Source organism: Semicossyphus pulcher, unplaced genomic scaffold (genome assembly GCF_022749685.1).
Source record: "Semicossyphus pulcher isolate SPU_LCO1_2020_fin unplaced genomic scaffold, fSemPul1.0.p SCAF_1, whole genome shotgun sequence".
Taxonomy (NCBI): domain Eukaryota; kingdom Metazoa; phylum Chordata; class Actinopteri; order Labriformes; family Labridae; genus Semicossyphus; species Semicossyphus pulcher.
In genome coordinates, this window is record NW_027211603.1 from 2,486,928 (window position 1) to 2,631,106 (window position 144,179).

Genomic DNA, 144,179 nt, shown 5'->3' on the forward strand with positions numbered 1-144,179 from the left:
AAAGACAATTAAAAGCAGAAAACAGATCAAACTGAAGCTCAGGGGCAGGAACAGGCCCACGGTCGACTCGAGACTACAACACATATTGAACAAACATTCAAGGCTTTCAGGTTTACAAGATGGTGGTTTTCCAGTACAAAGTTTTCGTTATACATTTTAGCTGCAGGTGTTGTTCAGGATGAACTTTGAAGATCAGGTATGGTGATAGTTAGGATATTTTAAAGTATTTACTTATCTCAGTCAATGTTAACGGAAAAAGGACACAACGCATTGAAACAGTTGTTTTGGAAAAGCTGCTGATCTTGTTTCATTTGGAAACGTAGCTTTAAAAGTGGCTCTCAAAGAACGTGTCATGGTCGTGGGTGTGTTGTCTAATTCGTGTCAGTTTCAGTCGTTGAAGTGAAACGTTTCATTTCTGCCTTGGAGGGGATGCTTGAAATGTTTGGGATGAACTTGATAAACTTGGGACAGACACGTTTAAAACCTGTCTGTCTGCTCGTGAGCGACTGTTTGTCTAAAGCAGAACTCTCTGCAAACAGGCCTCACAGCACCACATGTCTACACACATCCAGAGTCTGCATTCTGCTGCTCTCACCAAATGAATGAGTGAACTTGAAAAGGGTCCGTATGCTCCTAAACATTTATGTTCTAGTAATGATTTGTTGAGTCTGCTGAGGTGAGCGCTCCTGCTCTTGTTCAGGTGATAATTACCAAATTACAATCTGTTAGCATGACGAGTAGGGACTACAGCATGAGACCAGAATCATGCAGATCAACTACAGGAAGAGCTGAGGGACAAAACAGAGACCCTTTTCACACAGCCAATCCGGACAATTTCCACAAAATTTCAAGACAGTCTGCCGCTGACATTTTCCAGAGGGGCGTCTCATGCTGCAATACATAGTGTAAAAAGTATGATGCTGTCCGCCCAACTGGTGAACAACTTCAGTGTTGTCTCTCACAGCCAGAAGTCTTAGATACATCTTATAAATGATCCTTCTTCTTTAACCTCTGATATTTTTAATCATCCTGTTATGTGCCGCTCTTCTGGTCTCACAGGCGGTTTATGATACAAACGTCATCACCCCACTCGCTCGGGGTCAATGTGACCTGTTGGGTTACACATCGGCTCACCCTGACTTCTTGCAGACATTTCACTGGGAGGCTGGCAGGAAAAAGTCTGCATAAAGCCGGGTGAAATATTCTACCATTTGCGTTCACACATGCAGCCGAACCCGGACCATGTCAGGACATTTTTAGGAGTGCAGTGCATGTGTGAAAGAGCCTACTGACTCTACAGGAGTCCTTCACATGCTGATCATCCACAGCAGGACTGAAACAACATGCCTCCATCTGTGTGTCTAAGTCCAAGGAAATAACAAACATCCTGTAAATGTTCTTTAAAGTTTAAAAGACAAACATGTTTTTCTGTATCTGTTTTTGCAACATGTTGTTGCAGCTCTTCATTTAAGCTTCATTAAACATATTTCAGGAGACTCCTTCATGTCTGTTGCATCGTTTAAAACACTCAAAATAAACCCAGTCGGATGTGGGATCTTTGTAACCTTTGGGATCTCCAATAAAACCGAAATTAAAGTTATTTAAAGTTCTGGGGGATATAAGAGACAGCAACACTTTTAAAAACAGGTTGTTCTGGATTTGTCAGATCTTACTAACAGTATGTATTATTATTAATGTTATTATATTCCTTATTTTACATCAGTGACTGACTGGGCTGAGCCTGCTGTGTTCTGTCTGTTTCCCATTCTGACAATAAGACTGAAGGATTAATTACTGTACCTTCTTTTATTTCACTGAGCAATCTCCTAATCCAAACTACACACACACACCTGCAAGCGCGCACACACACACACACCTACAAGCGCGCACACACACACACACACACACACACACACACACACACACACAGACTGAATTGACTGTTTAACTAACTGACAACACACACACATCTCGGGACAAATGTTTAAGGAATACACCTTGGAGGAAACCCTACACCCCTGCAGCCCCCTCCCCCACCAAAAAACCCGGCTTCAGCACACACACTCTCCACATGGACACACTCTACATGTGCTACTTACTGACTCTGTATGTGTGTGTGTTTGTGTGTGTGTGTGTCAGTGATCTTACCATGTTGTTTGCAGTGTGTTGTCAGTAGTAGTATATTCCAGTGTAAGGTCATTTTCCTGTCTCTCTCTCTCTCTCCCTCTGTCTGTCTGTCTCTCTGTGGTGTGTCTCTTGTCTCGTCAGGTCTGATCTGCTGTAACTCACAGTCAAACCTCTCACACGTTAAGCTCCGCCCACCAGCTGTCAGTCCTTCTTCTCTTGATCCTCCCCCTCCTCCTCCTCCTCCTCCCCCCTCTCTGTCTCTCTCTGCTGGCAGGTTTTTGCCTTACAGAAGCTTCATCTACAATCACCCCTGTTCAGAGTAGTGAAGCAGGATGGATCTACTTTTTAGACCGTGAATCGTTTAAAGGGTAATTCCTGTATTTTTTAAACCTGGGACCTATTTTCACATATTTGTGTGACTTTGGTGTTTTAAATGGTTAGTTTGGATCCAACTGAAGATTTGTGTAAGAGACAAAAACACAAACATACTAACAGATCTATACACAATCACCACCTGTGTCCTGTGGGGTTAAATTACTCTTTATGTTAAACTGAAGAGAACAAATGTTTCTGGTCCGTGAAGATTCTTTCGGTAACGTTGTCAAAGACCTAAAATAACACTCTGTGAGTCAGTGGCAAAAACAAGAACTTTAAGTGGACATAGATTAATTGGGCGCATTTGCCCCAAAGGATTACGCTGCAGCCATTGCAGCCTGTTTCACAGCTGCAGGCGCAAACAAACTACTGGAACAACCCAAAAAATGTTGTACCTGTGAGTCATTGAGAGCCCTAAATAAATAGAAAATAGGGCCTAGGGTATTAAATGCAGAGAGAGGTATTTTATTGTTGGTGTTTTAACCAGATGATGGCGCTGTTATCTGGCTAAAGCTTCATCACGGACATGCGCCGTCATGATCGCCGGTGCAGCCGCCACCCTCACAACAATCAACGTTACCGCAGGCTGAGCTCACCTACCGCACCAGTGGCTAGCAGGATGCAAACTCGACATGGCGAAAACAGATGGCTGTAATTTGTGTTTTGAATGTGTTTCAAATGAAAATAAACTTGTATACACTTCTTTATTAATACATAGCTTTGGGAAACCTTTTTCCTTCTGGGTGACCCCGAAAACTTACAGATTTTAAGGTTCATTTTTAAAAGTTAATGTAACTTCAGGAGGTAACCATGATGAAGAAACATCTGGTGAACATGAACGTCCAAAACAAACATGGCGGCTGAAAGACTGATGGGAAGAATTAATCTTATTATGGATGACACACCGGCTCCTGTTCTTATTGTCAGTTATTGTTTGAACAGAGCGATTTGCCTTCTGTTGAATGCATTACAGCTCTAACAGATCCCACATGTGAATGTGGAGCAGCAACACTTTACTGACTGTGAACAAAGACCTGCTCTGAGCTGGTTTCACTCCCACAGCTTCCAGTCTGAGTCCAGTCTGAACTCCAGTCACAGCTGGAGGTAAACAGCTGTTTCCTTCATCACAGTGAGGTGACCTCTGAGTCTGGGGTCGGGGAAACAGATAATGTGCTGGCAGAGAGCCAGTAAGACAGTGAACTGGGCCACTTTATTGTCCAGTTGGCTCGGTGCCTGGAAAAGAGTTAGAGTGTTATTGTGGCCTGATGACAGCTCTGTTATCTGTGCTCAGACTGGAAACCAGTTGGTGATGCTGGAGACTCCACACAAAACAAAATAAGTCTAAATCCTGCATCAGTTCTTCAAAATCGTTACACTGAAGTTACACCACAAAAAGACTCAACAACATGTAAACTGTTAACATCAAGAAACAGGCCTCGCAGCAAATGGCCTATCAGCTGCTGAGTGTTTTCTTTGCTCCATTTTCTCTCATTTTGCTTCGGTCTGTCAGGAGATCTTATTTTTCACACATCTTGGAAAGTTTAAGGCTGAGAACAAAAGCGAAGCCTCATCTCACTCCGGCAGGTTTAAATGGGCGACTGTGAGTTGGTTAAACGATCCAGATACATGAAAAACAAACGCTGCCGTTTGTTTTTTCTTCAAATGATGCACACACAGTTTGGTTAATTCCAACGCCCTCTCTGGGAACTGTGTCTGGATTAACTTTGCTGCTGCTTCAGCTCAGCTAACCACTGCCCAGTTCGAAAACCTGTTAGCTAGGATTGGAACCAAGGTGTCTCGGATGGAGACCAACTATAAAGGATTTTGTTTCAGCTGTGGAGCAGCAGAAATAACTACTATTGCTGTAAAAAGTATGTGCAGACAGTTGTTTGCAGACTTTTAGTTTTTTTAATGGAGCTTGTTTCGACCATTTCAGATACATCAGAGTGTCAAGAGAATCAGAACTGTGACAGGCGTTAGCAACAAAGCTTCATGCTGATTTCCTTAAAAACTTCGACTTGACAAAGATTCAAACATCTGAAACCTGATTACCTCCTGAATCGTGTGAGAGGGGGATCAGCTTTCCATTTTCCATTCTAAAACTGGTTCCATTCTAAAACTTGTTACTTGCATATAAAATTGGACTAAACCCAAACAGACACACAGTCCAGCAGCACCATTGAAGCAGTACTGAGTTTGGGTTTGTGTTGGTTTCCAGGGCGCTACAACAAGCTCTCACTGAGGAGAAAATACCAGAGCAGAGCTTTGAGACGAGCTGGCAGAGTCACAATGACCGTGGCTTTAAGGAGGTGACATGTTGGATTAAATGGTCCTCCTCACTGCCCCCCCTCTCCTGTCAAAGTTTTAATGGGAGCACTGGGGTCTCAGCTGGGTCTCTTTGCTTCCTGTGAGGCTTTAAACAACACAAATAAACCGTTACCCTGATCCCGGACCACCTGCATGGCTCTGATGCGGCTCGTCATCAAGACACAGGACGTTCATCAACACGGTGGACAACTTCCTGTCGTTAATGTCACTTCAAACACGAATCTGTTGGCTGCAGACTGAGAGAGGTGGGACTGAAAGCTGCACAAACTGATGCTTTGCTCTGCTGCTCATCATTGCTTGAGTTGATATGCTGTAAATCTCATACTGGCTGGTTTTAAATTTCATTCAGACATTAACAGACCTCAAATGTTTCCTTAAACGTCAATGATCATTGGACGTTCCTGCAGGGCCACCAACAGTCAATTAACCAATGGGAAAATAGCAAATTTAAGTTCATCCGATTGTCCACTTTGTCACACGGTTGAATGCTTGAGGTGAGAGGATGGTAGCAATGGAAGCGGGCTAACATATGTTTTTTTTGTAGGAGCGGGCCTGTCCAATTAGTGGAACCTGGGCCCTGCACGATACCTGCACGCATCTGAAGTGGACAAAGTAGGTACACTTCAAATACATGTCAACAAGCTGATCAGCAGTGGAAAAGTTTAACTTCAAAAGACTGAAAGTGTTTCTTTGATTGTGTTATTTTCATTGTCACAGTGTCGCCTGATCACACCTGTGTACACACATCCTACACACCTGAGACAACAGTTATCTGACCTACATAGAAACACACGCAGACATCAGTCATTTCAGTCACAGTGTACACAGTGAGATCATAATGTATGAATGAATGGGTGTTTCTGTAACTAACCTGCAGGAAGTTCAAACACGTCCTGATCAAACATTATTGATTGATATGACCTGATCAAACAGCCCGCTCGCTCAGGTATCACACATGCCACAGCACAGATGTTTGCACGTTATTACATTCAATTAATTACTGTAATGACATTTTCCCTCTAGCAAAACAAAAGTAGAATAATTTTGTTTCCTCGGCTGACTGCAGCTCCTCCGAATGACAGTTTGTTTTATCCAATCAGCACAGTCCTCTGGTCTTCTAAGAAACACGGCTCCGCAGGTAACAATGGTTACATTTAAGACCTAAAAACCTTTAGGACATTTGTCACAGACATATCGGTAAGCGCTAAGTATGAAGCATATGTAGGAATTACTTGCAGGACAAATGTTTCTGAATTACTTGCAAAATAAATATAAATACTCATATTAAATATCAACTTTATATCATACCCCAAAGTTCCTATTTGAAGAAAATAGGTGCAGCTGGCTTAAAATGTTTTATTTTCAATTCACAAGATGCGCTTTTCTCGAGCCAAATCTCAATGAACTCGCACTTATTTAGATGACATGGAAGTAACGTTAACAGAACAAATAAAAACTTCCAGAAAACATACTTTTTTTGTGGATGGAAATGCGAAATAAGCAACATATAAGCTGAGGTGACCTCCAGTAAATTTTGGCAATAGTGATTACTAGTACCAAATTGGTTTTGTTTTTAAAGTTAAATTACAACATGATAAAAACTAATTTGTCCACAAAACACATTCAAAAGTAAGATTAGTTAAAGCAACATTAACATTGTAATCCAATCGTTTTTATGATCTGTTAACATTGTATGAAAGACATTTTAAAGTCTAAACTTCAGATGATTAGACTTCTTTCTTTAGACCTACAGAAATCTAGAGGATCAGTGGTCAGTAACTCTCAGTAATCATTTAGTGCAAAAAACGTCCAGAAAGAGTGAAGAATGCACATCATGAGTCCCCCGGCCTCAAGGTTATGTCTCAGTTTGTCCTACAGACAGCTAAAATCACAAACATATTCAATTACCAAAAAACAAAGAACGAACAAAATCCTTCCACTGAAACCAATTTATCAGAAGAGTTGCAGTTTGTGTTCAGTGATCTGGAGCTGTCCGGACCAGTGTTAGAGCAGTCATCCAGAGCTGCGGCTCCACCAGATTTAAGGTGGACTTTTCCTTTAATCAGACCCATTAACTGTGACCCTGACCCTCTGTGTGCTGAGAAATGAGTCTGTACACAATAACAGGCAGCTGCAGCAGCACATAATGACATTTCTCTAATGGAGTGTGTCCACTGTGACAAATGAGCAACACACCCAGATAAAAAACATCCGTCTGATCCTGTTCAAACACTTGTTTCCAGTCCTGTTTACCTTCCACATTACACTCAGTCCAACAGCTCCTTCTGTGAGACACTCAGTGTCAGTGTTTATGCACTTTTATAAAATAATAAATGCTTTGTTTTCCCTTCAGGCTGTTTCCATTAAAGAGATAAAGTTCAGTCTATCAGTCAATGTCACTCATATAATGTAGGTCATTTACACAGCACAGCTGTGGAAACAGAAGCTGACATCTGATTTCACTTGTTATTATTCATGTATCTGATGGACAATGAATAAGTGACTGTATAAAGTCAGTGATGTCACATGTTGACACGTTCAGAGGGGAAATAAATAAAGTTAAGGATGAATTGATTTCAAACTCAAACTACAGCAGTTTATCGATCAATCCATCAGCTTAAATGTGGCACATGCTAATCAGCTTGTTATGCTAGCAGTGTGTAAAACTACGACACAAAACAAAGTCCAACTGATGCTGGACTTTTGAGGCGACAGACCCACAACGGCCAAAAAGAAAACCTGCTGACAATATACAAGCTAAGATTCCTGTTTAGACGCAGATGCTGTTTCCAGGGCTTTGGTTGAAATATTCTCCGATACTGGTACTGGCTACCTGAACCTCGGCTTTGATATCAGTTCCTGAACAATACTCCCTGCCTATTTTACACACTTGAAGCTGTTTCACAAAAATACAAACCTACTTCTACACAACTCATTTCTCACTGTTTCAAGTCACTTTCAGATCTGGGTCATTTGTATTTTAACCTGATGAGTTGTTGTAGTCATTGTACTTCTAGATCTAAAGTTATCAGAGAAACAAGCTAAGCTAACATTAGCAGAAGTAAAGGGGCATTGGAACAATCTGATTTCTAACATGGAACTGCTTTAATCACCTAGTTAAATTATGAAAATCATAAAATGTATGATAAGAAACTTGAGCGCACGTTGTTGAGCAGCTGCTGACGACACACACGAGCCTCGTCTTTGAGGCATAGCGTTCTGTCTCCTGCAGACAACCAATCACCAGCAGCATTAGATCTTCATACAAGCATGCTGCCTGCTTACTGGCTACAAACATGGACGAGATTCACCCCTGAAATTTGGTACCAAGCAGGATGAGGATGCATTCATAGACACTTGATGGTAACACAGCGGTTTGACGGGTGCCATGAATGAGAGCCTTGGGTAAAGCGACTCCTATTTATTTAATGAAAGAAATACAATGTTGAAGGTTTTATTAACATGATTATTGTTTTATTGATTTTATCATGCTGGTTTGTGAAGTTAAATATACAACAGCTAATGGAGGGGGTCTCCACTGCCCTGAGAGGCACCATAAACCCAGTATGACCTGTCTGAAAGCATCCTGTGAGAGTTTAAGTTTCACTTCCAACACAACATCTGTAAGAAACCAGCACACAGAGGAGGTACTATCACTGGTCTCAGCACCGATCACCTCCACAGACCTAAGGTCAGTTTGAGCCTTCACACCTGGACGACAAATTCAACACATCGGACGCAGACGTCTCCAAAACCGAGGTGACCTTTGACCTTTGTTGTTGGCAGAGCGTTGTCTGTTCCACCTGACTGAAGCAGAGCCTCCGGTTCAGTACCAAGAGGTCAGAGGTCAATAATATCCACACTGAGGGGTGAACCAGATTTGGTCTCCAGACACAGACTGCAATATAAAGCACTGAAACTTTAAGACCAGTGTGTTCTATATGATTTCAAGTTACTGATCTATCTGCTCGTCATTGTCTCATAAAATAGAGAATAATTCTACTTCAGGTGCAGTCAGTAATTTGCTGTTTTAGCCCAACAAGTCTTGAAACCATGAAACTTTTTCAGATGGAAATAAAATAAGAGAACGAACCACATCCTCACAACTGAAAGGAAACAACTTGGAACTGTTGAACGATTCTTAAAATAGATGATTTTTCTTTTAACTGACAAACCATTTTTTTGCTCTATCATATACTTAACGTGGCTCTGCAGCCCGAACTGTTTACCAGGTGCTGCTGTGACTGGATGAGTGACAGAAACACTGGGCTGCATCAAACTGTGAACCTTACATCGTTTGTTTAACTGTCTCGTAAACTATAAGACTAAATACTTGAGTTAGTATGGTTAAATACTGACAATAAATAACCTCAGGTGGAGTAGAAAGTAAGAAGGAAGCAGTTAACGCTGGTAAAAACACTAAATCCAGCAGTTTGTGTCTCCAGCAGACTTCCAGTGAGGGGGCTGCGAGGCGAGCTGCCGCTTACATCCAAATAAATGAAGTCATGTCTCTATTTCTACTCAACAGTTTCTTCATCTTTGATAATAATGAAGTTAACTTTCATTGTTACTTTAGTGCCCCTCAGATTCACTCATTTTTCTCTCTCTCTCCTACATGAGACACCAACTTCCCTCACCAGTAGCTCAAACAGTGCGTGTTCCCTGGCGTGTGCTTCACAGGCAAGCAAAAACCGGCAGCCTCTTTGATCTATCCATAAATCAGCATCATAATTATTGTACATCTAATCTCAATCCCAGCCCTACTTTAAGACGAATGTGAGGACAACAACCTCATTCATAAACAAGACGAACAAGCTGTGAGGCAGCTTTAGCTCTTCTCTGAGAAGTTCTGGTTAACAGCCACACATATTTAGAGAACAGAGTGCATTATGGGTACAAGTGCAGGACAGGAGATGCTGTGAGGCTTCTCAGGAGGAAATTAAAGAGACAAAGGGGAATGAACACAGGCTGCAGACTGGAGTTAATATCCTGTTAGTGTGAGGCGTTCAGGTACCAGCTCATGATGTGCCTTTTACAGAGTCAGAGGAGGAACAGGAAGTGAGTTTACGGTCTCAGAGGGATCGCAGCACTGTGGCAGGTTAATCTTTACAGAGAGGGTGGAGGGGGGTCATCAGGGCTTTTTGAAGTCTGGACATGCTCTATCAGTCCAACCCCCCCGCCGCACACACACAAACACACACACACCGACAGCTTCAGCATATTTCAATAAAAGTCATGACAGAGAGAAAGATTCAGATTTTCCCTCATTAGTGGGAACAGGGGGTGAAGTGAAGGTCGCGGGTGTGATTCCCGCCTGGTCCCCGACTCATTACTCGGCTCAGTGCACACACAGCGGGGCGGAGAGGGGCCCGAATACACCGAGGCTAATCAAGGGTTAAAAACACACAAAGATACAGCCTGCAGGGAGAGTGTACAGCACCTGGATCATCACACAGGGCTTAAACCAACTAATAAATCAGTCACATTACAGAAGATTAATCAACAACTTTGATTATCGATAGGAAGGAAAAATGCAAAAAAATGTCTTGTTTTCCAAAATGTTTCTCACAGTGAACTAAATCTCTTGTTGGTTTTGGACTTCAGAAGATATCTCCTTCAGCTGTGACTGTCTGTTTTTGAAAAGCGCTTCATTGAGAGACATTTTAATTCCCTCCGGGCGGCTGTGATCGACGTGAAACCGCTTTGAGTCAGCTGATGTTCTCTACAGAGCTCCTGACCCGGGAGTCAACTGTGAAATATGTGACTTCAAAAAATAAACAAGAAAGAAACAGTGAAGAATTACACCTGGTTGGCTGAAGACGCTAGGGCCACCAGGTCCAGAGGTTGCACACACACACACACACGGGCAGGCACCCACCTGCAGCAGCTATGCAGCCTCTGGCTTCTTACTCTGCTCACATATTTTAAACGCCTCAGTAAAACCTCACATAACTTAGCGGAGCGGTAAAGCCGACTCGTGTTCCAGCTCAGTGACACTCGGTCACAGCAGCAGCCTCATTACGACAAACACGCACAGAAACTTAAACACGACAGTTAAATTATCTTTATGTAATCAGAATCTGATTCTGATTCTGATAGCAGCAGAACAACAACCAAGTCCTATTCTACCTTCTTTATCTAGAGATCAGTTAGGACTCATGTGCACAAGCTTTCACAGAAAAATGCTTTCACAGTGCAGACTTCCAGACTTATCTAGACGCAAATTAAAAAACACTTCTCTTTATAATTTTTAAAAGTTTACTGTGAACATTATTTATATGTTATCAAACCAGGCACCAGGCTTTATATGTAAGATTGTCAAGCCAGCTCTTGCAAATGTGCTTTAAAAAGTTGCAGCCATTCAGTTCACATCGCTACGTTCACCAGCAAACATCTCTGCCCAGTTAGAAAGTAAACCAACCGCCGTAAACTATACTAGTATCACTTTGCATTAATATTGAATAAATAGTGTTCCATTGTCCATCCACACCATCACCACTTATAATCTCTTCAAATAAGACAATGAGATGAAAAAAGTAAAAACAAAAGTGATGATTTTTACAGCGTCAGAGCAGCTTTGCTAATTCACCATGGCAACGATGCTGAATGAAGCCGTAAAGACAGTTTGTTTTTCAGATAACTACAAACCTGCATATCTCATGAATGTGTAGGTGCTAAGTTTATATGCTGTTAGGGTATTACATTTGTATTTATATGACATTTTATATTTTAGAAAACCAACATTGAGCCGCTTTCTCACCGGTCAACAAAAAACGCTAACACCCGCCTTTTTTGCTTAATGGGAAAGGTAACAATCGGCATTCAGACCTGGGTCAAATGAGTCTGCAGTAGACCCGGGCACGCATCGCCTCGGCTCTGATGGGAACACAAAACCTGTGGACAAATTCCGCCCGTCTCCGTCCAAGCAGCGCTCGATTATCGTTAGAGTTTGATAAAGAGACTGAATGAGTAATAGATACGATAAAGACCTACCGAAACATCTTCACTGGTTACTAACCCTCTCAAGCGCGTTTGTGACATCAGACGATGATGCAGCAGAAAAGAGACCACAAGGAGGATACTTCACTGACAATGGGAAAAGAGACAATGGTCTTCTATAAGTGGGTCTTCCCGGGTCTGAAAAACCTGACCACAGTTAAAAATGTACCAAAAACTAAAATGACTTAAACTACTAAAGCAGGTGTTTAACCTCACCTCCATAATTTACACAATTAAAAACAAATTAGAGCTGCCTTGTCATGAAGAAGGGGGAGGATGGGGGAGGCAGAGGGGAGTAACCTGCCTCCATGTTGGCTCCAACATCAGATGGAGCCAGTTCCTCCCCCTGCAGGCCTCAGACGGTGCGCACACACACACACACACACACACACACACACACACACCAACTGTCTGCCTCAGTAGCCTGAACTTTTAACACCTTCAGCACAGAAACACACTTCTATAAACACACACTCACAACAGCAGCCTGATAAAGTTCTGATCACTCAACGAACGTGTCAACTTTTGGAGAACCTTTTGAAAGATTTTGGTGAAATATGAGACTAAAAGACTAAAAGGAAGACTGCTGCATGTGAAAGCTCTTATCAGTCCTCCTTCCAGCATCTCAGTGTGAGATTATTTCCTGCTCCAGTTAAACTCTTCCTCATGTCTCTCGGAGTCTCTCGTGGTTAAAATTCGTCCAATTTCTGTCCTGGTTCGTTTTGTTTCTGCTGCAGCTCGACAGAAAACCAGCAGACTGCAGCACGAGTGTTAAATTGACTGTAAAAACACACTGCAATGCATTCCTGTGAGCTGATCCGAAAATGAAACATTAAACAATTTTCTCTGTTCAATTTAGCACATTTACCTGTCTGGAAAACACCACCTAAAAGTCCTCTGACATTCCAGGAATTCCAGGACCAGTGAATTATGTTCAAAGGAGCCTTTCAGGTGTTCTTTCTATTCAAAGCAACCACAGTGCATGAAACACCAATAACGCACATTTCGGACTGTTTAAGACCCTTAAAATGACAACAAGAGCAGAAAATAAGTCCAGAATCAGTTTGTCTCAACTCAAGGCTTCAACAACAGCCTGCAAACAACACGTTGCTATTAGCTGGTAACGGACAGAAATATGAGGTGCAGCTGCAGAAATAACTGAACCTGCAGCTGAAGACAAAAGTCAGATAGTTTATGTTTGCAGGAGGAAGCTGCACACTGAACGAGCAAGGCACTCACCCTCTGTGACTGCACGACTCCCACTCAGCTCCTCTCAGGACAGACGTAAAGTAATCCAAACTGAAACAACGACAACGACAGAAGAGATCGGGACGAAGTCAGACCGACGGAGAATCTCTGCTGAAACTAACTCAAGCACAGCGAGACGGAGCAGAGCGGTGACATTAAAGTCCTCAGAGCTCACACAGACGCAGCAGAGCTCCAGCAGGGTGAGCTCAGTTCAGTCAGAGAAATCCAGCATGTGTTCCCAGAGAAGCTCCTTGACAAAATATCAGCCTGCAGGCTCAGACAGCTCCACCCCCAGCTCTCTCTCTCTCTCTCTCTCTTTGTGTCTCTCTACCTCTCTCTCTCTCACTGTTGTTGGAGCATGTGAGCCTCTATCACAAAACAGCTGGTAACACACTCACACGCACTCACACACACTCGCCGACACAGTGCTGGCAGGAGTTTAGAGGACATTCTTTGGAGAGCAAATTGAATCTTTAAATAGTCCAGAAGAACACATGATCATCACAGTGAAGCTGCTGGGAGGAATAACGTTCACTACCGATCAATAGTTTGAGATGCTACTTTACTGACCTCTTCTAAACAATCCAGCCATGCAATTGTCCACTCATATAGCAGGACGCGCAACAGAAGTCATCACTTTCTGCTGAAGTTGTTGAACTACAGAACACCTCTGCTTGTACTGTGGTGTTCCAGCTCAGACACACAAACAGACGATAAGAGGCCCAGTTTATAGGAAGTCTGTCCTTTTCACCAGCCTCAGCATTCACTGTTGAGTCTAAATCCTGTTCTATATTCACCGACTAATCCAGGGAACACTTTTTGACACATGTCAGTATGGAACAAGGTGGATGATCAACAGATAAATGGAGGGCAATATCTCTAGCATGGCTAAAAACTTCTCCAGCTGGATGCTGTTACTTTAGCCCTTTTCACACGTGCACTTCTGACCATTTCCAGGAACTTTTGCCCCTGAACATTTCTAGAGTTGTGCTTTCATACACGTCCCTCAAAACAGGAGATTTTCCCGATCATAAGAAAAGAGGGGTGGTTCATGAGGCAGGACATGACGGCCCTCGCAGCCAGATGGTCCAAAATCTCTTCATGTCCACTCTGCGGACATCTTTGCTGTTGTCGTCTTGTAAATGACCCTCCTTCTTCAACCTCGGATGTTTTTAATCATCCTGTTACGTGTCACTCTTCTGGTTTTGAACCGGCCGCATGATACAAACGCCATCCATCCGCCCACTCGCTCGCGGTGAATGTTCCTGACTCAGGCTGGGCAATATGACAATATATATCATTAAAACAATATGAAAATGTCTATCGTGTGCGTTCCTTTGTATAGTCTCTATCGTGATGTTACAAAACCAGTGGCTGAACAGCTTTACGGCAATTTTAAAACCATTTTGACAAGGCTTTACGTTCTAATCTTTGAACGTGAGAGTGAACCTGGATTGAACCGTAGAGGGAGGCGCTGTTTATGAACATGGACTTTAACATGTAGAAAAGGGCTCACGCTCGGCCCACGTGAAAACGGGAACTCAGTACTTTTTATTTGTCAAGTATTTAATTCACATAGGATTATCCACCTGCTGCGTTCACACATCGGCTCACCCTGACTTCCTGCCGACAGTTTACAAGGAGGCTGGCAGGAAAAAGTCTGCATGAAGTCGGGCTGAAAAACTCGGCCATTTGAGTTCACACATGCGGCCCACCTGGACAATGTCAGGACATTTTCAGGAGTCCAGTGCATATGTGAGAAGCTTTTTGAGTGACAAACAGCTGAAAGAACGCCAGCCATAAAGATCTAAAATTGAGTTTTATACAGTGAAATCTGCAGGATTATAGATTTTAGGGAACTAAAAGTGACCAGGAGGAAATATGGAAGAGGAAAGCAGACTTGTATTTTAAGGAATGAAGGCGCTCAGCTGTTTTAGAAACTAGCCGTGTGGGTTCAGAAGCTTTTAAAGGACCCCAGAGTCCAAAATGCACTCCCCACGTCGGAGGAGAGAAACTTTAGATTCCAGGAAAAGAAAGAAAAACATCTGAAGTGCAGTGAGATGTTTGTGTTTCATCAGACAGCAGCTGTGAGGGATCGAGGCATAAATCCAGAACTCTGTGTGTGTGCTGCTGTTATCAGCTCTGTGAGGATCAACCTGCCTCCGTGTTCATCAGACACTCACACTCACAGGACAAATAAATAGTCCTTCAACACTTATATGTATTAAAAAGAGTGACTCCAGATCTCAGAGGAGAACCAGATTCTGCACCGGGCCCTGTGGTCAGGTGTGGTCCGGTGTGCTGTGTTGTACCTGTGTCCACACCCAGCTGTGATTTAATGCGTGTGGCAGGACAGACAGGATTATTGGACTGGGTGCAGGTTATTTTTAAAGGCTGCTCAAGTGTATTTTAGGATAATACCAGAGCATTTCCATAACAATAGTGAAGTTGCTTCTGCATCATAGACCAAGTCAAAGAAGTTAAGCCAATGTCGGTGTGTCTGAGGGTTGAAATAAGAAGTCTGTTTAAACGTCTCAGTGAAATTGAGCCTGTTTCCACTAGAGGAAAACCTCTGCAAACATTTTCTTAGTATATGGTCTCAATCGCTAGAATCAAGTCTTCTTCAGTACAGCATGATGTCCATTTTGTAAATTATGTTCCCATGTAGAGTAACGGCGCTTTTTGCACTGGCGGCGCTCGCAACCTCAGTTTCAGAGCACTTCTCGTCTGTGCTTACTGTTGCTAGGTTGCGAAAGTTGTCTGGTGGCACGTCTGCTCCCCTCGGTAGTGATCGTTCAGTCTGTTTTAAAATCGCTCTGGATGTTTAATATTTGCTTTTATCTGCCGATCATTTGTTGCATGTCATCCCCCACTCTCTATTCCCATTTCCTGTCTATCTTCAGCTGTCCTATAAATAAAGGCAGAAGCCAAAGAAATAAATAAATAAAGTACATCCATGATACAAACGTGTTAAGTAAGAGCGTCATCGAGCTCGTCCATTTCACACGCACAGTGATGAATGTTTACTGACAATTATTCACTTCATGGAGAAACACAAGCTAACCTGTAAACACAAACAGATATCGCTACTGTCTGTGGGTTATTGTTGTATCAGCTAATGCTAAGTGGCAGGTCGCCCCCCCCAAACATTAGTGACCTTTGACCTCAGAGGGTCTTTAGTGTTCGCAGAGGGACTCAGGGGCGTCTCTGGGGAGGAGATGTGACGAGGAATCAGAATGAATGAATAATAAGCAGCGTCACAGGGGGAGATGGACTAATGAGTGTGTGTGTTACTGTGTGTGTGTGTGTGTGTGTGTGTGTGTGAGAGATGCAGGACACAGCTGTGCTCCATAACATGCAGTCAGTTTATTAGTTTACTGACCTATAAATGCCAAATAAAAGCAGATTAATTCACTTAAAATAATCAAATACAAACATGAGGTCAAAAGGTGCTGTGGAAAACATATATTTCGGCTTTTATAATATTTAGGAAGATAAAGCACCTTACTTTAAATGTAGCCGCTGTATTTATCAAAGCATCCTTTTTATTAATTTCCTAACTGTCTGCACCGTCTGCTGTTTCTGCTGGTGTGACACATGTCGATGGTGCAACTGATCAAAGCACACTTTTTTGGGTGCCCCTCGTGGCAGCTCCATTACGGAGGGATATCAGGCCGTCTATTGTCCAGGTTGGTGTACTTTAGCACCATTACACCACTAATGTTCAGCAATGAGAGCTGCATGTAAGTGGCTGCCAGAGCCGGTTACAAGGTTAAGAGTCATTCGTTTCTGGGTGAAAGCTGTGTGTCAGTATTGACCTACCTAAATTTATATCCCAGTTTTTAATGCATATGAGCAACTGATTCTGATATTCATCAGTCTTAGATTCGGATGATAATTGATAACTGATGTATACTCACCTTTAAATGTAGATCTGTCTCCAGGCTGGAGTTGCTGTCTGCTTCAAATGAACTGGCATCAAACCGACCTGCAAACAACCACAGAAGAAATTGCTGAAATTCAACCTGAAAACCAGCTTAAAACATTCATGTCAAACTTCCTATCTCTGCTACAAGCTACAACATCCTGTGAATGAAAGAAGATGACTGAATGAATGACTTGGCTGAGGGTAACGGGAGCCGTTTCCAGCTCTTCACACAGAGTGGACATAAAGGCGTGATGTTGGCAGGACGATGTAACCGCTCCTCTCTGACTCTGTGCTTCATGTCGCCGTGTTGTACTGCAGCAGGAATGTGTGAACTCTGCCAAATGTATGCACAGAGCCTCTGCTGAGCACTGAGGATGAGGAGGAGGAGGTTGTAACTCTTCCATCACAGCCTGCAGCTCTTAAGATTCGGGCCAACCCTGGCAGGACTGATGATTAATGACTTTTGGCTGCAGAGTAAGTGTGAAACTAAACAACATGACACACCGTTAACAAGCCTGGAAAATCTGCTCTACATGAGTCTCACAGGCTCAAGCATTATATTATCTGATGTGAGTCACTCCTCTACTCGTGCATCCACCCTGGTACTCAGTCAGACGCAGTAATAAGATAAGAGGAGAACTTACAGTACAAGCACACATTTGTTTCTGTAGGTTAATTAGTTCAGGATAAGCTGCACGTTTTGTTTAATGCTCTTATGTGCTGCAGTACGACCGCCTTGGCCCACTTAGTACAAAACATTAATACTTCACATAACTGCTGACCATGTTCCTCCTATTATAAGAAAGCCACCGGTTTATGTTCCCCGCATTAAATTAAAGTGAACTTCAGATGTAAAAAAAATCTGCTGAACACGGTTAGAAAAGCCCGTTTTTCTTTTGGAACTGAGAGTGAACAGAAGTGCAGGAAGCACGCTGTGCGATGCAGCTGCAAGAGCTTCTGCTACCTCTGAGGACGGGTCTGCTCCGGTCCAACACATTCTGGATCAGAGTGGGATAATGCACCTCAGCAGGGCTGCAGGATGTTGGAAAATACTGACATTGCTATATCTTATTTATGCAAATACTGTAATATCAAAATGCAGGACATTTCAAAAGACACATGCAGTGGGTTATTTATAATCTAATATACTGATAAACAATTAGCTATAAGGATTTTTATTATTTAGGTTCTAGCTATGTTTATTAGCAAAACAATGACCCTTCTAACACAGGCGCTACTTTTAACACACTTGGTTCAGCCCTCTGCGACCCCTCTACTTGGTCTCTTCCACTTCAGTTTAACATATATACGACTCCGATATCGGCATGGACAAGCGGAGACAGAATTCGTGGAGAAGTGTTTTGGAAAAATGACATGCATCTTCACAAACTAGAAGTAGACCTGTGTGATGCAATTGTGTTATTAACATGTGATGTAGCATTTATAACCAGTCAAACATTTGCTTCATGGTGAAAGATAAACTGTCCTGCAGAGCAGCTGAGGAGGTGAAACAGTCATTAGTGTAACTTTTAACTTTTACACAACAAACTCAAAAACCACGATTTGCTTAACTGAACACCTGCTTCTAGAATTAAGGGAACATCAAGTGAGTGAGCAGCAGAGTGAGGAAGCACTCTGCCGTAAGCTGGAAATTTTATTTCCACTGACATTCTGTATCACAGCAACAACATGCAACAAAAGCAACTAAAAACAGTCCAATCTGGAGGTTTTTCAGAAGAGTGTCTGAAGTTTTCAGCTGTTAAAAAACACTTTTATGGACACAGAGCCTTAGATGAGGCAGCTGAGGCTGCTGGGAATGCCATTAGTTGTACAGGTATTTGGTGATAAACAAAGTATTGGATACATTTAACTGTTGACCAAAGATGGCGTTAAATAAAAAGTCAAAGGATCACCAAAGTTTATATGATTCCTCCTGAGGTAAACAGGAAGTAAATTTCAGTCAGGGCAGAAGTGGACAACAGACAGATATCTGCATCTGGTTTGCAGTAAAGTAAGATACATGTGATTTGCAATAAAGCCCTTTAAACACTTCACCTCTGTGTTGGATCTCTGTGACACTCTGCCAACATCTCTCTCTCTTTTGCACCTCTAAAGCCGTTTAGTCTCCCTGCCTGCATTAAAATGGCTCCCTGCCTTCTCTCCTTTCTTGCTGCGAGTGCAGATTTTGTCCCGCTGTTCTGTTGTGGTGGGCTGGCCATTTAAAAACAGCATCAGTCTGGGTCTGAGGCTTGGCCTTGAAGGGGCCTCTGTGGAGTCTGCCTTAAATCCAAACCTTTGAGGTGTCGGCCAGGCTTCCCTGGAGGGTTTCCCTAAACCTGACACTTCAACCTGACTGCAGCTTCAATGGCCCAAAACCAGCCTCCTTTCAAACCCCTGCTGAATATGTAGAGAAAAGGTCGAGGGCAGGGGGGTGAGAGGGGTCAGCTGACTCTAAACTCATACAATCCAACCGCAGTTACATTTCATTTGTACGGACTCCAACCCACAGAGAATATAACTCCTTCTAAGTATTGTGTGCAGAAAGAAAGCCAGATATATCTTCTTCCTGTGAGCCATCAAAACTATTTAAACACATCAGTGAGCCCCACTGTTGCTTTGGGTGACATGTTCTTTTATTACTATGAAAACATTGTAGTTTATTTTGACTGAATCCCACACACACACTGTCCTGCTGCCAGTACTAAATGCAGATTCATCCCCTGCTGAAAATAGTCCCCTGTTGGTGTACAAAAATACTGCAGTGTGCAGTTATTTGAGGAGATTAGTGAAGCTTTTTTAAACATTAAACTAGACTACTAGCCTACTGAACTACCCACTTAATTTATTAATTCATAATTCATCTGTGTTACCTCTATATTTCTTGTGTTTTTTTTAATCTCATATATTTTGCATTGTGCATTTGCAATATTGCAGTGTCTGATAGAACAAGACCAAATCAAGAAAACAGTCAAAACTAGGGCTAAGCTCCAAGTCATCAATTCAGTTAATTGGTCGAGAAGTCACCAAGTTGAACAGAGCACCGTAAGCAACAGCATGGCTGACATTAAGTATCAACATGACCTTAAGGTGATCATTGTACACAAGGTTTTTACAGGGACCCAAATTATCCAGTCTCCTTCTCCTTGAACCAATAAGTACGACCTGATAACATTCAGAGACATTCAGAGACAGCAGGTACAGCACGAGTGAATTAACGAAACAACGCAAACAAGAAAAACATCTTCACAACTTCAACTCCAATTAAGAAATCACCTTCTGTGTTTTAACTTTGTTCTGATTGGTTCGAGTTGGCAGAGAGTTGTTGCAATCCTGTTGTTGAATAAGCAGAGGTGGTAAAAGTACACACATTCTATACCTAAGTAGAAGTACAGGTACTTGTGTAAAAAAAGACTTTGGTAAAAGTAGAAGTACTGATTCAGCTCCTTTACTCAAGTAAAAGTAAGAAAGTCCAGGTTCTGAAATGTACTCAAGTACAAAAGTAAAAAGTATTCCTCTGAAGGTCGTTTTACCACTTCTGTGCAAAGCTAACTAAACCTCACGATAATAATAATAATAATGATTCAAAGACGATTAAACGTAAACATTCCAACTTCAAATAAAATAAAACTATATTCTGCCAATAATGAACATTAACTTTGTTCTAGAGATGTAACAACACCAGAGTCTTGAACTTCAGCGATACACGATACTTCTTTTGATAACTGCAAAACGAAAACAGTCCTCGGCACACTGGGACAGATTTCTTGGTTTATTATCACCGAACACTGTCTGGTTTTTCAGAAAGAATAATAAAGACTGAACCGAACTGAGGTCCCATTTTTGCAGCTTTGAAATCAGTCTTGATGTTGGGAAGGCAGCGTGCAGAGACCAAAATAAAAATAACCAATAATTCTCCTCACATGCATTAAAACTAAAGTAACGAGCCCGTTTTGAGGATGTAACGAGTCAGAAGAACAGATTTTTGTGTTCAAATGTCGGGAGTAAAAGTAAAAAGTAAAAAAATAAACACTCAAGTAAAGTACAGGTACCTGAAAAATCTACTTAAGTACAGTAACGAAGTATTTGTACTTTGTTACTTCCCAAATAAACGACTATATGACTCATGCTTTGTGTTTTTAGTGTTTATACTAAATTAAATGATTGTTGGTAACCTGATGACATTTTCTTTATTTGCACCTGTTTTCAGTTGCAGCACAGTGAGCTCTCTTTGCTCTCTTACATCACAACTCTTCTGTCGTCGTTTTGACATTAATGAAAAGTTAATAACCATTTGTTGTATTGACAGTGTAAACGTAATCACTACTTATAAGATCACATGTGTCTTTTTTTGTATCGTAGAGATGCTCCATGAAGCCTCTGAAAGGTTGAGTGCAGTTCTGTGTTACGTAACAGCATTGTGTTGGACATGTGTAACCAAACAGAGCAGAATCTGAAATCTTTTGTGTGTGTTTAATGACGGTGTGCGGTGAGGACGGGACGTCCAGCATGCAGTCACATGCAGCGAGTCTCAGGCTCTCACTGGCTGAAGGCAGAGTGGTGATTATGCAGCACAGCCTGCGCTGGTGGGCCTGTTTGTGTCTCGTTCTGTATAATTAGAGCTGAGGATGACAACACATCTATAAACACCACATCTCGCTGCTCTGATGGAAAGTTACTGCTGTGTGCTCAGAGCGACAGGCGGGCTGGGCAGCTCATCACAGAAGAATGTGAGCAGGTTTTCCACCTCGCAGAACAATTTGCAGGCAGCCAATGAGCAGCCGGGCCGGGCCTGCAGCTAAGCCCTCACAGAATAGATTCATTCTTGGCCGGCTGGTTCGAGGTCTGCACTCTGGTTTCCAAAGAAAGACACGGACCTCCCAACCGGGCGGCCACATTCCCCTGAGGCCGAGGGATGGATTATTGATAAATGATCACTACAATGATCACCAGAGCTCATGTATAGCAACGTAAAAAGGGAACAGTGCAATCTTTTAATACCAATCTCTTTGTGGTGCATGTTAGTTAAAACAAAACTGCATCAGTGCACAACAAGATGCTTATACTGACTTTTGTTTGTTTTACTTTGATCTATAATTAATATGTTTGATATAAAACAAAATCCGAGAGAAATATGACGCCTGTCTCGTTTTGTTTCCTCTGAAGGGGCCTTTAACCACATGTCAAAACTCACTACTTCACACACTTTCATACATAGATGGCCGTGGCTCACAACAAGGTGCCAACCTGCCCATCACGACCTAAACTAAGCCCTTCATAAACGCACACACTCACACACACAGATTGCTCCGTCTTTAGGGGGAAGTCCGGGTTAAGGATCTTGCCCGAAGACACAACATCCATCCTGGAGAAGCAGAGGATCAACACAAGCCATATACAAGCCAAGAGGATGACCCGCTGATTTTACAAGCAAGTTTATGATGAATAAATGTTCTCCTTATCCTTATAGTTAAAAGTAAAAGTAAACTTCACTTTTAAAATATTTATTTTCCTCTTCAAATATTTGCATTGGCAATATTAATATCATCTTAGATGTCGTTAAACAACCTGATACAGAGTATCATACATCCAGTGTTTCCCACAGACTGACTGTGTAACTGTGTCTTTTTTCACTGCTGATTCCATTTTCAAACCAGTAGGTAGTAAGTCACTATCTATCGCCAAATGAAGCAACACAATGGTGATTGAGCCTAAAGGAAACGACCATCAGCGAGGACAATCAAGAGTTGGACCAACCGTGGACGTCACACAGACGGCGCGGTTTGGATTTCTGTGTTCTCATGCAATTACTGTTTATGGCCATAGATGCCGCCAAAGAGAACGAAACTGTGATCTTAGAGATTATCACTTTAAGTCGAGGTTACAGAATCTGCACCGAACACGTGCGCATACAGGCTTTTACAAAACAGCATAAGAAGGCCTACACCACAACCACCAAATAATACCAGGGACATTCCTTCTCTCTCTCTGTCTCTCTGTATCTGTGTTTCTCTGCAGATCATCTGATTGTGAGTAGAAACCTTCTCAGGACAAACAGGTACACAAGAGGAGATATGAAGACATGAAGTTCATTAAATGCTGACAGTGTTGTTGTTTTGAAACTCGTGCTGAGGTCGAACACGTCAGCAGTGAGCTGAGAGGACGTGTTGGGATGTGACAGGAACGCAGAGGACCTTTACGACTGCGTTTCCCTGATCTTGTCAGGATGCATTATAGTGGTGAAACACACATTTAAGAGCTCATGAGCCTAGAACAGAGCCACGTTCTGTGTATATATCAACATTACAGCAACGTGTGCAGCAGACAGCACAGAGCAGGGGGCCAGTGTGAGCAGCTCCATCAGAGTCTAAGCAGGCGTGTCTCCTCATTATCCACCCTGTTTCCTCTGTCTGCTGTTTATGGCCGGCCTGCTCTCTGACAAAACTAACAATTAGCCTCTGATTTACACCCACAGGGCCAGGTGAGGCTGCTGGCTACACAAACAATTACATCCATTTAGCTGCTTTGGAGAAACAAAAAGAGACAACAAAAGTGACCCAGCCGACCTGCAGCACATAAACATCCATCTCTCACCAGGCTCTCTAACAGGACGGTCTTTGTTCCTCTGGTCCGACGCGGAGATTCAAGTCCAGGCCCGCAGCTCGCTCACACTCCAAGTGGTAATCATGGTCCTGCAGGTGGACAGAAAACACAGAGTCTTCAGAGGGGTTATAACAACATGCTGCTCGAATTATTGATACAGAATTAAAGACCACTTTTTTAGTGTAAGTCTATGTTCTTCAAAATAAACAGTCAGATATTCTTTATAAACATCATGAATAAGTCTCATCCCTGTGACTTCAAAGTCTTCTTTTCATAAATGGGACTGAAGTGAAATTGAAATGCATTTTAAAATGAATTGTGGATCACTTGCTTTGCATCCTGCCTCATCACACACTGCATACTGCTTCTACACATCAACAGTGATTAACAGAGAGATAATGTCTTCCCTTTGGATCAGATCGTCCAGCTTCAGCTCAGTCTGCCTCCTCTGGGACACAAACACCATGCAGCCAAGCTTCAGCATGTTCGTGCTTCACTGTCTGACACAGCAGAAACACAGCCTGACAGCAGACTGCCGAGGTGCTGGTATGTGCTTTCACTGAAGCTCAGCGCTTATCGGACAGTTAGAGGAGCCTGACGGAGGGCGAGGCTGTGATTCAGAGGATAAACTCTGAGAAACAACAACAGCTGAGAGGTTAAAGGAGCCACAGATCTGAGAACAGTTGCTAAAAAACAGATGTGCCACGCTGAATGAGTGCAGAACAGGTGGGGTTTCCATTGCATCCAATGCTCCACCTCTCTAGGCAAAGTACTCTGGAGGAAAGTTCTGAGGGCGAGTCGTCAGCAATGCTTTGATCAATAATTCATGGACGGACATAACCACCTTGTCAGACATCGTTATACGTGTGATATCAACTAATCAACTATTTCTTACACATCCAGCACAAAAGTTATTTCATAACATTTTACATATACAGCAGGTCTAGACTGTACACTTTTTAATATCAGTTGGGGCCTAATTACAGAGACCCAACAATGAATGATCACAGTACAGACTATCACAACTCTCAGTTAGAGCTTTGGGAAAAGCTATTTTACTTGTATATAAAAGTTTATAATTTAAAATAATGGTTGTGAAAGATGTTTAACAATTGTACAAAAGAAAATGTATTTTCTCTCTAACTTTGGAACGTTTGGCACCGAGCCACCACCACTTCCCTAAGCTCCCTGTAATTCATGGAAGCACAACACCTCTCTTCAGACATATAAAGCCAACACAGTGGCATGAGCTAGCTCTAACAAAAGTGATGAGTCTCCTCAGTCCTCTTGAAATGATGTGGTTTTGCAGCATCCAATCACAAGTAAAGTAATGTTTGCTGTAAGGTTTTTCCACTGTCTGTGGCACCTGAAAGCAGCAGCATAACTGTTACATTCCAGCCTCTCAAACAGATGCAAACAGGAAAGATGGGCAAGTGTGCGGGTAGCACTGCGAGTTGCACAGCACAGCTGCAGTCCCAAAACACCATCTTACAAGAAGCTAACAATAGAAGGCATCAAAGCAGTAATTTTCTTATTTTGCTTTGCTCGGGATGTTTCAGGGTATCTTCTTTGGGGCAGGGGTGTGTATTACCCAGCCAATAACATCCTACGGACGTATATGCATCCTCAGTGTGTTATTAAAGCCTGTCTCTCAATCATTACACACTTGAACATACTAATCCCTTCCTACAGCATGCATACACTTCAGGACATGCTGCTGCAGAACTGACAGAGTTACACAACACATGTAGCCGCAGGGGAAACTTTGGAATCACATAAACAAGACCGTTTTACTGGAGGAGCTAAAAGTCACACCTCCAGGACATAACACTTTGTGTCAGTCAGAGGCTGGTGTGGACAGGGGTGGGGTATTCTGAGAAATAATGGTGAGTAAAGCTGAATTGTGAAGACAAACTGCTATTAAGGATTGAGACATTTCCTCTCACTGAAACAGATTCAAGTAAAAGAGCTTCCGGCAAAGAGAGAGACTGTCAAATACACCCTGTAATTAAATACCACCACTGTCAGAGAAAGAATCAAGCATTATCTGCTCTGATCTAACTGAACAACCACACAGGAAATAGACGGAAGCATTTAGTCACTTAAAGAGCATTATAAAACCCACACTCTTTTCCTCTTCCTACCCCAGTGGGCTCTAATTTTATTATCTTCAAAACCACACAATACTCTTTGCATGTCATTCATATTTTTACCTTCTCTTTTCCCTTGAGGCCATGATAAGCTGTGAGCTAGCTTTAACTGACACACCCACAACCACAAATTGCTTGTTATCATTTCACGCTAAACTGAAAACCTCTAAATGAAAAACCTCTCGGATAATTTACGGTTTGTCTTGCTACTTCATGCCGACTAAAAGCTGACAGAATCATCTAGCCCCCTTACGGATCAATAAACACAGAATACCAAACAGCTCAACTGGCTGCTGACATATCGAAAGCTATTTCGATAGGAGTAACCTGATAGAAGAGAAGGGTCCAAAGCAGACCTGTTTCCTCGGGCACCAGCTCATAGCCGCTAGCATCTAGCTTCCCAATGCTGTTTAATAACCTACATAAACAATTGTGATTGGCAAGTAACTATAAAACTAAAACGCCGTTGTTTTTTCTCATTTTCCCGATCCATGAAAATACAAATACATCCTCCCGCATGAGGTACTTGGGCAGAGAGGTCTGAGCTACTGCATTTGGACCCTCTTGGCTTAGAAACACGATAAAACCCAACCAAAGCTAGCTAGTCAGATAGCTTAGGCGACCGTTATGGCGTTTCAAAATTTGCTTTAAGCTAACGTTACCCTTAGCACCCTTACCCTTAACTTTTACTGCACCTTGACTCAAATAGCCTGGCTAACGTCACAAGCCTACTAATTATAGTAAATAAAAGTCACCAGACATCTCTGATAAAATTTAAAAGCAGCAACTCACCAAGCGTTACCCAACTTTCAACGGCTAATGTTCTATCGCCAGGTAACGTTCGTTACCTGGCGATAGAACATTATACGGTGCTAGCTAGCTAAGCTAATAGGTGCAATGTTTTGAGGTGAGCATCTCTATTAAACTCCATTAAACCCTACAGATGTTTTGTTCACACTTACCGCTGATTTTAAGATATTTCCACATTCCTAACACACTTCTTCCATCTAGCTGGAACACAGAATCCTCAATGAGATGAACCTTCAAGGGCTGTTTAGTCCATATCACCAGGACCAACTCCTCTACATCATTACCTGGCAACATTTGAAGCCCTAACAAGTGTTGTCCGCTAGTACTACGAAATGCGTCACATCACATTAAATGTAATTTTTTTCAGCAGGTTATAAATCGTACTTTTGGTACTTCATATTTTCATAAAAAATAGCGCCTTTATTTTATGATTCCTACTTGACAACAGCAAATGTCACCTCCGGTCGCCATCTTTGTTTGCTTTGGCAGTCATCAGAAATGAGTTAGAGAGCGTTTTTAATGATGTTCTTGTTGATTGACTGAATATTTTATACATTTTTGTGTGACTAGTTAGTACCCATACCTGTAATTCAGGGTCCCCTGGTGATTAATAGGATCAATGCGGGATAGTTTACAAATGCTGTGTTATGAGTGACGATATGCATTTTTTAGTTCAGTTTCAGCATCATGGACCCATGCGCTGTCGCCTCAGAGCTAGGGTTCCTGGTTCGAATCCTGGTTCGGACGTAGGGGACTTTCTGTGTGGAGTTTCCACGTTCTCCCCGTGCACCCTTATGCACGGGTTCCCCTTCGGTTACTCTGGCTTCCTCCCACAGTCCAAAGACATGCTTGTTAGGTTCACTGATGACTCTAAATTGCCCGTAGGTGTAAGTGTGAGTGTGAAAGGTTGTCTGTCTCTATGTGACAGCCCTTTGATTAACTGGAGATCAGTCCGGGGTGTACCCTGCCAGGGTGTACGTCACCTCTTGCCAGCTGAGAGCACAAATACATGTTCTGCGTTGAATTCTGATATCGCAACAATTACTTTAATGTAAAGGATGAGTCTTTAACCTCTACCCTGCAATGAATGTTATCAGACGGTTTTACATTCTGACAGGAATTATTTGTCTAATAATAATATATATACAGTGTTCAGTTTTTAGTATATGAAAAGTCAGAAACTACAGCATCAGATGGTGTATAAAATTCCCTCTGATGTGGTGGAGAAAATTACCTATGTGCACACACACGATCTTAAAATCCTTCAGACTACAGCAGACAAAGTAAAGCACAGAGTCATACAGAAAAACACAACTCACATTTATTGGCTTTTCTGGGCAGAAGCCAAAGCTAACAAATATTTGGCACGAAGACAGATTTGTTTCATTCGATTTTCAACAACTTGAATCACAGATAAAATACAAACAGTCTTGATGCTCTATAACACATTCCTGTGTCTGTGTTCACATAACGAGTGATAAAATCAGCCACACTGACGCTGACAGCTGGATGAAACACTGCAGTGATGATCAACACTTAGGTTTCTGTGCTGGAACCAGACTGTCCACCCCAAACTCACAACTGGTCTGGTGTCAGCTCCAGTTCAAGTATCTTTGCAGAATAAAGATCTTATTACAAGCAGCATGTTTTGTTTTTTATTTCAGTCACTGCTGTACACTGACGCAACAAGAAAGACGATACACACCACAGACAGCCTGCTGCAGCAGCTTTACATTTGACAATCAAGTTCAGTTAGAGTTTAAAGCCAACAGCAGCCGAGCTAACAGAAATATCTGCATCGACGGTGAGCTGCAGGTGGACGCAGAGGGATGTGTTCTAAATATCTGCAGTTTTACACATTGCTGTAGAAACAGAGCTTTAATTAATGAACATGAGATTTCAGTCTTCGGTCCTCCATTCTGCCAATGCAACTTAATTTAACCACAGAGAAGGACTTCTTCAAGAGTGCTGCTTTGTATGGAAGAGGATTAGGGCAAGGTGAGAAAAAGTTATTTGGGTTAATGTTGAAAGACTTTGTTTTTTCTTGACAAAAACAAAGTAAAAATTTGGTTTATAAACCCTTTATGCTTGGTGTCCATGACACTGGACAGATATTTGGAGGCTATTTTGAACCATTTAAGCTGCAGTAACATTTTTATTTCTCTTTCTTGTTTGAGAAATTGAAAATGGCAAAAATGAAAAAACACAAGGATTTTTTTTAACTGAATAAAATGTAAGACATACTTGTGTTCCGATATTTTTATTTCAGTTTTTTCCCCCTCTACATATAAAGTCACAATTCTGAGGTTGAACACAAATACACTTTTCACTTTTGGCACTTATCCTCTTCCGCACTTTTGTGTTGCGTTCACGTCACTTGGCAGTTTTCAATAATTATCATTTTCCATCCAAGTCAACATGCAAGTTGCAATTAGGACTGGCAAGTTTTCCCGAAATCTGACCCGGTGTTAAATAATAAGGAGCTGCCTGGATAAGCAAACGTATAATATCATGCAGAGACTGGTGTTCAAGGTAATTACATTCAAAGTTCACGTCATTCATTCAGGGGTAAACTTAGTCTCCTTGTTGGTAACCTTACATGAGAGAGTTTGAGAGAGCTAAAATCTCCAGGGCGTGAGCTGCCATCTTGGGTTTCAAACCATCTTTCCTGATAATACCTTCCATCCCACATGACCTGAACGCAACATTAACACTATTTTTAATTTAACACCATGAAATATCTGGCGTTGTAGCACATGTTAGAGTCATGACTGAGCACTTTGGACTGTCGGCCTTTATGCAGACTTTAAGATATTCCTGCCACCTGGAGGCTCAGTGCTGCTGCTGGCTGCTGGACTTTAAACAGACTGAACTGAAAGCAGCTCTGACATTAAGGCGAACAGATTCTTTGGCAAAAGAAGCGACACAGCAGAGTAAAAACTAATAAAACATCAGAGAACATCTTTCCTGCTGGTGGAATAATAAACCTGTTGACGGTCTGATGATTGAGCTCCATCTACACACTCACACACAGGAACACTGAACCAACACACAGCTACACAGGCAGCAGAGTAAGGCAGTTATACACAGATACACACTGTATAAATGTTCATTATACTTGTTTTTACACACTTTGGTCATTCAAAATAAACTACTCTGTAGATTTTATATATTTGCAGCTTTACAAAATACATTTTGAGATTTGATAAGAGCAGCTTTAACAGAATAAATACACATGTGGATGCATGTTTACACCTGTGTGAAGAAATAAGGCTTTAAAAGCGTCTGTCAGCTCAGGTTAAAGGGCGGCTGTGTCTACTTAACTATCTTTCTAACTACATTTCTATCAGCTGTGATGATATTACGCTTACAAAGTTTAATAACATTGTACTATGAGAGTACAATGTCCAAAATGTGCAAAACAGAAGTTGACATAAACCAGAATGATCACTGAAGAGAATGACGTCAGAGTCCACCTCCAGCAGGATGACGAAGCTTTGATTATAGAATATTTGAGCTTTTGCTCTCCGTGACTGTAGGATCATGTTGCTGTTGAAGTGAAACTCAGCTGATGACTGTGTTGACTAAAAAACTACGGAGAGAGTGGGAGCTGTTGAGCACAATCACAAAATCGAGAGGATATATTTAAAGCATCAGTCTGGTGATGTCGTGTATCGGTGCTTCTCTTTTCGTGTCAGGTGATTGACAGGAATCAGCACTGAAGTTTAAAGGAAAACTCCTGGAAGCTAGTTTTACATATTCTTGGGTCTAAATGACAAATGAGTACAACTTTTTTTTTTTTTAACAGCTCAAGTAGATTTCTTCAGCTGACAACCGCAGAACAAGTTGTAATGGCTGCAACATGATCGGTTAGGGCAGGGATCTCCAACCCTGCTCCTGGAGAGCTACCTTCCTGCATGTTTTAGGTTTCCCGGACTCTAACACACCTGATTTGAATGATCTGCTCGTTATCAACCAACTGAACTCAGGGGACATTCGAAGCAGCTGTGTTAGAGTACGGAGAAACCTAAAACATGCAGGAAGGTAGCTCTCCAGGAGCAGGGCTGGAGACCCTGATTTAGGGCAATTCGCCCAATTAAAGTACATCCACAAAAGTGCTTATGTTTCCCACTGACAGGCTCAGATTGTTACAACATCACAGAAAGGATCCCTACAGAGATAAACCTTTTTTTAAGAGTAAGAAACTTTTTTAAAAACCAGAAACAGCTGCTACATCACTCCTCAAAACTTCCAGACTCCACTGAAAAGCAGAGTAATCTTGTCTAGCAGAACACGAGACCTTTGATCAGTTTTTCAGTGACAAAAACAAGCACGCTGATCAGGCACATTCAGGGTTACTTTGCAGCCATTATAGCCTGTCAATGCTGCCGACTAAAACAATCTAGTAGAACTATCCCAAAACTTTTTTAGACCCTAAATGTGTAAAAATAGGTCCAGGACTGACTGACAAAGACAGACAGAAAAGTCCTAAAATGTATAAAATAGCATTTAAAAGACATCACCTGACCCATCAGCTGTTTGTACATTTAAAACTTGTCACAGGAGCTGGTGATATGTGAGGGCTGGTGATGTGCAGAGAAGAGCAGTGATCTGACTATAGTGTGACCTCTGACCCCTGCGGTCAGGATGGTTTCCTATTGGATGGCATGTGTATACGTGTGTATGTGAGCGTGTATGTGTGTACATGTGTGTATATGTGTGTGTTTTTGTATTAAAGGTGCAGCTGCTGATTGGTGGAGCTCAGTTTCTGCTCCGCTCTGCAGGGGACGGATGTTTTACTGATCTGGGATCTTCTGTTACAGCTGGGTGGGGCCTCGGCTGTGCGGCTCCCCACTGCCGGGAGGGGGCGCTGTCACCAGGCTCCTCAGGTACACACAGGGGTTCCTTTTCCGCCCTGAGCCAGGGGTGGAGCCTGGAGGTGGAGGGGGCGGCGGCAGGGAGCCAGGGGGCCTTAGAGACGACATGAGTGGCTGCATCTCAGGCGCTGCTCCTCCCTCTTCCTCCTCCTCCTCCTCGTCCTCCTTCTTCTTCTTCTCTGGGAAGCGGAAGGAGCCCTGCGACAACTGAGCTGCGATGGAGGTGGTGCTTCCCAAAGCGCTGCCTGGCGGGGTGTAGGAGGCTGGTCGCGGTCCTCCCAGTCTGGAGAGGGCGCTCACACGGGGGTGGACAGGCTCGGCGGGGGCGGGCGGGGAGGAGATGCTCTCCAGGGAGGAGATGCTCTGGTTCCAGGCCTGCTGGAGGTCTACAGGGATGATCTTTGTGGCCTCCACAGACACACAGGGGGGAGGAGAGCCAACACTGCCCTTCCACGGCAGATGACTGTCTCCACTGGGGGGTGAGGCGGGGGTTGCTCCTGGACTCTGAGGCCCGTCCAGAGCTGCAGGGACTGAAGGAGGAGACACAGCAATTACACCTCAGTAACACATCTGAAAACACCTCTTTTTTTATGTTTGTGGCCACCAGGGGGCAGAAGAACTACATCAATAACGCTCGTAACGCACTCCAGGACGACCTGTTATCACATGACAGAATTTCACTGTACACAGTAGCAAACTGCATCCTCTGATAAAGACATGATAGACAGATAGAGACATGGTTCATGCTGGTATTTTTCACTGAAGGAGCCGACCTCTAATTACAGTGTGCATGTGAACAGCTGTGTACCTCCACACAGCAGCACTGACAAACACCAGACCTCTGTGATTGCGTCAGGCCTTTATAGAGTCCATCTGTTGTCATGAACTCTTCGATTCTGTCGTTGGAAATCCAAGAGTATAATAATATATGACACCTTTTCAAAACATGGACAAGATGCTTCCTAAAAGGCCCAAAACAATCTATGTGTGTGTGTTTGTTTGTGTGTGTGTGTGTGTGTGTGTGTGTGTGTGTGTGTGTGTATAAGTGTGTTCTTACCGGATTGTGGTCGTTGTTTTGGTGTCTCCGGCTTGCGAGCAACGAAGGTGATCCCGACGTCTTCCTCCTTCTCAGGGTCTGAATGTTCTCCTTTCTCCTCCTCTGACTCCACAGGAACAACCACTGGATCTGAACACACACACACACACACACACACACACACAGGTTTTTTATATGTATTTATATCTACATACACATGTTTCACTTTTAATGAGGCTGTGTGGTGACAGCATCAACTTTGCTCTTCCAGTAATGATGCAGTGATGTGGGTGTGATCCCTCCCTCTTGTCCTCCCTCCCTCCCCTCAGTGTCTCTCTGCTTACTTTTGTCCTGCCAGCTGACGTTGCGTCTGGGTTTGTCGCCGCCGTCCTCTTTGGCGTCGGATCCTCGGCGCTGTAAGAAGCAGATAAAAAAACAACAACACGTCAATCAGTTAACCTGCAGCCAAAACAGGAAGCAGCCGGCCTTGTCTTACATAACATCAAGATCAAAGCCGCTGTGATTAAAGGACCACCTGACAAATGTGGCGGTAAAGAACATGATGCTCTGAGTGTTTCTGACCTTCTTCAGGCTTCGCTCCTTCTTGTGTCGTTTGTGTCGGCTGGATTTGAACGTCTCCATGCGGCTCTTCATGTTCCTCTGAAACACCTCCCGGTCCTGACGCTCCTTCTCCCCGAGAGGCATGAAGTGACGGCTGTAGTGGGACTGGTACTGCACACACACACACACACACACACACACACACACACACACACACACACACATGTACACAGTAAACATTGATTCGTTTTCTGTCGATTTATAAGGAAGTATTCTTAGTAATCGTCTGATCTGACTCCGGGTCAGTCCTGTGTGTGTGTGTGTGTTACCCGTCTCCTTGGCTTGTACAGGTTCTCTGCGAGGACGTGGTGTGACTCGCTGTCCTCCTCCACTTTGGCTCCGGGGACGTTATCGATCACCTGCAGGTCCAGACAAACACCGCTGCCGTTCTCACGCCTGGAACACAAACACAACACACGATTAGCATGATGCTAATAACACGAGGCTAGAATAGCTCAGGCCTGCGTATAACAAATATGATGTCTGTAAAGGACTTCACCACGTCGATCATCAGGTGACTCACAGGTAGTTGGTGACGTTGGTGACTTCGGGGAAAGAGGCTCTGCTGGCCATGGAGGGAAGAGACAGTCTGGCTGAGGTCAGGACGTTCCCACCCTACACACACATAGGTCAAAGGTCAACCATTCACCAATGATTCAACATATAAAGACAATAGCTGTGTCTCAATCACGGGGCTTCATCCTTCGGAGGCCGCATTTCAAGGCTCCTTCAGATTTTCCCTTCCTTTTGCCCGGCCATGAAGGATCCATCGGGTGCATCCTTCGCTGCCCAACGTATCCCGAGTTTCATTGCGCCACAATTAAACAAGATGGCGGACTCTTAAACGGCAGAGGAATACACTTTAAATGTTTCGGTTTCGACTCAATCAAACAGCTAGCGTTACACATGTTTAAGAAAATGAAAAGGCCCTTGAAACAAATTATCTTTAAAATAAGAGGTTAAGTTACGTGACGTTAGATATGCTAGCTAATTAGCCTGCTAGCTACCTGTTGCTAGGCTACAGAAGCAATGCTTTGTGATGCAAGATAAGGGCGGGAACAGGAAAGAGGAAACAGGAAATCCTCCATAGACCAGACCGTCTCATTTCAGTTCGGCTTTAGCGTCTACGGAGCTGTCTCATCCTCCGTAGACCTCGTCCTTCGAAGGCCATATTCTAAGTTATTTGATAATTAGCTACAGTTAGCAATCAGCTAACGTTACCATCAAACACTTCCAAGCTAACACATTACTGTTTAATAGTATTGCACAATACAATATAAACGGCATACATTTGTTGCTCACATTACCATTCCTGCAACTGCAGTGATAGTATGTTAGCTTACTACCTAGGTAGGCTATGCTAATTATGTAGCTTGCAAAAAGCTAGTATAAAGGAAAAGCTTACATTCCAAGCAAACAGTACAGTTAGCAAGGTATTTAGGCTTTTCCACTTGTACCTTGTAACACTGTCTAACTGTATTAGCCAAGAAGTGGTTACACACTAATGTTAGCTGTTGTCTGATGGTAGCTAATGAGCTAATGAGTAATCAAATATGTTGTTTAAATCAAAACAAGGCCCGATTTCCACTAGCCATTGTCTTTTCAGTTGGTGATCGATCAGGAAGTGGTGAAATGATATCAATTGTAAGATACACACCGGAACACAGCCGCATGACTTAAAGTATGACCTTTCCACCCTCAATGTGACATCAGAGGAAAAGTGGCCGCCGTGTGAAAATGGTTGAAAGTTAAAAGCATCTCCTCTTCCTTTTTCTCTGTCTGTTCAGTGGTATTTTAACAGTTTCTCCCTTTGAAACCACATTTCCCAGAATACCTGCAAGGACAACTTGCTCAAGGACTTCTGCAATAGTTCAAGTCTTTTCCAGGATTTTGAACTGTTTTTGCTGACTTGTTTTCTTATTTATGCCCAACTTGTGTATTTATCTTGTCTTCTGAATGGTTGCTATAAAAAATTTTTTAATTCTGGAGTCGTTTAAGGTTTTGTTGGATGTTTGCAGCTGAACCAAGCCTCAGATCAGTGAATCATTACGGCCACACACGAAGGGTTTCACTTAGATTTGCTGTGTTGACATTAAAGTTTTATGGAACCTTCCTGCAAACATTTTCTTGCCTCAGTAAATCTGTTTCATGTTGTTTTAGTCTGCACTGAGTTGGTGGGCTGATACATAAAACTCAGCTCCCAGCTGGACACTAACTTCAACAGAGAGACTGGTCGATTCTTGTTTGTAGCCTGACTGTGTTTTATAACTTATAACATTAAAACCAGAGAGGGTCAACTGAGCCAAGAGCTGCTACTTAGTTTCAGTGCTTAAAGGCTTATTTCTGACTAAAACTGTGAAATAAAACTAAACTGTTTTTTTTTGTCTTCTTGTTAAAAGGTTAAATCGTTTTTTTAGACCAGAAACAGCCGTTATAGCGCGTTCTTCAAAGCCACCAGACTCCATAGAATAAAACAGTAATTTGACCTCACAGGACGCAGACGTTGCGGCCTCGATTGGCTGGATTTTGTGTCATTGTGTGTTACATAAATATTGCGTTCTAAATCTATCTAAATCTAAAATAACCATTTATAACACCAAAGTTACACAATAAAACAAGTAAACTAAGAAATTCAAGTAACGACAAACCAGAAATTATAAGAGGTTAAATAACTGTTTTTTCAATGGAGTCTGGTGGGTTTGAAGAGAGCGCTGTAGCGGCTGATTCTGGTTTAAATAATAGCATTTTAGCCTTTAACATACAGGTCTATCTTTGCAGGGGTCACTACTGTAATGTTGCCAGTGGAAAAATAACAGGGCTCTCCACCTTGAGAGTTTCTCCCCCTCCTCCTTCCTCGCCCTTCCTCCCCCGTACCTGGTCGATAACACTGATGGCGTCCCTGATGTTGATCTTCTGATAAGCCTCCCATAGCTCACTCTTCCTGTAGACAGACTTCCTCAGCAGCAGCTTACTCAGGTAGTTCTTATCAAACTGCTCCCATCTGAGAGACAGACAGAGTTATTGTTAGTATAGTTATTGTCTCTGCTCAGGCACAAACATACGTCACAAGTGTGTGAGCGTCTCATGCTCACTCAGCTGTGAACGAGGGGCTCCCCCTAGTGTTCAGTCTCATTCATTACAATGAAACAGACATAGAGGGCACACATTGTAGTATTGGAGTATAGTATTATTCCCCACCAAAAAACACGTAGAAGTTAAATATAAATTTCGGATCAAATACAATGAGGGGGGGAAAAAACGGTAAATATGGAGGCTATTTACACAAATATATGCATTGGCAACCCTTTTACTACATAATTTAAGTTATATAAGAACAGAACAAACATAAAAGTTTCAAACATTTCATACGAAAAACAGAACAAAGACTGAAACAGACACAAAGAAGAATTAAAGACGCCAAATGTGTACTTTAATCCTAATTATAATCATATTTTACAAAGGAACAAACATAAGAATTGCTCTATGACAAAAAGGATGACAAAAAGCAATAAATAAAGAAGAACACTGGGAATCAGTAAGGAAGTGTTCTGGTTTCTGTCTGAGTAATATTGACCAATCACGTATCAGCAGGCTTCAGCGTATGCAGGATAAACAGTCCGTGTGGAGAGATGTAATGACATCCCGGCTCCCATCAGCGTCATCTGACAACGATTTAGCTTCTTATTAATCTCTGTTAACAGACATCTGCAGCAAGTTCAGCTAACAATCTGTTCTACTTAAAAAATTCAACTTGATGCTGTGTCATGAAGAGCGGATAAGTGTTTAGATTTCCAGACTTCCTCGAACGCATCATAAATGATGGCTCCGCCCTCCGTTCAACAAACTTGTCATTTTAAAGTAGTTTTCTTCTCCTCTTGAGGACAGACCTGGCAATGCTTCATGTTGACTTGTTCCTAATCTGCATCATGATGTTGTTATTTCAGCAAACTGAAGAGCCGTTAATTAAAGTCGATCACAAGAAAATCTGTTTCTGTTTGTGCTTCATCCCGCTGCAGTAAGCCAGAGTGCAGCCTCTGTGTAACTTACTGTTTACAGTGAGACTGAGACTCAGCACAGACAGATGAACGGGCGCTCCTCCGGGGGATGGAACGAACCGAGAGATGAAGCGTTTATTTAGCAGACACAACTGGAGGGAGAATTTCACTTCACTTTGATCTGAACACACGGTCGCTTCTCGAGCTGCTGACTGGACTGTAAACAATGCAGCGCACGGAGAAGGAAGTCTTGGCTGGAAGTCGTCCATGGTTAAACACTGGCTAAACTGGGATGCCTGACATGTTCTCTGTTGTACTCCCTCTATTATATTTCTTCAGTTCAAGAGGAACATTCGCACTGCTTTGAGAAACACTGACTCAGAGTACACACGTTACCGTGACTAAAGTGTATTATAATGCTGAAACACTGAATCACTGTGACCCCAGTTTAACTGTAGTTCAATGGACTCACTTGTCTCTCCAGTGATGATATCCCTGCAGTCCTGCGATGTCCTCCACAGCGGTCAGGATGTGGTCGAACGCCTGAAAATATGAAAGAAAAATCAGCAGAGGAAGACTTTAAAGAGAGGGTGAACCTTTGCAGAAAGCTAGTAAGAGGATATTGAGCACCAGAGGGGAAAAGGTGGATGAGTTCTCCTTTTAAATTGCTTTTAGATGAAAGTGTGAATTAAAAACTTCTCAGCGTTTTGAGGATATAAAGAGTTTCCACATTTATTGAAGGTCAGTTGGTACTTTCTTTCAGAGGGATACGTTGCTGGTTTGAATCCCTGCAGCTGGATAAAGTGCATCTTTATTCCTTTAGGTGCCTTTTGTGTGGTCAGGTCTTTACACTTGGATGTTAGAGCGGTTTGACGATGAACGTGACGTTTAAGATGAAGAAGAAGAAGTGAACTGACCCTCTCGTGGATCTCCTCGTTGATGGTCGGCTTCCTGCTGGTGGATCGAGGAACTTTGAGCCAGTTGACGAGCGGTTTGATGGTCAGACCCTGTAAGAGAAACGCACACAGTATTCAATTATTTTTGCAACCTCCTTCGACAGCGTTGAAAAGCTCCCAAGTGTTCCCAAGTTCACACCTTTCTGTATGATATAATAATCTACGGTTCAGGTCCTTTTTTAAATCAAACTGCAGCAAAGCAACTGTATCAAAAGAGTGACTCAGTGCAGGTGCAGAAAAGGTGAACAAAGTGAGAGAGAACAGCTCAGCCTCTCTCCACTGACGATAATGAACTGAGTGAGTCTCATCAACACAAGCAAACAGAGCTCATTAACCTGAGCAGCTCATAGAAACAATCACGCACAGATACGGAGCTGCAGGGTGATTAAACCCACTTACTTTATTATAATATATAAAGTATTTACATGTGAAGAGTCATGATTAAGAGAAAGAAACATCCGTCATGGTTTAATGAAATCAGCTTCTGTTGCAGGAAAACATCACACCGTTATTAAAACGATACAGAGAATAATCAAGAGAGAGAAGCGTGTGTTTCAGTCTCTGTGATTCATGATGGGAAAGTAGAAACACTCGAAGGAAGTCTGAACTCATGTATTTAAACACTTCAGATTTAGTGTCTATTTACACAGTTAGATGTAAATACACACTAAGTCAAGGAGCTGCTCCTGCCTCTGACTTTAGTTCCCACATGACGGTGATTCAGGGCGACTCAAACATACATGAAAATAAACATGTATTATTATTTTATCCAAACGAACCTGATGGTAACGAGGACTCTGATGGACAAACAGGATAAATCTCTAATCTTAGACCTGAACTCGTCCCATTGCTGCGTCTAAAGACCAGATGAACCGGACTGCTGCTGCTAAGCTACGGTACATTTTTACTTCATTTCAATCGTTACAGCGCTGATCTTGTTTCCGAAAAAACAAACATGTTAAGTTTTGATCATTTAATTGATTTGATAATCTGAAACTCTTAGTGACCTTGTGGTTCCACTAAAAGCTTTAAGATCTGTAACACGTGGAGCATCTAACGGGGGATCAACATGTGGAACACTTTACCTGCAGGGCTCAAACTGGGATCCTTTTAAACCCACACAAACAGCTTCTGAAGAGGGCTCAGTCATCGGGTCGTGTTTGATCTTGTGCGTCCTGATTTACGGTGTTTTATAGTGTGACAGATTGTGTTTTGTGTTGTTTGTTCTTTACTGTCCATTGTATATTAGTTGTTGTTTTTTATGCATTAAAAGGCCAATCTAGGGACGAGCCTTGCAAATTAGCTCAGGATATAACTGCTTTTGTGGGTGGCATCGGTTTACTTGCTTCACATTTGCCCTCATACAAATAGACATTAAATACAATGAATCACACTTTCCTTCATTTGTCCCACAAATCCAAAACTCTTCTATGATTCTACTGTCATAAAATGCAAAGAAAAGCAGCAAATCCTCACATTTAAGAAGCTGGAACTGAATGTTTTATCCATGTCTGTTTTGGTCATCCATTGTTTAAACTTGTTCCCCTTTTATTCTGTATGTTTTCCTGTTTTATTCCTACATTGTTGTGTATTCTATTGTTGGGATTTCATGTTTTGTAAAGCACTTTTCAATCACTCAGTGCAGCTCCAAAAGATTCTTAATTAATTAGATTTAAAAATAATCAAACCAGAAGCTTTATACGATCACAGGAGTCGATGTCGTTCCTACCTGGAACATGACGGTGAAGAAGACGACCACGATCGTCGTCGCGACAAAGTAATCCTTGGCTTTGACCTGCTCGCCGTCCAGCAGCACCACCAGAGCGAACGCCACCGCGCCTCGCAGGCCGCCGTACGACATCACCACCTGGTCGATCTTGTCCAATGGGACGAGGCGGAAGCGGTTCAGGACCCAGGTCTGACCGATCACACCTGGAGAACAGAGGTTACCTGAGGTCAGGACAGCCACCATTTCATCAATTAGAGCCCCAAACCGCACCTAAAGGATGAAGCTGCAGGATGCGTGAGGAGGTTTTTAAGAGAAGTACTGTAACATCTTAAAGCTTTATGTAAATATCTGCAGCTCCACATTTAAACTCAACCGTCAGCAGGGAGATTTGAAGGAGAGGAGAGGCTTAAAGGTTGAAAGGGAGTCTGGGATCAGTGTGACATTTTAACCTGCACAGGAGGGAGCAGTGATCAGCATCACAACCTCTTTTAGCTGTGGAGCTGAAATGTCACAATCGGAGGCTGAAATAGAAGCTGAAGCTCGCCCAGCTCAAAGAGAGTTCAGATATTGTTTTCTTTCTCCTCTGTAAAAGGGTTAGCACTATCTTGTATCTTAGTGACGGAGGGAGTGACTGACCCATCGCTCTGAAGATGAAGATGAAGATGAGCGTACAGGACACCAGGCCGGTGTCCCAGGCCCACTTGGACTTGTCCACCGCTGAGATCCCCAGGAAGATGAAGATGATGGTCTCAGCGATGCTGGCCAGAGTCTTCATCGTGTACTTCACCGTCGTCCGAGACTTCTGGGAAATGTTGGCCTCCACGTACTTATTGGCACCGATACCACAGAAAGTCATACTGAGGAGAGAGAGAAGAGGTAGAGCGAGGAATAATGAGCCTTTTCTTCATTGGCTGTGCTGTGAACTACCTACAGATATAACGAACCCACATAACAGTCGAATTACCGCCCTGCGGTTGTACGCCTCCACCAACTCGTCAAGCTGAAGTGACATTTCCGTCTGTGTAGACTCTGGATGTCGGAGTTATTAAACAAAAGGTTTTAAGTGTTGTTTTGGTGAAATGGATGTTAATACAATAACGACATGTTTGATTCCAGTGAGAAATATGCTGCCCTTACTTAGAGACTACGTTTCCAGAGGAGGAGAGAGAGCTTTGACACATGATGCAATCATCATCACTTTAAGTTTAATATTAGCAGATCAAGAGCTCGTTTGATGACCAGAGGAGCAGGACGCCCCCTGTCCTGGTGTCATCCGGTGAGAGGAAGTGAACAGGGTGGATTCATACAAGTACCTTGGGGTCTAAATCAATCACAGTGACCTTGACTTTTGACATTTGACCACCAAAATCTATCATTCTTAAATCCAAGAGGACGTTTGTGCCAACTTTCATCATAATTAGCGTTGGAATTCTGGAGTTATAACCACAAACGTGTTTTGTGAGGTCACAGTGACCTTGACCTTTGACCTCCAAAATCCAATCATCTCATCTTTAGGTCCAAGAGGACAATTGAGCAAAAATTCAAAGAAAGTCCCTCCAGGCGTTTCTGAGGTATCGTGTTCACAAGGATGGGACGGACATCCCCAACACGATGCCTCCGGTCACGGCTGTCGCGGTGTGGAGGCATAAAAATGACAAACCCCTCAAACCAGCGCTCAACCTCAACTGTGCATCTCACACAGAAAACAATTCATCACTGCAAAGGTCACAGCCTTTCCACCACAGCTGATAAACACGTTAGCATGCAGCTCTGGGCCTCACATCACATCTACATTTGACCTTTTGGAGATCCAGAAGTTCATTTCACGTTTACTGCATATAAAAAGGATCAGATTTTTAATGTTCTGTAGGCTGAATGTTTCTCTTTTTATTTACAGTTAGGGACTCACGACAGAATGGCAGACAGGGAGAAGAGCTCTGCGGTCAGGTAGGCCAGGTAGACGAGCAGGAAGACGAAGAGCGGCTCGATGATGCGGACCTTCTTGGTGAAACGAGTGATGAAGCCCAGGATGACGGCGAACACCAGGCCCACCATGGTGCCCCCGATGCTGACGATGAGGAAGGAGGCTGCAGAGGAAGAGGAGGGAGGTGAGTGACAGAAGAGTCTTATAATGAATTTGTTCCTTTCAGTGGACTCACCGACTCCTTTGAAGTAATCTGCAGTCTGAACGTTCTCTGCTCCCACCTCCACGAAGGAAATGTAGACTTTATAGAGAACCTAAGGAACAGGGACAGTCATCAGATTACAGGTATCCATAAGTAGAGGCACAGCTGGGTTCTAAAGGGATGGTGCTCTATTCAGTGTGTTTTCTCAAGGTTGTTTTTCCGAGGACACACTTCACCTTCTTTCCCTTTTTGAATTCAGTCAAGGATTTTGTGTCTTTTGTGTTTCAAGCCACTTTCAGAATAAGGAAAAAGATAACCGAAGTCAAACCAGTGAAAACAAAGAGGTGCTGGATACAGCAACAACAACATGAAGACAGTCAATAAAAATACCTGCACTGAGCTCAGTCTCTTTAGTCGTGACAGCTGGATCTAACGCACACCTTCCTCTGGAAATGATCAGCTGTAGTTGCTCGGTGCATCAGTGAGAAATACAATGAGTATATAAGCGAGACAATAAACCAGAGTTCTTTATATTTTCACTGGCTTTAGTGGCTTTTTTTCGTGACCTACTGAATAATATTCATAGTGCTACATCATCCACATTACACGCTAACAGAAAACTATCATTATAAATATATTCACAAGTAAATGGGCTGTACTTAAATAGCGCTAGTCTTTGCGACCACTCAAAGCTGCTTTTACACTACATGTCACATTCACCCATTCACACACACATTCACACACTGATGGCAGAGGCTGCTACAAAAGGTCAAGTGTCAATCAGTTATCACATTCACACACCATTGGCTATTAGGGCTGTCAACGAATATTCTAAATTCGAATATATAACCGAATTGTAATAAAAAACGGATATTCGGATATTAAAATTAATATTCGTTGTGACAAAAAAATCTGCACTAACGCGGCTGTTTGTCCTCACGCGCACTCTTGGTTACGGAGCATCCTTGAAAGCATCACAACGTCACAATAATACATTAATAATTATTAACTTTAGTCTCGCTGAAAAGAGCTAAAACAACAACCGTGTGGCGAGCGGTAATGATGTCGGAGAATTTAAATCCCGGCCCGGCCAGACAGAGAGATTCTCACCCCCAGCAGAACAGACAGGTGTAAGTATGTTGATTTTTTTTTTAAAGGCTATGTTTGAATAAATATACCTTCACAGACACAGCTCGCTTGGAACGCTGAATGTCCCTTTCACCGTAACCTTATTACTTAATTTGTTTATTTTGCAAGGTGTAGGATCTTATAAAAGTTACGTTTCTGTTTAAATCAATATATCTTTGCAAGTAAGTTTGTCTCTCGTTGTGTTGGTATGTCCTCTTGTGGACATATTGTGCAAAAATAGATATTCGAATAGTTCGAACATTTGTGGTTTTTTTGAAGGAATAATCGAATGTCATTTTGACAGCACTATTGGCTATGCCATTGGGAGCAATTTGGGGTTCAGTGTCTTGCCCAAGGACACTTTGACATGTAACATGTCGTTACTGTGGAAAGACGACCGACTCTACCACTGAGCCACAGCCGCCCTTAATCAAGTTATTCTGATGTGTAAATCATCATCCTGCATTCATAGGATTACCAAATTTCCAGATTGCCAATTTGACGTCACAGTAAGAAACTTGCCGTACAAAACTTGGTGTATGGAACAAAACTCGGCGTACGAAAGTTAACGTTGGGTTGATGGTAAGATAAGATATGTTTTATTTCATGTGTTGCTTGCTCACATGTAAATTGTAATAAGGTGTAAGGGTTGTAACGGTTAGTTGGTGTTTACATAGAGTGACATACATTAGTTTGAAGAATTATTTATAAGCATGAACCTTAATAAAAGTCAGGTAATGCAATATTTTAGGGGTTTTGGTGCAGCAACAAGTCTTGAAACAGCTTTTGACGTGTTGTTTAATGCCTCGGAGAATTATGGGACTGTCTTGGGTAAATCTGAGAAACGTGAAAACTTTGTCTGCACTGAAATAATGAATTCAAAGCAGAAACTTCTTGTGCACTAATTTAGTTCATCCCCAAAGTTTAACAGACTGTGTGGCACAGATTGAGACTTTTTTTCTTTGTAGCAACAGAAAGTGGATTTTGGGAACTTTTGCTGAGCCACGGTGACGTCATCAACTCTAAAACACGGATGATGAAATGACAGAGAAACTTCAGCGCGTGCACCACTGAGCCTGGGAAAACAAGCCGACCCTCCGTCTCTCTTCGTCTGTCTTTCTTTATGGGATTGCAGGTCACAGCTGCCGGTTTCCCACACTTTGGATTTCCCACTTGTTGGTGGGATTAGTTCATATTCTGAGTGCTGCTGGGGATTAGAAAAGTGCAGAGTTAATCTGCTCAGAACTGTTTAATCTCTGCTTTCTCGAAATGCTACAGAGTAAATGTGAAGTTTTTTAGCTCTTCTTGCTTCTGTCGGTGTTTTCATCAAGCGTCTGTCGTTACTGTGGCAAAAACTTGACGCATTTAGGGAATCAGTTTTTCACTTGCTTTTGTCCTATTTGCAGTAACATTTTTAAAATCATCGGCCTGGTGTAGACTTCATTCAGAAATATGCAGCCATTTAAAACATTTATAAAACACTTAAATAATCTTTGTAGCTTTCTTTATACCAATCATGGATCTATTTCAACAAACAGTGGCACACAGCATGCCAGAAATAAAAACCTCATGTTCAAAACCTTAAAAATAGCATAAAGCCTCTACTTCTGCAACAGCTCAAAAGCTTTGTTGAAACAGCTGATAAGCATGTTTGAGTGAACAGGTCATTGAAACATTGAGACATAGCTGTTATAAGTTGTGTAAAATAGACCAAACACAGCTGATCAATTCTCAGTCAGAGACATCGCCTGGTATTTATTTAATACGTATATATTTACAATAAAAAGGCGACTTTTTGGACTCATTCTGGTCAATCGAGATAAAGAGCAAAACAGAGGAGCAGAGAAAGAAAATAGTAACATCTTACAATTTTTTCCTACTGCAGGTGGTATGATTATATTTCCCAAAGTGTACACATTCAACGCACAGAGAGTGGTCAACAGTAAAAGGCAATGAATTATAAAAAATAACGATGTTTTAATTAGTCTAAGTAATGCTGTTTTTTAATGACAAACTGTTGTGCTATGATCGACTTTATGCTCCTTTTGGACTTGGACATTGCCGATACCGAGTACCTATATGAGTACTTATTAATAACATTACAATACAATGACTTAAAATACAATGCCTTTGATAGCATGTTTTATTTTCATCAGGTGTTCCTCACTTTCTTACTGTAAAGAAGTTAAATCCATCAAACTGCAAACCGCTGCTAGCTGCTAGCTGCTAGCTTACTCCTTGAATTCTGTTGGTTTGATGTTTTCTACCCCTCCTCTTCACACGTCAGCAGTGCATAGTTTGCTGTCTGCCCTTCTTTTATCATCATTGTTTATCTTGAAATATCTCCAAACTGCCGCCATTGCTCCTCCTCAGCCGACGTGCTCAACCAACGAGAGGCTAACGTCACGCTGTGAGCAGGTAAGGCATAGTTTTATGACTATGATTACAAGTATTTAAGCTCAGTATCTGCATTCCTAGTTAAGAGTTTAGAAAAAAGTATTTTAAGCAAATGTAAAAGTAAAACATCTTTAATTGGACAGAATATTCAGGATATAAACCACTCTTACCATATTCACATGGTGGCCATTTTCCTCTGATGTCAGGTTCAGGTTAGGAAGCTCAAATGCTGTTATAATGTCATACAGTAATTTTCGTTTTTACACATTTGAACTGAAAAGACAATGTTTAGTACAATTCTGGAGGGATTTCAGGCCATATTTGGATATATCTGAATCTGAATCTGAAGCAAGTAGCCAACATAAACAACAGAGAATGTTAGCAAGTAGCCACTTTCTTGCTAACGGTTATTTTAGCTTTCTATTGTGTGGTACAACACCTTCAGTCTGTCATTTAAGCATTCAATTACCTCAGGAATGAATTTATACCGTTTCTATCTCATCGTATATCAAACTCTAATGTTAGCTTTAGCCATCCTAGCTAACAATAGTGTTAGCTAGGAAGTTCTGACGTTAGCTAATGGGTTATCAAATGTGTTGTTTCGACTTGAAAAATGGCCCATTTTCCTTCTGGATTTTCCCTCTTTGTTGTCTTTTTAATTACAGATAAATCTGTAAGAGATTAAATTATAACAATTTGCTAGATTTCCAACATTTACATAAGACTTAAGACTTAAGACTTACAACCTGTAACACAGCCGTATGACATTTTGAGCATTTGAGTTTCCCACCCTGAGCTGAGGAAAATGGCCGCTGTGTGAATTTCATAAATAAACATCTGTGTTGACTGACAGCAGTCTTACTCTGCCTTTAAATAAAATTTAGATCAGAGAAAGTTTGAGGTACAATATCTGTGCGGTACTGTAAATACTACCACAGATAATATGATTTTTGAGGATCCTTTAATGAGCGGCAAAGATTGTGCCGCTCCCTCATATTTTACTTTGAATGTTTGGCCATTTCATTCTCTATTTTTGACACAGTATAGCAGTGTTTTATATATTTGTCTTCTTAATTTGAGGTACAGTTTTCTTACTGTACAATCCTCATGCTGTGTTTATTGTTACGCACTAAAATACCAAGGCAAATTCCTTGTATTGAAAACCTACTTGGCAATAAAATAACCTGATTCTGATTCTTATTACGGCTCCAACAGGTCCAGCTGTTGCGTAATACTACAAATACCACGCTGCACATGGCGGTGGAGTAAATACCTCTGAGGACAGAAGGGAAATATGAGGAATAAAGCTCAGTAAACACTCACACAGTCAACAGTGTGTGGTGTGCTCATGATTTGACCTTGTAAGCCTCTCTGTTGCCATAGAAATCCAACAACTCACCTCACATGATGAGGCGTGGGAGTGTTTGTGTGCTATATATTTCTGCTGTGCGTATGTGTGTGTGTATTTGTCTCACCACAGTGACGGCGTCGTTCACCAGCGACTCTCCGAACACGATGATGAAGAGCGTGTCGTTGACGTGAACCTCCTCAAACACGGCCAACACCGCCACCGGGTCGACGGCAGAGATCAGCGATCCAAATAACAGGAAGTCCATCAAGTCAGCCTGCACGCGCTGGTCTGCAAACACACACAGTTTGAGGTTTAGTTGGAAAAGCAGAATTCCTCTTGTTTCCTGATGGGTACAATCAAAAGTCAAACATAAAAGAGACCTTGAGAGGAACATTCATTCAAACAAACGTACACAGACGGTGCAGAGAGTTCCCGATCAATCTGTCAATGGGGCCACCAATGTGCACTTTTTGCTGGTTTCAGTGCTTTTAGTTCCTTTCTCTTTCTCCCCCTACTTTGGTGCAACAAGTCCTCTTACCAAAATGAATGAAAAGGTCGATCGCAATGACTCCCAAAACTAATTGTGAAAAGGTCGCAGTTTGGTGACTTTGGTTGGGTTAAAATGAGTGTGTTAGCTGCGTCACTTAAGCACATGAAGTAAGTAACCATTACTTTTGTGACTAGCTTGACAACACTATGTAAATAACTCTGCCTTGACTTGTGGTTTTCACGTGTCACACAACCACCTGGGTGAAGTCTTGCAGGGTAAAACCAGTATTTTATTTACCCAACTTCAGGACATTTCTGCACACGTTTCTGAGTGAAAGTCTTGTGTGTTAAATTTGTATTTTTGATTACGTAATAACTAAATTCATGTATGTTATGTTGGTTCATGGCGTAGGTTACACAATAGCTGTGTCCCAATTCAGGGGCTGCATCATTTGAAGGCCGTATTTGAAGGCCCATTGCTGCACAGCAGGGCGTCAAAGGCTGTCCCATGTCAAAGGCTCCTTCAGATGCGGCCGACAAATGCGTCCTCCTTTTCCCGGGCCAAGAAGGATTCTTGGGGTGCATCCTTTGTGGCCCAACGTATCCTGATATTCATTGCACACCAATTCAAACGAGATGGCGGACTCTTAAACGGCCGAGGAATACACTTTAAATTTAAAGTTTCACCTTAAGTAGCGTACGTATGTTATTTTACATACGTGATATAGCAAGTTACATAGTCCTACATAACTAACTTAACTGTTACATTAATAATAAGTTAGTTTTTGATTTACATGGGACACGAACATTGGTCTCCCGGGAGAAAGTCATGCACTTTAAGATCTTCTGTACGAACCCATCAATTGTTAATAAACGTATACTGATGGAAGCCAGTTTAAGGAAGAATCAGGCATTATTGTACCGACTTTTTCTGTTTCTCTCTGTTCATCAGCATCCTTTATTCTCACGTGTCAGCTCAGTGTGTGCTCAGACTGACCTATGACCCCCAGCAGTTTGGCGGCGTACAGACAGAAGCCGGTGCAGAAAGCGTTCCACAGCGTTCCCACCACGGCGTACGTCAGGATGGCTCCCAGGTTGTCAAAGAAAAGGCGGGCGGGCATGAAGTACCCGGCATCGCCCACGATGGTCGGCAGCAGGAAGAGGAAGAAGAGGGCGGGCTCAAGCTGGTAGAGCTGCTTCTTATTGGCTATGAGGACGACTCCGCCTAGGACCAGACCCAGCAGGATCAGCATGCAGCTCTCTGGGACCACAGTGGTGAAGCGCTGGGAGAAGTGGAACACTGCAGGAGGAGAGACAGATGTAAAGACGTTTCACAGGACAAAGCTTTCTGTATTCAAAGTTGTTTTAATAGTTTTTTGTCCAACTGGAGGCAAAATATGGAGCAAATTTTGTAAACAGAGGTAAGATCACAAACCAACAATAACAACCCAAAACTATTATTGCTTCAACATATTGAATAAAGATGTGCTTTGCATCTATAATCACTGTTTCAATTTTAATGTATTTCTGCCTTTTACTTCGTCTTTCTGAGATTTGATGTTCCTTTAAGAACACCGGTGTCGGTATCGGGTGGTATCGGCACCCGAATACCACTTTATGGCTCGATGTTAGCCTTACACAAAAGTAAAATGTGTGGCAGTGTCATGTTTGTTTGTTAAGTACAACAAAGTTGAGTCTTAAAAAGAAAATGAGGAACGTCTGATGAAAATGAAACATGTTTTTAAAGTCATTAGGAGAACTGTAAAGATATTATGACGTACTCATATCAGCACTCGGTATCGGCAAGTACCAAAATGTAAGTACTTGTACTTGGTCTGAAAAAAAGTGGTATGGTGCATCCCTAGGGTGAACCCTTGTTTAAAATGGTGCCGAGGTGAAGACAACAAGAGAGCAGACACAAATAAAATCATCAGAGACGGCTCAGTGGTAGAAAAGAGAGAAAACATGGATAAAACAGGAAAATTCGTAATGATAAGAGATAAAAGGGCAAGAGAAATAAACGTATTAAATCAATAGAACAATAAAAAATAGTGAGAACAATTAAAGTGAAGAAGATCTGAAATTAAAACTTGGAATTGTCTCAGTGGAAACAGAAACAGAAAGCAGATCTTCCCGCTCTGTGTGTAATTTGGGAATCTGCAGGGTGAGCCATGACTGGGAGCGTGTGCGGTGAGTACCCACGTTAAAAGAAAGCAGAGTTGAGAGACAAGGGGGGAGGTTTTTTTTTTAAATTGCTTTATAAATAAATAAATATAAGTGCTGATCTCTCCTTATTGTGAGAGCAGGCAGGCCAGTTTTCTGTTAGAGAAGACAATGATGTGTCCCATAACGATCTCCAGAAATGAACCTTAGTGCTGAGTGATACACTGCATCAGGAGATGTGGGAGTTGTTCTGGCCACCGTACCGTAGATAACATCCTCATAATCCAACACAGAGAGGAAGACTGCTTCAATAGTTATTTTACTCGTAAATAAAAGGAAAGCAAGATTGATTTCTAAACACAAAGCCCAGTTTATATTAAAGTCTGTCGATGTGTGTTTTAAAGTAAGTTTTTCATCAATGCAAATTCCAAGGTGTTTATTGCACTCTCTCTCTATAATGGTGCAGATTCAATCTTAACACTGTCACAGTCAACATGCCTTGCTTTTGAAAACAACATCCATTTTGTCTTTGCGCAATTCAGGACCAGATTCAAGTTCTGCACGTGGTTTCGTCGGAGGTTAAATGATAGCTCAGAATTTAGAGTGTCTTTTATTTCTACACAAAGATAAGTTATTGTTTTCCCAACCAGCATGAACCCATCCCACTCTTGATTGGATGAACGAACCAAACAGAGGGTTCTGATTGGTTTCTTGAAAAAAACATGGCGCCTGCTGGTTCAGCTGATCATTTTACAATTAATCATTTGGTTTATAAAATGTTATAAAATGTTAAAGAATTCTCATCACAAATTTCCTAATGCTCAAAGAGACATCTTCAAAACCAAAACAATCCTTGTATCTAAAGTCCAGTTCAGATCAACAATGCACAGCGCGAAAAAAGGTTTCAGAATGTTGCAGAGAAAATTGCAGCGGTGTGAGCTGGTTAGTTGCAGAGCGTCTGAAGCCGTTGCGTGGAGTTGCAAAAGATTTGACTTCTAATCTCCAAATGCAGTTTTAGAACTGAATGATGTCACTATTTCACTTCGGCCAATCAGGAAACAGCATAAATTGGCGTAGGCGCCCTGTCTCTGGCGCTGCAGTAGCCACAGACGGCTCCAGATCCTCTCTTTCCAAACTCTCTGTCTTCACCGTTTATTAATCATTGTTACAGCTAACACTGTGAGCATGTCACTGTCATCCACTTCTTTTATAACGCTAAAAGAAATCCAGCTAGATAATTCATGTAACCTGGACCTAATGCTAACGTTATAGTATTAACGCAGAAGTAGTGGGGTATGTCAGTGCGTCGTTGCTATGGAGACGGTCAGCTGTGTCTGTGTGCGTTGCGTTGCTTTGATGTGAACGGCCCAGTTTTAGAACGTTTACGATCAGATGTCGGGGATTCTTTTGGCAGTTGCTTTGAGTCTCGTTGTGAATCATTGACCTGAACTGGCCATGTTTAAGAATCTGAAACCAGCAAATGTTGAAAATTTTGACTAGAAAATCTAAATATTTGTCACGGACTATTCAGTTAAACAAGTGACTGATGCAGCGCTAAACTCTGAGTCTGCTGAATGAATGTGAGCAGAGAAACACAGCTGCAGCTGCTGAGTCATCACTCTTTTTACACTTGATACACCTGAGTTAAAAAACGTGTTTTAAAGGCAGATGAGTCATAATGTCTCTTCTCTGATTGGTCGAGGCGTTTGACATAGACAACATGATGCGGAACATGGCCTTGGACACATATTTAGACATTCATCATTTAAGGTCAGCTGTGAGTCATGACAAGACAAGTGATCACACACACACACACACACACACACACAGGGACAGACATTAGCGACAGCCCTCATAAATCACCGTCAAGGACACAGAAACATCAAAGACTGAAGCGATCACAGTCTGTCTGACCTGCACAGAGCTCCGTCTCTGTTTCCTACATCTCACTGATGTTTTTTGTTTTTTTACGTGACGTAAACTTCATCAACTGTTTCTGTCGACTGCCGATCTCATCCAATCTTCACTACATCCTCCTGCCCTGATCTTCCCTATGTCCTACGATCTCCTCCAGTTCTTCACTATGTCCTCTTATCCTTTTCTACACCCTTCTTTCCTTCACTTCCTCCTCCTGTCCTTTACTACATCCTCCTTTCATTCACTACCTCCTCCTGTCCTTTACTACATCCTCCTTTCCTTCACTACCTCCTCCTGTCCTTTACTACATCCTCCTTTCCTTCACTACCTCCTCCTGTCCTTTACTACATCCTCCTTTCATTCACTACCTCCTCCTGTCCTTTACTACATCCTCCTTTCATTCACTACCTCCTCTTGTCCATTACTACATCCTTCTTTCCTTCACTACCTCCTCCTGTCCTTTACTACATCCTCCTTTCCTTCACTACCTCCTCCTGTCCTTTACTACATCCTCCTTTCCTTCATTACCTCCTCCTGTCCCTTACTACATCCTCCTTTCCTTCACTACCTTCCCTCATCCTTCAAATGGTTTTCCTTTTCTTAACTACCTCTGATCCATTGCATCCTACTTATCTTGACTTCATCCTCCTTTCTTATACCAACTCATGTCCTCCTTTCCTCCTTTCCATTCATCTCCTTCTCTACCTTCTCCTTTCCATCCTCCTCTCTTACCTACCTCTTCCTGTCCCTCACTCGACCTCTGCCCTATGTCCTCCTGTATTTACTATCTCCTCGTGTCCTTCACCATGTCCTCTTGTACTTTTCTACACCCTTCTTTTCTTTGATCTGTTTCTTCTTATCTTATCTACCACCTCCTTTCCTTCACTACATTCTCTTGTCCTTTACTACATCCTCCTTTCCTTCACTACATTTATAAAGTCCTTCACTATACCTCTTCTTTTCCTTCACCATCTCTTATTGTCCTTTACTAATTCCTCCTGTCCTTTACTACATCCTTGTGTTTTTTTACTACCTCCTCCTTTCCCTCACTACTCCTGTCCTTTGATACCGCCTACTGTCCTTAACTACATCCTGCCTTGACCTGTCCTTCACTTTGTCCTCCTTTCCTTCTCTCTTGTTCCTTTCTTCTTTCAAATCCTCCTGACCTTCAGTAAATCCAATACCTTCTCCAATCCTCACCATCTCCTCCTGTCCTTCACTCCTTCCTCACATCCTTCTCAACTTCCTCCTGTCCTTCACTACATTCGTCTTCCTTCACTACTGATTCAGACTGTGTACTCGGACAGCAGTAAACAGCCTTCAGCCACAGATGACAGCAGATATTAAATCTGAAATTAATTCCACCGTCTTTGTGTTAAACAAACATCTGGATGAAAATGTGAAGCTTCTGCATGAAGATGATTCTCTCTTTAACACTGAACCTTTCAGCAGCTGAGCCGGAAATGTGACCAGCTCCACTTTCTTTGTTAACTGTCTGACTCTTTTCATTATGACAATCTTCAAATTCCTGTATTCTTACTCAGACTCAAGCACAGAATAACAAGGCCTGTCTGACCCTGTGTGTTGATGGTTTTCTGCATGGGCAACTCTACTCCTCCTGAATGATGAAGATGGGGACTGGGAACATTACAACAAAGGGTAGGATGAAAATTTGTTCGACAAATCGTTAGATTAAAAAAAAAGACCTGGAATCTGGTGATGAAACTTTGTCAGGCCTTTTCCAAAGAAACTTTCTGCAGACAAACATTGAACACACACACACACACACAGGTTGGAGTAAATATAAACACACACACCCGCACACAGCTGAACCTCCCACACACCAGACGGACGACGAGGACAGAAATGCTGAGAACATTCAGCTGCTCTACATGAGGCTCTAATATTAACATCTAGACCAGAGAGAGTCACCGTGTTCAGAATGAGGCTGCTGATATTCTGTGTTTCTTCTCTTTATATTCAGTCACTGTAGTAAATGTATTCTTTAACTATTTAATTATTTAGTATTATATGTAGGGCAATGTAGTGACAGTGAAGAGAGATAGAGTGGAGTGTGATATAGTGCAATGTGATAAAGTTACAGTGTAGAGTAATGTGGTTAAACTGCAATGTGATGTAGCTTAAATGCACTGCAATATAATTCAAGTACAGAGTGTTGTAGTCAAGATATTTTACTTAGAGTGCATTTATTAACTTACAGTGCAGTGTGATCTAATAGTAGTGCAGTGCGATGTAGTTGCTGTGCAGTTATGTACTTACAGTTCAGCATGATGTAGTTACAGTGCAGTGTAATATAGTTGTAGTGCAGTGTAATGTAGTTACAGTGCAGTATGACGTAGTTACAGAGCAGTGTGATGTAGTTACAGTGCAGTGTGATATAGTTGTAGTGCAGTGTAATGTAGTTACAGTGCAGTATGACGTAGTTACAGAGCAGCATGATGTAGTTACAGTGCAGTGTAATGTAGTTGTAGTGCAGTGTAATGAAGTTACAGTGCAGTATGACGTAGTTACAGAGCAGTGTGATGTAGTTACAGTGCACAGTGATGTACTCACAGAGCAACGTGATGTAGTTGCAGTTATGATGCAGTTATGTAGCCACAATATTGTACTTACTGTTTATCTAGTCACAGTGCAGTGTGATGTAACAATAGTGCAGTGAGTGTTGTTACAGTACAGTGTGACGTAGTTACCAGGCAATGTGATGTAGTTACAGAGCAGTGTGTTGTTGTTGCAGTACAGTGTGATGTAGCTACCATACATTGTAATGTAGTTGCAATGTACTCTGATGTAGTTAAAGTGCAGTTTGATCTAGCTGCAGTGCAATGTGGTGTAGTTACAGCGTAGTTTATTTAGGTACTGTAAAGTATTATAGTTACCATGCAGTGTGATGTAGTTACAGTGTGCTGTGATGTAGTTGTAGTGCAGTGTAATGTAGTTACACAGTATGGCATAGTCACAGTGTAGTGTGATATAGTTGTAGTTCAGCGTGATGTAGTTACAGTGTGCTGTGATGTAGTCAGGGCAATTTAATGTAGCCACAGTGCATATAATGTACTTACAGTGCATTTATGAAATAACAGTGCAGTTTGATGAAGCTACAGTGCAGAATGATATAGTTACAGTGCAATGAGATGTAGCTACAATACTTGTTGATCAGTCTTTAATACTAAACAAAGTCATGTATAAAGAAGTCCATCTATGTTTGAATATGTTTTCATTGTTGGTCATTTGTTTATAGAAACCAGTACCCTGTATTGTAATTAATGCGCTGTACCTTTAACAGTAATATGCATCATTATACTGGACAAATATTATGTTTACTCTTATTTGATCTATTTAATATTAACTACATATACACTGTTATATGTGTATTTTTGCACAAAATCTTGATTCTTAAATGTCAGTATCTAAGAAGCAGTTAGGTTGTGCCTTGGTGGTTTAAGACAGGATGAGAGAGGACTGGACTCAGATTCAGATGAATGGACAGAGCCTCAGTGTGTGTGTGTGTGTGTGTGTGTGTGTGTGTGTGTGTGTGTGTGTATGTGTGTGTGTGTGTGTGTGTGTGTGTGTGTGTGTGTGTGTGTGTGTGTGTGTATGTGTGTGTGTATCTGGGTAACATGACCACAGTAATTAGCTGGATGTATAGCATGGTATTGTTCTGCAGAATAGTGAGTCACCAGCAGCTCAAGAAACATGACAGTCTGTGTATATATGTGTGTGTGTGTGTGCACGTGTGTGATGACGGTGGTACAAAATGTTTAACCAGAGACACAGAGAGAGAGAGTGAGAGAGAGAGTGAGAGACTGAGAGAGAGAGAGAGAGAGCCAGAGAGAGAGAGCCAGAGAGTCTGAATCCTGCTGGTCTGTTTCTGCTCTAAAAATCTTTAAACACACACACACACACACACACACACACACACACACACACGCACTGCTGTTTCCTTTATAGGTCTTAGTCTCTTTGATTTAATCATATTTTCTATTTAGCTACATTTCTCCTGGTCATTTATTAAATCCTTCACCCCCCGTCTTATACAACAGGAAATGATGGTGGGGAAGTGTAACAACATACTGTGTACAGAGGTGAACATGCTGACTTTTTGGAGATTATTTTTCAGTATCAACAAACTACTGACTGAAAACCAGCTGACAATCAGTGGAACGAGCTGCTGGGATTATCAGAGTGTCTCTGTGTCGACTTTCAGCTCACTAAACGGTTTGAAGGTGAAAAACAAGCAATTTCCTTTTTCAGTCTAATTCTGTTAAAGTAGAAACAAGATAAATGTGTTGTCATGTGTCATTACTGATCTCGACACTTAACCCTACACAGATTCTTGGAGTTGAAATGGAAGAATGATTATAGATGTTTTAATCAATATCTCTGTCTGTGTTAGAAAACCTTCATCCTCTCCAGGACCAGTGAGCTGCAATAGTTACAGAAGGTTCAGTGTGAACCTCTTCCTGTCTGACTCTGGCTCTTGATAGATTACCATTTGATATATAATTGCCTACTTATAGCCAATTTTCTTTTGCAGTCTCTTGGCAACAGAGTTTATTGATCAGACAGAAAATCAATTGATGAACATGATGCTGATTGATTGATGCTTTTCAAAGTAAAAGCATCCGGTCTCTCTGCTCTGATGGTTTGATTTTTAACCTAAGAAAACTTTTGTTGTGTTCTGGACTTTGGATTGATACTAATAATGAACAATCACTGACGGAAAGTTTCTCGTATTTTAGTTATTTTGTTAGGCTGAGTTAAAGTTCTGCTCAGAAACCAGTAAACCCAGCACATGTCTTCAGTCTGCCTGTTTTAAGGCTTCATTGGTGAATCAAACATTAACTCTGGTTAAAGTCCCAGTTGGACCAGTAAAGGTCCAGTTTGACAGACAAGCAGGACTTACAGATCTTGGCCACGCTGGCCAGCAGTAGCCAGATGGCGATGATGTACGGGGTCTGGACGTAGCTCCACTCCCACTGCACGATCCGGTACCCGCCGCCGTGATGATGATGCTCCCCCTCCTCTTCCTCCTCTCCGGGGCCGGGCGGTTCCTCCGCCACGGACCGGGCCAAGGCTACACCGGGCGCCCCGTACTCCGCTCGCCGCTGCGGGAGGAGGAGCAGCGGCGGGGCGGAGGGAGAGGCGGGGACCGGCGGAGAGAAGCCGTGCCCCGGCCCCAGGAGCGGCGGAGCGCCGGTCCCGGACAGGTCAGCGGCGGCAGCGGCCGTCAGCAGCAGCATCACACCGAGCGGCAGCATCTTTCCCCGGGAGCTCAGCGGGCTGACATCCCCGCCCCCATGGTCCTTTTATACCGAGACACGGAGAGGACACGGAGCCTCGGAGGAGGGCCAGCAGCCGGTTTACAACATCAACACAGTCTCACACACACACTCCCACACACATACACTCTCACACACACGCAGGCTCCTGCAAGACAAGGAGGAGGGGACACCGGAGCTGGACATGTGACCCGCCGGCAAACCTTTAAAGAGACGGAAACACTGCAGGTACGAACTTCAACAGGAGCCCACTTCTGCCACTGACCGACACGACATCAATATTACTGTAATACTACAATTAAACTTCTAAATGAGCCACATCTGGTGTGTTTCTGACGGCTCTTACGGTAGGAATACCTCAGTGAAACTACATAAATACTTTAAATTGAGTCTGTTAAGGATGTCATGACTGCAGTAATACTTTAGTAATGTGCTTTATACTGATGCGCCATACAATAACCTCCGACTACAGTAACACTACAGTAACGTTATGACTTCAAAATGACCTAAAGCCCTTTTCTTACTCTTCTTCTTCTTATGCTACAATAACAGTACGACATACTACAAGAGCACTGCAGTTATAGCAGCCTACAGGGACAAGTAATAAATCAGTAAATAAGTAGAGTAAGAAATTAACAAACATAACATTTAGGTTATTGATGTGACTATGACAAAGATACAGTGACATTAATAACCAGTAAAAAAGACAAACACGGAATTATCTTACGTTTTGTTTTGTACTTTGGTTGTTTATTGATTTAGTTTTGTTTATAAATGTAGCATTTTTCATGTTTGATATTTGTTTATTTCAAGTTTAAATAACTGCACCACAGAAAACAAAAGAACACATACACACATCTTTTTTTTTATCTATTCAGCTTTCACTTCCTGTAATCTCATAAGTTCTCTTACTGCGAGGTGAAAGAGTCTCTCTGACAGACTGAAAGAAATGCATTAAAGAAAATCAGTCCGAGGAGGACGCCTTCAGGTGCTGTAGGACATTTGGGTGTTTGCATGTGGTTCAGATTGGTTTCAGCACAGCTTGTTTCAAATAAAGATCGACTAACTGAATTACAAGACACTAATGTTTCAAGTAAATCTCTAAATAAAAAGTTTATAAATTCATAAATAAATAAATCCTGCTATTCTTTATCAAAAACCTTTATTAATTATATCAGGAACACATTCAATATTCTTTTATTTTTCTGTAAAATGTCCTCATCCTTCACACAGCTTTTACCTGCGAGCCACACAAACTGATCTGAAGTCAGCAATTTAACCAAAAACACCTCAAAGTGCAAAAAATAACAAGACTGTACAGAAGATATGTGCTCAGATCGAATGACTGTACATCCTGGTAACATATAATAAAATATAGACACACACACACACACACACACACACAAACACACACAGACACACACACACACACACAGACACACACAGACAGACACTTTAAAGCAGTGGCAGGTGACGTGTTGAACATTTTGTACCACCTTAGTGATTTTGGTTTTCAGCTGGATTTTGTGACAGGAAACATTCAATAACTTTTCAAACCCTTCCAGGACTTTCACAGACTCTTTCGTGCAGACTGGAGTGATGACATGAACCAACGATTAAAGCTGACAAAATGAATTCATCTTAAAGGCCGTTTAGATGTCTGTCTGTCTAATCAGTCAGAACGTTATTTAAAAGCTTATTTTATTTTGAAAGGTCCTGATGTGGGTGTGTTTTCCTCTAAAACACTGGGCTGTCTACAGTACGATCTTTGGTGTCACAAACATTCATGTTAAAGAGCCACAGGAAGTTAAATAAACAAGCCACACGAGCAAACATCTTCAGTCGAACATTTTTCTGAATGAAAACATCCGTTGGACGTTTCTCCTCCTGCAGGAAACAAACTCAGGAGCACGACCTGTTTCTGCGTCCTCCTCCGGCGCCTCTCAGCTGGTCTGGGTTCAGTCTCTTTAATCAATAGTGTTCACTGGTTTATCGATCAGACCCTGTCTGCTGTCTTGTTGTTGAGCCCGAGAGCCTGAACCACGTCCAGACTGAGGCCGCTCTTCAGAGTCCTCCTCACTGAAACACACACACATTTATTTATTTAAGCATTCAATTCTCGGCTCCAGTTTATTCCTCCTGCATGCTTAAGGATATCACTCTCGAGGTCGTGATGTTGTACTGAATATCATCACAGCTGGGATTTGGTCGTAGGCATGAGGTTGCAGCCGTGATGATTTTCAACGCAACTCTCCCTCAGGTGTGATTTTGCTTTTATAACTGTTACACGAGCCGCAAGTAGGAAAAAGTAACAATCAACAACAGGTGACTTTTTGTTCCAACTTAACTGAAACTGGACTTTTGTTGCCTATAGCAACCAAAACATCGTTACCTTAGATCAGCTGTTATTATCATGTACTGTTTGTTTTAATTTATCGTCAACCAGTGAGATAAGAGTCTGCTGTGTGATACCAGCTTGATCATTGTAGACATACACAGTCTGCTGTAACGTTTATTAACAGTATTCAGAACACCTGGCTGAGGCGGAGTGATACACAGAGTGAAAAGTGTTGTTCTCTGTATCAGCGCTCATGTTGTATAATGAACAGTTCATATCTGAGACTATAACATGCAACAGAAATCAGACATTAATAAAGAAGTCTGAAGTTTCAGCAGATTATTTGACATGAACATCAGATACATGGCTTCTTGTCCTCACACAGTTTCCATTTTGTCCCCAAAAAAAGAATGAGAACAGAATTGTTCTAAATGTTTCCTCTCCCTACATGATGACTGAAAACCAACCAATCATGTGCAAGTCTGTAACCAACAATAATCTGCATTTAACCAGAGCAGCAGGTGGCAATGATCAGTAACAAACAAAACTCCTGTGACAGTTTATAAGAAAGAGAATTTGAGAGAAGATAAATTGTTGGTTCAAAGCCCACACAATGGATGATTTAAGACAAAGTATCCAGTCACAGCAGCACACCAGCAGCTCTTCTGTTCTGAGAGGTAAAATCACTGCTTTTGTCAATGGAGTCTGGTGTCTTTGAAGAGAGCGATGTAACAGCTGTTTCTGGATAAGAAAAAGCATCTTCCTGTGTAACACAAAGGTCTCTCTCTGTAGGGATCATTTCTGTAATGATGTCAGATACTTAGAATAACAATCTGAGCCTGACAGTGGAAGAAACAAGAACTTTTAGTGGACGGACTTTAATCGATCAAAGGTTACATTGCAGCTATTACAGCCTGTTTTGCTACTGATGGTTAAAGCTATCTACCGGAGCAACTTTAAACCTTTTGTACCTTTAAGTAGACCTCGATATATCTCAGGTTTAAAAATACCAAAATACCATCCTGTCTTTGACATCACATGCCTTTTGTGTCTTAATAAATTTGACTAAACTCAGTTTAGACAGCCTGTCAGCATCAGGTAATTTGTTTCTTTATTTTCCCCTGAATGAATCCCATTCACTGAGCTCATTCTAAAACTGCAGAGAAACTGCAAGTCTGTCTATCTTCCAGGTAAATGTCGTCTCCAGGTATCACAGTTAGAATGTTTTGGGTTCTGTTCTCTGCTCAGGGGGACTGCTCTGTCCTTCAAACAGCAGCGGGGTGGAAGACATGACGGTTATCTGATAGCAGAAGATTAACAGAGGAAATGAAAACACTGATATGACTATGATCAGAGAGATGGACCTGTTGTGCACACAGAGATGCTGTTGTGTCTTCATACAGAGTCTGACCTGCCGAGAGAACAAACCCAGGAACATCCAAACTACTCAGGTGGATCTGTTCTTAAAGGAACAGTACAACATTAAGATCCAGTCAGGCCGTGTACTCACATGACTTCCTGTTTAGTCTGGACCGTTTGCGGGTCTTGGGACTAGACGGTCTGTCTGAGGGATTCTGGGTAACAGACTTCACTAGTCGGTCCATGATCTCGTCTGTGGCATCGTCCTGGGAGCTCGTCCCATCATCTTTGGCTACAGACATCTGTGACGGACTCACCCTGCCGAGACCTGCGGACCAGAACCAGAACCAGAGTCAGAATCAGACACAGAATTGAAGATACAATTTCCAGGAACAGCGGTAGACCAGCAACTCCTATGTTCTTTGAGGCAAAATTACTGTAGTTTTGACAACAGCGGTGTAACAACTGTTTCCGTTTCTGGTTATCCTTTAACAAAAAGGTCTCTCTCTGTAGGGATCCTTTCTGTAGGTTTGTCAGACACTAAGAACAACAATCTGAGCCTGTTACATCGTCTTTTTTAAACCAGAAACAGCTGTTACGTTGCTCTCTTCAAAGCCACCAGACTCAATTGAAAAAAACAGTAATTTAACCTCACAGAACACAGAAGTCGCGGCCTCAATTGGCTAGATTTTGTGTCATTGTGTGTTACAAAAACAATGTGTTGATACAAACTAACCATTTAAAATACCAAAGTCACACAATAAAACAAGCTAACTAAGAAATCCAAGCTTCGGTAGACGAGCAACTATGAGAAGTTAAATTATTGGTTTTGTCAATGGAGTCTGGTAGCTTTGAGGAAAGCATTTCAACAGCTCTTTATGGTTAAAAAAATCATCTTCCTGTGTAACAAAAAGGTCCACCTCTGTAGGGATCCTTTCTGTAATGTTGTCAGACACACAGAATAACAATCTGAGCCTGTCAGTGGAAAAAAAAACTCTTTTAGTGGACGTACTTTGATGAGGCACAGTTGCCCCAAAGGATTACATTACAGCCTGTTTTAAAGCTGCTGGCTGAAGTAATCTACTGGAGCGATTCCAAATGTTTTTGTACCTATAAGTCATGTAAAATAAAACACTTGAAGGATTATTATTTCTTTAGCAACGTCACAACTCTCTCAGTTCTTTCTCCACTTCAAACTGATGCTGAAAGCTTGAATGTAAACATGCTCAGAGTCTTACTGCGGACAGCTCTGGAGCGTCTCAGGCCTCCCTGCTCAACGCTCAGGCTATTGCTGATCAGCAGGTTCTTCATGTTCTCATGCTCCTCCTCCTGACCCGGCTCCGCCTCCGGTGAGACGGGGGAGGGGCTGTCGTCTTGAGACACCGCCGCCGAAAACTTCTCCGTCTATCGAGGGGAAATAGACGAAGGATTTACAGAACATAAGTTAAATCTGTTCATATTTAACTGTTTCTCACATAAACTAAGAATAACATTAATAATCATTAACAATTTGAATTTAGGATGTAATTTCTCAAAACAATAAAGACATAAAAATCAATTGGAGTTGTAGGCAATGCTGTGCAGGTCTGCCACCTGGTGGTTGGGACATGGAACTACAACATAAGTGGTTCTGAATGACTTCCATATATCTGTTCATTGTAGAGGTCGCATAAAAGATGTGAATGAATTAAAATAATGTGTAAGAACTCAACATTGTGTCATTATACTCAGAATTAATGTAGAAAGTTTGTAGTGTTGTTTAGGCTCCTTCTGTGACCTCTGACCCCCCAGGAGGAGCAGGTGGAGAAGGTTTACCTCTGTGATCATCTTTCCTCGGGTCTTGGTTCTCTCTCTGTGAGCGGCTCGTTTCCGCTTCATCGTGAGGACTCGCTCTCTGGTGGTTCGATACTCAAGAGAAAACTCACTGATGATCCGACAGAAGCTGGTGACCTTAATGTCTCTGACCGAGGAGGACGGCTGACCCAGGAACAGCAGGAAGGAGTGGAACCTGCAGGAGGAGGAGCAGGAGGAGAAAGGGGAGGGGGAGAAAGAGGAAGGGGACAGGAACAGGTGAGTTTAATGTAAAAAAAGGAGGTCAGCTGACCCAGGAACAGCAGGAAGGAGTGGAACTTGCAAGAGGAGGAAGAAGTGGATGGTGAGGAAGAGTAGGAGATGGAGGAGGAGTAAGGACAGGAGGAGGAGGAAAAGAAGGAGGGGGAGAGGACAAGGAGGAAGAGGAAAAGAAAGAGGCAAGGAAGAGAAGGAAGAGGAAAGTGAGGAGGAAAATGGTGAAGAGGAGTAGGGGGAGGAAAAACAGGTGAGAGAAGAGTAGGAGTAGGACGAGAAGAGGGAAGAGGACGAATAAGTGGAGGATGACAAGGAGGTTGAGGAGGCAGGAGGAAGAGAAAGATGGGGCACGAAATGGAGGAGAAAGGGAAGAATGAAGGAGGGAGAGGGAAGGTAAAGAGGAGAAGGGTAAAGAGGAGTAGGAGGAAGAAAAGGGGGGAAGGAGGAGGAGGAGAAAGAGAACGAGGAGGGAGCCCAAGGAGGAAGAGGAAGGAGAAGAGGAATAAGGAAGAAAAGGAGGGGAGTGATGGGGGTGGGGATGAGGAGGAGGAACAGAAGGAAGAAGAGGGGGTATCAAAGGGTGGGGAGGAGTAGAAGGAGGAGAAGAAAGGAGAAATGTGAAGGATGAGGAGGACGAGGGACAAAAAGGAGGAAGAGTTAAAAGGGAGAGAAATAGGAGGCAGTGGAGGAGTAAGATAAAGAGTAGAAGGAAGAGGAAGGTAAGGAGGAGGAGCAGGAGGAGAAATACACACGAGGAGGAAGAGGTGGAAGAAGAGGAGGAAAAAGTGGTGGACGTTGAGGAGGAGGGGGAAGAAAGTGTAAGAAGAGATGGGGAGAAAGAGGAGACGGAAAATGAGAGGGAAAGAGGAGGAGGAGGAGGAGGAGGAAGAAGAGGAGGAGGAAGAAGAGGAGGAGGAAGAAGAGGAGGAGGAGGAAGAGGAGGAGGTGTGTGTTGTACCTGTTAATGACCCTCCTGTGCACCACCTTCAGGATGATGATGCGCTGCGTGCAGTCCTTCAGGAACTCCGTCAACTTGTTCTTCAGCACCGCCTTGGTCTCATGTTTGGCCACCACCTTCAGGTTGTCCCATGATGCTTTGCAGCGTCTCTCCAGCTGGACCAGGTTCTCCGACAGCAGCTCAAAGTCCACCTGGAGAACGGAACAGACTCACCTGGTCACCTCATGAACATCTACAGCGCGTCATCAGAGCGGTGAGTAAACAGGAAGTGAGATAAAAATAAAAGACTTTTACTTTGGCGGAGCGGGTGATGGCGGGGATCTCGGAGTAGACGTCAGAGGATTCTGGGTAATTTTCCACCACCTGGCTGCAGGTGTGATGGAGCAGAGTCTGACGGTGAACTGTGTCCTTCACCTCCACCACCTTCTCCAGGTAGCCCAGCTCAAAGCCTTTAGCCTGCACGCACGCACACACACACACACACACAGACACACACACACACATTGACACACACACACACACGCACACAAACACACACAGACACAGACACACACAGACACACACACACAGACACACACAGACACACAGAGACACACACACAGACACACACACATTGACACACACACACACGCGCACACACACACACACACAGACACAGACACACACAGACACACACAGACACACACAGACACACACACAGACACAGACACACACAGACACACACAGACACACATGCACACAGACACACACACACACGCACGCATACAGACACACACAGACACACACACGCATGCACACAGACACACACAGACACACACAGACACACACAGACACACACACACACACACAGACACACATACACACACACACACACACACGGTATCTGATTAAAGCTGTGTGTAGAAACAGATCAGGAGTCTCTGTAATCTGTGTTTGAAGAAACAACTCAATTATCTGAACCACCTCCACACTGTGAGGTCAGGAGAGGGAGGAGGAGGAGGAGGGGGGAGACAAGAAGGAGGGGAGAGATTTGAGAGGAGGACAGGAATGTAAAGATGAATGAGGGAAAGTAGAGGGAGTGGAAGAAGAAAGGAAGAAGAAGGAGGAGGTCAAGGGGAGGGACCTGGAGGAAGGGAAGGAGAGGAGTAGACAGGAGAGGGAGGAGGAAAAGGAAGGATGAGGGAAGAGGATGTGAAGGAAAGGCCGATTAAGGGGAAAGGGAAAGAGAGGGAGGAGGAGAGGGACTGAGAGGAGAAGGAGAAGAGAGGGATAATGGTGTAGAGAAGGATGATGGGATGAAAATGGAGAGGTAGGAAAAGGGGGAAAAGAGGGAGTAGGAGAATGAGGAAGATAGGAAGGAGGAGAAAGAGACAAGAAAGGGAGGAGGAGAAGGGGTAGAGGAAGGAAAGGGAAGAGGAGGGGGGAGAAAAGTAGGATGGAAGACAAAGAAGAAGGAGGTTGAGGTGGAGGTGGAGGAGGGGGACTGGAGGGAGGGGAGGAGGAGGAAGGGGAAGACTGACAGAAGAGATAGGAAAAATGATTGGAACGCAGAAGGAGTATAGGGAGGTGAAGCAGAGGAGGAGAAAGGAGAGGGAGGAGGATGAAAAGGAGTAAGCAGACAGAAGAGGAAAGGAGGAGATGCATATGGAGGGAAAGTAGAGGAGGAGACAGGAGACGGAGGAGGAGAAGAGGAGAGGGAGGAGGGAGCTTAGGAGGTGAGGAGGGGTAGAAGTTGAGGAGGGAAAAGGGGATGACAAAAGAAAGAGAAGAAGGAGGAGGAATTAGGAGGATTGGAAGGAAAGAGATAATGAGGGGAGTGAGGGAGGTGTAGCAGGGAGAACAGGAGGAGGTGAGAAGAAGAAGGGAAGAAGAGTGCCTGCAGGTTAGCAGGAGCAGCAGGCTCCACCTGCTGGTGGTTGTGATAAACTGCAAGTGGGGCAGAATAAATGGCCTGCAGCCGGATCACTATGGAAACAAATCCAGACAACAGGCTCTGTGAAATGTCGATGAGATTTTGCTCTTACATTGGAGCTGTTGAGGAAGTTCCCGATGGCGAGCAGCGTGGCGAGAATCCTCCTGAACGTCTGATTGGAGGCCAGCTGCTCCATGCCCAGCTTCAGGTCGAACAGCGGCTCTGCGATCTCCTGCAGGGGGCGACACGGTCACAACATCAACATCCTGCTGCAATGTATTACAGCTGGAGCAATCTGCTGGAGCTTTTTGTCTCAAGATATGAACAAAATAAGGCCCAGGTTTAAAAACACCAGGAGTGATGGCTCTGTCAGTGACTGTGTTACCTTCTCCAGAGCCTCGTAGTTCAGTTTGAAGGCCCAGAGCTGCAGGCGGGGGGTCAGCGCGCTGATGGAGGCCAGGCTGAACAGGAACTGCTCCGCCGTGCCAAGAGGAACGTCGGGATTGGCCAGCTGAGCCTCCTGGATCTTCTGCTTCTCCTCCTCTGTGGGGATCATGGTCAGGATCTTCTGCTCAGGACAGAGGGGGTCAGAGGGGGGTCAGAGCGGGGTCAGCTCAGTCAGTTTCTTATTCCATTGTAATGTGTTTTTAGTAAAGACCCGTTCTGTCATCAGGACAGCAGAGAGTCACAGCACCCTCTGCTGACAGGAAGTGTTTTTACCTCGATCCCCTCCTTGCTGATGGCGAACTCGTCAAAGTTGAGGATGGCGGTCTTGATGACGTGGACGGCAGGCAGGACGGTCATACCGATGTTGATAGCGTTACTCCTCTTCGGGTCGAGAACCAGAATCTCAGACTTCTTAGTCTCAGGTCCTTTCTGCACACACACATCAGGTCGTTAACAGAGTTACTGAGTAATACTGTCATAAATCTTTATCTGCTGTCTGACTTTATGCGCCTGAAAAGCACGACTGTAATTCTCCTCCAAATAGATAACGAGCTCAGTGTCCCGCTGTCATGTAGAAAGAAAAATCATAAGGGAAACATGAATGCCCTCACTGGGCAGTGGTGCTCTACAGCCTCTAGTGGCCAAAGAGAGAATTACAACAATAACAAAATAAGAGCGAGAAACAACCCAAAACTCTTCAGTATGATTCTACAAAGATAACAGATCTTTACAGCTGATAACTATATGGGAATGTAATTAATGTAATCAGATAATGATTCATCAGTATTTTATCTTTCAGATTCATTTTAAAGGTCCTTTAAATGTGGATATTAAAGAGTAGTGACCAGGTGACATATGTGGTGTACAAATTAGCTTGTCAGTGCTCCGTTAATGCAGACACAAGCTGTGTCCCAATTCAGGGGCTGCATCCTTCGGAGGTGGTATTTGAAGCGGCAGGTTGAAGGCTGTCCCATTTCTAAGGCCTTCAGATGCATCCTCCTTTTCCCGGGCCATGAAGGATCCATCGGGTGCATCCTTTGTGGCCCAACATATCCTGAGATTCATTGCACGCCAATTCAAACAAGACGGGGGACTCTTACACGGCAGAGAAATACACGTAAAAGTTTTTGGTTTCAACTCAGTCAAATAGCTCGGGATACAAATGTTAGTTATGATAGCTAGTTAGCCCACTAGCTACATGTTGCTGGGCAACAGGAGGGGCAGGGTAAGGGCGGGAACAGCTGGTGACAAAAACAGAAGATCCTCCGTAGACCAGACCGTCTCATTTCAGTTCGGCCTTAGCGGCTACACAGGCTACAAATGACTCGTCCTCTGTAGACCGCCTCTTTCAACGGATGCAGCCCCCGAATTAACAGTTAATGTCTCCATCTCACACATGCCATGACCTTTCATAATTAAAGGTCAACATACAGGCAGAGATCAATAAATCTGTGATAAGAAAACATCAGTCTGGCTGAAGCCTGAGAGACGAAGCCTTGGGCAAAAAAACTGACCAAACCTATAACTAAGAGTGCCAGCCTACATGCATACTGCTACCCAGTGCTTCCCACAATGCATCTGTTTGTAGTCCTACCAGTAAAACCAGGCATTACCTTGGCGACAGGAAGCTCCTTGGCTTTGGACTCAAACAGGTGCTCGAGTTTGGAGGTGTCCACCGCCACCTTGTCCAGAGACGCCCACACCGTCCCCCGACCGAAGCGACACTTCTGCGGGCCGTCCGCCTGCTTCAGCTCCTTCCAGAACAACTTCACCGTCTTCTTCTTCTTGTTAGAGGAAACCGCCAAGGATGAGGGAGGAGGGGGAGGAGCACCTGGTGGAGGGGGAGGCGGAGGGGGAGGGGCTAGACCTCCTGGAAGAGGAGGAGGAGGTGGAGGTCCAGCCATGCCTGGGGGAGGAGGAGGAGGTGGTGGTGGAGGTGGCGGTCCAGCCATGCCTGGAGGAGGAGGAGGAGGGGGAGGGATGCCAGAGAAACAGGGGGAGGTGGAGTCGAAGGTGTCCATGTCCAGGACGTCGATGTCCTCCTCGTCCAGCAGGTCGGAGAAGTCCAGGTCTTTGATGCGCAGGGCGGCGGCGCTCGGCTGCAGCTGCTCCCAGGCGTCTGTGGAGCCCCCGGGGCCCAGAGGGGTCATCTGGGTGGTCTCCAGACGGCGGGCGTGACTCTCCACATCGATGCTGCTCTGCTGTCGGATGTTACGGGTCTGATGGAGCAAATTTAGATGAAGAAAAACTCCTTTAGAAGATAATAATGTCTTTGCCACTGACAGGCTCAGATTGTTATTTCTGCCGACACTACAGACAGGATACAGAGATGGACCTTTTTGTTGCAGCTGTTACCTCCCTCTCTTTAAAGCCACCAGACTCCATTTAACCTACTGTAACATTGCTGGTCTATTGCTGCCTCGACTCTTTTGTTTTTCTTTTGCGTGTTATACAGATTCTGTGTTGCATCTGAGCTAACATTTCCAAACAAAAGTCACACAATAACACAAACTAAGGCGGGGTACACATTACAAGATAATCTTCAGACTAAAGTAAGCAGGTCCTGATTTTCTGACGATTCTAAAGATGATCTCTCCAGATGTTCCTGTGATGTTAGAGTGATTTTACTTCCCCCGATCTGCTCGGACCAACGTCGTGGCTGCACCAATTTAAAATAAAAAATCTTAAACATGTTCAATATTTACAATCTGATATCCTGTTGTGTGGGGGGAACCCCGAGGACAGCCGAGCATGCACTCGGATTGTCACGTGCACCCAAACGACCAATCAGGAAGAAAGCTGACTGAAAAGCAATTCTTCCTGCCCGTTGTCCGCCATGTTCTCTGAAGTCTCGTTTGACCGCGAGAGATTTAGCGAGATTTCCAGCTGTGAGAGTCAGACTCTGGTTGTTGGTGAATCAATCTGTGGTGTGCTGTTTGGGTCATATCGTTGCTCTCCACATGCTACAGGAACAAAACTGTTCAATCTATCTGTATCGGTCGTCATGTGTGGCTCTCTCACACTTTTATCTGTTAAATTTTTAGTGTGGGCTAGCCTAAACAGACCAAGGCTGTGACAGACCAGCACCTCGTGTTCTGCGAGGTAAAATCTCTGTCTCTTTTCCTTAATGTTGTCAGACACTTAAAACAACAGCCTGAGCCTGTTTAAAGGCACTTTAAAGGGGATGTTTTGCCTGTCACAGTTTCACTTAACCCCTCCCTGTCAAATCACAGTAAATCAATAATAGCTCCTGACAACAGGTGTGTTTGATGTTTGTATCCACATGTCAGAGTGATGTACACTGAGCACAAAGAGTTCTGACCTGTCGTACTTCAGCCAGTCGAGCCAGCGCCACCTGTGCGGAGCCTTCCAGCCCCTCCAGCTCCGCCCTGCGGGAGGCGCTGCTCTCGCTGGGGCCCGAGGACTCCGCTGAGCGCGCTTTGAAGCTGGACAGACGCTCCAACACACGACCCCGACCACCCAGATCTCCACCTGAGAGGAAGAGAACACAGAGGTCAAACTCGGCCCTGACTTTAAGAACAAATACACTCTGTCTGCTGTTGAGTCAATATTTATTATTTTTATTTTATTTTATTTTATGAGTTTATTTAACAGGGACAGTGCACATTCAGGAACATTGCTTTAAACATGCCAGAGTTAGCAAAGAGGCTATTTCTCGTCTGTAGTCCCTGGACAGATGTTTTGAGTCATCCAAACAAACTTAACTTCATTTAAAATTAAAATTACAAAGTTATTTAAATCATTTTAAAACATGCAGCACGAAAGGCAAGTTCCTGACAAGAAACATTTTTATCTTTTTGATTAATATTTGTACAAAGAAACTCAAGAGGGTCAACTTTAAAAGCCTTTTCTAAATAAAACTATTTATTCATGAACGGTCAGGATTCTTAATTATCTCTGCTCAGCTCTCACCGGGCAGGAAGCTGCCTTCTTCTTCGTTGGTGTCGGGCGCAGCAGCAGTCGGGCTCAGAGGCACAGTGGGAGAGGATTTGGAGTACAGCATGTCCAGCATAAACTTCTTGTCGTTGGACAGAGTGCTGCACTGCCGCTGCATGGAGGGCGCTGTGAGACGTTCACATGTTAACAGGAAGTGTGACAAACATCCTTCAAAATAAAAGCTGATTCAGTGGCACATTGTGGAAACATTTCTTTTAAAGTTGGGCAGATACAAAGAAGTCAGAATCCTTTAAGTCTGCGTCCATCCATCTTTGCACCAATCCATCTTTCCAACAAGCACTTATCCAACATCCATCCATCCACCCATCTTTGAATCCATCCATTCATCCACCCATCCAACATTCAACCATCCCTGTTGTGAAAAGATCTGAAGAGCTGAAATAAGATGCAGTTTGCTGAAACTTCACCATCAGTGTTTTCGACAGCCTCTGAGGGACCTACAGGACCGTAGTAACACCTGACCTCCACCAGGCGGAGCAGCATCACCAGAGAGTTTATTACCCTTTCATTCAGAAGAATCCTGAGCAGGTGCTAACTGAACTCCAGAGTTTGGACAGCACAGAGAGACTGAAGAGGATTGTGGGTAAGTGTAGTCTCTCACCTGGGTCATTCTGGGAGTCTGAGTGTCCGTTTGTGTCCAAACCGCTGGATGATGGCACTGAGGACACACACAGAGGATTTAAAAAAGAATATTCAACCCTAAAATATACATTATTATATCTTACTCATTTACTAACTTATGTTCTTATATTCGACATGTTTTTCCCTCCCTGGCTGATTTATTTGCAACGATAAATGTTGCCATTTTATTTTTTACATAATAAAGATTTACCCTGATGGGGCGGCTCTTCGCTGCCACGCTCCCCTTCAGGCTGCAGGCTCGGGGTTATGACATCATCAGACGAGGACAGCCTGGACTGGCTCAGGTGTTTACTTCTCCTCTTCTTCTCCCACTGTGTGGCTGCCAGGCTGCGCAGGAAGGTGTCTCTGCAGGGGGAGGGACAGGAAACAAGGTGAGGCAGAGCCAACATGGCCGACATGCAGCAGAATCAGACGTGCTGCTGCATTCAGGGACACAAGAACAGGCAGCCCTCTCACATGCTGGTGTGTTCAGGAAGCAGCTTTGGCGTGTAGATTAACCAAGTGCTTCACCAATCAATATCCTGAATGCTCTGAGGAAGGATGGTTTTTTCTTTTTTCAAAGTAAAAGAAAATTCTACATTTTCTTTACCGTCATCAAATCTCTTGTCCTACGGAAACAGATTAAGGCCAAACTTGAAAAATGTATTAGAGTTGTGATGTTTATTATTAAAGAAAAAAATCTGACTTTTGAGTTTATTTTGAGGAAATTTTTTATAAAAATACGATAAATTAAAAAAAAACAAAATTTTGACTTTAAAGTCCGAAATCTGAGAATATGACCAAAAATTAACACTTTCAGTACAAAGACAAAAAAGGTAAATAAAATCTGTCACCAGCATGTGAAAGAAACAAACATTAAATCACTTAAATCAGCAGCACCAAACAAAGATCTGTAGATTCATTTTCTTCTTCACTGCAAACCCAAAACCAGCTCCAGGCAGATTGAACACCAGCGATTAGACTCCACCCAGCTTTAAAAACCAAAACCCACACACCTTCAGAACCAGCACACATCGTAAAGCTGCAGAGCTCCAGCATCTCACACCAGCAGCCTCTGATTTATGACTGTAATATGTAGAGTTGTGGATGAAGCGACAGACCCAACACAAACACATTCCTGTAGTTTTTCAGTTATTAATCAGCTGTTTTTGGAAAAGATCAGAGTTGGGAGGCAGGGCGGAGGAAGAGGGGAAGGAGTTGTTCTTTTAGCTGAAGGGAGAGAGGCAGCTTTTTTTCCTCTCTCATTTCTGCTTTCAAATTTCACTTTCTTTTTCGCTTCTGTGTCCATCCAAGCATCCATCCGTTATCTACATCACTTATCCTGTTCAGCGTCGCAGGTGGCTGGAGCCTATCCCAGCTGTCATTGGGCGAGAGGCCCTGGACTGATCACCTGTCAATCACAGGGCTGACACACAGAGACAGGCAACCTTTCACGCTCACATTCACACCTACGGGCAATTTAGAGTCACCAGTGAACCTAACGAGCACCCGGAGGGAACCCGCGCATGCACGGGGAGAACATGCAAACTCCTCACAGAAAAGGTCCACTACGTCTGAAGCGGGATTCGAACCAGGAACCTTCCAGCTGTGAGACAACAGCGCTAACTTTGTTGTGATTTTGCGCTACATAAATACATGTAAAGGGATAAATAGATTGTAAGTTTAAAGTTTGGGAGTCGTCAGCATCGTGGAGCCTTCACTCTTTAAGTTACTGAAACAGGATGCAGCAATATTGTCATATATTTTCTGTTATTTCGAGGTCGTGGTGTGGGTCAGGTGGAGCGACAGAAGATATTAAGCCCTCCACCTCAATCAGTTTGTTTACGGTGATTTCTTGAGTTAGAAGAAAGCCCTGCATTAAATGTTTTATAAGTTGAAGTGCGTAAACTAGCAGCGAAACATGCTGAAAGCATCAGAAGTAATGTTGTCAAAGCGTAAAACTAATTTAAATCTTTAATTGGCATTATATTTTACTAACTCGTTTATTTGTTTCATATTTAAAGCTGGGAAATAAAACTTTGTTATGTTTATGTCACAGTCAGAGTCCAGTTCAGACCGGTACAGTTCAGTACTGTCGTTTAGGAGGTGGTCCTGGTCCAGGTCTGAGGGACCACAGGGCTGCTGGGTGTGTAATCAGCCATCAGGGCGTCATGTCTGTGTTTAGTGGCTGCAGAAGCTTCCAGAACAATCTCACAGTCCAGTTTATGACTCTCTATTGTTGATCTGACAATAGACCCAGACCAGACCAGGAGACAGAGAGAGAGAAAACAACAGGGCAGAGGAGGAGGGAAAATGGAACTGAGATCACCGAGACAGAAACGATCAGGAGTAATTTTTCCGTCGGCAGACGAAGACGTGATTTTGTTTAAAAACATCTTTCGGAGCCGTTTGCTTCTTTAAAAAACACACAAACACACTTTTCAAGCTCCAAACACACAAAACCAACCCAGGCTTCATCACAAACACACACACACGCAGAGCAGGGTCCCAACAGAAGCAGCAGAGCCCGGCCTCCATCTCCCAGCATGCAGTGGGGCTGCAGCAGTACTTACTCAAACCTCCTCAGAACCGGCTTGTCTGGATTTACATTACAGTCATCAGAGCTGCAGAGACACAACACAGGGCTGAGCAGGACACACACACACACAGGAACGCACACAAACACGCAGACAATGGTGGACCGGACATGAGCCAGTTCTCCGATTCTCAGTTTGTAGTCCACCTCTTTAGATAAAGGAGATACTACAGATTCACACTGATGTTTAAAGAACTATTGTAATGATAGTTTATTTTCAACTTCTACATATTTTGGGGTCTAAAAAAGGTACAAAAAGTTTTTGAATTTCTCTACTTGATTGCTTCAGTTAAGAGCTTTGAAACAGGCTGCAAAGGCTGCAACAAAATCGTAATGACCCGATGAAAGTACATCCTCTAAAAGTTCTTATTTTTCCACTAACAGCCTCGGATAGTTATTCTGTGTGTCTGACAACATCACAGAAAGGATCCTGACAGAGACAGACCTTTGTGTTAAAGAGGAAGATGACTTTTTGAAACCAGAAACAGACTTTACATCACTCTCTACAAAGCCACCAGACTCCATTGACAAAAACAGTAATTTTAGCACACAGAACAAGATAGCTACTGAATTAATGCCGCATCAACTGGTGAGTTTATTTGTGATATTTTGTGGCTTTGGTGTTTTACATGTTAACCCAGATCCAACACAATCCCTGTCAAACCTAAAACTACTCAAACTAACTAACTGATCAAAGCAGCAGCAGACCAGCAGCCACCTTGTTCTGTTTGCTTAAATTACCGTTTTTGTCAATAGAGTCTGGTGGCTTTGTAGAGAGCGATGTAACAGCTGTTTCTGGTTAAAAAAAATCACCTTCCTCTTTAACTAAAAGCTCTATCTCTGTAGGGAACCTTTGTGTGATGTTGTCAGACACTTAGAATAACAGTCTGAGCCTGTCAATGGAAAACCGATGCACTTTCAGTGGACGTACTTTGGCTGGGCGCATTCGCACGCAGGGATTATGTTGCAGCCATTACAGCACATTTCATGGATGAGGGAGCAACTTTATTTTATCTTTTAGACTTTTAAACCCAAAAATGTGTAAAATGGGCCCTTTAAAGGAAATACTGTGTCCAATGAGGTTTCTGGAATAGACTGACAGAGGGAGCCAGCAGAGGGTTTCCTCCACATCAGCTGACTGACCTCTTACCTTCACCTGAACCACCTGAGACCTGACAGTGAGACAGGGGAGGCTTCTTCTCACTCACACACAGATTCATTAGAAACCCCCCGACCACAATCACAATGGCACACACGCATTGATCTGGGAAACATCCCACACACAGTTTAACCCCCACCATCGACACAAACACGCACAGCTTCCCATCATCCTCTCTGCTCAGACAGCAGCTCGGTCCTCCGACACCTGATGGAGTCTCAGCTGCAGAAAAACTCCTCAAGATATTAAATATCAATCGAGTTAAATACAAAATAATCTTTTCAATTAAAATTGAAATGTAGGAGAACCTTTTTTCTATGCAGCTGAGCACCGAACAGAAAGGAGAAGGAGGAGGAGGAGGAGGAAGAGGAGGAGAGACGTGTACTTACCAGCGGAACAGGTCATCCTCCCCAGAGCTGGGGGAGGAACAAGCGAGGAGAGGAAGAGGAAAAAAGGAGGGAGGAAGAATTTTGGAAAACAGAGAATAAAGAAAAAGATTAAAGCATCAGACAAAACAGTATAATGATGTAATGGAGGCAGACAGGCAGACAGACAGGTAGAAAGACAGACAGACAGACAGACAGACAGACAGGCAGACAGCTGCAGGTCTCCTTTACTGAAAATCTAAAACACAAACTTATTTACTGAACACATCTGATGAGCAGAGGGCAATCTGTGAATGACCAAGACATTATTTAAACAATATTAAAAAAAAATATATAAAAAACTGACATTAAAAAAATATCCAGAAATCATAAACATGTATTCAAAAATAATCCAGAACATGTTATTAAAAAAAAATATATATGTAGAATTTTTGTTCAGATATTGTTTATATATTGAGATTTAGATATTGATTTATATTAAGAATATTCCAGAAAATGTTAAAAGCAATGACCCAATAATACAAAAAACATATCCAAAAACTATTGAAACAATGTTTCCGTCAATTATAAGAAATAATCCTGAAATAATAACTAAAATGATCATGCAAGGAATAAAAATACTTTAATTATGAAAAATCTGTACTCATAAAAAGATTATCCAGCAACTGTTAAAAAATATTCCAGAAATTATATATATTTTTAAAACTTAGAAAAGTAAAAAAAGAATCCATAATTGTTTTTAGAAAAAAAAATCCACAATAAAAATAATCTGGGAAATATATTCCAAATTTTAGTTCAGATATTAAACAGAATATTCTGGAAATTTGAAAACGTAATCCAGTTACTTTAAAAATAATAAATCTAGAAGTTATAAATAAAAAACATCCAGAAATGATTAGAAACATATTCTGGCAATTATAAGAAACAATCCAGAAATAATAATAAAAAAATACTTCACCAATTATATAAAAAAATATATATCAGTACTTATAAAAAGAGAATCCAGAAATTATTTTTTAAAAATCCAGTAATTATAAAAAAGTAATTCAGAATTATATGAAAAACCAGCCATTTAAAAAACAAATCCAAAAGTGATAAAATAATGATAAAGAAGCTGTCAAAATATGATCTAACATTAAAAAGGATCCAGAAAGGATCCACAGATTAACCTCATCTGATCTGAAGATAAAGTAGAGATGATAAAGAGATGATGCTGCGATGATTCAAACACTTCACTGTGATATTAAACACCAACAGTCTCAACAACACAACGAACAGCCGAACATCAAACATCCATCAACAGAAGAGGTACTTACTTAAAACTGGTTTTAGTCTCCGTCTTGACGGGCTGCTCGGGGCTCAACTGGGACGACTTCTCCTGGTGAGAGAGGTCTGAGGAAGACGAGCTGCAACACACACACACACACAATCAAAACACACACGCACACACAAAACACACACAATGAGTGAACAGCCAAGAATGTGGAGAGAGAGTAAAGACCGAAAACGTTTCAAAACATTGTTTTCTGCCAGTTCATTCCACTGTGTGTGTGTGTGTGTGTGTGTGTGTGTGTGTGTGTGTGTGTGTGTGTGTGTGTACATATGAAAGCTTGCTACTTCCTGTCAGTATCCAGAATAATAATTAATGAGTCTAACTGGTCAGAGTGCACCATGTGACCACCATGTAAACCACACATGAGGGGACACTGAGAGCTGCAGGGACGTCTTTTTTATTTTATGAGGAAATCTTTCAAATGTTTTTTTACATTTGCAGCCTGTAGGGGGCACTAACAGGAGGAGAGAGAGGGGTCCTGTCAGCAGGTCAGAGGTCAGTCTCATTGTTACAGACCTGCAGGCGTCTGAAGGCTCCTCAGAGATGGAGCTGGCTTTGGAGAAGAGTCGTGACTTCCTGCCGAGACCGAGAGCGGACATGTGGTGGCTGAGGAAAGAGCGACCCCTAGTGGAGGGGGGCGCCACGGCGGGAAAAGAGAGGGAGAGAGAGAGAGGGGAGGAAACACCATCAGAGACAGAGACCCAACACCAAGTGACCCGAAATAAGAACAGAACCAGAACCAAGACAGACATGCAGAAAGAGAGACGCTGAGAGAAGGTGATCAGATCTGAAAGTAAAACTGTGTTCAGACCAAAAGTGAAGCAAATGCATGAACTCTCCTGCTGCGTGCAGCTCCTTCAGGCTGACCAGGGCCCAGTTTGATGAGCGCCTGTCCATCTGTCTCCGCTGAGTGGCAGTTTCACTGTATCTAGCAAGTCACACGTCAGCTATAATCTGGATGATTACAGCCGACGTGCGACTTGCAAGAAACAGATTGTGCTGTGATTTTAAAGCTTTAAACGTGTTTAAACGAGGCCGAAATAACGACATCATGATGCAGATTTGTAAAAAGTCTGAATTTATGCTTTATCAGGTCTGTCTGTAAGAAGAGACATGCAAATACCTTAAAATGCTTGTTTTTAAATGGAGTTTGGATATAAATGTGCCCCTAAAGACTTTGGAGGAGACGTAGTTTCTGCAGAGTCCAAACATGAGCAGAAAAGTTCTTCATGTGCCCGCAGAGGACAAACATTCCTGCTGGTTGAACTCAGAGAAAATCTGTTTCCAAATAAAACAGCGTCTCTCGTCGGTCTAAACTTGGTCAGAGAGCAGAGGGCGACCAGGCCGACCGTAACACCGCGGGGAGAGGTTTAATCTGCTCACGTCCTGCTTTTAACATGTGAGAGAGCTTCTCGTCAGGTCCTGAGGAGAAGACTGTCAATGAAAACAAAGATTTCCTCCCTGCCTCAGCGTCTTTACTGCAATCGTCTGACTCATTATGAGAGCGTTGTGATGTTTGAACATCTGATATACTTCCTACTAAATAGTTCCTGTTCTCTTTAGTCCCCCAGGAGCTGAAGTAAATGATGTGTTTTATCACTTGTATCTTTAATCACACGTTTTTTACCTAATAAGGAAAACATCTTTATGACATCTAAAAATAACCTCCAACATCAAGAAGACCCAAGGTTATATCAAATATGGACGTATACTTGATATGGATTCATCTCGACACGCCTGACATGTTGGCCGTTGCTCAAAGAGGCTCTATACATGAGAGTGAACTTACGGGCTGGACGGTGACTTGGCCTCCTGCTCTGCGGTCGTGGTACCGTTTGGAGATGTATGTGGGGGAAGGGGAGACCCTCTCGTGGATCCGGACGGACTTGATGCGGGGCTGCCGGGGTCAGAGATCAGCGGGGACGAGGCCCTGCTGCCGAGCCCTGCTGTGGGGCTGGGGGAGGAGATGGCGGGGGAGACGGCGGGCGAACGGGCAGGGGAGATTGCAGGAGAGAGGGAAGGTAGGAAGGTTGTTGGTGTGGGGGAGGCCGAGGGGGAGGAGCTTGTGGAGGAAGGGAGGTTGTCGGGGAGGTTTTGGCTGGAGGAGCGACGGCTCTTCCGTCCCTCCTGCTCCCCGGCGGCCGTCTTTCTCCTCTCTTTGCGGAGGTGAATGGAGGAGTCGTCCATGTCTCCGTCCTCGTACCTCAGAGCGTTCTGCAGCACACACACACACACACACACACGCTGTTGTTTCTGTGTCTGTAGTTTTGTCAGGTGTTTGCTGCGGTTCAGGTTGTTGTTACCTCGTAGATGGTGAACTGAGCTCGCAGGTCGGGCTCCGTCCCTCTGTTGTTCATGTGTTTGAAGATGATCGTCTCCATCCCCAGCTGCTCCAGACTGTCCGTCGCGTCGTAGAACGAGTCCTGGTCCGGGAGCACGGCGAGAGTCTGACACATAAAACATACAAAGAGGTGAGAACGTAAACAATCAGCACGGTGACTGAATTAGAGCTTCTGAGCTTCCAAGTGTAAGAAATGGTTTGTTGGTGGTTTATTTTCCAGAGTCAGGGTTGTGATAGGTATCTCTATCTTTAAGAGAAAATCTGTTTTCTCCAGTGATTCAGTGAAACTTTAATTTCTCAATAAGAAAGGAGGAGCATGTACAGTAGGGCTGCACGATATTGGAAAAAAAACATAGCGATGTTTTGTTCTGCGATATTTATTGCGATATTAAAAAAAATACCGGAAATGATACCAGATAAACGCAGTGATACTCTTTATTTTTTGGGACTTTTAAGTCTATTTTCCTCCCTCCTACTTTGACCACTCTTGGTTCAGCGACTCTGACACCTGCATGAAAAAGTAAAGAGCTGTGGGCTGAAGTTGGGTTACTTATACGGTTACCATGTCATATCATTAATACCAAAGTTCAAATGTGTGTTTTACCAGCGTGACCAGCTCGGTGACGGTGACTTTTTTTAAACAAAAGCTCACAGTCTGCTACTTCCTGTAGACACACACAACCTCACACAGGTGCAACCGCTATAGTAAACACTCAGCACGTCAGCTCCGTTACCAGCCCGTATATGTGGCCACAGCGTTAACGAGCACCGGGACGAGGGTGCCGCTGATAGACTCACTGAAAAGCCGCCACGCATAACTAAAAGCCTGCCTCCATCATCCCGCCGACATGATCTGTGACGGCAGCAGCGTTGTGTTCTTGTTCACAGTTTACAGGCAGGTGACACACGGACTCTGCAGCTCAGCGGTCAGCTCACTCTGTGCGCTCATGATGAGCTGCACTGATGTCAAGTCAGACGGACTTTTGTTGTAGATTAGTGACGGAACGAGAAACTGGCAAGTACCCCTTTTTGCACAGAGCAATAATAAAGTAGCAGCTTGATGTGTGATGTGACACGCGTATATCGCAGCTGGACGGTTGACATGAAGCCCGAATATTGAGTAGTGATATTTATTGATAACTCTGTAATTTAAAGTGCCTAATAAATGTGTTTTAGAAGAGGTGACTGTTTGTTTACCTTGTTGATGAGCGACATGGCGAACATGAGCAGCTCTGTGTCGGAGCCGTTTCTCTCCTCCAGGACCTCCATCAGATAACCCCACGGCTTCACACCTGCAACACAGACAGACTTAAATCCACTGACTTTGACTTTCAAAGATGTCACACCAGAAACACCAGATATTCCTACATCCCTAGTATGTGTGTGTGTGTGTGTGTGTGTGTGTGTGTGTGCACCTCTCTTTCCGTCCACTGTGTTGACGGCGTTGATGAGCAGAGGACTGTTGGACTCTGCATATTCAACAAAGACGATGAGCAGCTTCAGAGCCGTCTTCACCACCAGACGAGACTGCAGGCAGAGAGACATGTTCAGGTTCTGACCACCAGGGGGAGCCACAGCGCCTCTCTGGGGTTTAAACCCCCTGAACCACTTGTGCTGTGTCCATCACTGACTCTGTGTCCTCCACAGCTGAGCGATGGAGGTTTAAAGGGGCAAATCCTGCATCTTTAAACCCGTGTCCAATTTTAAACACTGACACCATCTGTGGGACATTTCACTGCTATGTTATATCTGCTTTGAGTGCCATTGTGTTCAGAGAAATGAGAACCCTAACCCTGTCAGTCATCACAACCATCTACGACTTGTGTGTGACAGGGCGCCTGTGATTGACAGAGAGTAAGGGGGAATGTTTTGTTTTTCTTCCTGCTGGTTGGAGAAGAGTTCCTGAGATAAACAGGGCAGAGAGCACGGAGTGCGGTCGACAGTTTGTTGTGTTTGTGTTGGCTACAGCCAACAATAGCCTGTGTACTGTTAGCTTATAAATCACAAGCTAAACAAGCGACAGCTTCCAAACTTCCTTCCCTGAGGGCTGCTACAATATCTTGCGGTCTTACACGTATAAAAAGGTTGTGCTATCGAGTGACAAAATTGTTAGTTTGGATCCCAAACAATATTTTTGTAACACTAGATACACAGATAAAGTAACGAGGCAGGAGTAGACAAGCAACTCGCCTGTTCTGAGAGGTAAAATGACTGTTTTTGTCAATGGGGTTTGGTGGCTTGGAAGAGAGTGATGTAGCTGCTGTTAGGCCTAAAAAAAAGCAACTCACTCTTTAACAATCAGGTCTATCTCTGTAGGGATCCATTCTGTACTGTTGTCAGACAATCTGAGCCTGTCAGTGGAAACAACAAGAACTTTTAGTGGACGTACTTTGATCAGGTGCCCCCAAAGATTACGCTGCAGCAATTAAAGCCTGTTTTGCTGCTGCAGGCAGAAGCGATCTACTGGAGCAACTCCAAAACATTTCTATCTATTAATCATGTAGACGCCTTAATATGTAAAAATAGGACTCAAGTTTAAAAGTTGGAGAACTTCAGGTCCTCGTGATGTCAGGGGGTCTGTCATAAACAACATTATGGAGCGAATCGTTGGATGTTCCTAAAAACGAAGAACCCTCATGTATGACTTTTAAGTAAAGACTGGTTCCTTCAATACAAACCAAATGTGATCGGAATGCTAAGAATAAGTCATCAGTTAGAAAACGTGGATTTCCAGCTTCTATCTGCAGTTTGTTGCGTTTTACTGACTCACCAGACTCCCCGTCAGCATGTAGAGCCACTGCACCGTCTCATTGTGGTTTATCACTCCGTTCATACCGTCCACAAACAGCATGATCTGACTGAGAGCTGAGAGACAGACAGATACACAGACAGACAGACAGACAGACAGACAGGCAGAGGACAGTGTTAGCGCTCTGGTTTCCACAGACAGCTCCAGCAGATCCAGAGGAGCCTATAATCTGCAGGGCTGACTCAGCTCTCTGTGGGTTTGTTGGACGTGTGAAGGAGCAGCTCTGAGTTTCCATCAGGCCGAGCTGCTGCTGCTGCTGCGTGCAGAGACGATCACAAACCCGGCTGATGGTTCTGCAGCCTGTTTTGTGCAGACAGGGATTTATTTTTGCTTCTTTTATATCTTGTAAACGACCCCTTCATCTGGTCTTGTGGTGCTTCACGTTTCCCCCAACGATGGACACTGTTCAGTTTTGGTTTTATTGGACCACCGTGTTCTTATTGACAGGCTTAAGAACCTGGTGGGCGTTAGTGGGACTGCATTAGAGTGGTTCTCTTCCTCTCTTGTAAGTAGGACCCTCTGTAGGAGATTGTGTGCCAGCCACTGCTGCTTTGTCATGTGGCGTTCCCCAGGGCTCCATCTTGGGTCCCATTTTTATTCTCCATCTAAATTTATCTTGGAACAGATTATCAGTAGTTTCCGTAACGTCTCCTACTGCCCCACGCAGCCTGAAGTCTTTGAACTTTGAGCAACTAAAATAAGCATATTTTCCAGGCATCTAGCAACGTTCAAACTGATGTGCGATAACTGCTCCCCTTGTCTTTGAAAGGTGCTTTAGCGAAAGTATTTCAGTGCAGAGAGCACACAGTGGCTGTGGTGGATCTGCGGTTTCACACATGAATGTGGAACTGATTTCAGGTTTTGTCTTGTCTCTGTTTTTAGTAAATTTGCTTTTGTATCAAAGTGACTTTGAGAGTTAGAAGGCTGAAGGTTTTAACCATTTACTGCACACAGTTAGCAACCTTTGTTTTAGAAAATATCTCGATTCAGGAGGTGATTAACTAAAGCATACAGGAGGGCAGGTTCCCCCTGTGACTCCTGAACCCTTTAAACAGCTGGTTACAGTCTCACCTCTCAGTATGTAGTTCTGGTAGTTGGTGTCGGCCTCCGCTCCAACTTTGATGAAACACGTCAAACCTTCCGACGCCACAAACTCCGGAACCAGGTCTTTGTCGTCCTGCAGACAAGAGACAGAACAGAAGAGACGTCCTGAAACCATCCTGCTGGATATTCTTCTTTTTGTGAATGTGTGACACTGACTGTTTAAATTAGAGATTAAACAGTGTGTTAATGAGAAAAGGGTGTGTGTGTGTGTGTGTGTGTGTGTGTGTGTGTGTGTGTGTGTGTGTGTTACCTGGAAGAGCTGCTTGAGAGAGAAGAGAGAGCGTCTGAGCTCTGGACCCTGAGAGTTGTACAGCTTCTCTGAAACACACAAGCAGAAGAAGAAACACAGGAAGTCACGTTAGGATGTAGAAGAAGCTAACTTTCTCTTCTGAGGGATAAAGTGAGACGGCAGCAGATTAGATCATCTGCACATCCTCAACAAAACGATGAATGGAAGTTAAAGGAGTTAAAGTTGTTTTTGTAGCTGAAGAAGAGGAACAGAGTGAGATGACTTCTTGAGTGAAGTATCAGATAAGCAGATGAAAATATCTGATAGTTATAGAGTCATCCATCTAACTCTACATCCATGTACATCTATATGCATTAAATATAACAACATGAAGAATCCATAAAATATGTCACATAGTAACGGGTGGTCTTGCGATTTTACCCCGCAGAGCTTCTGATCTCGTGCTCTCTTGATCAAGTCGTTTGTTGGTGTATTTGTGTGTTTTAAACAACCAGTTGGGATTACTTTAAAGGGTTGGCACTGACGAAGCCAAAGGAGGAAGCCTTCAAACAAGGAGCGGCTTCTTTAATGTAGGAGGGGGTTGTCGGGGGTTTAAAAAAAAAAGAAACTATTTCCTGTTTGTTTCCATCAGAGGCCGAGACCCCTGACTCAGTGTGCATTTCTGAGGAAACTATGACGGATTTAAATTCTGTGATTTGAGTTCATACAGCAGAGGAGAGAGAGCAACACGGAAGACCAGAGGAAAGTATTAGAGGAAGCCATCAACAAAAACTACACACACTAACACAACCAGAAGACCTTCAGTGACCATGTTGCTAACAATGCTAATTCCAACAGTACCATCTTTTACAACTGCAAATTTACGTTGGTGGCAACAACACTGAAATCATAGACTGTCTATAAAAAGTGAAGTGGTAGCCACCGTGACATCAACCATTGGTTTGTGGACTAAGCAAGGCGCTGTTATTCCCAGTAACAGTGATATTAACTGTGATGCTAATTTTAGCTAGCATATAAACAGGCCTTTAATAAAATGTACTGACTGAAAGTTTGACTAGCCGAATGCTCGAGTGCTTAGAGTGTCTTTATGTACAACTGAACGCAGAACAAACTCAGGTTGAAGTGTTAACTTGTCCATCACAAGGTAGCCACCCTGAAGCATACTCTTTATGGTACCATCATTTACAAAGTAGACATCAAACTGTTTTGAAGAAGCTTTGAAACTAGAGATCGACCATAAAGTCATTAGAAAATGTTTTCTGAGGTAATAAATAAACTCGCCACTAAAGACAACCTCACCACCAACTGGATAGCAACCGTTTAGAAACCAAACTGAACACCAAAGCATACAAACCACTTGGTAATGTTACACCCCAATTGTTCCTGGACATTTTAAACCACAGCGACCATTAACAGAACTTTTTTATATTTCCTCTCCTGTACGCAGGAAGAAGATGGATGAATTAAAAACTTTCATGTTCGCGCACCATCATCCGGTCAACATTTCAACGTGTCTTACACTTTGGTTTTACAATCAGATACCTGCAGAACCTCAGCTGTAATTCGAGTTTACTGCTAATTAGCTAATGTTAGCATGCTAACATGCATAGTTAGCACTGTCATTATAAGCATATTAGGAGCACAAATAGTCCCAATAGTCAAGTACAGAGCTGCTTGCACGGCTTTGGTTAGCGACAGCTTTGCTGCTCACGTCTTTAGCTTCTCCTACAGAGGCAGGGATTTGTAGCACTTAAATGAACAGACTGACAGGAAGTGATGCTAATGTGAAGCTCAATCAGACTAAAATAAACTCGACAGTGAGTGGAAAAATATTAAAACAGTTCATGAGAGATCGACTCTGTGATAAAACATCAAAGGAAAAAAAACGAGGGTATGAAACAAATAAAAACACAGGCTCAGTTAGTAACCACAGCTCCTCTGAAACAGGAAGTCATGGGAGTCCGTTATCTAGGCAACAAACTATAAACACACCCTGTGATTTTAAAGTGAATAGAAGCACTGTCACCACTCTGCCCTCTGGAATTATGGGAGGTCAGAGCTCTGCTGGCCGAGGCAATAATTTTACTGGTCAGATAATTCAAGCCTCTCTTCTTCATCTTCATCGCATCCTGACTGCTTTCTGCAGCCGGCTGTGACCTGCTGAACCTCTGACTTGACTCAACTTTTCAACAGTTAAAGAAACTGATTTTAGTGTTGCTGTATTTAGTACTTCTGTCGTTCTTTGTGGTAAAATAAGTCTGTCAGGCTTCCCGGAAGAAGGAAACAGACTGAGGGAGCTCCTTGCAGTTGCTTCCACCCTCAACATGATTCAACATGAAATGATCTATTAAAACTCCTCTGTGCTCTGAGAGGCCAAAGCAGAAACTTCATCCATGAACTTGCTGCATTTTAATAGCTCACTTAATTACTGTGACATTCTGATTGGCCGAGAGCCTCGTTGGTATTGATTACTGGCTGAAAACATCTAAAGACAACGAGGAAGTGCAGTGTTTACACCTTCAACACACACACTGAGAGGTAACAGTCTTGTTGTGGGAGTTCAAACTGTGCCAGGATGTTTGTGTGGAAAGGAAACAAGGTTACGACACAGGCCAGGTTTATCTGACTGAGGAGACAAAACCACCACATCTGACACAGCTGGAGAACAAAATATCTACAGCAGGAAAAACGTCCCTAAAACCTGTCAGGAACAACAAGCTCTTTTTGTGAAAAACCAACAAGGGCCAACAAGACATACGGCTAAAGGATCAGGAGAGAAGCATGCCATCCACTGGTTTGTGCACAACTGATTTGAACCCTCGTGTTTGGCAATTTGGCCATCGCCATCTTGTTTTTTTGTTACAATGTTACAATTTCATTTAGCAGACGCTTTTGTCCAAAGCGACGAACATCTGAGAGTTAATACAACACAAGCAACAATCGAGACAGGAGGGAACAAAGTCAGTAAGAGCCAACGAAAAGCTTCAAGTGCGATCGGACACTGGTGCCAACAGGCAGTGCACGGGGTGTTTTTAAATTAATGTATTTTTAATTATCAACAACATCCTCAATGTCATCATCATCAATAGCTTCAATATCATTAAGGTCAGAGGTGTCCATGTTTGTACGAGCTGGAGAGGAGGGTGGGGTTTGCAAAACGCTAAGTTATCAGCTAAGGCTAGCATTAGCTTGGATGGCAAGGTACATCTGTAATTTAACTTATATTAATTGTGATGCTAATTTTGGTTAGCAAAAATCAGGGTTTAAACAAATTCTACTCAGTAAAAAACTGAGCAGCCGACTCCGCAGAGTGTCTTTTAGTGCAACCTCAGGCTGGACAAGACAAGTTTTAGGTTCAATGGAAGCGACCTGTCAATCACCATTAGCCATACCCTTAATGTACCCTGGTTAATTGTGGATTTCACTCTAAATGGGATTATAGTTTACAAAATGTACATCACGCTGTACTGAAGACGCAAGCCATTGCAACCATAAAATCATGAGGAAAATGGTAGGCTCATTTTCTGCTTCCATGTAATATGACTTCCTTGTGCAGCCAGTGGAGTCGCCCCCTGCTGGCCATCAGAAAGAAAGCAGGTTTAAGGCACTTCTGTGTTTGCTTTATCTCCCATACTGGAAGACTATGTTCAAATTTACATACGCAAGTCTGTCCACGAGTCCTTCCACAGCTCTGGATTGTCGTGCAAAGTATGAAATACAACAATTAGCAGCAGCCCCTATTTGGTTTCTGCTTTGCTGACATGACAGATACATTTATATGAGAGCTCAATAAACTCATGAGACCCAGCATCCTGTTTACTCCTCAATAAACAAACGGAGAGAACGACTCCAGCAAACACCACCCAGGCCAACTGTGCAACATGAAGCGTCTAGAAAACTGTGTCTACTCTGAGGGCCATTTCAGAGCTGATCACTGTCGACGGATCCAACGGTTCAATGTAAAAACAGAACAAGAGCCTTCACTACTAGAGACCTAATCTGGGTGCAGAAGGTGCATCTGATTGGTCCATTTCAAGGTCATGCTGCTTCTGGATTTGAACCAGGATGACATCACCCTGCAGCCTGCTCTCCCCTTCACCTGCCACTTCAAACAAAGCCAGCAATAAGTTCTGTTTTGAGGTGTTTACAGACCTGTGTTAGTTGTGTAAGCTTACGTTTTCTGAGTGTGAAAACTGAGAGAATTTTTTGTAAGGGAAGATAAGAGCTTTAATTTAGCCGACTTTTAGTTTGTTGTTCTGGGGACTGCCCAACTCTCAAGCTAACAAACCGCTGCTTTAAATCTGTATCAAAGCTGTCTGAGTGGGCAGAGTGGGCAGTCAGGTTTCCTCTACAGCAGGGACATAACAACCTTTAAGTGGAGCGCCACCTCTCGCACCTTTTTGTAAAAATGGGAACTGCCACCCTTTTTTGCCGGTTCACAACCTCCATGTAAAACTGAAAAGTCAGACGAACAAAAGCTGCATTTCCACCAAAAGTACCCGGACTATAAGAGCCAGAGTCTGCGCAGTAGAGATCGTCGGTTGGAGCCTCTGTAATCGTGTCCTGCCCCTTCCTCCACCCAAAACACACCTTTACCTTGTGTCCTTGGCGTGTTGGAGCCCTCAGGCGGGCTCAGTCTGCAGCAGAACAGCTTCTTGTGTCGGTCTGAAGCAGATATTCACGCATATGGAAAGTTCAATGACTGTAGTGTTAGTGTTAGTTACGTCTCCTCTGGCCGTTCCTCCTCTACTCTGCTACTCGGGAACAGAACGCTGCAGGAGCCCCATTTGTCAACAGAGCTGTCAATCACGAGGCCACACCCCCTTTTTACAGCATCAAATAACTAATTAAAAGTAAACTTGTCAGAAAAATGAACACTTGGACATAAATCAGCATGATAAGAACTAACTATAATGAAAGAAACCATGTTTGAGAAAAATGTATTTGACGTGTATTTTGATTTTATAGTTTGACTCATGTCCCATCTGTTAACATGGAGGAGGCGGGCTTTATGAGCTATACTGCAGCCAGTCAGCAGGGGGCGATAGAGAGGGTTTGGCTTCACTTTTAGGGAGCCGTCATGTCGTCCATCTTTTTGTACCCAAACAGGGACCTTTTGGGTGTTGGTAAATCAGGTGCCTGGGATGTTATTTAGACCCTGTTCCTCGTGATGTTAAAGCACTGAGAACTGCTAAAGCCCCGAGTTCTTGGGGAAAGTTCCTGTGGTGGAAACGCAGCTCGAGTCTAATGCAGGGATACTGGTGGGATCTGGGTAAAGCTCTCAGAGTCTTCTCCACAGAGGACGGGGAGTTCCTCAGAGATTTTCCCACCACTCTACAAAATCCCATATTAATAAAACCTAAACAGAATCAGGTGTTGCAGCTTCTCTGTGATAAACTCAACATCCCCAGCAGCTCGCTGAGAACAGCAGTCATGTGCAGAAATAGCAGGTAGTCATTACAAAGTTATGATGAATACTCTCACAGCTCGGTGTCAGAGGACTGTACAAACATGTCACAAGAGGACGAGAGATTCTTAAACTGATGGAATCAATTAATCATCAGGACGAGGCAGAAACACATCAGCACACATTAAGAGAAGGAGTGGTTGACAAATGCTCAGGAAAAAGGGGATGGAAATGCACATGAACACATGAACAGTAGGAGTATGATGATGATATTTTGCCTTCAGAATAAAGTAAACGTTGCAGCCATGTTAGCCTGTTTTTCTTCAGCCTTTTGTCTCGACATTGTCCCCTTAACTTTCCTCCTTCAGACACATTTCCACAAACAGATTTGGGATCTTTGGACACTTTTAGATCTGAATTCAGATTTTAAAAAAGCCTCTGAAACAAAGAACAAAGTTTGGACAAAGGAACACGTGTTTGTCTCCGGAGAGTTGCAGAGGTTACACACTAATTATATGTTTAGTCAGTGGGAGAAAAAGGGTCGATGCGACTTGTCATTTCAAACTAAATTACATCCAAACACATGACAGATGAACCGTTTGTGATATTTTGAACAAACAGAGAGGCAGCAGAGGGATTACGGAGCTGAAACGGGCAGATCCCTGCGGAGCTCCTGTTCTAAGTTTAACGAGGAGCCAAATAAAGCTCAAACTGAGGATGTTTAACAGCAGCCGAGTGTCACTGAGGAACAAAGACCGGCTTGTGTTTTTACATGAATCAGTCCATGTGAAGACACGCCGTCTGTCTGACCATCTGGGCTGTAAAAAACGGAGTTTAACAGAGCAAGACCGTTACTGTTCGGATGTTTCACCACAGAAGCTGAAACGCTGAATCAACGGAGCCAAAATAAAAATATGAAGTCAGAGTTTCACCACAAACTTAGAGGAAACAGATTTCAGTATTGGCCCAGTTGAAACTCTAATTTTTCCCTGTTTCTTACAAATTCACATCTACTCGGAAAAAAAGGGAACCACAACAAGGAGAGGTTATAACAACAAAAGGGCAAATATTTCCATGACCGAGTTAGCCATCAGAGAGGACGGAGCAGTTTCATGTCATTACAAAATGTTTAGGAAACTATAGATCTTTGTAACTTCTCCTTTAAAACTTCCTTTAAGAATTCATTTAGATGTAGAAAGGGTTTTATAAGGAACTCAGCATAAAACGTTGCTGTTTTCCTTCTCTTCAAGAACTAGACTTAATTGCCTGTAAGCTCAGAGTGCAGAATTAGCTGTTAGCATGTGGCGATATGCTAACAGCTCTGGGTTTTAATGGAGGTTTATGAAGTTTTCACACTTGTTAATTTCTTTTTAGCCTTTAGTCGTAACTTTTCTGATGATGTGACTTTTAAATGCTAATACAAATTCTTGTTTACCTTGTTTTGCTATGCTAACATTTTGCAGCTATATGAGATGCAGATGCTACTGTTTTATGCTAACATAATGTTAAAATAAAAATCATGCTGACGGTTCTTTTTTATGCTAATGATACTTTAAAAATGTGTTATGCCGCCAATGTTAATGTTTATCTCACGTTTCTATGCTCATATTTTGCAGTTATGTGATGCAGATGGTACTTTTTATGCTAAAATATCTATTTCTTATCTTTTATGCTAATGGTACTTTTTTATGCTGAAAGAATGTTTCAGATTTTTTAATGCTAATGTTACTGTAATTATGCTAATGATACTTTCAAATTAAACTTTTTGACATTATTTTGTTGACCTTAATTTTCCATACATTTACAACATACAACATTTCACAGTTATGTAATGCAGATGGTACTTTTTTATGCTGACAATCTTTATGCTAACATTTTGAGACTTATTTTTGCTAACATTACGTTTAAAATGTGTTATACTAACATTCTTGTTTGTATAGCTTACTTTTCTAACATTTTGTAGCTATATTACGCAGATGGTACTTTTTTTACCCTAACATTTTTTTTGTTATCTTTTATGCTAATGGTACATTTTTATGCAGATGATATCTTTGTAATTTTTGTCTGTCTACATTTTTTTTGTTACCTTGCGTTTTTATGCTACCGTTTTTTAGATTTGTTATGCAGGTTTTACTCTTTGTTGCTATGGTTACTTTTAAAATGTGTTATTCTGACTTTTTTATGTTTACCTTACTTTTCTGTAACATTTTGCAGCCGTTTTATGCAGATGGAACTTTTATTGCTGATGATATCTTTGGAATTTTTCTGTCGACAATTTTTTATGCTGGCGTTACTTCTAAATGCTATGGTAAGGTAAATTTTTTTAGTTTACCTTACTTTTGTATGCTAACATTTTGCAGATTTACAGTATTTAAAGAGGGTATTACTTAATGCTAACATCATCTGCAAATCTTTAATGCTAGCGGTACTTTTTTATGTTGATGATATTTAAGAATTTTTTTGCTTACCTCACATTTTTATGCTAACATATTTAAGAATTTATATGCTGACAATACTTCTTTATGCTGAGGCTACTTTTAAAATGTGCTCATAAAAAAGTGTGCAAGCAAATCGTTTATGCTAACGTTACTTTACGTTACAGCCACGACTGCTCCCCATCACTCAGAGCAAAGAGCTGGTTCTCAGCTTTCACTGTGAGTCACTGAACTGTTCTGGATGATGGCGATCACCTCTGTTACAGACACAACCCCTCTATTTCAGGCTGTCTGTCTTTTCTCTCAGAGAGGGCGATGAGTCAGACACACTGACATCCAACTTTGACCCAAAATGGCCGCCAGCCAGCCACACTTTCACTACAACAGCTGAGAGGTCAGAGGAGGGAACGTCCCTGGATTATAAAGAGCCAGAACCGTTTAATGATGCCAACACACACCAGCTGAGTGTGTGTGTGTGTGTGTGTGTGTGTGTGTGTGTGTGTGTGTGTGTGTGTGTGTATGTGTGTGTGTGTGTGTGTGTGTGTATGTGTGTGTATATGTGTGTATGTGTGTGTGAAATTCCTCTCTCCTGACCACACTCCCACACATAGACTGCAGTTACTGGCTCTTTGTGTACGTCAAGGGCGAAAGATTCACGTTGCATTCATGGCCCGTCACACAGACTGTTAAAATGAGGTTTGTAGAGACGGTAAACACTTTGAAGAAGGACACACACTCAGAATCTTATTTTAAGATCAAAGAAGATCAAATGTATTCAGGATTTACTCTCAGTGGTAACTCTGTTAGGCACACCTGTGCAGTCTGATGCTATCTAATACAACAACTCTCAAATGAAGCCACCGTTTTGAACTATGTAATGTTCTGTGTTTGTTGACGCTGTCAGCTGTCGGAGTAAATTTAACTACATGTCAGAAAATCTGAGTCAGAAAGTAACTTTTGTTGTTCAAATATTGTTTTCTTTGTGTTTTTCTCTCTCAACCTTTTGACACCACAACAGGTGAAGGATAAAACCCAGAATAAACACACCTCAAGCTCTTAAACCACGCTGATTACCTTCATGAATAAAGCCCTGTGAGGTTGGAAATCTCTGGTCTGGAGAGAAACACTAAAGTGCAACACAAAAGCCTAATTACACAATTTTACATTTTTGTCATGATAGTCAAGAATGCTCAAATTATACTATAAAATATACTAGTATACCAATTAAACAAATATAGACATATCCTATTGAAGTTATATTTTAATTATGAAAATATATAAAAACACTAATTTAAGTTAAATGTATTTACAGTAGAATATATATATTAATTACTAAAGATATACACTAATTATGAGTTGGAAGTATGTGTTTATATATACCAATAATACTAGTATATATATACACTTGTCTTTTGTATTATTATGAACTAGTATATATGCATCAATTATACTTTTAAATATATTAGTAAATATACCAGTATATAAAAATTATACTAGAATATGAAATAACTGGAGGTTGATATAATTAAACCAACACATATATAAACTGGAATATCCTAGTATATATACCAAATATACTTCTTCATAACTTCCTTATAAATATATTTATACTTTGTAATATACTCACGAGAATATTCTACTATTTAAACGTTTTACACTCGTACATCTTAGTAAAATACCTGAATGTTTTTGTAATACACCTTCCAGCCAGCAGCCGCAGCACCGAGCTGCGCAGATGTTTAATCAGACAAAGGAAGAAATCTGCGATTGTATGAACGATAACCGATTCAACTTTCACTTTCTCTATAAGTCATCTTTTTGTTTCTTTAGATCCATCTGAGACCGGCGTGAAATATTCAACTCGACAAGTTCAATAAAGTCCAGAAGATTCATTTTTCAATTACTGAACTTTGAAAACAGCAGATTCAGAGAAAAATAAACACATCAGGAAATCGGATAACTGTCAATCAAACTGAGCTGCAGGGACACAGAGAGAGACGGCTGGACGGAGGGACAGAGGGAAAGATGGACGGAGGGAAGGATTCATGTGTTTATCCCGCAGAGACAGGAAGTGACCCAGATAAACTTAGTGTGGTATTTCCTGTTTGTGCCAGCGCTGCTAATTAAGACTCTGGAGGTGAAACAAGTCAACTGAAAAATAAAGGAAACAGTTTAAAAAACAAAGTTCTTATTCGGAGTATGTTCTGAATCACTGAAGAAGCCATGATTGTAGTTTTCTGGAGATGGAACACTGGATTCATAAAGCCTCCAAAAGTCTTTAGTGACACGTTTGTTTACGTGTGTTTTTACAGGAAACAGGAAACGCCGTTTCTCTGTCCTCACTGTGTGCCGCTGATAAAACAATGAAGAGGCTTCTTTATGTCACATTCACTGCGCAACTGTTTAATCAGAGGCCGACAGTAGAACATAAAGCTGTGTTTCCATACACACATTTTTCTGAGCACGTTTATGTATGGCATTATAAAAGGGACAAAAACAGAAAAGGCAAAGTTCATAAAAACTTCCTCACTTGAAAAAAAATGCTCATTGTTGTTTTTACTTTTGTTGAAAAAGAGATGTTTTTACTTTGTTCAGTGGCTCAATGCTTTAAAATATGAGCCTCTCCACAGACATGTAAGCAATAATAAATTAGTCATATGTGGTTGGATTTTCAAATAAAGTTGACAAATTAATGATAATAAAAAGGCCATGGTCAGTTAAGACTTTCAAAATAAAGCTTGAGGTGAAGCATTTCACATGTTATAAGTGCAACAATAATTAACACAAAAAAGACATCAGGACTGAGTGGTTGTAATTCCATAGATACATCTTTTTGCACACTTTTACGTTACGCATTAGTGAAGGGACAAAAATAGAAATGGCAAAGATCCTAAAAACGTCCTTAATTGCAACAGCAACACAAAACATAACTGCTCACTTATGGTTGTTTTTGCTTTGATTGAAAAAGAGTTGATGGTAAATGAGCAACACGTTCTCACTTTCAACTCGGCAAAGAAAAAGCAGCTCGGTCTGCAGCCCAAAGCGTCCGAACATGACGATCTAGGTTCCCCTTTAGAGTCCGTCTAGAACCTGCAGGGCTCCGCAGACATGTTAGCAATGATAGAAGTAATGTGTGCTTAGATTTTAAAATTAAAGTGGACAATAAAGTGATAATAAATTGGCCATGGCCAGTTAAATACCCCACGTCCTGTTAAGACTTTCAAAATAAAACTTTTTTTCCACATTTTATGGGTTCTGGAAGTGGAACAAAAATAAACATGAAAAAAGAAACCATAAGGATTCAGTGGTCGTGTTTCCATAAACATAATTAAATGCACATTTTTAAGTATGGCATTAGAAAAGGGACAAAAATAGAAAAGACAAAGTACCCCATTAGTGTAGTTCCCTAAGTTAGCAATAATAAACAAGACTTGTCTGATTAGATTTTCAAAACAAAGTGGGCAATATTGTGACTATAAATAGGCCACGTTCTGTTAAGACTTTCAAAATAAAGCTCGCAGTGAAGCATTTCACATTCTAAGAGGCCAAAAGGTTTGGGTTCAAATAAGGTAATGAGTGAATAAGAAACAGACAGGACTACAGTCTGCTGCAGCAGGTAAAGATTTGATAGAGCAGGTAACAGTCGCGTGTTTGCTCGAGGACTCCTGACTGCTCCTGGGAATCTAACCTTCGACTTAAAGGAGACGGTTCTCTCCATGTGACAGCTGGAGGGTTCACGTCCTGCTGGGAGGCCGACATACAACAGCAGCAGACTGTCAGCGGCAACAAAACATGGAAGGAAACGCTGTCTGATGAATGATGTCATCACACACACACACACACACACGATGCTGCGTCAGTGTGTGTAACAGCTCTGGGAAAAGCAGCACTCACACTGACTCAGAAACGTCCTCATTAAGATGAATCAGCGACTGATCATCGAGTTAAAGCTTTTTTTATTCTGTTTTCTATTTTTAGTTTCTTAAACAGGACAATGTTCTGTTCTTTTAATGATCAGTCACAACTTTACTGGAAACTAGAGAGTTTTATTTATAACAGTCAACACATTTGCAGCTTCTCTTTCTGTCTGAGCGGCTCTGCTGAGTCTCCATGGACGCTTCTTGCTACAACATTTCATCCACTCTTTGATTAATCTAAAACATATTGGGAAAATTAATCAATACTGAAAAGATCTGAGCCGGCCTCAGTGGGGCTGCTGTTTCCTCTGGCAGCAGGAACATTGACAGGAAACAAGAGGCGGCTGCTGCTTTACTTGAATGATGCTGCGTTCAGGGTCGGGATGTAACAATGATCGTTATTATTGATTTATCCACTGCTTTTTTTCCAAGTTGTGTAAAGACAATTTTACCATAGACTCCTGACGTCATCAGCTGTCTTGTCCTGTCCAAAATATTTTGGTAATAGCTTCACCAATATTACAACAACGACGATGCCTGTTGCCCACATAAAAAATGAGATTACTTGTGGAGAAAACTTTTCATTATTTGACACGCAGTTTAAAGTTAGTGAACCTCTGCAGGCTGACTCAACAAACAAGCTCTAATCTCTTCTTCTTATATCTGGACTCATATCTTACAGCCTACAGTCGTCTTATCACACATCTCTGACTTTACGAGTTAAGGAGGATCCCCTGAACGCACCATTCGGTACCTGACTGCCTACATTGTTAGAGAGTTGAGATCAGGACGTGAACAAACATGATCCATCAGGTAACCTGACGTGCTCCTGACACATTTTGACTTCTACTTATTCTGTGAATCTCGCCTGCTGGATGTTTTCTGTCTTTTCTTTAGTGAGTTTAAAGGAGGTGACAGACCTGTAATCAACGAGGTCATGTTAATATTATGTTTTAATTAAAGGAGCGTCTTCTTCTTTATCATAAAGCTAAAACTGTCAGACTAAACGGACTGGTGGTTTGCACCCACAGCTCAGTCACATAAAAACGACTCTAACTGACCTCCAGGTGTCTCCGTCACAATCAATTATTAAGCATTTATTTTGAAACGAGGAAAGTTTTGCCTCTTGTGAAATAAATAATAAACAAGCATCTAAATGCTGCAGCCTGCATGGAATCACTGCCTGCAGCTATTCTAGTTGGTCTTTGTATTTGTTGCCACATCAGTCAGATAAAAGCGCGCGTGGTTGCTTCCACAGAAAGAGAACAAGCCGAAACACGAGAGACGACCTCTGAAGCTTCGCGTCACAGCCCTGAACGTCTCGACACAAAGTGCTGCTTGTTTGACCCTGAACGCAGCGCAGGAGAGAGAGTGACTCTTAGTGACACAGTCAGGGCTGCACGGAGGAAGCAAGCTGGGAAATCCCCTCTCCAAGGAGGAAGGGCGGGGTCATGCCAGGCAGGAGGGGGGAGGGGGAGGGAGCGGGCTGGCAGCAGGAACTCTGGGAAAGTTCAGAGTTTCCCAGGAAAGGTGAATCCGATGATGCGAGCTTATTTCTCAACAAGAACGCGACAGATTTACTCCAAACGCTCCTCCTCTCTTTCCTGCTCTCCCTGTAGATTCATGTGACTCCATGATGTTTCCGCTAGCGCCACCATCAGGACAAACTTCACACGATTAGCTCCACTGTTGTTCGGACTGTAAGAACGCATAAATGATTAGGATGTTTCTGTCCGACGCTTTAACGTGATAATAGCTGAACACAGCGAGAGAACAAAGCCGAGCTGCAGGTCTGAACTTGTTCTGTATTAAGCTGCTGTCTCATCTGTTGATCTGATGTTTCTGTTCAGGCTGCAATCAGTGCAGGAAGAGCTCCACTGCAGGGGACAGACCAAAACACAAAGCCCCATTTGTTCGCTGTTTTTATAACACCTACTATTTTTAGTCTATAATTCTTGTCATGTAGTCAAAGTGTCTTTAAGCAGCTCCGTTTGCAGTGTTCAGGCAAAAATCACTGGATTACTTTGATAAGGAAGAAATCGTAATAATATTATGGTTCTCTGGCAACTTCTGGATATTATTGCAGCTTCTCTAAGTAGATTTATTCAGTTCAAGCATCCCGGGGTCCTGCTCATTGTCGTGGTGAAGAAGGAGCTGAGCCTGAAGGCAAAGCTCTCAATTTACCAGTCGATCTACGTTCCAGCCCTCACCTGTGATCATGAGCTTTGGGTAGTGACCGAAAGAATGAGGTCGCGGATACAAGCGGCTGAAATGAGTTTCCTCTGCAGGACATCTAAGCTCAGCCTTAGAGAGAGGGGAAGCTCAGCTAACAGTCACATATGATTATTAGTTGCAGCTTTGATCATTACAGTGACAGGCTGGTATCTTGAAAGGTGTCTACAGGGGTCTCAAACCCCTGCAGATCTCCCTGTTTCATAGCCTGCCACAAAGCTTTCTTGCCTTGTTGTAAAATTCTTAAAGAAAATAAAAATGTATGAAGAACTGGACCCTCTCCGCCTTTAACATGCGAGTCCAGCTGGAGTACACAGGAACACGACAGGCTGAAAATAAAAGCTCTGAAAGCAGACAGGAGGTTTGGTCTGCGGGGATCAAAACGGCAACAAGGAAACAGAACAGAAACTCTGGAAACAGGAGCTGTGAACAAAGAAACACAATGACAGGCAGCAAACAGAGGCGCAGATAAGTCTGCTCATGCTGACAGCTGGGGGCTGAAACAGGCCGCAACCGACTCAACAGAGACTAAATGCAGCAGCTCCTTCACAATAAGAGCGCAGATATAAAAAGAGTTTCTTCTTGTGGACCAACGTCTCTGCAGCCCTGCGTCGTCTGTAACCGCTGATTGATACACACTCCTGCTCCTGCAGACGCACCACAAAGCAGCATAAATATACGCTACATGTATCCTGACACCTGGATGAAAGAGTGCAGCCGCTTGTCAGACACTGCGACATCAGCCAATAATAAAGAAGCAGCAGCAGAGACAACTGCAACGTTTCAAATTTCAGGAGGCACGAGTCGCTCTGTGTGTGCAGCCACAATAACACGATAGCAGAGCTTCACAGCTGCGTGCAAAAGTCAAGGCTCATATCATCCATGACAATCGGCCTCAGAGGAATTCACAGCAGACGATAGCCTCCGTCCTAAGAGCCTCAACTTAGACGAAGAAAATCAGGGTGGTAAGTGACAATCTGGACAATCAGGGTGAGAATAATATATAGACTGAAAACAAAAAGCAGGGAGGAGTCGGAATGTAATTCAGTTGTATTAACTAATAATGAACTAGCCATGAAACAGGCTGTAAAGGCTGCAACACGACATGAGTACGTCCACTAAAAGTTCTTGTTTGACAACATTACAGAAAGGATACCTGCAGAGATAGACCTTTTTGTTACAGAGGAAGACAATTTTTTTCAACCAGAAACAGCCCTTAAGGCCTTTATTCAAAGCCACCAAACTCCATTTAAAAAAACAGCAATTTTACTTCACAGAACACGGGAGTTGCTGTTCTACTGCTGCCTTGATTTAGTGGGTAAATGTGTGTTACACAAACATTCTTTTGTATACGAACTAACTGCTTAAGTCAACAAAGTCACACAATAACACAACCTAACTAACTGATCGCAGAACTGTAGACTAGCAACTCCTGTTTCTGCCAGGTAAAATGACTGTTTTTGTCAGTGAAGTCTGGTGGCTTTTCTGGTTGAAAAAAGTGACTTACTCTCACCTCAGAAAGGTCCGTCTCTGTGTGGATTACTTCTGTAATGTTGTCAGACACTTAGAATAACAATCTGAGCCTGTCAGTGACAAACACAAGAACCTTAAGAGGACGCACTTTGATCGGCCTTAAGATTATATTCCAGCCGTTACAGCCCGTTTCACCGCTGCAGGCTCGAGCAATCTACTGGAGCAATATTAAAACTTCGTACATAATATTCATTAATAGCCTAAATATTGAAACATGGAGGCAGCTTTAAAAGAACTGGGAGTCCCTTTTAAGTGAAAGCTGATCTACAGTCAGCTGAGCTTCAAACAAACACCGTTTGTCTGTTTCCAGCTGCAAACACGACTTCAATAACCACTTCAATGAAATCACAAACAGTTTGTTTTCAGTTTTAAAATAATGACCTACAAAGTAAAGTGAAGTGATGATATCAAACCACAGAGCAGCTGACAGACAAACAGACACTCTGTCCCTCTGATAAAGATTACAGAGAACTGATGAATGAAGCTGTTGTGACGAGCTGCGACAGAATAACATCCTGTGACTCAAAACATCCGGGAACTTGTTTCCCAATAGAATTCCCAATAAAATCCCAGTCGTCATCAATCATCATAAACAGGCGGCTGCAGGACGAGTTCAAACAGGAGAAACAGAAAGTACGTCACTGACGCTCTTCACAGGAAGCTTTTTGATCTGAGCTATGGAAGCCAAAAAAAGCAGTAATAATTCAGTGTATGAGACGCACTGTCAATACATTTTGTTTTCATCTAAAAATTGAACCGCGTCCTATATTTTATAGTGTGACTGTATTTTACCCAGACGATGGCGCTATGATCTAGCTGAAGCCTCATCACGGACATGCACCGTTACGATCGCCAGTGCAGCCGCCGCCCTCACAACCATCAACGCTACCGTAGGCTGGGCTCAACTCCCGCTCAGGTAGCTCGCAGGATACAAACTCCACATGGTGAAAACAGATGGTAGGCTGTAATTTGTGTTTTGAATGTGTTTCAAATGAAAATAAATTTAAATAAAGTTGAAATAACTTGTGTTTATTAATAATTTAATAATAACAATTTTCCTAGAATCATTTTTCTTACTTATTTATTTTTTCTTTTTAGTCTTTTTACTTTTTTCTGCCAATATCTTTTTTTTTTTACCAATAATTTTATTTTTCTTGCATTTTTCCAATTAGAATTATAATATTTATATATAAAGTCCAGTTCAGATCGATGATTCACAACACAACAAAACAGTTTTAGAACGTTGCAGAGAAAGTTGCAGCGCTGTGAGCTGGTTAGTTGCAGAGCGTCTGAAGCCGTTGCCTGGAGTTGAAGAAGATTTGACTTGTCAAATCTCCAAATGCAGTTTTAGAACTGAATGATGAACCTGTTTCTCTTCAGCCAACCAGGAAACAGCATACATTGGCGTAGGCGCCCTGTCTCTGGCGCTGCAGTAGCCACAGACGGCTCCAGATCCTCTTTTTCCAAACTCTCTGTCTTCAACATTTATTAATCAGTGTTACAGCTAACATCGTGAGCACGTCACTGTCACTGTCACTGTCATCCACTTCTTTTTATAACGATAACAGAAATCCAGCTAGATAATTCATGTAACCTGGACCTAATACTAACGCTATATAGTATTAACTAACGTTATAGTATTAATGCAGAAGTAGTGGGGTATGTCAGTGCGTCGTTGCTATAGAGACGGTCAGCTGCGTTGCGTTGCTTTGATGTGAACGGCCCTGTTTACGATCAGATGTCGGGGATTCTTTAAGCAGTTGCTTCCAGTCTTGTTGCGAATCATTGATCTGAACTGACCTTAAAGTGTTTAAAGAGATCAATTAACTGAATATCAAATAACTTTTCAGCACCTGGTTTCGAGTCAAATCTTTCAGCTTTTTTGTTAAAAAACGGAATATTTTCTGCTTTTAGATAATTTATTTTTTTACTATTTTTGATGTTATGAAGATGAAAAGTATCATAACGTTGTTGTTTTGGAGAACCACATAACTGTTTCCCTCGACTCCCAGTATTTATGCTAAGCTAGGCTAACCTGCCTCTGACAGTAGCTTCTACTTAACAGAGAAAAATTAGTTTTTTTCCAACTACAAGTTATTTTTAACACCAAAATCCTCCATATGAATCAAACAGAGAAAGGAGAGATCTGTCAGATCAACAACACAAAGGTCACATGTGCCTCATTTTCAAGTCAAACAAGCAGGAAGCAGAGCTCGACTGACTCACAGCTACGGTTACAAAGAGATCTGAAGGTGTTTGTGTAACTAATAATCTTAGTTTAGGCAGGAAAGCTATAAAAACATTGTCAAATCTCATTTAAGCACCAAAAAAAGTAGAAAAACCAAAGGCAGAGAGGGCAGTAGTGAAAGTTTAGTTTCTGACTCGTGTAAAAAAGCAGTTTCAGACTCAGAGAGGAAATCCTCCCAGCTGAGCCACAGCCACACGTCACTGCGGTGAGAGTTTCCCCTGAGTCATCACTCGTCTGCTGCAGGAGCGGACGGAGGGATGGAGCCGTGGAAAGAAAGAAAAAAGGAGGACATGGAGGAGATAATTACCCAGGATGGAGTGAACGCGGACGGAGAGCTGAGTCCTCAGGATCAGGATGGGCTTCTTCCCTTTTCTGTGGAAAAATAAGAGACAGTCAGAGCTGAAGGGAAAATGTGCCACCGTCCTCCTGCAGGACGAGCTGCTTTCAAATACTCTGTGAAAGAGAAAGAGCTGCAGAGTGAACATTAAGAGCAGTTAGATCTCAGAAAGTGTTTCTGTGCAGCTCAGTCTGAACGCTGATCTTGTTCCCAACAAACAGATTTGTCTTTTTGTGTTGATGATTTTTTATTCAAATAGACAAACACAAAACTGAAAAAGCATTCACACCCTCAGAATACGGAGGAACTTTAAACAGCTACATTTCGAGGAGAGGTTACCAAAGGAACCTGAAGCCCGTTTCCCACTGGTCAAAAAACCCGCCAACACCCACTAACACCCGGCTTTTTTGCTTAATGGGAAAGGCCACAATCAGCATTCAGACCCGGGTCAAATGACTCCGATCGGTATTGATGGGAACACAAAACCCGGGTCGGCACGCTAATCTCAGCCCCCTGTCCGACGCGATGCTGTCCTCCGTCGGTAACTTCTGCGACTCCTCGTCGTCTCGGCTACAAATTCCACCCGTCTACGTTGTCACCGTAACATCTTCACTGTTTACCAACACTGTCTCCGGCGCGTTGGTGACGTCAGGCGGTGACCTAAAGCGGTATACTTCACTGGCATTGGGAAAACAGACAATCGGCATTTATAAGCGGGGCCTTCCCGGGTCTGAAAAACCTGCGTCAACACACTAATTCTGGTGGGAAAGGGGGATTACATAAGTCTAAAGAGGCTCCTGGTTCAGATCCTGGAGTTTGCATGCTCTCCTAGTGCATGCGTGGGTTCCCTCCGGGTACTCCGGCTTCCTCCCACAGTCCAAAGACATGCTCGTTAGGTTCACTGGTGACTCTTAATGGCCCGTAGGTGTGAATGTGAGCGACAAAGGTTGTCTGACTCTGTCTGTCAGCCCTGTGATTGACTGGCAATCAATCCAGGTGTAACCTCTCATCTCGCCCAATGACAGCTGGGATAGGCTCCAGCCGCCCCACGACCCCGAACAGGATAAGCGATATGGAACGTCAAAGTGAAGCGTTGAAAAATTGTAAAAATACAGCGTACACTTAAACTGAATTCATTTATATATTAAGGACTTTTTAAAGTGGCTAAAGTACGTGTTTCTCATGGCTCCATGTACAGCAGTGCACAGCTGAGCCTCCATGTTGGCTTCTCCAAACAGGAGCCCTTCTGACCGTCACCTACTGTACGTATTGATAAGTACCTCATACAACCCCGCTGCAAAGAAACCTTCAAAAAGCACCTCTAAACAGTAACCGAACTGCAGTCAGAAATCCTCCTCACTCATCTGTCCTCCATCATCGCTGCAGCACGTTCAGAAGTCTTTAGTCATCAACGATCCATCTTTATCCATCTTTATCCATACTCATGACATGAACACATCTTACACATAAAGCAGCGTTAAAAATAACTTTCCTCCTCACATGCTGCAACACACTCAGCCTCACACAATCAGTCAGTTTGTGTCAAAGTGCAGTCACGTTAGCTTCTGTTTGACGGACAGCAGGTCGACTGAAGCTGCTCTGAACTGATCCCAGATCTGCTCAGTTTCAAAGTAAAGCTTCGCAGACAGACTGCGGCGTGCTGGGATCAGAGCACGGAAAGAACGACAGCAAGAAGTATGGAAAGAATGAGAGAGAGAGAGAGAGAGAGAGAGAGAGAGAGAGAGAGAGAGAGAGTTTGTCTGAAGCTAAAAAAAGTCGTTTTTTAGTCATCGTAGAAATCACACACAGTTTCCATCACTTCAGAGGTCAGATTACATTTCATTCATTTCCTGCAGACTCTAACCTTAAACCAACTACACTTACAACAGTGTGACTTTGTACACAGCTTCATGTCCCCACAACATGACTCATACATGTCCACATACACATGCAAGAACCCTGCTGGTTGTTCTGGCATAACACCAAGCTCCAGTTCGATGTTAGAGTGTTACCGTAGAGCTTCAGACTAAAGCTGGAGACGAGTCTGAACCTCCCCTCCTTCTCCAGGGTTTGTCTTTGCATGAACTTTCCTGCTGCTTGCAGCTACTTGAGGCTGACCAGTGTGATGAGCTGTTAGCTCGGATCAGTACCAGGATTTCAGACAGGAGCGTCTGTCCATCTGTCTCCGCTGAGGGGTAGTTTACCTGTAACTAGCAGGTCACACGTCAGCTGAAGGCTGGATGACTACAGCGCTATGAACCCAAAGTAAAAAAGGTTTAGCGGAGATGTGTTTGCAATAAACTGGTCTGATTAATGTCTGGATTCATGATTCTTATGTTTGTCTGCAAACCTGATGCTTCTATCTACAAAAGCAACAAGACCATCAGGGAGAAGATTCATGATTTCTTTAAAGCTGCCATCAGACGAGGAGGTTGACCGCGCGCTGCAGTCGGCTTTGTTTACATTTTCCACATAAAGATTCACAGTCAGTGTTTGATTATTAAAAGGAAGCAGGAGGAGATTTTTCATCAGAAAACACGACGTACACATGTACAGGACGAGGTCAGCAGAGAGACAGAGGGACAGTTTAGTTCACCGCGGCAAATCAGCACAAAATGAAAGTTCCTCACAGGAGCTTTAATAAAAGTTAAATGATGAATTACATGTTTGTAGGAGGATTGTAAAAAAAAACTAAACAAAAAATACTGAGACGAGAAATGTTCGTACATTTGCCAGAAAAAAATAAACTAGCGAGACACAAACAGTGTAAAAGTGTTTATAGGAACCTGTTTGAGCCGCGACCCCAGAAATGTTGGTTGGGGTTCATGCCCCCCTCCCTCTGATTAACCTGTGTCTCTTCTCTGCCCTGTTGGCTCTGCTGCTCACACAGGCGTGCATGGCACGGAGCTCGGAGCATGTTTAGCCTCTCTGCACGCAAGAAGCAGACTTCATAGAGGAGAAAGACTGAGCGACCCTCTGCTGCGGAAACACACGTTTCTATGCTCCCCGTTTGCCCCAGAGGTTACCAACACACATGACAGTTACCCTACGACCTCATGACGGAGACTGAAAGGAAACAAACCTGGATTACAGACATAAAATGTACAAAAGTCGGTCGTTTAGTTTTCTGGATGGAGGCTGATACAGCAAACAACCACCCCAAGGTTGTGGGGTAATACACAGTCGAAGGTTTGTGCATCCAAACCGTCCTGAGGCTGAAACAGTTCAGACAGAGTTACTGCTGAGCGATCAGGAGGACTGGAAAAAATAAGGGCAACCCACACTGATCTATGAACCAGTTTTATTGTGCGAATAACAGACATTTAGTCACATCCACCGCCCTGAGAGACTCGCTCTGACTGCTTCTTCTGTCTGTGTGACTCGTCCTGTGTGTGCTGTCATCTTCAACTAAACATTCAAATAAAGCTAAATGATGCAAAGCTGTCGTTTAGAGTGCTTCAGCTCCGGCAGTCTGCTGGTTGTCACTGAGCTCAGATTAACGTTTATATCTCTGTTCCCACAGGAGTCGTGTTTGTGTGATGTAAATATAGCAAAGAGCGAGCAAGAGACGTTTCTGCCTAAATATGAAGAAAGACACGTTTCAGTCCTCGAGCAGAGAAGACGACCGTGATGCTGCAGCAGGAACGTTTCTGAGAATGTTGTCATGTTTATTCCCCTACAAGGAAACGATCCTGACCCTGATTTGTCTGAGTTTCATGTTGTAAATATTGATGTGTACATGTTGACGGGATAAACCAAGTTTGAAAATGATCCTTCTTGATTGCATGTTTATTTTATCCACAGACACGCAGCCTCCTGCTCTGCAAAGAGCCTTAAACATGCACTCTATCTAATGGCCAGCAGGGGGCAAAAGAAGCGTGATGGTATAGAAGTCTACGAGAAAACGAGCTTACTTCTCACTTGATTTATTCCCCCAGTAAACGTTCTCCTAATGAGTTTATGGTCTCAATCTTTTGTTTCAAGTCTTCTTCAACACAGCATGATGTTCATTTACTAAATGATGGTTCCATTTAGAGTCACAGAGACGATAAAGCAGGGTTTATTTTAGGGCGTGGCGACAAGTTCAACATTTGGTTGAACTGCAGACACTCGGAGGAGGCAGCTGTAACATTAAATCAAAATACATGTTTTTTTGTTGAATGCGTCTGGCGTTAATTGCAACCTCCGGTATTAAAAAATGAAGGCAAGTGCAAAAAACTGCAGTTCTTTGAGTGTCCACTTGAGGCTCCAGAAACCAGGAAATAACATCACAGCAGATGTGAAAATTCCCATTTTAACAGCAGAAATAAACACGTTTACAGACTTTATGAGGTCATTTTATTGTTGAAGACATCTGTACGGCGGTGGATTTTTACATAGCACACCTGTTCAACATATATTAAGCCTTAATTTACAGGGACCTCCCGAACTCGAAGCTTCAATTACGCAGTTGAGAAACCAAAGGATGACGTCACAATCCATGATTTATACAGTCTACGGCTAATTGTCACATACACACAAGTAACCGGGACAACACTGACATTTAAGATATTCTTAATCATTTTCAGAGTTTATCATTTCCATGAAAAAGTTAAAAAAATACTGACGACAGATTGTATTATAGGATTATACTATATGTTGTAATTTTGCATCCAGTGAAACGCTTTCCTAATTTCTATGTCCCTCCTCCAAGATGCTTACGACCTTTGAGCTAGTCAGCAGTAAAGTTGGCTCAGCGGTTAAATCGCGACGCATGTTCAGAGGCTCAGTCCTCGATGCAGCGGCCCCGGGTTCGACTCCCACCCTCGGCCCTTTGCAGCGCCTCGTCCACACTCTGTCTTCCACTGTTTCTGACACCGTCCACTGTCCTCTCTCTTAATAAAGGCATAAAAGGCCAAAAAATCCATCCATCATCTATACCGCTTATTCTGTTCAGGGTCGCAGGGGGCTGGAGCCTATCCCAGCTGTCATTGGTCAGTCAATCACAGGGCCGACACATAGAGACTCACACTCACACCTACGGGCAATTTAGAGTCACCAATTAACCTAACGAGCATGTCTTTGGACTGTGGGAGGAAGCCGGAGACCCTGGAGGGAACCCACGCATGCACGAGGAGAACATGCAAAGTCCACACAGAAAGGCCCACCTTGCCCAACCTCAACCGCTAACCACTGCACCACCGTGCAGCCCAGGCCAAAAAACATGCAATCAAATAACAGTTTAGTAGCTATATCTTGGAAACTATAAAGCTTGTTTTTGGCTAGAAACTACCATCTTATCGTGTATTGCTGATACAACTTGCTAACAAAGCTAGTGCTAAATGATAACTTAGCATTTGCTAACCTCTCTCTCCTCTCCAGTTCCACCCTCATGTCCAAATATGGTCACTTCTGCCACTAAAGATGGCGACAAACAAAATGCTGAGACTTCAGAGCCGTCATGACACAGTGACGTCATGGCAGCTACGTCCACTTCTATTACAGTTATATGAGTTTGCATGACGGAGCTGTAGTGACGAAACTTTGTAGCTTCATTTCACAACATGTTTTCTTTATATTGTTTATTGTTCTAAACTTAAGGCTCGGCCGTGACCTCCTTCAAACCAGGCGGCTCACAGCTGCTGGTCTTGCTGGGTGTTTGACATTCAAAAGATGGATGTTGGGTGGAGCATCACTGTAAACACACAGAGCTGAACTGGTCACACTGGGCGGCCATGACAGCTGAGACAAACAAAGAGTGAAGACAGACAGGTAGAGCGGAGGTGTTTCCTTACGCCACGTCTTCATAGAAGCTCTCCAGCTCGTCTCTCTGCTCGGTCATGGACGAGTCCAGGTCCAAGTAGTTTCCATGAGGAGACAGCTGCAGGGTGCATTCCTCCAGCTGGGACACACAAGACAACACAAGTTCATATTTAAATTATTACATATTCCTTCATGCATCTACAGAGACAGGGATCACATCTTATAATTAGTGTTAGTATAAACAGATCCTGCAGCAGCTGCTGTGACACTGATACACAAACAAAACCTACAGAACCTGTTCTTCTAAAGAGGTCGACTCTATTTATTAAACTACATCTATATGTCAACACGCTAACTGAGGCTCTATTTGAAATGTTTCCCTGTTTGCTCCCCAGAACACGAATCATCCTTTAAAAACTTTTGTTTAAGAAGTATTTTACTTTAAAATAAAATACAAACAGACTTAAAAAAAGAGGAATTTTAAACCTTTAAGAGACGATCACGTGTAATTTAAACGGTGTGATCCTGTGTTATGCTAATCAGATGTTTTATTTATGTCGATCAAACACACCCACAGTGTAATTGTGTCACCGACACCGGTGTGACTCAGCGATCAGATTATCCATTCATAAAAGGTGAATACAGCCACACACCCGTGTTTCAGGTATGATTCAGTATCATTTACAACCTGCTGAACAGCCACAGTGCTGTGCAGCGCTGCAGGTTTGTTAGTGTGCTGCAGCCGACTGTGCGTCTGAAAGCCAATAACAAGAGCGAAAAGCTGCAGTTCCTCGAGTGTCCACTCGAGGCTGCTCCAAAAGTGAGTCAATCCCCATTAGGCCCCATATTAAAAATGCCCAACATCACAGCAGAATTAAACATGTTTACAGTCTGGTACAAACAGCTCTGGTCTCATTTCTCTATTCATGACAACTGTATGGCATCTGAATCTTTGATAACTTAATTAGGATAATTAGGTGTTGAGTGAGTGGTTGATGCTGCTTCTGTTTGCTAGGTGTCACCTCAGCTATTTCAGTCACTGAACTTAACCTCGCCTTGTGTTGTTGGAGCCTTTTGGAGAATATTTCATGCAAATATCTGACGAATGCAGCATCTTTTACACTGAGTGAAATACCAAGGTTTTCCTCGGTCTCTAAATTGTGATTGAGTTACTTGCTTAGGTTCTTGTTTTGATTTGGAATTCATTTTTTCCTATTCATTGGAAATTTGCTTTCTGCCCTTGGTTTGGGGACTGGAGACGGAACATCTTGAGCACCCCTGTAGACTGAAGAGTAACAGTTAGCATGAACGAGCAGGTATCGGAGTCTGCACACAGCATACCTGACTTTTTAGCTTGTTCAGTGTTTTTCATACATTCACTTATTGTGGCAGCATTTGGATGGAGTAAGGATTGTTGTTGGCTTTTCCCTGCAGAGAAGACGGTGGGCCGTAATGGGAGAAGACCCGGTTATATAAAGTCACCCGGTTTGTTTCGTTCACCCACAACGAGCGAGCAGCTCAGAAAGTCCGCTCCGTTCCGCCGCCAGAGAGTTAATCTCTAAAAATAAACAACTCATGTGGGTGGATTGGGATTTACTGACAAATGATTGTGTCTCGTGGAGAAGCGGATCTACCAGATGCTTCACATGACAGGATTTTCTTAATGTCACCTGATCTTTGTGTGTGGCTTCACTGTGTTGTCACATTAGCCCCGTTGTTAGCCTCTGAGGCTAAAAACAAAGACCAGCTGGCTGCCAACCTCCACTCCCTTCCTGACTCTGTTGTTTGCCTAATTCCTCATCCCCATTCATGTATGACATCACATACACTTGGAAGCACACTGAAAGCTGATCAGTGCGGGTTGTGTCGTTCTGCAGCCTTTCTGACCTCCTTTGTGTTAAAAGAACTCTTCAGATCTTTAATCAACTTTTCTGGGCAGAACTCCTGCAGGTTTCCTGAAAGTCTTCTCGTGTTTGTGTTCTGATTTTATTCAGATTCTTGGACATTTGACTACAACCGTTCACTATCTAATCTTTGCAACACGTCATCAAATGTTTGCATGAACTCTCCTCTGCAGCAGCATGTTGTAAGATCTCACTTTTCATGCAGTAAACACAGCCCTCGTTTGATTGAATTAGGACCTCAGATCTGAATGTTTTCTGTCTATTTATAGCCTGGCAGGAACTGCGTCTTGTAGCCGTGTACCATGAGTCACGCTCAGGTATGAAGCGGGAATTGAGGGCAAAAAACAATCGTGTCCAATGCCGATAGTGAGCCGCTGAACAGACTGCAGAGTCTCTGAACCAGCAGAGCCACATTTTTCTCCAGCAGCAGCTCCTCCTGCTCAGACTGCTCTGGAAATATCGACTGTGGAGTCTGAGGTGGCAGAGGACCAACACATGACCTCACCTCCATCCTTTAGGATTACAACTTTGAGCAGGTAGATCATCGGTGGGGTTTGCCTGCAGCTGTTATTGAAAGATATCAACATAAAATGAGCAAATTAACCTTTTTCATCCTGCTTTAAATCCATTACTCGTATTTTACCACCGTAAGAGCGACAGAGATACGTCTCCATCTTGCAATCAAAATAACCAACTGAATAAAAGTACAAAAGTATCAGGCCATTATGCACGATTCAGAATACGTTTTTGGAGGGTGGATTTGCTTCTTTTATCGGGCGAGGCTAACGCTTTCCCTCTGCTTCCTGTCTTTATGCTATGCTAGGCTAAAAACTTCTTGGAGGTAATGCAATATCTCTCTGTCCTTTAAGCATAGAGATCAAGATGTTATCCATCTAAAGGCCTGAGGCTGGAGGAAACAGACAACATGACAATGTTCCTTTAATATTCCTCTCAGGCGATATTTACAACAAAATTACTTTGTCATCAAGTGTTGTTGATTTGTTCAGGTGAAGGTCATTAGAAGTCAATAATCAAAGTATCCAACTGATGATGACTGAAGTCAGGTAAATTTGACGTCGGTCTGTTTACAGAGGGAGGAAAGGAAAGAGACAAAACAGCGGAGAGAAAGTAAGACGGTACGGGATACGGCGGGGTTTAAAGACGGTGAATGTCCATTCCGCGATAACAACCTGCTCACTATACATTATCCCTTACCTGTACCATAGTCTGGGTTAAATGAATACTTGATTCTGATTGGCTGCAGGGTGTCAAACTGAAACTGTTCTAAATGAATGCTCTGGCTATGCATTAATCTGTAGTTAAATCTTAGATTACAATGTTAAACTATCATATACATTTTAACTTAGCTATAAGGAACCTTTATTTAACATATTTAGAGAATATGACACCTTTATGACTTGGATGTGGCTGAAGGCAGAGATTAAAGTACCTCCGAACACCACAGGATGAAGCCTGTAACAGACAGACAAACATATGTAATGGTAAATAAATGGTCATATTCTTTCTCTTTAGCAGCGAGCCATGGTATATTGGGGATAATGCCCTTTGAGGTGTCCATTATAAGGAATGTACAGACTGTGTGGAAGCATACGTCCTCCACACTGCTTTGTAAAGAGTATTTTAGAGTTTACCTTTGCTGCAGATGCTGTTCCAACCAAAAAACCTAACGGACAATTTTAGTGCTAAGCTAGGCTAAACATATCTTTGTACAGGGCATGCTAACAATACGTGCATAACAAAAGAAATCCACATCGGGCTGTATTTCTGCAGCTGATGCCTTCTCATATGCGGAAGGAAAAGGCCAGTTCACGTCTTATCAACACACTGCTCTTAGTATTGCATCCGTCCGTCCATCCATCCCTCCATCACAGCTTATCTCCTGTTTACAGGTCCCACCCTTTTCCTCCACAATCACTCTACATGGCCTACATCAAGGGAGGAGGAGGAGGAGGGGGGGGGGGGGGGGGGAACTATTTCCGAATAACTAAGAAAAGTGCAGAAGACTTCATGAAAAGTTCAGTTTCATGCTGGAGAACCAAGTCTACGTAACACCTCATTAGATGTCAGCCTGCAGATCGAGTCCCAGGGCATGATGGGAACAATTAGGGGGTCAGTGGAGGAATGTAATCTAGTGGGACCGGCACTCTGGTCTTTATCTGATCCTGGAGATTCCAGCGGGGCACCGAACGCCTTGCAGAAGGCCTGGGTAGATTTTTGTCTCCTTTGTGAAACCAACATAAAACGTAAACAGATCTGTAACGAATAAAAGTCGTGTTCCAGTGGGGGGATTAGAACGGCGAGCAGGCTGCTGCTTTGATAAGGAGAAGAAGAAACCTGAAGCACACGCGGCTGAGTAATGAGCGACTCCTTTAAGAAGCGACTCCTTAGAAACTAGGCTGTATCCCGGTCAGTGTACTTTAGCCTCTCTGATAACTGTGGAATGAGTGCCACAGTGAAATATGACTGATATGTAACTGTGACTTAATGCTGAGTTAGCCTCTGAAGCATGTGTTCACTTCCTGTTTGGAAAACTGCACTTAGGACAATAACAGACGCATCATTAGTCACCCAGTGAACAGGAAACTGAGCCAGAGAGTTGATTCTTCTTTTCCAAACACATTTTTAACATTCATGTGTCGCAACAGACTTTTAATTTGACAGTGCCAACTTACGCACCAAGCAGTGCACAGTTCAGAGGTCAAACCTGAAAGGGCTACTCCACTTTTTTCTGAGATCACGAGAAAAATGATCCTATATGTTATATTGAACAGAATATCAGAGGAGCAGCCAGTCGCCTGCGCTAAAATGATCAAAATCATGAGTCATTTTGAATAAAATCAACGCGCCCTGAAACTTGTGGAAAAAGTGGTGCTGAAGTTCCAAAAGAAGAAGTACGTCGTATTTGTGAAACCTAAACTAAATACAAAGCTGTGTAACGTGCTTACACATTACTACGTAGGAAATGTAGTGCTCCTAATGTACATGTATGCTATGCTTCCATGCTACCAGGTGTGTTCAATAACATATAGGCTAACAATAGCCCAGAATTATGACTTTATTCTCATAAAATTACGACATATTTCTTGCAATATTTTCTTCTTTTACGACTTTATTATTGAAATCTTCTATTTTTTTTCTTTATCGTGGCCCTACGGCGTTGTAACTTTATACGAATCAACAAAAAATTCAACCTGGCATCTGCTTTCAAACACAGATAGTGTTTAAAAGCCGCAACAGCAAGCCAGCGAATGAACTTACCCCATACAAACAGAGCTTCAGTTAGCCTACCTTGTAAGGTATCTAACAAACTAAGAATACTGGCATTAACATTTTTTGCTTTACTTTGATATAAACCCAAGAAAACTGATAATGTAATGCCTATTTCACCGTTGCCAATGCTAACACTTCTACACCATTTTTTGCTACACAAACAAGGCCAATAAATCAGGCATCAATTCTGTTGCCTTATGAAAGTAAAAAACAACAACAAACCAGGCCCTCTAAACTTTGGCGGTCAGGGAACTGTCTAATATTTAATGGTTTTATTAATGGTAAAGCCAATAGTTTATAAACCCAAGTATTGAACACATTTAAATTTAAACTGATGATGGTGCTAGCTGAAAGGTGATATTGGAGATCTTGGATGGAGATATTTCAGTTCTGACCCCAAACCTGGTCATCTCTGACGTCTGAATCTACCACCATGACTCTAAAGTGAGTAAGTGAATGCATCACTGACCTATTGCAGCAACTGAAGAAGATACAGGGTCAGGACAATGTTTTTCTGATTCGTAGGCTCCACTACAGTACTACAGTCTTTGCAGGGACAGTACTGGATCAGAAGCTGCTGCCTGAGTCCTCACTAAGACCAGGAAAGTGGATCAGAACACTCCACTTTAAAGAACAAGCGACTTTAAAAGACCACTGTTGGTTTAAAGGATTTAACTATGTGCTAAAAAGTAGGTGGACTGAAAACCTTTAGATAGATAGTAATCCCTGTGTGGAGCAAAAGCTCTCATGTATGAAAAAACAGGTTGAAAACATCTTATACCAGACTCCGTTTAAAAAATTGCCAATTTCTAGTGTGGAAGACATTATCAGTGGCCATTACCACAAAGCGCGCAACTTATGAACCCAGTCAAGTCTTAAGGCAAGTTAGGCAGCAGAAAGCACCTGATGGGAATATACTGCTTATATTTAATAAATATAAATATATTACAAACTGATGTATTACAATTAAAAGTGTAAGATTTGTAATAATTTCCTAAACTGCCACACTGCACAGGACAACTAAAAACGTCGGACTTTTCAATGGAGTTTGGCGTGGATCATCTCACACCTGTGGCTTTGTTTCTCTATAGGTGGGTTACTCATTAAAACGTTGATCATCAGTTTAAAGTCCAGTTTACAGAAGCAGTTAGAAAGTGACACAACATGATGTGACTGTTGTAGTTAAATGAGTGACCCACCTTCAGCGGCGCCTCCAGCAGCTTGTGTATCCCGGCGATCTGCTCACTGAGCGGCAGGTTCTCCTCCAGGTTCACCGTCGGAGGTCTCCGAGGCTCCGGAAAGTTTGTGCAGATAAACGGATCTGTGTCCTCCAGGTACTGGACCCGGCAAACGATGGAGGCCATGTCCGCGTGACCGCAACCCAAATGCGGCTGAAAGTGTCAGTGTAACTCGGTGTAGATGCGTCCAGCTCTGGAGGAGCTTTTTAAATGAAGAAATCCCGGTCCCGGGTTCTCGCTGGTCTCACCCCGGACCGGTGAAACTGCTGCGGATGTACGCATGCACATCCGGTTACATCTTTCAAAATAACTGAATCCTTTTAAACTTCGATTTTCTGGCAAGATACTGATTCCCTTCAAGACTTAATGTTGAGATTTTAGAATTTTTGTTTTCTCACTTACAGAATAATTAAAATCTATTTACACTGAAGTGGTTCTAGAAGTGTATTATTTACTTGTTTACAGCTGGTGTATATTAATTGTCCATGCTATTTGTCATGGGTGCTCATAAAGTCTATGGTATCATAGTTTTAATAGGTTACTTTATTTTACTTTATGTATACTTTAAATTAGTTTTTGAGCTTCAATTTGCCGCTTTGTCATTTAACTCTCCCTTGGTTGATAAAGCTTATCCTAATTTGTCCTAATTCGTCTAAATTTGACCATGACAGTGTTTGGGCTTTTGAAAGGTATCAGGATATTTAAGAAGGTATCATTTATACAAAATGATTATGAGCAATGATACATATAATACTTTTATTTTGAAGGAAGAAACAACAAACGTCCGTTTTAAGGCCAGATGACTTGACGGTTGGCTTCCCACTAGTGACGTCATGCCAGTCCAGCGTGGAAATACATTGGGAATGACATAATGAATAGATGTATGGAAACTCTGGGAAGCTGCAGCTGTTCTGAGGTCGGTTTACAGCTCAGCTCAGAGACCTGCTCAGTGTCAGCTCGTAACAACACACGAAGAAGAACTCAGTCATCCAGGACAACACAGTCCAGTGATTTCATGAGTTTAAGGTCCTGAGAGCTGAGCAGGTGATAGAACAGCGTCCCCTGGTGGCTGAATGACTGCGGTACAAAGTTGTACTACAACAGGAGCTGTGGAGTTTTGGGCTCAGGTTCTTTGCAGATAGATGTTGGAGTTTTTTTGTTGTCCTCTCGAACCTTCCAGTTTTTCTGTCTCACATATTTTTAAGAGGGATATACGTGGAAATTGCAGGGATGTAATGTTCCAAAATCCATGGACAGATGATGAGAATATTGGTTTAGATGAATAAATAAAGATAATTAACATGACAACTCCCTAAAAGTGAAGCCAAACCCTCTCTAGCGCCCCCTGCTGACTGGCTGCAGTATAGCTCATAAAGCCCGCCTCCTCCATGTTAACAGATGGGACATGAGTCAAACTATAAAATCAAAATACACGTCAAATACATTTTTCTCAAACATGGTTTCTGTCATTATAGTTAGTTCTTATCATGCTGATTTATGTCCAAGTGTTCATTTTTCTGACAAGTTTATTTTTAATTAGTTATTTGATGCTATAAAAAGGGGGCGTGACCTCATGATTGACAGCTCTGTGGACAAATGGGGCTCCTGCAGCGTTCTGTTCTCGAGTAGCAGAGTAGAGGAGGAACGGCGAGAGGAGACGTAACTAACACTAACACTACAGTTATTGAACTTTCCATAAGCGTGAATATCTGCTTCAGACCGACACAAGAAGCTGTTCTGCTGCAGACTGAGCCCACCTGAGGGCTCCAACACGGCAAGCTACAAGGTAAAGGTGTGTTTAGGGTAGAGGAAGGGGCGGGACGTCAATACTGCAGCTCCACCAGCTGATCTCTTCTGCACAGGCTCCAAATGAGCAAGATGGCAGCGCCCGCTCCGGGGGGATGTTAGCTTCTTTTTGTGTGCAACGAGAGGAGGTGGAGACTCACCGTCCAACTTCATATACAGTGGATTATGAGGGCCACTGGAAAGGACCTCCTACATATGCTTTAAAGATATAGTATTAAGATACAGTGCAAACCTACATAAGGAACCTGCTCCTACTGAATATTATATGAATCAAACATCAGAGGTCCTCTTTAACACAGAAATAACGTATGACACAAACACCTGATACAAGCTTACACAGTATGAACATATGTTACAAATATGCTGTACGATACCGACGAATATGAGGGCCTCCTATTTACAACACGACAGTACAGTTTTCAGATTGGCAGGTTTGAGACGTCACAAACCTAAGGAGCCAATCCCGTTAATGGACGGGGTGACACTGAGAAATTCATTATGTGTAACCTATGGCAACCACTTCAGTGATGCGCGAGCCAGCTGTAACCGTCATTGTAAATCTCACTACTGACTACTAATGTTAACGTTACTACTAGTAATCACTAAGTTTCAACAAGTTGCCACTAAACGATCAGAGACGTGTTTTGTTTTTGGCTGTAATTTTACGAAAGGAGAAACGTAGCACATAGTGGGCGGGGCCTATGCAGATGAGGGAATTTTTAATGAGGGAGAAGGAGGAGATGCTTTGGGAGGATTTCTACAAGGTCATTAAACGTATTTTGCAGAAAAAACAGATCAGACACAATTTCTTATTTCGAGCAGAGCATTTAATGTCTTAAAACATGACTGGAGCTGGTCTGTAAACAACCACAACAAAAAGTAACCACAAAGAAACAACAAAGAGATGTAAAACAACAACTTAGAGACGTCATAAAAACAGACTGTATGTATGCTTATTTTACTGATGGTGATCAATTAAAACTTAATAAATGTTCATCATAAAAAACAGATTATCTGTGGACACAGGGAGAATGTTTGGGTTGCTAGGCAACAACAGTCCAGTTTCAGTTAAGTTGTGGAACAAGTTGAAATAATCTGTTATTGATTGTTACTTTTTACCACTATTTGCAGCTTGTATGACTGCTGTATAAAAGAAATACTCGAGGTTGTGATGTTGTTCTGAATATCATCACCACTGCGGCCTCGTGCCACAGACCAGATCACAGCCTTGATGAGATTCAACATCTCAACCTCGAGAGTGATGTTGCTTAAGTTTACCTCCCACATACAAAATGAACATAAAACACAAACAAGACAAACATACAAACATTCAGACTAAGATACAAACATACAAAGACCTTCTTAAAACAGTTCTAACATATAAAGGCCTCCAACATACGATACAAACATAAACAGGTATCACACACTGACAAGAATACAAATATGTGTGGGCCTCCTCCTTTTTTTGTCTCTTTGGGCACTCTTAAATTTTAACTCTTTATAACGATCTCATGTCTGTCTGTGATTTTCTGAATCTGGGGTCAGTTTTTAGGTCAGCGGTTCCCAGAAAATAACCCGAGGACATAAACACACCTGCAGCATCTGAGTCGTAAATCATTTAGTATCTATTGTATCTATTGCACGGAGATTAAATAGTTTTCAGTGAGGTTCTAAGTCTACAAATATAAAGTCTGTCCATATTTATATCGATTAAATCTGTTTCTTTTTCTCATATCTGTGAAAACAACACGTTTTATTGCAACTGACAGTGAGCGGCATTAGTGTCGGTGCAGTCCACGTATCGTCCAGCAGGTGGAGGTGTTTCTCTATATTCTGGGTCACGACAGCTTGCAGTGTGATTGCATAAGAAAGTGATGAAACAGGCTGAAACACACGCACACACACACACACACACACACACACACACACACACACACACACACACACGGAGGACTTTGGCTGAACTGATAAACTCAGCAAGTGTAGCTTTTTTCCTCTGAACTGTCAATCAATTAATCAATTAATCAGTTAATCAATGATGGTAACTGAGCAGACCGCGCTTACTCAGGTTTTAATGAGGTCCTTTTCCCAGTACAGCTAATCAGTTACCATGACGACTAAAAACCTGAAACGTTATATTGTAAACAAATTTAATCATGTCAGTCTGGTCAGCACATGTCCTTGCTTTTTTGTGGAAAATTAGCTGGCTGTATGATGAAAATAATAATTATAATAATTACAATAATTAGAGATTCTCCATATTATTGGCACGTTATCGGTCTCTGCAGATTATGGCTAGAAAATAACGACATCGACATCTGCGATATGTCTTTTTTCTGCCACTTTAATTCTGCCTAAATGCTCGATGATTCCCTAAAAAAGAAAAGAAAATGTTACATGTTGTTGTCCATAACCTAAACCTAATAAGTTTAAATAGTTTTCTTTTATTGCCCAGTGAAGGTGTACATATTAAAAAGCACTGTATTATGTTATTTCTGCATCTGCCAGCGGGCCGCTACAATGAGAGCAGGCATACAATGAGAGCAGGCATGAGATCAACTCCACTGCAGAGGACACTTCATGTTCTCTGCAATTAGGTGGGAAAAAGTGCCTGATACATCAGTACTGAAATTGGCAATCGGCAAAAAGGGTTGGAAAAATCCAATATCGTGCATCCTTCATAATAATTATAATAAACTTTATTTGCATAGAACCTTTAATACAAGAAATGCAGCTCAAAGTGCTGCACAAACAGGAAGCTACATGCACGTGAAAACAAGTCAGAATTAAACGGGGATAGCATGTTAACAGAATAAAAAGGAAATCTCAGGTTAAAAGAGTGAAAGTAACAATTAAAAAATTAAGATCAATATAGACTTCATGACATCAGATAAAGATCCACCTTACAATAATAAAGTTAAATACTACCGTAAAAGAAATGTGTAAAATCAAGTAAATTAGCAAAGCAAGCAAATGTAATAAAGCCGTTATCAGGAGAGTCGCAACGAGCTCGAGGCGAAAGTAAAGAGACACATTTTAAGCTTCTTTTGAGCGACCCGACTTCCCTGATACATTTGTCATAAAAAATGGCAAATTTATGAGATTATAAAGTCACACATTTTGCACGAATCCTCTCTGGAAGCCCACCCAAGCGCGCATCACACTCAATAAAGTCGTCAGCCACAACCTTGGGGTGGTTGTTTGTTGTATCAGCCCCCGTCCAAACAAGAAGGAAGAATCGAAATGTAACAGGAAGCCAGTGCAGAGCAGCTGATTCTGGACTAATGTGCTTGATCTTCTTGGTTGTGGTTAACAGCCGACCTGCAGAGTTTTAACTGAGCTGGAGTGAAGAGAAGAAGCTTGTGATTTAGCCCTCAGGGTGGACTGACAGGCTCAACTTCCTGTCAGTCAGTGGTGTGATGGAGCAGTAAATGCCCCACTGATGCACCAAAACTGCTCCCAGCATCGTCGAACATTGTCTTAAATCTGAAGCTGAACTTCAGAGCCTGGAGGGGTTTTATCTCTGCAGTGCTGAAAGAGGCCAAAACTGACTCAGTGATTCATGAAGTTTCAAAGCCGATGCTACGAGTTTCTGGCTCGGACTCCATCAGCGTTTCGACAGAGTGAACATTTGCAGCTGTCTCGGTTGGACGCTCTCGTTGCGCTGCTCCACCCGGCTGGACTGTAACACACACTGTCACACTGGGACTCCACCAGTTTAACCACAGCCTTCTGTACTGGTGACCGCACGCTCCCAGAGGAGACATCCAGAGGCCTCCTGGATAATGAGGAGACTCGCTGTTAATCTTGGGCTTAATTGTCATCGTGTCTCGCTCAGCAGTTTTGTGTATCTGACAGTAAGAGGGAAGAGTAAGGAAAGGAAATGGAGAGGGAAGAAGGAAAGGAAAGAGAGGTGATGTGGAAATGAATAGAGGAAGTAAAAAAAGGAAGGTAAAGGGGAAGAGAGGCGAGGGGGGAAGACCCAAGGAAGGAAAGAAGGAGGTAGAAAAAGACAAAAACTAAAGGTTACTAAGTTACTAAAGGTAATGAAGGGTTGAGGAAAGAAGGTTAAGTATGTAGGAAATGAAAGAAGGCGATAAAGAATGCAAAAGAAGGTAATAAAGGAAAAAGGGAAGATATGGAAAGAAAATAAATCGTTGGGAGGAAAGCAGGATGTGAGGAGGAGGAAGGAGATGATCATCTTAAGAAATATGCATGATAACAAAAAGAGGAAGTAGTTAGGGAGATATAGGAGGGAGTGGAGCAAGGAAGGAAAGAGAGAAGGAGGTAGGGAAGAGGAAAAGAAAGAAAGGAGAAGGAAACAAGAGGGTAAAGGAGGACAGGACGGTCAAAGGAGTTCATTAGAATTTAGGAAAGGAAAGAAGGAAGTTAGGAAGGATAGAAGTCAGTAGAAAGGTAGGGCTAAACCAAGAAAGGGAGGGTATTAAAAGACAAGGAGTTGAGGAAGGAGGGGAGGGTTTCATTAGGTAACAAGGATTTAGGAAGAGAAAAAATGGAAAGGAGAGGATGAGGGAAGGAATGAAAAGAGAGCAAGAAAGGAAGGGAGCGAGAGGGGAAGGAAAGGAAAGGTCAGGAAAAAAGGGAAGGACATGATCAGTAGGAATGAACATAGGAAAGAAAAGGAGGATGCCTCGGCTGTTGAATGCATGCGTGACAGAGGTCAAAGGCCAAAGCATTCTGTAGAAGGTTATGAATAGCTTGTCAAATGTTAAACATGATTCACTCTTCCTGCTTCCTCGTCTCTCTGCAGACTACACTGTGACCTTTGACCCTCGTCTTATCACAGATCTGTGTGACACTGATGATGCTGAACCAGCGTACCGTATCTGTCTTATCTTCGCCTGCTGAAACCTGGGCAGGTGTCCAGGTGTGTCGGGAGGGTGGGGCTACATACCTGCAGCTAACTTAGATTATGCACGATCTGCTGTGAATAGAAATCCTGACTTGGCTTGGCAGGAGGCCGGTAAAATGACCTCCCTGAAGGTGCATTCAAGGACACTGAGAGTTTCTTTTTAATGCAACAATCACAGTTTCTTCTTTTCGTCCTCTCAGTTTGATTTGCTGACATCATCGCTGTTGTTTTTGGCAGCAGACCATCAAATGTTGGACACCGAACTGTCCTTAAACGCCCCACACAGTAAAAGTTTCAAAACGGCTCCGGCCTGCAAAAGCTGTTAAAAGTGAAGATCATAAAACTTTGACAAAGATTCGAGCGTGTAATGTGACACCTGGACAGAACATACCAACCTTTGATTAAACTTTAAATCATTATTCGTGTGGAGGCAGACAGGCGTGTGCAGAGGTTATTCTTTAACTCAAATCTGCATCGTTCTGGTGATCAAATCAATAAAGACAGGAGTTAATGGAGTGCAAACTAGCATGGAGGGAAAGTGTGATGAGAGGTTTCAGTGCTTCAATAGTGAGGTGATTTCTGCAGGAAGACATATTTGAGTTTGAACACTTGGCATGCTTTAGTTTGCGTCTCTGGATCGAGAATGTTGAATCGTTCCCGTGTTTGATCTGGAAATAGAAAATGATTTTGTTTTCGGCCTTCTTTGTGATCTTTGGTGAGTTATCTGATGGACATGAATGAACAACAGAACAATCAGAACAACAAATCTGCATCTCATTTAAAGACTTCATGGGAGTTCAGGAGAAAAACTTTGCATCGAGTAATTATTTGTCGTTGTTGTTTAGTTTTGGCACAAACGCTTGGACTCGCCTGTGATCGGCACAGCTGGGAGCAGTTTCCTGTTTAACTGTTAACACTGGTGCTTTGTAAAGATGTCTTATTATGTAACGTGCAAATCTAAATCATTGTAAAGCACCAATCCAAAATATGTCTGTTTTAAAAAGAAGAAGAAGAAGCAGAAAACACCAAAAGAGATTAAAAGAGATGATAAAAGAGCGTTGCTGTTGTCCTCGTCACCATAGTAACGTTATCCTAAGGGATGCAATGCCTCTGAAGGCTTATGTTGTAATAGTGATAGAAATTAAAAAGATAAATGATAGTGAAATATGAAGAAAGACTCTTAAAGGAAGAAATCCTGTCTGTGACCTGCAGGGGGCGACGTCCATCCACTGACAGTGAGACTCTACAGCATTGTTCATGACATAATCAACACTCTGCCTGTTGAAAAATTTAAAGATCTTTTCTACAAGAACAAGACCATCAAACTTTAAAGACTGTATTTATATTTCAAATGTAGAAATGTTTGTTCTCCAATGCATTTTGAGATCCAATGCAAAGTAATGCAAAGTGCTTAACTTTTACTCCACATGTAAGGATAAATTACACCCACATAAACCTTTGTTTGATGGTTCTAGTCGCTCTGTATGACGTTCTATTGGTCCATTAGGTGATTGAGAACGTGCTATTAAGGGAGAAGTTCGGTATTTTTAAACCTGGGCCGTATTTGGTCCAGTAGATGGCCTCTGCCGTAGCTGCGATACGGACGCAATGGCTGCAACATAATCCAGGGGCATCTGCGCTCGATCAAAGTACGTCCACTAACAGTGCTTGTTTTTGCCACTGACAGGCTCACATTGTTACTCCAGGTGTCCGACAACATTACGGAAATGATCCCTACAAAGATCGTCCTTTTTTTAAAGAGTTAGATCCTTTTTGTGTAACCAGAAACAGTGACATTTCCAGGTAAAGAAATGAGATGCATGTAAATATGTTAGGTCTACTTACTCGATAGATAGTTGCCCGTTTGGTCCCTGTGGTCCAGTTTACTTTGGGCACATGAAAGAAAGTCTGCAGCACAGCCTGTTGATCAGAGGGGGGAATCCTCCGACGTGGTAACACAGCGTTGTGGAGTGTCTGAGGTATCATCCCTGGACACCGCTGGCCATTGAATTCAAATGCCTCATCGTCATCGTCAAAATCAGGTAAATATTCAGCCACGGCTTTAGAAATATATTCCTGCTGGCAGTCCTCTACGTAAACAAATCCTCTCTCCAACTCTAACTCATGCTTCCACCGTTCTGTTCCGGTAACATCCTGCGTGATTTCCGATCGAAAACGACGTTTCTAGTGTTTACTTAGAAGGTATTTGGGTTCTAACAGTGTTCCATAAGGAGATTCTAGTGGTCATTTAAGAGGTTCAAGGGATCAGCTAGCCAATTGGAAGGTGAGGGGTCACTTTTGTAGTTATTAAGGAATTTCTTTTCTGTGTTCTTGTGGTCTTTAAGGAGGTTCTAAAAGTTAATAAGGTGGCTGTTCTCTATCTGGTTCTCACTGGTGTTATCTGACCATACTTTCAGGAGTTCTAGAGGTGGTGTCCATTAAATGGTTTTAGATTAACTCTGGAAGGTGGAGGTGGTGACTGACGTGGTCAGGTTCTTTAGATGGTTCTAGTGTTCCTTTGTTTGGTCACTAAGTAGTTTATTGAGTTCCTTTTGGAGGGTCACTCTTTCGGGGTTGCTGAAGATGGTCTATGGTCAGCTTCAATGGTTCTAACGTTCCTACAGGAACAGACATTATGCAGACGTTCCAGTGATAACTTAGAAGGTATTAAAGTAGTGATGTTCACTAGAGAACTTCTAGAGGTTTTGAGGAGGTTCTTGTGTTCCTCTATGATCCGCCAGTTTTTAGGATGTTCTTGAGGTCCTCCATTCTAGTGTTTCTTTAGGAGGGTTCTCTCCTGATGGATGACCTGTAGAGATCTTCTAGGAGGTTCTACAGGTTATTGACAAGGTTGTGGTTCTTGTGGTCACTGAAGCTCTGAAGGTCCTCCACAGCTTCTTCTGGTCATTGAGAAATTTCTAATGTCCCTTTAGGAGGTCCCTGAGGTCATACAGGAGGTTCTGGTTCGGACATTCCCTGAGGAGATCTTTTAGAACGTCCTTGTGTTCCTTTATCATCTGCCAGGGTCCTTGAAGAGGTTCTGGAGGTCTTTTAAGAGCTTGATTGTTTTTCTTTCGGAGGTTCCTGTGGGGATTGATGGGGTCTAGAGATCAAGAGGTTCAAGACGTCATTTACAAGGTTCTGGCTCTCGCGGTAATTCAGGACTTTCTGGCGTTACTTTAGGGGGTCCTTGTGAGGATGTCTGATGTTCTAAAGGTCAAGGTTCTAAATGTTTTCTTTGGTTGTCTTTCATATACTGAGTTTGTAATGTTTCTTAAGGAAGCTCTTGTAACGTTTGATGAACTGTAGATCTTTTAGGAGGCTCCAGGAACCTTTGTGGACGTTATTAAGAGGTTCTAGTTCTAGTTCTCTGAGGAGGTTTTAGGTGGCACCAATGAGTACTGAGGAGAATACTGTTGTCCTTTAACTGGCCAAACAGCCAAAGAGGTAATATATTTTGGAAGAATGCTTTTCGCCCTCTCGTTTGGTTCAACACAAAAGAGGTTTGTGGTGGAACAACATCTTAAAAACACACTTGTTAAGAGCCTGTCAAGCGACAGGGTCAGAGGTCACAGCGCCAAGACAACGAGAACCAGGATGATGGTCTTCAGGGAGGTGACTGAGGTCTCATGGACTCACGTCCACTTGTAGTTTCTTCCTCTGGTTTCTAACCGGCTTCATTAACCTTCAGCATCCATCTCGCTGAGCCAGCAGTTTCAGTCAAATCAGGCTCTGAGCAGAACGTGACACATCAACCCGCCAGCTGTTTCCTAACCGCTGCTTTGGACCGGTTTCTACAGAGAGGACAAAAATAGACGCAGATCGATCAGATAAACTGACAGAGCGTCCTCAAAGGTTGTAGGGGGGAGAAGTGGTGTTATGCAAGCTCTGCTGAGCTGTTCGGGGAGGACAAGACGAGTAATGGACAGCATGCAAACTCTGGACGGACCCCCCCACGGTCATCACCTCCTCTCAAACCACCGAGGGGGCGCAGTATGGGCAATGAACTCTGGGTAATCTGGATCCATCACTACATGCAGAAGTAATGCAGTGGAAAGAGTTATTTATTCTCTTTGTTATACTCTAACATGTAGTTTATATATATATTTATATGATATACAGATATGTGTTTGTTAGCGCCATTAAAAAAATACAATGTTATGTTATTTTTTTTAGCCCAGACACACCCGACAAACCACCTCCATCTACTTACTTCTGTGAAGAACTTTCATTTTATGTCGATTGTGGTGCCCGTACGTCTTCTCTCTTTGCTGATCTTGTCCTGTATGATCATAACTAATATAACTAACATAAAATCCATGTCTTCGTATTCTCATATCAAAATCCGCTAATTTTTTCTTCCGCTAAAACTAAATTTCACGCGTGCTTACGTAAGTTAGCACCAAACAATTTCAACCAATCAATCTGCAACATTTAGCCGCAGAGCACCAAGAACGCTCGGTCAGTTAGCTAGCGACTGCCCCGTGGAGAACTGCTGTCTACGCCCACTTCTCAACGATCAAATCCCTCTAATGATATGTCACGATACGGAAGCTAGATACTCTCGAAACGCCGTTTCAGCTTGACTTTAAGTACCGTGCAGCTTCCTTCGTTAGTATTTCCTCCCCACTTTCCTTAAAGAAACCGGGACTGACCGGCAGGAGCCAGTACGTTAAGCAAAGGAGCCATTAGCAATGACAACGCCACCATCGTAAACGTTACCATTAGTTGCTGTGACATTCTCACCAACGCTGCTTGACTCAGTCTTTGTGAGTGTCTTCTCTCGGCCGAGCTGGTGTTGTTTTTTAGCAAGGAAACAGCGTTTATGCAATCAAAAACTTTTTTGAGGCAGTAGTGACGCAGAGAGCTAAACAAGTGTTGACAAAATGTCAACCTCTCCTCCTTTGCTTGTCATGGTGCGTGTGTGAGAGTGTCCCTGCAGGCCACCGTATCACAGCTTCATTAAAGTAATTACAGTCACACAATCAGTTTATAATTTCTATCTGTTATTACAGAATAAAGCATTACAATAAATGATTAGTTCTGTTATAAAAAAATTATGCTTTTAGTTTGTTCTCTTGGGCGCCCCCTAATACTATACAGTAAATGTAAGAGGACACTTCCCAATTTGACGTCTACAGCTCGCTCCCTTTGTCACGGTTGTGTGTAACTCTTGATTTTCCTGGCTGACGGTCGCTTTCCTTTTCAGACTGTTTGCTTCATCTGAGCGTCGAGTTTGTTTCCTTTTCTTTGGATGTTCACTTCTTGTTGAAGTTGTATCTGTAGTCATCCATCTTTTCTTTGTTTGTTCAGCCATAGTAGATTACTGTTTACTCACAACACTTGCAGAGACCGGAAAAGCAGCCGCTTAGCTCTGCCTACCCTCTCTGGCAGACCAACCACTGTTGGGTGATGGAAAACGTCGCAAATGTCGCCACAGACACCCAGTCTGTAATAATACAGCAAATGCAAAGGCTTTCATCAGTGGGCAATAGGCTCAGGCATCATTGTGTCACCTCGTTCAGCGATGGATAGAAACTTAACAGACATTTATTTACATGAAAAAGTTTGAGATTGTTACTTTAACCTCTCCTTCTTTGCCTGTCATGTGTTGTGTGTGAGAGTGTCCCTTCAGGCTACCGTACCACAGCTCTAATTAAAGTAATTACAGTCACAATTACTTTACAATTTGTATCTATTATTGTAAAGAGCACTTAGTCTCTTAGCGTCATTATAAGTTCCTTTAGCCCTGATTACTCGTTCTCGGGTCAGTCTCAAACATTTCTTTCTTTCATCCCTGATCACTGGAACCACGACCTTTCCTAGAACCTAAACAAACAGTACCACAGCGGTTCATAAAGCTGATTTATTTTCCAGTGGTGATCGAAGATACAGATGCAACAGATGTTTTTATCCCCATTGTATAAAAAGACAATGTGTTGTTGTTGTTTCGTTTGGAGGACGTGTCGGTTTCATTTCCGTCCACACACCCAAGGCAGATGAGTTCTGATGGAAGTTCTGAGTCATGTGATCATACCTGTCTATGTGTGTGTGTGTGTGTGAGTGTCACTGTAGGAATTTCCAGTGTCTCTTTGATTGACAGGTCCTTTCAAAAGGAGGAGTGAATGTTCCTGTTGAACCGTAGAGCGCAACCTTTCCACCGTGACGTTGTGGAGCGTTCAAACCTTTCCATCTGTAATCAGATACCGTCCGACCTGAGCCAAAACTAAAATAAAAACACCGCACAGAAACTCCACGCGGTGCTCTGTCATGATGAGTGTGAACCTGTACCTGGGCGGGGGCCAGGTATGCTCTGGCTGCAGGTTTAAAACAACAGCGAGTGACAGGCTGCAGGATTTTATGGCTCTCAGCTGGCTGTAAATCTCTCCATCAACGGGACCATTATTGATAAAACACAAACCTGCACTGACAAGAAAAGTTTCACACAGGTGAGGGAATGTTACGGCGCAGGTGTGCTGTGTTGTTTTAAGGATTCAATCATAAACATTTAATGATAATAAATCATTAGCACATTAAGTTATTTGTGTTATTATTGTAAACAACTGGTTCAGAACACCTGGGGTCCGTTTCACAAAGCAGGTTCAACAAACTCTGAGTCTAACCCTGAACTCTGAGTCGATCTACTCTGAGATAGGAAACTCTGAGTTTTCGGTTCCAGGACAGCTGATCAGAGTTAGTTCAATCAACTCTGAGTAGGTTCACCCGGAGTTAAGTGCGTGCACGCTGCCTGTAAAAAGCCAGCATTAATGGAGCCCCGACACCACGATTCACCATGGCAACGGTACACAAAAAGAGGTCCTCCTACGTCACACCAGCGGAGCTCGAAATCCTCATGCGGACGTTCAGCGAAGACGAGCATGTTTTTAGAAAAATAAAGTAACACGGCTGCAGCTGCAAAAGAGAGAAAAGTGGCGTGGGAAGAAACTGCTGCTCGAGTTAATGCGCAAGTTTGAACTGGTCTATTTATTTAATACTTAATCACGACCGGAAGCTAAAATGTATATTAATTTAGGAGCAATCCAGCGGGAGAAAAAAACGTACATGGAAGCAGTTAAAAATAAAATACCAGAACATCATTCAAAGGTGCGGCTCAGGCAGAACAGGCTCATAGCTGAACCTCACTTCAGTCATATTTTAAATATTAAACAGATTAAATATCATTCAGTGCCAGTTTTAATGTGCATTAGCTTTATCCCTAACATGATGCTGACTTCACATACATTATAATTTATGTTGATTAAACTGAATTGTGTTAGTTTAAAAAAAATCCAATAACTTCTTAAACGTCTTATTTGAGTGCTCTCGGCAGTGGTGGTGGAAAAATCTAAAAGTTATGACTTTGACACAGATTTGTCTTTTGATTTTTTTTATCATAATTATAAAAGACCTTTTTAAAGGGGTCAGAGCAGCACAGAGACGGAACGTTTCTTTTTTTTAAAATTTGTAACCGCTCAAACACGCGTGTGACGGGCTGAATAAATGAGGAAGTCGAATGAGGGTTTTTTGTATTCTAGAGGGAGGAGACGGAACGAAACTCTGAGTTTCCTGAAGAAAACCTGCTCCCGACCAGGTTTGGTTCATAGAGTCTGTTACTACAGTAACTGACCGAGAGCTTAAGTTACCTCTCTCTGTGAAACAGGCTACAGTTACCCCTCTTTCTCTGGTTTGAGTTACCTCCCTTTGTGAAACGGAAAACTCAGAGTTTCCCTCATTTCAGGGTTAACAGACTCAGAGTTTTCAATAAACCTGCTTCGTGAAACGGACCCCTGGAATCAACTCCTCCGAGTACCGTGGTTCAATTCCAGGTGCCAAAACAGGTTATTTGACCTTGTTTGAGTGATTGTGTGTTTCAAAAGTGTTGTTTTGGATCGGGACGAATCACTTAAAACAACAAAGTCACACAATGACTCAAACAAACTAACTGATTGAGGCAGCGGTGGACCAGCAACTCCCGTGTTTTGCAGGGTTAAAATACTGTTTTTGTCAGTGGAGTCTGGTGGCCTTGAAGAGAGCCATGTAACGGCTGTTTGCGCCTTTCCACCACAGGAACTTTCCCCGGGGACTTTTGGAGGTACTCACTGGGACACGGAGCAGTACTTTCAAACAGTGCAAGGACCTTGGTGGAGGTCCTGCAGAACTGAACATTTGTGAGTGTTAACACTATTCGGAACACGGGCAGAGCGGCTAGTGGTTTAACTGTCTGGGTGTGTTGCCGTATCATGCTTAGATATTCACAACACTGAGGAAGAAGTGGCTGTTAGTGTCACCATTATACACCAGTGAGCTAAGTGTTTAAAACAGGGGAGAGTCATAGACTGGACGTAGCCACTCTGGCACCATTGGTGAATGAAGCCAAGCCGCCGCCATGTTGGTTTTCTGGAGGCAGAAATGACCATATTTGGATGAGAGGGTGGAGCTGGAGAGGAGCGATAGGTTGGCAAACGCCAAGGCTAAACGGTCTGTGTCTGTCCATGAGCCATTAACCCCCATGAATGAGCTCGTTTAACTTCCTGTTTCCCACAGAGGAGATTCTGTTTGTTTCTGACTGCAGGTGTTTATTTATCAGAGTAAAGGAGAAGAGGACTCGCCTCTCGCTCGCCCGGTGAGAAAGCGGCAGGTGAACAACATGTACAAGGAAACGTAAAAGAACCGGTCGTCTCATCACTGTTATCTCTCCGGGGGAAACCCAACAACTTCTGACACCTATTTACTGGACGATGAGCACTAAGTACAGTCTACCTGCTACTTAGGGCTAAAAAAGGCTATATCAATACAATTAGACTCGCATTTCACTCACCGAAAACCTGCAGCTCAGACTTCTTGCACGGCCAGAAAGTTCCGTAAATCCCACAGAGAGAGAGAGAGAGAGATTATTCGTCCAAACTTTGCATGAAAAAATCCCCAAAAGGCTCCATGATCACAAACAGGTGAAGTTAAGCTCAGTGTCTGTGTGTCTGTGCTGACGTCTAGCAGACAGCCAGCAGAATCCACCTGTCACTCAAATAAGCCAGCACCTAAAATTTAAGGCTTAATATAACTTAAATGTTAAGTAAAAAATTCACCCCCTGTACAGTTATCTTGAACAATAAAATTACCTATTTATAACAAAACAGTTTTTTGTACCAGGCTGTAAACATGTTTATTTCTGCTGTAAAAATGGGCATTTTCTCATCTGCTGTAATGTTATTTCTTGTTTTCTGGAGCCTCAAGTGGCCACTCGAGGAACTGCAGTTTTTTGCACTTCAGTGAGTGCATAAGCTTAACGAACCTCTGGGGCTCAATGAAGGATTATCTTATCTTATTTTATGTGTGAATAAGTTAAAATAAAGTTATGCTTTAACAGAACTGTATGGGTGTAACAACCAGAACATTACGAGTCTTTAGACCTCTGAGGACACGCAGACAACAATACGTTAGAGGAGCCTTTCGGTCCTTTGAAAAGAAGCTTCTAGGACTAAAAGTTCCTGATAATTTTGACGCAGCTTAACTCCGGTCTATCTGTAGGGATCCATTCTGCAATGTTGTTGGCTCTTATAATAACAATCCCAGCCAGGGGGAAGAAACTGCACTTTTGGTGGACTTGCGAGATCGGTAGCATTTGCCCCAAAGGATTACGTTGGAGCCGTTACAACCTGTTAAATGGCTGCCATCATAAGAAATCTACTCCACCAATTCCCAAAGTTTTTTGCCTATCAGTATTTATGTAAGAAAAGGGTTAAAAAACACTATAATAAACCCTTGACAGTCAATCAGAGGTGAGTATTTTCCTTGGTACAACAGAATATTTAGATAAGTCCGATCTCTGCAGACAGATTCCTGTTACATCTTAATTCATCATGTCCTTTGGGAGAGCTGATTACAAGCACAACCTGTTCATGTATTAAAGAGTCAGATCAATTCTCACCCAGCTGAAATGTGGCACGACGCCTCGCTTATCAGACGCGTTGATGAGGTGGAGTTACGCAACGGGCCGTTCTCACGCTGCGAGGTCGAAACTCGAAGCTGGACGACGTCTGAAACGATGCTCAGTTTGCTGGTCGGCGTGCTGCCAGTTAACCCGAGGAGGAGGAGGACGCCCAGCTCCTCTTTTAACACGTGTTGAAGATGAGTGAGGGGAGGTGATGTGTCAGCGAGGCGTTTACAGCTTTATTTGTGTTCTTCAGTTACATCATGAGAAGATGCCACGGCCCGGCGGAGAGCGCTGATAACGAGCATCAGCATGCCTCCTGCTGCCGTGTGAAGTTCCTTTGTTGTATTTTTATTTTTCACACCTTGGGCCTGACACCCCCCCCACTCACCCGAAAGGCTCTGCTAACTGTTGGCAGCAGTTTGGTGTGTTTGTTTTAACTTGTTTGCAGCAGATGAGGGGTGGGGATTGCATAGTAAAAGTGCAGTGAATGCCTGAGATCAAAATCAAAACATTCACACCTTTCACATCTCTAATGTTCACCGTCATACCAGGTTTACAGATCATGGGTCCTGTTCTAAAGGGATGAATATCTGGATACATGTGCTGAGTTCAGTCTGGATCATGGCCTGATGTTCTAAAGGCTGTTAAAAGTTTGCCACTGACAGGATTTCCAGTAAACTTGCTCCTTGGATCAGGCTCCTGGTCTGTTCCCCACCTGTTCTCCAGCAGCGTTGAATGAAAAGCATGTGTAAAACAGATTTAGATTCTGCTTCACTGTAGGAAATAAAGCAGAAAAATGACACAGATTTAAGTAATACCTGACATCACAGTTATGGTTGGCATCTGGGTGTTTCTGCTCAGTCCAAGTCTCTGCTGCTCGCTGATCCAGAGAGGAGTCTTTAAACTTACTCCAACCAGTGATACTGCAGTTTGTCTCTGCCGTCACACTGACACAGTTTATTGAGAAAGTAATGTACATCAATAATTTCTAAGTGGACACTGAAATTTGCAGAAACACAACGGGACATGCCCTTCAACGAAAAATCTTACAATAAAGACCAATAATCTTAAGCCCAGTCACATTTGGATGTGTATAAGAAAAGTATAAACATGTTACTTCCTGTTACGCTCAGATGGTGCGATGTTACGACTGAATCTTGGCATTAGTTTGTCATGAGTCAATCTAGTTTATGATGTTTTGTATTTTGGTGTTTTGATATTATTTCCTGTTTTCCTCGGTCACTTTGTCTCTTGTTGTCATGAATTCTTGTTGTTCAGTTTGTATATTGTGTTGCACAGCCTATACGGATCTTTCTTGAATCGCGCCGCCTCCGTACGTAGCGCATGCGCTAACCCCACCACCACCAACAACAACAACTATGGCGGACTACAGTGTCGCGCTCGTTCTGCAGAAGCTACTTAGCTTGATATCGTCGTCAGTCCACACAAAGGTCTCTTTTCTAGTTCCACTCATATTTTGCGCCATCGTCTTCTGCTTGTGTTTCTTCTTTGTTGTTACACTTATACGCATGCTCTATTTCTTCTTCTCCGTTTTGTTGTATTTGTGTGGCTGCGTTACAGCACCACCCACAGGCTGGTTGTATATATTACAGCGTCTCAGCGGTTTCGTGGGGATGCAAACATTACCTGAGTCGGCTCCGTCTCCGTGTGGACATGGCCTTAGTCTCTGTGTTCCTACCCTTCTGTGCCAGTTCATTGTCGTCCATCCTGTGGAGTTGAGTCTACGTCTTTGACCTTCCTTGTGTGATTTTGTTCCTCGTACTACTTTGGATTATCTTCGTGCCTCCCCTAATTTCCTCGTGGCTCCCTGTGTTCCCTTGGCCAGGATCTAATCGAACATGTAAAGTCTGGGAAAGATTGGAGCACTTCCTGTTTCATTGCAAACATGGAAAATTGATGTGAAGCCACATCCAGGCCATTTGCCAAGAAAACCCCTCCAGAATTAAACAATGATTATTTTTAAGGTCTTTAATAGGCTGTCAAATTCTGAGGTGGATAGTTTAACACTGGAGGAGTTTGTTAAGCATAGAGTATGGAGCCAAAAAATACCCTAAAATGCATAGTAAATTCAAAATGGCTGACTTCCTGTCAGGAAAATTGAGTTCTTTTTGTAGGTCTCTACATGATACATAAGCCTACCAAATTTCATACATCCAGGTGAAACATACTGCGATGGCTACTTCGTAGAAATCTTGTAGGGGGGCTACAGATGCACAGAAGTTCCATGAGGTTCTTGACATCTAAGACTGCAGTACAGTAGAACTGTGTACTGCAGTAGTGCACAGTAGTACTGCAGTAGTGTACAGTAGTACTGCAGCAGAGCTGGTGGTCAATGCAGCAGTGTTGCTTTTGGCGCCTCGCTGCATGTATTGAACAACACAGGAGGGACTTGAACCCTCAGCTCTTACAATGCGTGTTGAACAAGGTCTCTGTTGGTCGCCTCCTGGAGGGGGTCCCTCTCAGCTTGGTCACCTTCCCCCCAGATCCTCAGCCAATCAGAGAGCAGACCAACTGGGTGAAGGGTGGTGGTCGGCGTGCTCCGCTCGCTGCTATTGCCTAACTCGCCTAATCGGCCTCCTCTCTCCGCTCCATCCGCCTCCTCTCATCTCAAACACCCGGAGCCCCTTCGTTGCTTCGTCCTTGCCAACCCTCCAAGCTGCCTGAGCTGTGTGTGTTTCTGGCGCTGCTCGGCCCACTTGCAGCCTCCACGCTCCCTGGGGAAGGAGTTTCAAAAACTGCTGATGCAACAGGCAGCTGAGTTACTGCAGCTCCATCTGTACTAATGGACACATGGAGATACAGTTATTAATGAAGTGCCACAGACTGAGTGTGTGCATGTGGGGACAAATCTGCCCCTTGCCTACTTATGCTGAGGTAAGGACTCTTGTCTTATTGTGCCAAGGAGCCCTGAAAGTCTTAATATCTGACAGATGATTAACGAGGTTTCTGTTTGCAAAACATTCAAGAGAGCGAACAGGACCAGCATTAATGTGTGATCAGCTGGTTTATATATTCTGATATGAATTCTGCCTTCTAAGAGAATTCCAGCATGTTCAAATTGTTCATGTTTAATATTTGATCCGGAGGCTAAAGAATACCAATAGTGCTTTTTTTATAACCATGTCATACAGAAGAACTTTGGTACCATTGAACCAACACAAATTGGAGACTTGAGTAGAAGCTAAATTGATGGTCTGGATCGGATCTTTTTTCTGCAACAAGGTTGGGAATGATATGTTCTTCTCTTTTTGGATTTCAAACAAATCTGATAGCTGAGATTTGATTGAGCTGGAAACATGAGATGACCTTTTGGCTTAGCACTGAATACAGGAAATTACTAATACTTCAGTCATGAAGAAAAAAAGTTTACATGACTTTTTTATGGTGGAAGAAAACTTAACTTTTGCAGTATTTCCAAGTTTGAGGAGCAGGTTTGTTCTACTCTGGGGCAGAATCATTATATTAGAGGGCAAGTTCCCAAAATCTCTTTCAAGTCACTGTTGAGGTACATTAAGTTGTGTGTCATCTGCATAATGTTGGAAATTCAAATGATATCTACAGATTTTCTGACCCAAATAAAGCATGTTAAAAAAAAGGAAGAGGACCGAGGGTTGACCCCTGTTGAACGCCATATGAGAGCGGTGCTGGGAAGGGGGATAATTCTGTGGTCAGAGAGATCGAAGCGAAAAGAGGCAAAGGCAACGTCTCTACTAACAAAAAAGTTTTCAAGCCTATGATGAGGATATCACTTTAGATCAATCACTGTATATAAAGATGGACGACACGTCTCCATCTACTCTCATTGTACAAAATTGAAGCCCAAATACTCTAGGAGTGGTGACGTTTTTTGGAGCCTGCACAGCAGAGATGTACAGCGGCTGGTGGAGCCGGGGTAACAATGTCCCGCCCCTTCCATGAACCAAAACATACATTTAACTTACCGAAAAAAACCCGCAAAGACCCTTCATGACGTCGTATTTAAACAGCAGAGCAGCTTCTTGTGTCGGTCTGAAGCAGATATTCACGCTTATGGAAAGTTCACTGACTGTAGTGTTAGTGTTAGTGACGTCTCCTCTCGCCGTTCCTCCTCTACTCTGCTACTCGAGAACAGAACGCGGCCAGAGCCCCATTTGTCAACAGAGCTGTCAATCATGAGGCCACACCCCCTTTTTACAGCATCAAATGACTAATTAAAAATAAACTAGTCAGAAAAATGAACACTTGGACGTAAATCAGCATGATAAGAACTAACTATAATGACAGAAACCATGTTTGAGAAAATGTATTTGACGTGTATTTTGATTTTATAGTTTGACTCATGTCCCATCTGTTAACATGGAGGAGGCGGGCTTTATGAGCTATACTGCAGCCAGTCAGCAGGGGGCGACAGAGAGGGTTTGGCTTCACTGTTAGGGAGCTGACATGTTGTCCACCCTTTTTTTTTTAATACAGTCTATGTAGTAAACTTGGACATTAGTAACTTTGACAAACAAATTATCCTATGCCAGTTATTTTATTGTTTTTCTGTTTGCTACATGAAAACTAAACGACACAACATGCACAACAACAAAAACAAGAACTATACATATAGATAGAATATAAAAGTGTAACTTCATGCGCTGCAAAGTTCGTTCTCGGAGTCAATCTGTGTGTTTGTTCCCTATTTTTGTTGATTGATGATGGCGGATGAGTCACCACGTGCCTGTAATTTAATTAAACGTGTCACTGCGCTCATTCAAACAGCTTTAATTTACTGTCTTCCCATAATTAGTTGAATTCACTCGCATGTAATAATTCATGTTTAATTCTTTTGCATGTAATCCAGGAGAATAAATCAGACTGTATCCAACCAGCTCCACAGTCTGACGTGATGTCTTCTTCATTTGTTGCCTGGTAGCTGACCTCACAGTTACTGTGTGCAGGTACATGATGAATTATAAATGCAGGATAAACAACTGAAGAAGCTAATCAGCATTTTATATGATCTGGTTGGAGTGTGCAGAGATTTGGGTGCTTGATTAATTCGACATGTACTGATTGAGGAAATTATTTTGACGGCTCTTTAAAACGCTTTGAACTCACTTTTCAGAGGAATTACATGTGGCGCTCAGATGCAGTGTCAAACTGGGATTGTGGATAATGGAAGTCATTTAATAACATATTTAGTTTGTGTTGTACAGTACAGCTTGGTTGTTAGCACAGTAACCGAAGGTTACCACCAACAGGCCAAAAACACACAGGTCAGCCGAACTGGAAAATGCAACGGGATGGCTGTTCTTCGTTGGTGGAGCAATTTGTGTGATTTCAGAATGAGAACGAGACTCTGCAACCACGAATGGCAGAGATTGGGGATCGCAATTATGTCCCATGAAAGAGCCGGTCTCAGGAAGCACAGACAGACTAGCACAGATGAAGTCTTTACCAGTTGGAGACATTGCCTGTCGTTACAATTGATTGGACGGTTAAGTAAGGTCCTCCAACTGGCCCCACTGTCGGTTGATTAAAGTCTTAAAGGGATAGTTGGGGTTGTATGAGATACTTGCCAAAAGTAAGTGTACTACATACAGTGGATGGCGGTAGGCACGGCCCGTGTACTGGAATACCGGCCGGAGTGCTAGCACGGATACCAAGCTTTAGGCTGCTGCAGGTAGGGTCACTTTCCCACATAATTTATCCACTTATCAGGACGTCCCACCTAAAAATCAATAGTGGTTTCAATTGTACGCTATTTTTGAATAATAGTTTCACTTTTCAGTATAAAACACATGAAGGAAAACAATGTCCTCTCATCCCCACCGTGAACAGCACTTTGTCGTTTCCGTAATATTGTATTTCCTTTAGTTTGTTGTCTCTTCTACAAACAGCTGGCACAAACAGCTGATCCGACACCGTACGCTGCAGGCGTAGTAACACGTATGTGTTGCGGTCCACACAAAGAAGTGCGAAATAAAGAGGCTTTCTGACTGAAAAGTGAAACTCTGGGAATTAATCAATTATAGGGCACAACTGATACCACTATTGATTCTTAGGTGAGACGTCCTTAGTGGATAAATTACATGTGGAAATGACCGTATCTGCAGCAGCATGTAGCCTAGCATCCGTGCTTGCAAGCCGGCCGGTTTCTCAATACACGGCTGTGACCAGCATCCACACTTACTATTGATAAGTATCTCATACAACCCCACTTCAAACAACCGGACTATCCCTTTAACAGGGTTTCTGTAGGTGAATCTTGGGATGGATAATTATTGTTTTGCTGCCCTGCTTTGAGGCCACATGACCCTGGTAGGTTGGTGAATGCAACTCTTGCTTTATGTCCTGCTGACGGCCCCTCGCAGGGTTTTCCTTGAGGCTTTGCGGTGGAGGTCGCTTGGTCGTTGTCATCCTTTGGCCTCTTGAGCATCCGCCCTGCTTCTCTCTCCCCGTTTACCTCTCCATGCGGGTCTCCCATAGCGTGGTGTCTGACAGGGTTGGCAGCGCTTGTGGCGCTGTGTTGAACTCACATGCCCTCCTATGGGTCTCGTCCCATCGGAGGAATGCGGGGCGCTTAATGCATGGGGTTTCAGTCTCCTGCTAAGCTTGGACCTCCAAGCTTAGTAAAAGGGAGTTTTCTGTAATCCTACTTTAAAAACTGAACTTTGGCATACAATAGTTGATAACATAAACACTTGATACAAGTTACTCCTCTAACTTTCTGCAGGCTCGGAGAGTCAGTGTATAACTCCTGGATGCAAATATTTTAATCCGTACAGTCCGGGCACATGCATTCACTGTAAATCACACAAGGGCTCTTTGTTTCACAGTATTAGACGTTAAAAGATTGTTTCCTAATAGTGCCGATGATGATATTTGGACCTACCACATATTAAGAGCCCCGATTGGCTCTGTCCCTGAGGTCACATCTCGGGTCACGCCGCCTAAGAGCCAATAAATGTCAGACTGCTCCCTCCACATCGTGATGGATAAAATGCGTTCCCAGCTGTCCTGTTACAGCAGACAGACTATAAAAGTGACTAACTCCAGATAATGGTGACAAAGGTCAGACAGAGTGGTTTGATGACAAAGTACCGCGCTCATATCCAAGCTTTCCTCCGCCAAACCTGCAGATAAGAAGAAGCAGAGTTGAAATTCTGCAGATCAGCCTGAGATTAGTCTTATCTTCAAACCATCAGCTCGTATTTAATTTGTGGGCTGTGGTGATGAAAGGCAGGGCCGATTGAGCAAAACTGCCCAGGCTCTTAAACTGCTGCCAAACGTAGCTGCCAAGAACTGAGAAACAAACGCACAGGCTGCAGAGGAAGAAGTTGAAATAACTTAGAGACGCTCTCTGAAAGCTTCTCTCCCCTTCTTCAACAGTCTTCAACTCGTCACTTCTGATCTCGGTCATAACAGCACAATGTCATTCAAACAGCGCTCAAAGAAATGAAAGGAAATAAAAAGGACTGAATAAACTGAAAAACCTAAAAAAAGAAATCTTAATCATTAACCTGTCCTCCCACAGGTGAGGTAATTATAGCACTCAGTGTTGACCAATCAATGTCCAGAAGGGACAGGGAAATTGATCTTAGGTGCAGCTGAGCTAGTCAATTAGTAAAAAGGTAATATTCATGTAATGAAAAGGGAAATATATTATTTTACAGAAATAAAGACAAAAGCTTTAGTCTGACCCCTCACGTCTCTCCATCCATCCAAGTTCTGCTGATGGCCAGGCAGACGGCCAACCTGATTGGCTCACCAGCCCCCGAGGGAGGCTCTGAAATAACAGTCAGCCTCTTTTTTACTAAACTCATCCTGATTTGAAGCAGGACAGACGGACAGAGCGAGGAGGACACGTGGACGGCACGCTTCCCAGTGTTTCTCAAAAGTCCCTTGGCAGTCATCTACCCCCCCAACGCCTCAGACAGCGGACCAGCAGACCCACAGATTCTGCTGTACAGAGGTCAGACAGCTGCAACACCCACGAAGAACTACAAGTTAGGACTGAATTCTTCTGTTCATCACTCAACTGTAATTTAACATTTCTGAAATGTTTAATCATTGTTTGAGTGAATGATGCGTCGGCGTACGGCTGCTGACCACTGATTGCATCATTGCTTACGCTAGCTCGGCTAGTTAACGTAACCTTTTTCCATATATGGAAATATTACTCATGGTTTGGTGTGTCAGGTCACATGACCTCCACATAAACATCTGGATGTAACAGCAGATCATGTAGCTCCTAATGACTGTTAAGATGGACGACGCGTCTCCATCTGCTCTCCTTGTACGAAAGTTGATGCCAAAATTGCGGTGACCCTGAGAGCTCAACGCACAGCAACTTCAGAAAACATCTTTATCAATTTGACAACACATGTGCAGCATTTAGAAAACGAGCAGCAAATAGAAAAACGCTGCAAATAGGGCTACGACTATGTACTGACAGCAAGGCTACGACTATGTATGTACAAACAGCAGAGCTACAACACTGATGCACTGATCAACAGCAGGACTACGCTGCATACATGCAAGACAAACAGCAAACATCAGGGCTATGGCTATGTACTGAGAACAAAAAGGCCACGACTATATACTTACAAACAGCAGGGCTATATTGAAAAACATCATGCTGAGACGATAAACAGCAAACCATCTCCTGACAAATAGCAGGGTTATGACTATGTACTGATAAAATGTAGGCATCCTACTATGTCTGGAAAAAAAACAGCAGCGCTATGACTATGTAATGACAAACAGTAGGGCTACAGCTATGTACTGATAAACAAATCTGCTATATCCTGACAAACAGCGGGGCTACATATCCTTATAAAGAACAAGGCTAAGACTATGTCCTGACAAACAGCGGGGCTACATATCCTTATAAAGAACAAGGCTAAGACTATGTCCTGACAAACAGCAGGGCAACATGTCCTTATAAAGAACAAGGCTAAGACTATGTCCTGACAAACAGCGGGGCTACATATCCTTATAAAGAACAAGGCTAAGACTATATCCTGACAAACAGCGGGGCTACATATCCTTATAAAGAACAAGGCTAAGACTATGTCCTGACAAACAGCGGGGCTACATATCCTTATAAAGAACAAGGCTAAGACTATGTCCTGACAAACAGCAGGGCAACATGTCCTTATAAAGAACAAGGCTAAGACTATGTCCTGACAAACAGCGGGGCTACATATCCTTATAAAGAACAAGGCTAAGACTATGTCCTGACAAACAGCAGGGCAACATGTCCTTATAAAGAACAAGGCTAAGACTATATCCTGACAAACAGCGGGGCTACATATCCTTATAAAGAACAAGGCTAAGACTATGTCCTGACAAACAGCGGGGCTACATATCCTTATAAAGAACAAGGCTAAGACTATGTCCTGACAAACAGCAGGGCAACATGTCCTTATAAAGAACAAGGCTAAGACTATGTCCTGACAAACAGCGGGGCTACATATCCTTATAAAGAACAAGGCTAAGACTATGTCCTGACAAACAGCAGGGCAACATGTCCTTATAAAGAACAAGGCTAAGACTATGTCCTGACAAACAGCGGGGCTATAGGCCTTACTGTGTCGTGACAGTCCTTATATCAGATAAAAGACCAGTAGACGAATGAGGAAATAAAAGCCTGATGAACAACAACATGAACAGTTTTAGTGTCATTAAACTCAGCATTGAGTCTGTCCTGTTAATACTTTTGAGGTGGCAGTCTTCGTGTGAGGAGTGAAAAACAGGAAACATTCATATGATGATGTCACTTACTTCAAACAGAGTGATATTAAAATGTCAAACTGAATAATGAAGAGACTTAAATGAAGATTTAATCAGATTATCAGGATAGAAAAAGACAACAAGACGTCATCCATGTTTGTTAGCATTTGCCTAGCAACAGAGCTAAATCTGCGCACTGCGTCACATTGTTTTGTTATTACACCGTTGACTGCTGATGTTGTCCCATCGTGCGGTTTGGTCAGTGTAGACAGAAGCTCCTCTGGTGTCCCACAATCCTTTGCAGCACCATCAAAATGAACAAAAAGTTCTGCTGAAATGAACGATTATGATTCCTCCTCTTTAAATTTATGACCTTCAAAATAAAACAGTGCTGACAGTTTAAGTTCAGCAGTGAATCATATGACTTCATCAGCGATGTGTGTGATTTCTACCTGCTGCTAGCGTTAGCGGCAGCGCTAACTTCCCTCCTGCCAGGCCGCAGCCGCTGAGTTATGGCTCAGTTTAATGCGACACAACAGCAGAGACGCTCAGCAAACTGAAGCAATTACCTCCAATCTCATAATTCATCCGTGCAGCAGCAGATTTCTGTAAATGCTCAAACTTCACCCACAAAATACACACAGTCACAAAGACACACACAGTGACAGTGCAGAGAGGGGACACACTGAGCGACTAAAACAAGACATTTTAGCAACAACTGGACAGATATTTGTGGCGATACAGTAGCTGTTAGATTGCAGCTCTAATACAGAAGATCCAGAAATTAACTCAGTTCTTCTGAGGTCCCTGAAAACTCTCTCAAAGACCCCTGCAGGGTCCCCAGACCACAGATTGTGACCCCTAAAGATCAAACTTGTTGGTCCTTTAATAACTCAAGCTTCAGACAAATTAGCCCATAATGACCTCCTGTAATAGACGCTAATGTCCCTCCTGGATTATTCATCAACCAGACCCCTCTCCTCATGGAGAGCTGTGGAGGTCAAAGGTCATCTGCTCTGCTCTGTGCGAAACGTGACTGTGAGCTTTCGTCTGAGCGGTCGGACAGATCAGACTGACAAACAGCTTCAACTTTAGCCTGGTTCAGAGCCGAGCAGCAGGTCAGCCAGTCGGGACAGCTCAGACTGTGTGTGTGTGTGTGTGTGTGTGTGGGTGTGTGTGTCTGACTGTTCAGACATCCCAGTTCAGAGATCGAATTGCTCACCAAGTTACAAACTGTTGGTTTGATGTCATTTGCGGTTGTTTTACGTCTCTTTGCGGTCATTTTATGTATCTTTGAAGTTGTTTTACAGAGCAATGTGGTTTTATTGTGTGTTTTGCGGTATATCTTTTTTTGTGAGGTTAATTGGTGACTCTAAATTGCCCGTAGGTGTGGGTGTGAGTGCGAAAGGTTGTCTGTCTCTGTGTGTCAGCCCTGCAATTGACTGGCGACCAGTCCAGGGTGTACCTCGCCCTTCGCCCAATGACAGCTGGGATAGGCTCCAGCCCCCCGCGACCCTGAACAGGATAAGCGGTTTAGATAATGGATGGATGGATCTTTTTTTTGTCATTTTGTATCCTTGGTCGTATATTTGTCTTTTTTGGTCATCTTATGTCGTAGTTTTGCACCTTTTCATGTTCTTTTTCACAACGGCGTATTAGGGCCATTGTAAAAGTAAATGGAGCAGGAGGAGAAGAGTAATATCCCGAGACAAAACATGAAAATCTGCCAGAAAAAAAAGGCTAATTTATGAGATTATAGAGTCATAAATTCGTGAGAAACAAAAACTCGTAAAATAGTGTTTATAGAAACCTTTTTGTTTCTCCCAAATTTATATGATCTCATAAATTTACTTACAAATTTGCCATTTTTTTTACTCTGAATGTTTCTCTTCTCCTCCAGCGTTTTAAGTCCCTATGTGGTCATTAAGTGTCTGTTGTTTTTTTATCGCTATTTCTGTATCTCTATTTTTGTGGTTTTGGCGACTATTTGCGGTAGCTTGAGTCTCTTTGTGGTAATTTTACGTGTTTTGCATCTGTTCTTGGTGGTGTTTACGCTCTCTTGTTCTCGGACTGTCCAGCTGCAACAATCCAGACGAGAAAGGTCACCAAGTTTTGATCTGTTGGGTTGATGCAATTTGAAGTCATCACAACTTCCAATAATCTGGTAATATATGAAGTAATGTATGAATGTTCAAAATGATCATTTGTTGCAGCTTGAATACTTACATAAAGCATTTTATTACCTCCAACCTTATTGAGATTATCGCTGTCATAAATGCATAAATGATGTCATCCCACTGATCCACAGATTAGACGGATCTCTGAGCTGATTGGCCTCGTTGATCTGGTGACCTGAGTGTACCTAGAGTCAGGTGAGAGAGGGAGAAGTAGGCCAGTGTCTCTTTATCTCTGTCTTATCAGTGCTGCAAATTGCTGCGATACAGCACAGAGGAAACACAAAGCAGAAGCCTGGGCCTCATTGTCCACCTGAATGTCTCCGTGTGTGTATCCAGGTCACTGCGTGGCTATCTTGTGGGGTTAATGTTTAGCCTGCAGAGAGCAGAACGGCTCTGAATGGACCAGGACCTGCAGAGCCGCCAGGGCTTCACCCCAGCCTCTGTTTACTCTGATTAATTATTCTCTGAAGGAGGCTGCAGCTCACTCACACGCCTACTGCCTCACACACTGCACATGGCGAGGGGGAGGCTTTCAGCATTTCACTCAAAGCTTTTTTAAATCTAAGTGCTGCATTTAACACAGATGACCATAAATTACCGGACACACGGGGAAAAGATGCTAAAGTGGTCCGGGTTACATTTAGAGGACAGGAATAACGCTGTCTCAGCAGAATAACATGACAAGTGGAGTTCCCCAGGGCTCAATCTTTAGACCACTACCTTTTAACATTTACATGCTTCCTTTAGGCCTCGTTAAACAAAGCTGATCTCACAGATTCTGCAGAACGAACAACACATCTGTCAGACCACAAAAATACCCTTTAAAGAGTTATTTGTTAACACTGACAACACTTTCACATCTTTGTGGTAGCTTAGCTTAGCATAAAGACTTAAAGACATACAACATAAAGAAGCTTGGTTTGCTCCGTATCAAGGTTACAAAATCCACCAAATTTAATTCTTTTTTATATTGTTTTTTATTTACTGTATTCTATCTCTATATTTTGAACCTTTGCACTATTTTGATCCCCTTGTCTTAAGTTCTTGTTTAACTTCTGTGATTTTCTTTGTAAATATTTTTTTGTGGTCATTTTTTGTCAGTTTTTTTACACATTTTTGTAGTTTATCTGCATGTCTTTGGGGTAATTTATCAGCTGTTTGTGGTCGTTTTACATATATTCGTGTTAGTTTTGTGTTTGTTTTCGGTTGTTTTACTTCTCTTTGTCGTTGTTTTGCATCTATTGTGGATTGTCTCCGGACTTTAAGTCTCCTTGTGGTTGTTTCTGCTCTCAGCGGGAGGGGGGGGATTGGCTCTGAGTTCTTGGATTTTCTGTTGAGCTGACCCCAGCTGACGTTTACACTTTGGTAAAACTTTGCTTTTGTCCAGATTAAACAAGCAAGATTTAACATTAAACAGCCAATCTGTGAGCTTTAGAGGTGCTATAAGGTGGATTTTGAGACCTTTAGACAGATGCAGGCTGCCATGTTTCCAGACTTTATGCCAAGTTAAAATAACTAGCTGCTGTAGCTTCATATTTACCATTAATACAACCGAGTGGTTTCAAAAATCTCTTCTAACTCTATTTTCTTTTTTTTTTTTAACTACAGGCCCCGAATGGTCTCCAGCACACCGTCACTGATTCAGTCACTGCCCCAGAACTGTTTCAGTTCAGCTGCATGACATTAATGTAAGGATCAATGAAAGAACAAATAACACCATTAAAGAACAAAGTAAGTTCAGAGGGTCTGCTGTCAATCCCCACAGTGAGCGCTGCTGCGACACGTGGCTCACCAAATATTAAATAAGCATTTTAAAGACTGAAGTCAGACACCGGCCACTTATTGGCCAATTTGGCTCCGATTAGCGAATCCAGCTCCCGGAGGACCGAGGAGGAAGGAAGCGTAGCTGGATTCATTTAGTCGCACTTCATGATTTTAATAAATTAGATTTACAGTAAGATTGGGCTCCGAGCAGAGGGAATCCCTCCGAGGGAACTTATTAATGTGTCCTTTCAAAAGAAAACACACGCTGATTTGATTTGGACAGGATCGCACTCAGAGCGACGATGATGTCTGCTTTAGACAATATTAAATACGAAAAAGAAATGTGCACAACTGACTATCGGACTCATGGGCTAATGTCTCATTTCTAAGAGGCTGTAACACACACACATAAACACACATAAACACACACTGAGCCTGCTGAGGGATTTATGGTCTCAGTTGTTGTCCAGCTCTCAGGGAGAGTTTCCAGTTCATGTTTCCTCCTGTGAGGAGCAGCGATGAGAAACAGCAGAGGCCTCTGGTTCAGCTCCACGTTCCTGCAGGATAAACTGACTTACAGCAAACAAAGACAGGGGAAGGATTACAGGCAGCTAACATTACACTTAATGCTGCTATTTGATTTAAAAGGCAGTTTTCCTGCACTGCACTTAAAAGCTTTTTCCTGTATAAGAACACATTTAAAGCCTTTAAAACATCATGAATAAAGCTGGCAACACATCAGTGGTACATGACAGGCATGGGAATAAAACTAACATTAGGTGTAATGTATGTATCCAAAAGTCAAAACAAGAGATGTAAAATGCTGAAAGAGAGACCAGAAATGACTGCAGGGAAGCAAAAGGACCAAAAGTGATGCAAAACAACTGCAAAGGGCAGTAAAACAACCACAAGAGAACCGCGAATAGATGCAAAACCACCACAAAGAGACGCAAAACAGCCACAAAGAGACGCAAAACAGCCACAAAGAAAAGCACAGGGACCATAGAGACACAAAGAGACACAAAAAAAGTGATGTAAAACAACTACAAATAGAAAATGCAAAACCGCCAGAAAGAGACTTTAAATGACTGCAGAATCCTCATGACCAGACAGATACAAAACCACCGAATGCAATGCTATTGTAGACGCAGACAGGGTTTTGTGGACATGAAGACTCTTAGAGATAAGTGACTACAGAGCAATGACAAAGACGCGAGATGACAAAGAGATGCAAACCAACTGATAAAGATGCAATAGGACCAGAAATGGACATCAAACAACCACACACAGACTAAATACTACAACAAATAAAT

General features: G+C 42.6%; 3 protein-coding genes across 6 annotated transcripts in view; all 3 read right to left on the minus strand.

The window, feature by feature from the left end:
- The window catches only part of plekhg4 (pleckstrin homology domain containing, family G (with RhoGef domain) member 4), a 45,027-nt gene extending 42,796 nt beyond the window's left edge, over positions 1–2,231 (minus strand). The window contains exon 1 of the mRNA XM_069659323.1: positions 2,149–2,231. Within this exon, the coding sequence (XP_069515424.1) occupies positions 2,149–2,151 (3 nt within the window). The 5' untranslated portion in view covers positions 2,152–2,231. The remainder of the gene's footprint in view (positions 1–2,148) is intronic.
- A 28,636-nt stretch (positions 2,232–30,867) lies between these two features.
- Positions 30,868–56,629, minus strand: slc9a5 (solute carrier family 9 member A5). The gene is made up of 16 exons (XM_069671091.1): positions 56,275–56,629; positions 48,268–48,570; positions 46,906–47,069; positions 41,939–42,017; positions 41,689–41,866; positions 40,416–40,636; positions 39,780–39,982; positions 38,012–38,101; positions 37,567–37,637; positions 35,974–36,100; positions 33,623–33,714; positions 33,369–33,495; positions 33,061–33,210; positions 32,823–32,892; positions 32,500–32,628; positions 30,868–31,972 (listed from the first exon to the last, which is right to left on the minus strand). Exons 1-16 carry the CDS (start codon positions 56,627–56,629, stop codon positions 31,383–31,385), a joined length of 2,949 nt encoding a protein of 982 aa, XP_069527192.1. The 3' UTR covers positions 30,868–31,382.
- Positions 56,630–57,391: 762 nt separating this feature from the next.
- Positions 57,392–112,774, minus strand: fhod1 (formin homology 2 domain containing 1). 4 transcript variants are annotated; one of them, XM_069672876.1, is made up of 28 exons: positions 112,554–112,774; positions 106,192–106,298; positions 100,388–100,452; positions 82,309–82,376; positions 82,026–82,131; positions 80,916–81,010; positions 79,561–79,672; positions 79,343–79,437; positions 78,108–78,251; positions 77,594–78,018; positions 76,321–76,428; positions 75,788–75,877; positions 74,475–74,501; positions 72,904–72,954; positions 70,542–70,696; positions 70,311–70,367; positions 69,665–69,814; positions 69,054–69,223; positions 67,345–67,950; positions 66,005–66,160; positions 65,670–65,852; positions 65,397–65,516; positions 63,667–63,828; positions 63,373–63,563; positions 62,163–62,355; positions 61,586–61,751; positions 60,499–60,675; positions 57,392–58,729 (listed from the first exon to the last, which is right to left on the minus strand). In XM_069672876.1, exons 1-28 carry the CDS (start codon positions 112,716–112,718, stop codon positions 58,647–58,649), a joined length of 4,227 nt encoding a protein of 1,408 aa, XP_069528977.1. In that variant the 5' UTR covers positions 112,719–112,774; the 3' UTR covers positions 57,392–58,646. The 4 variants fall into 4 exon arrangements, with proteins under 4 accessions (XP_069528977.1, XP_069529046.1, XP_069528984.1 ...); XM_069672945.1 differs by lacking the exon at positions 76,321–76,428; XM_069672883.1 differs by lacking the exon at positions 74,475–74,501.
- Between the last annotated feature and the right edge of the window lie 31,405 nt (positions 112,775–144,179).

Excerpts from the sequence above, each read along its gene's own strand:
- slc9a5 (XM_069671091.1), bottom strand. The coding sequence starts at position 56,629 with ATGCTGCCGCTCGGTGTGATGCTGCTGCTGACGGCCGCTGCCGCCGCT. Across the intron at positions 48,571-56,274 it reads GGCCAGCGTGGCCAAGATCT|TGTTCCACTTCTCCCAGCGC; the intron begins GTAAGTCCTGCT and ends CTCCTCCTGCAG. Across the intron at positions 31,973-32,499 it reads AAAACAACGACCACAATCCG|TCCCTGCAGCTCTGGACGGG; the intron begins GTAAGAACACAC and ends CTCCTCCTTCAG.
- fhod1 (XM_069672876.1), bottom strand. The coding sequence starts at position 112,718 with ATGGCCTCCATCGTTTGCCGGGTCCAGTACCTGGAGGACACAGATCCG. Across the intron at positions 78,252-79,342 it reads CCATGTCGCTCATCAACAAG|ACTCTCGCCGTGCTCCCGGA; the intron begins GTAAACAAACAG and ends TTTATGTGTCAG. Across the intron at positions 67,951-69,053 it reads GACTGGCTGAAGTACGACAG|ACCCGTAACATCCGACAGCA; the intron begins GTCAGAACTCTT and ends TTGCTCCATCAG.